The following is a 144,179-nucleotide window of genomic DNA, read 5'->3' as shown; positions in this document are numbered from 1 at the left end:
CGTGTTTGGATTCGGAACGATAATTTAATATTTGATCCGGGTTTGGAACCGATACAGTTTCAGTTCCAGTCGACAAACCATACCCTGTAGTACATGTGCACTAGTGTAGGAATTAGCATGCGAAAAAGCGTATGAAATTTAGTAGAATTTGTATAGCGCTTAACGAATTTCAATTATATGCACGATGTGGAAACATATTTCACATGTTTGAAATATAGTGTTACGATGCTGAGCTGGCTTAAGAAACCCTGTAATGATGCAGATAAGAGAAGCAGCTCACTTTTGAAGGAACTTGTAATGCGTATTAAACATATAAGCACCCGTGCCACGTACCTTGCCGCAGTATTCGATAAGGAATGCAAGGGAAAAAAAAGGAAAACGTCCAAAATCGAAACACTACTTCGGCGTGTGCCTGGGCGTGGTTGCTTCGCAATCCGGATTTGGGAACTGCAGCAAGTATAGAAAGAAACCCCTTTTTCGCTTCCCTGCCGCCCTACATCCTCTTCCAAAAGGATCCATTTGGTTTAACATTTCCGGCCACAAATCTTCCCAGCAAACCACCCCCGTTCGAGGGGAGACACGTCCACTGGTCCCCGGTACCCGGGCTGCCGTGCTGCTGTACCTTACCTTGAGCGCCTTACCTCGTTACACTACTGGAGGGAGTGTGGTCGAGCCCGCTCCAGGTAGCTGCGGCAGCAAGAAACCAGCGCCTGCCAGTCGTCATCGTAGCTGGGGCGTCGAACGTACGTGCAGTAATCGTTTCAATATCCGCCGGCAATTTGCTCCATTACCCAGACACGCATCTACACGCGCCAGTCTCGTCGGGCTTGCTCAGAAAGGAGCTCGAGCTCATGCACACACATAGACACACAGAGAGCCTTCTACACCTGTGTGTGGGTGTGGGTGGGTGTGTATCTGTGTGCACGGGAAGGAAAAGGTTACGGGTGTCATTCCGTTACCGCTGATGTTTAATGTCGATGTTTGATAGGAGGGCGCACAGGAAGCAGTAGGGCAGATGAAACGATTGAACATGGAATGAGAAGGAATGTGTGGGAGAGAGTGGGTGATATTCCCGCACTGCTTGAGCAGGCTGTAAAAGATACTATACACGCGATGTGCCGGGTCGACCGGGAGGAAATCGCAAAATTAGAGCGAAATTTCCTTTTACACACGATCGTGTATGTGCAGGTGTGGGCAAAAACTTTTTCGCTTCTATATGAGCGCAAGAGCAAGATAGAGCACACCAGCAGGTAGAGTGCTGTAGCTTACCTACTGTTACTTTTTTTTTCAAGAGGAAGAGGTTTGGTAGCTAACGAGAGAAGAGGAAATGGCTTTTCGCTTAGAACACGGCACGCTTGACAAGGTGAAGTGCGATTGCGTTTTACTAGCGAACGGTTTAAAACTGGAACTCGTTACTGTCTGCTTTATGGTGGATGGTTTGTAATAAAAAAACCTATCCCATGCCCATCACCCCTTTACCTTCCTGTATGTGAGTGAATGTAATGGGAAGTAAAGCAGAAGATATTGCAGTACAGATTAAGCAAACGCATGTGAATTACGGGGGTAAAACAGACAAGAGTTGTCACATCTTGAAGGGTTTAGTGGGGATTTTCTGATATTTTTTACACATAGCAACACAAAAATTAAAGATTGGCATACAAATTGCAGCCAACCAAACGTAAAACAAGCTCTCATAAAAGTTCCCCTAAGTAAACATTCAACGGAACGGTGTAATTGTGTCACAATTTCAACAAAAAAACGCTACAAACTGCGCTCTTATTCCCGCCTCCCTTTCTTAGCAGACTTCCGTAACTGGCATGGAATTTATAACGAGTGAGTCGTGCAGTAGTTGTCGCAAAACACCACTCCCACTACCTCTTACCCCCTTTCCACCCTCTCTGCGCAGTTTTAAGCGCTCGAAGATCACTGCAGAAATGACTGCCGCGACTAAAAGGTTGTCCTGTACCGACCTGAACAATTATATCCTCTCACCCACTTTGTCACACATACACACACACACACACACACACACACGCGTACACACCAACAAAACTGAGTGAACTGTAAAATCTCATCTCTTTGCCCCCGACCACCCCTTGCTCAACGTTTCTTTTTGTTTAACTTTTCGCACACAAAAACACAAAAGGAAACGGGCTGTTGGATGTTGGCAAACAAAAGCCATATGACGTGTGTGTGTGTATGACAGAGAAAGAAAGGAAGAGAGAGAGAGAGAGATAAAGAGAGAGATAGAGAGAAAGAGAGTACTTTTTGTTACAGAACGGGTGACACCGCTCCCAGTCACATCCCCACCATTGCACAGCTGGCGAAGCCTCGTGGATTTCTCCGCAACTTTTCGCGGCTACCCTACCCTAAGAAGCCAGAACGGTAGTTTGTTGCTAAACTACACTACGCCACTATCGGTGGTACAATGAGGCACACACGTGCAGCAAAAAAAAAAAAACTAGCATTCAGCGTCGGGCTAGTCGACCAAGAAGTTCTGAGCGAGTACTTCCGGCCGTGGTAGGCGGCCGCATTCTTGCAAAACTAGCTCGCGACACGCTCGGGCCTGGTGCGATCGGGAGTGCCTAGCAGTAACAGGCTACGCTCACCTGGTACGTGATGGTAGTGTCTACTAAACACACACACACACACACCATTGACTTAATGAAAGCAATCAAAGTTTGCTACCGCTTCTGGCGCTGCACAACGGCCACCGAGAGGTTTATCTTGCGACAGCAACTATATTTATGATAGTTTCTTTTGGCAGCTTTTAGCTCTCGCATTCTCTCTCTCTCTCTCTCTCTCTCTCTCTCTCTCTCTCTCTCTCTCTCTCTCTCTCTTTCTCTCTATTTCCTTCTCTTTATATCTGTCTCTCCCTTTCTCTTTACAACACCTTTACTAGTAGATTTGCACAACTCCATGGAACTGCACTGAGTGTCTTGTCAATTTATGCCTGCAACTATGCAATCAGTGTATCATTTTTCAATTAATAGACAGTACGGATGGTTCAAATTGAATCAAGAAGCATCAAAATGAATATTTTTATTTTTTCCTCTGGTCCATTGACGCCTGCTGGCAAGCAAAACGGTTCATTATTTATCATTACTCAGGCGGTTTATTGCCACCAATGTTTAAAGCTACCTTGTTGCTCCATCAGTTTGAAGCAATGCTAACGAGACATTTGCCGAACAAATTAATGCTAAAAATTCAAGTAGACACAGATCGCAATTCGTCCTTTAATTTGTACTCAATTACAGTGACGGCCACCTAAAGTCAGACACCTCATATGTTAACCTTTTATCTGACTTTGCGGCACCATGGACAGTTTCCTAGACCACTTATCGGAAAACTTTTTCCCCCATCGGTAAGGACACTCTTTAGCTATGCAAATGCAAAAAATCAGACCGACATCTTTTAAAATCTCGGAACATCATTCACACATGTAATAATAGGTATGAAATTTATGCGGTCCACTGAAAGTCGGACAGTTTTCATTTCATAGCATGCCAATATTGACCAACATGGTTCTTAAATCATTTGATATCAGTTATTAGAGGTCCATCGACTAGTTTGGGTGGCCAGATATGCTATACATAACCTAAGCCAAGCGTTCTACGGTCTGAATCAGCCAAATGCCGTTGGTGGAAGGTAACAACAAACATAGCATATTAATTTTGGAAAAGAGTTATTGTTTTTTCATAATTTTAAAGCTACCTAAACTTTCAGAAGTATCAGAAATGAAGAAGTAGTAGAAATATACTGCCTTACCATAAAAAAAAACCTAATTACCTCAATGCCGTAGTTCATTATTTTGATAGAACAATTACTGCTTCGAATTGATTGAACATTTTTGTTCCTGACTTGGTTACTGAGCATGTTTGAACATGTTAATAACATGGATTGTATCTACCTTTGGCAATGTAACTATTAAGGCTTCGTGCCATATGCGCTCATACATCCCCATAACTTTTTCAATACCCTAACAAGTTCAACGGTTTTACCCATGGATATTCCTTTATAGAATTTTAGTAGCCTGCGCGACATTTTCCGCATTAAAACTAATATTTTTGGTTTATTGAAAAAGAAGATTAAAAGGATTATTGACCGTATGCCTTAAACTTTGAACAAAACTCACCTTCTTACTAGCGTAAAGCCTACCGTTATAAATTTGTTCCAGCCGATAGCATTGACGCGGCCTACTATCATTCTGTTTTGTTGTCTTATCTATTGATTAACTTCATGTAGCTTTAAGTTCAATGTCTCAAACGTAAATCTTTTTTTTTTTGTATCAACCAGCCGCAAAAACGGATGTTTTTGAAGACTTTTCCACATGGTTGCAACCAAATATTTCCTAAATATACATTTGTTTGTTCTTTTACTTGTATTAATTAAGGTATTACATAGAAAAGCTGACAAAACTGTCTCTTTAACTTCATTCCTATTACTTCTACAAGATCTACTAACTTTAAAATTATGAATAACAATAATACCTACTTCAAAATTACGCTGATATTTCGAAATTGGTTGATCGGAACCGTAAAACGCTTGGCTTAGGTTGTGTAATACGCAGATGACCACTCAAACTAGTCGATGAACCTCTAATAACTGACATCAAATGATTTAAGAGCCATATTGGTCAATATTGGCATGCTATGAAATGAAAACTGTCCGACTTTCAGTGGACCGCATAAATTTCATACATTTGATCACATTTATGAATGATGTTCCGAGATTTTCAAAGATGTCGGTCTGATTTTTTGCATTTGCATAGCTAAAGAGTGTCCTCACCGATGGGGGAAAAAGTTTTCCGATAAGTGGTCTACGGAACTGTCCATGGTGCCGCAAAGTCAGATAAACGGTGAAAATACGACGTGTCCGACTTTAGGTGGCCGCCACTGTATCTGTTTTACAAACCTTCGCAAAATCGTCCGTTTTGCGCCGCCCTCAACCATCATCGAATCTTCCAATTCGTTTCATCAGTTTTTACTCCCTGTCGTTGTGTAAGTGTGTGTGTGTGTGTGTGTGTGTGTGTGTGTGTGTGTGTGTGTGTAAACATTAGTACCCATAGAACCCGCACACTATCAGTGCGTGTCAATCTCGGAGGCAGGCAATAAATCTCTGTACGGCCGGACTGGGCAACACGCTGCAGCTGCCCAGTTTAAAGTAAGCCATATTAAATGATTACTGGTACGGGGAGTAGACGACGAACGGCCCGCTCACTGGTACCCAAAGTGTATCTTCCCGTACACGGGCCGGCAGTGCTTCGGACGCTTCATAAATTAATGCTAGCTACCCGCTTGTATGTACCCTCTTTTCCCGTTCGAGTGCACGTGTGCATGTGTGTGTGTGTGTGTATTTATACTACAGACATATGCGCATCTGCCATGGTGGCACATGTTGACAATGATGGGAGGCAGCGTGCGAGAGGATACGGAGCGATGTCAAGCGCGTGCACGTCCAGGCAAAAGACTTTAACGCCCGGTCGCAAGCCTCGGACGACTTTGTGGGAAGGAATAATATTTTTTCTATGCAAATGCACACCTCCCTCCCACCTGTGTTCCTTCCATCGCTTGCAACAGAGCGAGAAAGAGATGGAGGCGGAGAAGATACCGGCGAACCGGGGCGATAACAATGTGTCCGAAGCACTGTTGCATGCGAGCAGGCCAGGACCAGCAGTACCCTGGGCAATCAGCAGCAGGAATGACTAATGCCGGGCCGGGGCTCCAAAACAATCTTTACCGAGCAAATTGCACTGCCCAGCAAGTTGCCAGTAGCACCGGGGACACAGTACTGTGTGTTTACATTGGCGTTGCCTGGCCATCGATCCCCGGGCGGCCCTCCCCCTCTCCTCCGGTTCCGTCCAGCACCCGAGGGCACCACGCCAGAACGTCGGATGACTTTTGCACATTCGGACGGGTAAACGGGTAAAAGTTTTCCCCGGCCGGCGTGGTGGCGCGCAAGGATGACCGTGATCCCGTGATTGCAGTTTTGTTTGTTATTTGAAAATGAATTTGCCATGCAGTTTTCGGGATCGTCTTGGACAAATGGGATCGTCTCGCACACGACGTACGAATGGCTCGCCCGGTCGCCTGGCCTATTTAGCTACGTGAGCGTGCGTCTATCTATCTCTTTCCCACCCCATCTCTCCCGTCCGTCCATCTCCAGACTCTAATAATAGAGACGACAGTTAGTCGTGTTTGGTTAGGAACTTTCTATTTGCACGTGCGTCACAAAACGGTGTGCTAGGACGGAGCTACTGTGCACCGCTGCAGCCGCAACTATAAGCCGAACGGTCCGGAGTCCTTGTGCGGGATCCACACAGACACTCGCCGCTTTGCTGCACAAACACATTCCGATCCTGATGCCAGTAATGTGTGCCAACGGCCAACGCGTGACATCGACAAAGTGATGCAATAGATCTTCCTTCTTCTGCGCCACCAAAAAAAAAAAACACTGCTCCCTCGCTGCTGCCCGGTGGGAGTTGCTCGCATCCCGTGCTCATCAAAAACGTCTTTTAACACGCACATGGGTTGGGAAGGGGTAACGAAGACTCCTGCGCTTGGCAAAGTTTACACCCACGCCGCACCCTCCGCCGGCACCAGCGTACGCACGGCAAGGAAATTAGTTCGGTTTCCGCCGGTCCCGCAACTAATTAAAAGTTGCTAAAAATTTCATGAAAACATATCTGCACTTTTTTTTTGTTGAACCCGTGTGACACGCTTCGCACGCACGCAGCACATGCTCGTGCGCTGTAAAGTCCCGCTGTAAAAACGGGGGAGGGAAGTGGGAGGGACGTGATAACACGAGGAAGTGAACAATAATCAGCTGCACCAAGCCACAAGGGGTTCAATGTTGGGGGAGTTTTAAGTAACCGCGACATCTCAACTACACGCGACGAAGGAGTTGACGACCCGACGCCACTAATGCCACCGCCAGCAAAACCCAAGCCGGCAGTCCTCCGTGCAGCAATGGAGCGTAAAGTGTTCACTGCAACGATTCGCCGATGTTTTCAGGACAGAGTGCCGAGAAGAAGGCAGCAGAGAAAAGGATACCCAAGCGTAGGGACAGGTAGAATTTAATAAGCGTCTCGTTGCTCCCGCAAAAATCCCCGCACTGCGGAGGACACCATCCGCAGAGACAGGTTAAGCTGGGAAGGGAAGAAGAATATATTTTATCACACGCCTGCCTCCCCCCCCCCCCCCCTTCTCACACTTACGCACATGATGGTGTTCACAGGTAAACAACCCATCCACCTACTCACACACTCATACACACTCTGTTTAGCAACTGTAGCGGTAGTTTATTTGTTACCGCAATGGCACTGCTACACTAATTCGGATGTCTCTGTCTGGCCGGTTTTCCCCGGGTGCCGGATATCTTCATACAAACAATTATCGCTTGGGTAAAACCTACTCATCCTACCCCTACAAAATGGAAGTAGTAGGGCATGATTTTTTTTTCTTTCTTTTTTTGCTACAGCTTCTTTTCAACACTTGAAGACTTACTCAGAGTGTTATCAGCAGTAATCTCTAAAATAAAACTCTAGTAAAGGCTGATCAGCGTTACTTTCCAGCGGTAGCTTAGATGCTTTTTGCTTAGTTCCATACAATGACATCCGCTTTGCTAACGGAAAACGCAACGCTCACTTGGTTTTGAGTGTTTGGACAAGAACACAAGAGGGAGAACGATTCACATAACAGTCGGAACTCTATAGTTGAGCACTTTTGCGTGGTATTTCGGATTTTTTTTCATATATTAGCCTAATTTTTGGCTAACAAATAGTTCAATAATGTCATCAACGTCGTGTGAGGAAAATTTTCTAATAAAAGGTATGAGAAACTGTCCAGGATACCTCAAAGTCAGAAAATAGGTGCCCTACTTTAGGTGGCCGCCACTGTAGATCCGGATGTATGAAAATGTCGTGGCAACATTTGTACAAAAAAGTAACTGAAATCAATAACTTTTATAATTCACGGGTCACGTCGACTTATACAGGCTTTCAATACGTAATAAGTACCACGCAGCCGGATAGTCAATTATTGCTTATTACGACGGTCCATACGACACTTGAGACCACAAACGTCATGATGTTGTGACATGTCCTCCGAGTTGACGATAGTACCGCGGGATCCCCGATTTAAAAAAAAAGAAAACAACTGCACTGGATAATTCCATGACTGAGACAGATTTAGATACTATTCAGGTCCCGAATTATAAAAGGGAGCAGTATGAGTTTGGGATCAGTTCCAGTTACACCAGTATATTACAGGATTTGCATGGGGCAGAACCGTTATGGTTGTAGTGTAAGTTCTAGTATGGATACGGGATTAATCCCAAGACCGGTATGGTTTTTGGAACTGTTTCAGTACAGGATGAGGTGCAAAATATATTCCAGGCCGGATATGGCAGTGTTGATTGATTGTTTTAATCAAAACGCTCATCACACGACTTATCGTGCAATTTTCAACAGGCATGCCTAGAATAAGATTTCAACACACTTATGATAAAAAGCTTTGAGCTACAAAGTGTATGCCCTCAATAGATAAAGGGCCACGACAAATGTATTTTCAATGCCAAGTGGTTCATGATCCTAAAAAGTTTGAAGAGCACTGCGGCATGGGATTGCGATATATTCCACGACCGGTATGGTGTCAGGAACAGTCAAAAAACCAGTAAGGGGCTATGATCAGTTCCAGGGCCAGGGCTCTAATTTAAACATCTATATTGGCCCCGAGCCGGTCTCGTAGTACAGTCGTCAACTCGTACGACTTAACAACATGCCCGTCATGGGTTCAATCCCCAAATAGACCGCGCCGCCATACGTAGGACTGACTATCCTGCTATGGGGGGAAATCAATTAGTCACTGAAAGCCAAGCCCACAAGTGGGTACAGGCAGGCCTTGACCGACATCGGTTGTAGAGCCAAAGAAGAAGAAGAAGATTGGATTGGAATCAGTTCCAGCGCCAAAATGAGTTCTATTAAATTCCAGGATAAACATGGGTTTGTGATTAGTCTCAGGATCGGTATCTATTCTCAATCAGTTTCACCTGTCACCTGAATTCTGCGTTGCCTTTTCAAAAATCCTTTGCACGTATCACAAAGCTATTAAATGTCCCTGAAACTATCTTACTTAGCCCTGTAACCGGGCCAAATTAACTAGTGGCAAAGAAAAATCACAGATTATAGAGATGTGTACACTTCCTTCTTTATTAACTTTTCATTGAAGTATTAACTGTACTTTAAAGTATTTGAGGATCGAAATTGATTTACAGCGGTTAAAATGGGGGTTTTCAGGGATTTGAGTGTCATCGCCACATCGCTACTATGGATTATTGTTGACGTTTGTTATTGACTTATTCCTATGTAAAAAATGATTTCTTTGTATGTATTTCAAAAGATGTGTAGGCCATGAAATCTTGGATTGGTTAGTATAATTTTAGGCAAAATAATGGACGGTCCCGTGGTACAGTCGTCAACTCGCACGACTTAACAACATGCACGTCGTTGGTTGATACCTAAAAGGTGGACCGGAAAGTATAACCACGATAGAAAAAAGTATATTAAATTGAATTAATTAATTTAAATTTCTTTCAGAAACTGAAGATTTATTTGATAAACCGTGTTTGTATTGTGTTCTGTGTTCTCAAAACCCAAAACTAAAAATAATTATCGTATTCTAATGACTTTTCACCTGACGCCTTCCATGAGGTTAAGCACATGTCCTCAACGATTTTGTATGCTCAGTTTTCATGTATCGCAATTTCGACAAATAAAAATAAGTGTGAGATTACAGAGGAGATATTTTGGGGCGCTTAATTTCACTTCATCAGTTTCCCGTCATCCAGCTTCATCAGTGATAATCTGTTACGCGTTCTGTTATGCGTTCGTGTATTTGCGGCCTTATAAGTTACAGAAACACATTGAAAATTCCCCTTAAGCGAAATAATCCAATCTTTACTCAGGGTAAAAATCCCAAAAAGTAAACTCCGGGTAATAGGTAAATATGAAATATATAACTTATTTTGAATATAAATAAACCATCTCTAATCATGCCGGTCAGATTTGTTCTGACTTTCACGATCTGACATAACTCTTCCTGCAAACCAAATCGACCCAAGGTAAGGCTTCCTTACTCCAACATTCCCTGTAAGGGAATTGTGATGGTTTCTATTGTAGCAGATTTATTACTAACAGTAGGTCAAACCCAACTGAAGCACAATATACATAACTGTTGCTAACAGTTAAGCCAATCCATTTGAAAGTCATAAATAAATTTCCATAAATTAAAAGCTTACAACACACAAAACGGTAAAGTAGGAGCACAGCCCAATGTTTCGTAAAAATATAGCAAGAAGGAACACCCAATAATAAACAATAACATGATATCAGATTTCATTTTTATCCTCAAAACTCTACAGAAAGCACAACAGACATTCAAAATAACGGTGATCTACTCCGTTTAAGAGATAAACACATAACACAACGTATGAATGACAAAGTGGATAAACATAGACAATGATAAGTTATAAATAAAAGCTTAAACCGAATGTGAATTCAGTTACCTAGTTTCAGACGCGTAGATCACTCGTGTTCTAGTGTTTCTTCCCCAAATATAGACTCCGCCGAAGGTTCTACCCAGCTTGGTAACCACTTTTGGTTATTAGCTGTTCAGTCTGTTGACTGATCAGCAAACCCTCATCGACATAAGTGTGCCTTCGAACAATCGAACATCAACATAAGTTACGACCAGTCCACTTCAAATACAACAAATATTCATAACAACGTGTGATAATGGTTTTACAAATTAAAAAAATAGAAACATGTGACAAAGGATTTTGCACAATTCATACATCCACTATTTATATATATCTTCCCTGGATTTTCCGGAAATCACGAGAAGCGACTGTCCACATATCTATGGTAGGCGCTGTATTACTTGTTTGCCAGGCAAAATTTTGATAAGTCAGTTGTTAAGGTAAAAATTACCCTCTAACATAAACTGTAAAAGCCTGATTTTCATCGGTCAATATAGTACTTTTGTAATATTCAGGCATTTTCTATTCTTGCAATAGAAATGTCTCGACGTCGAGTTGAATATTTCTAAGAAAATCAGAAGTACTTTGCAGTTAAACTATCCGAATTCTAATTGCGGTTTCAAAACTTCCAAAGAAATGTGTGAAGTAGTAAAGTAACAGAGTAGAATAGATCCAACAAAGCGTCTACGTTTTCTATCGATTCCAGAATCGATTCAAGCCATTTATTCTCGACATCAAAACCTTCGCGGAAAATGAATCTAATTGGATGTTTTGGCTATTTTAAAGTAAAAGATTTCAGTTTACTTACTATGAAAAAGTAAGTACTTATATGTATCGAAATTAATGTAAGAAAATCATTTAAATCCAAGAACAACCAAATTTGGTAGACCAACATGAATACAACCGAACATTCATTCAAATTTTGATGAATAATTTCGTTTGATTATCAATAAAAAAAATTTCTGTTTTTTGCCATTATTTTAATTTTGTAAGCGTGTTTTAACGTAATATTCGAGAGTTGGTTTAACTATTTGGTCTAACTATGGAAAAGTCAGCTGCCCATCTCAATGGATTTTCACTACCAGAGTTTTAAAACAATAAACATACCGAAGTACAACAGAGTCAAATTTCTCGACCTAACTCAAACCGAGCAAGATAATAGAATAAGCTCAATTATCTCGTCTTGATTAGTTAATAGGGCCTAACAAATAAATAAATTTAAATTTAATAAATTTAAAATAAGAGCAAAAACCTACGAAAATGCACTACAAAAAAAAACAAAAAATGCTATAAAAGTGAGGCTTATTTATCAACTGCAATAATACAAAAACCAACAGCAAGCTCATTTAACAATTCAATAGGCAGTTCCTAAAGCACACCATATATAATGCAAAAATACTCTAATATACAATGTGATAACGTATGCCTCAACATAAATAGTAAACAATTGAATTTGGAACAAAAAAGCTTTATGGACTTGTTAGACAATTAAAGAGGGTATACCTAGAAGTTAAAATTTAAATATAATTTAGCTAACAGTCCAAACTGTGAAAAAATTGGCTGTGTTGAAAACATTCAATACATACTAAAATAATTTCGAGAGAGAAAGAGGAACAAGGAACTATTCTGTGATATAGCTCAAGACCTCAAAATTAAAGCATTGCCGTTGGATAGATTGATAAAACCAGACATTAGAATAAATAACAATAAGGAAAAACAATTACTCAAGCTATTTAGCAGTAACGTTTATTTAGCAGTAATTGGAATAAATAAAAATTAAATCCACCCGCATATAGATAAACAAAGATTTCAGCAGATACTAAATTTAGTCTAAAAGATTTTAGTCTTCTTCTATTTGGCGTAACGTCCTTCGCAGACATGCCGGCCTATACAGGCTTTAAAGGCTTAATCTAAAGATTAAGTCGAGACTCAGTCTAAAAGATAAAGTAGGTTATATTTTAGTGATGATAGAATAAAAACTGAATTAATTGATTTAAAACAACAAAAAGCGAGAGAATTTGGCCAAATAATTGAATTTGAGAAACATCCCCTACGTTACTTTTTTATCTATCAGCATTGTCCATATTATGCCTTATCAAATACACACAACCAGGTTACCCCGTGTCGCAATGTAGATTCTCGTCCGTCCTATGAAACTAGGTGTATACTGTTTGGGTTAGAGACGCTTGAAAAGAGACGAGAAGTAGCTCAGCAGAAATTTATGACTAAGCTAGTTATAGGTGAGACTGACGCACTCGAATTACCAGCTAGAATTAACAAAAATGTACCATCTAGAACATTTCGTAAGTATCGACTACTTAAAACTCAACTGGCTAGACGTGCTTATAGTGAAAATGATCCCATAACTGCGATGGCTCTGAAATTTAACGCTAATTACGGTAATTTTGACTGGCATCACGCGACTCATTTTCAACCTGATTTCTGTACTGTGCGTAAGGTTATGTATTTGTTCGATTACTTATAAGCTATTTATTGCTAGATTTATGTTATAGGGTAGTATTAAGTAATAGGCCATCTCGCTCGGCCAATTACTTCCGCAATAAACAATACAATACAACCAGATTTCGAATCGATTGCAGTAGTAACGCCAAAGCGCGCTTAATGTCTTGTGCAACTTTAATAATCTCATCACCATCTGCCGAACGATGAAAGACATACAAATTTCATCTAATCGCACCAGTAATTGTTTCACTCATCGGTGTGTGAGCAGCGTGTCATTTTTTTTATTATTATTACTATTTTAACGTGTGTTAAACCTTCCCACCATATCCTACCTAAAGTGGCTTCATTGCCAAAGCTTCAGTGGCAACCGAACGTAGGGGGAGCCAAACGGGTTGCCAGTGCTTAAGATAATCGCTTTATGATCTCCATTGTCTTCGCTGATAGTGTCCTTACTACCGCTTTCGATGGGTTAAGTAAGCGAGGTGACAACCGCTCATCGATTGCCGGCAGTTTTGCGTAACCGGGAGGGATGCCGCATACCAACGATATGATTGCGGAAACCTGCTTTCCACTTCATCACCGCAATCTCACACCCCACATCATTCATCAACGTCCGCCACGTCCAGCGGGAGGGGGGGGGAGGGGCTTAGCAGTGGGAAGATTCCCCGGATTGGGGCTAACCGGCGACAGGTGTGTAATGATAAATGATAGCCTACTTGGCACGGTTGCTTTATTATTACACTCAGCCACGAGTCGCCACACCGTCATTTTGGCAGCGTGCGCACCTTCCAGTTTGGTGCCTTGGCTGATGTTAATCTTGCCCTGAAACGAAGGGCGAGCGAGAGAGAGAAAGAGAGAGAGAGAGAGAGAGAGACGGATTGGAACGGGTCACCCAGTGCTCGACCTACTAAATGAAGAATATTTATTAGCTCTTGAAATAATGTTGGACATCGTTCTCAGTGGTGATGCTTTCCCTTGTTTGCCGATCGGCAAAAACGGCACCAAACAACCAAAAAACGACATCTCGTTTTGGCTCTTTCGTTTCGCCGTTCTTGTGTTGGAAAGACATTGGTATGGAGCTGAGGCTAGTGCTGCAGCTATCGCGGACTGCCATTATGTAATCTGCCACACGCGTGTTCTGTAACCAGGTGCATTACCCGAGATGGCAAGGGTTTGAATCAACTCCAACGGCAACGGGAACCGACGGCTAGGGCTAATGTCAATTCCAACCATTCCAAGTTGCATATTGTGCAGAGCAAATTACGCTTGTTATGGTTTCAATCGAAACCCATTCCACCTCACTACATTTTCCTCTCTCTTTCTCTCTCGCGCTTTACGGCTTATCATGCCATTGGGCAGGCATACAAAATGTTTGCACATACAATGAACGCCCTTTCGCACACGCTCGATTGGCGTTGGAGATCGCAGATAAGCCGGGCTATGCTCAACCATGCACAGAACGAGAACGAGAAACGCATACAGACGCCGCACCCTCTCCACTTGCACTTTGGATCCTCCCGTTGCACTTTTGATTTAATTCCCACGACTTCTGAAGCGATTAGTGATGTTTTGTTGCCGGCACTTAAGATAATCGCCTTCCGCACGGGTACGCACCGTACGAAGCTACCTGGGGCAGCCATGTTTCACGCTTCGGTTCGTTAAACTTTGCAACGTGCAGTGCACGGTGGTAGGAGAAGGGAAAAAAATTAATACTATCATTTATTAAGCTCACTTCAGAGCGCTGTACCATGTGCGCTGTGAATATGTGTGTCGCTGTGTTTGCAAATGAGAGCAAGTACAATACCTCTCTTTCTCACACACACACACACAAACACACCCACTCACATACTACACACCAGATTCATACAAAGAATGGTGCCCTTAATATATTCCGCACCAGCTCGAGTACGGCGTGTTAATTAGCCCAATTACAATTGTTAAACGATTCCCAGTCTACCATCAGCGTGTGGATTGCGTGTCGTATATGGTATGTGTGTGTGTATTTGCATGTATATTTTACAATTTCAAACACATCTCCTAACCTTTCCATCCTACTCCCATCCACCCGTGCATCCGACCGTTACAGAGCAATGAAAATGAGATTTGAAAATTGAATCGTTCGTCGCGTTTTCAACGTGCTCGTGTGCGTGTGAAGTTTTACACGAACCATTAGCTATACGAATGAGAATACAAAAGCAACATGCATGCGTAGCAAGGCTCATGAAATTTTTGTTACCTGCCACGCATATCGCACTCAGCGCGTAATTGCGTGGAGACGCATGGTCGGCCACGCACATACGTGGAGGCGCCCAGTCCCTCTCGTGGGAGCCCCGATGGAGGCGCCCGGTAGTACCGTACAACGCTGCCTAAAACCTACCGCCATATCGAGGGGCGCAGGGGAATGTGGCGGAAGGATCCTTAAGCTGCATTAAAAATTCAAACCCGGCGTACCCTTAATGAAGTCTTAAATTTTCGGCACACCTCCGATCTCCCGCACGTTACTACTCCCACAAGGTTTACGTGAGAAATGGTACGCAAGTACGCGCAACGCACTTTCCATACGGGACAGAACTAATATAAGTAAACATTTTGTTGTTGATCTTTTTTTTGCGTTTATTTTTGTTTCCAAATATCGTTTCGGTTGGAGGACACAAAAGCAAACACCGTTTAGCGCTTTGGCAGAATTAAAAAAAAAAAAAGACAAACATACAAATGCTATCTAGCCCCGTTATGTGTACAAAGCTTCCCCGCGGGTGTACACGAGGATAAGCCTGCCGTTTGTCTATTGTTGTGCTGACCGCGTAGTGTAGCAGCGGATAAGCTGGCTTTCGTTCCTATCTTCCGCGCCCCACGCAGCACTACAATAACGTTCCCGCTAGCAAATAATAGCCAACACGAGCGAAAAAAGTGAAACGCATCGCCAGGGGACTTCTTCAATATGCGCACTCGTTAGCTTTTGGTATTTTTTCTTTCTTCTTATTATTACATATTTAAAGGTTCCAACCTGCTTCCCTACCTTATCCCCTCCTACCCCGCAATTGTTATTTGAAGGTGCGGGGCTGTGCGATTTTTTGCTGTTTTTACCACCAACCAAAAAATGTACTACCCGTCGCTCGGACCTAGGCAGGGTCGCTGAAACAAAATTCTTTCACACTCGTCTTTCCAGATATTTCCACATTTGTATCACCATTACTCGATGCCAAGCACTGGCATTAAGCGGAAGATGCGCAGCAAGTTTCAATTATGGTGCAGTAAAAAAGGCATGCAGTGCATACGTGTTGTTTGAGAAATTAAATGTGCCCATCGTGGGCGGGACAGCTTATAAAATGGCCATTCGCACACACGGAACCCAACGCGTAGCGGTAAAATAAAAGCAGCCAACATCAGCCACCCAGTCCGTGGGAATTACGCACATTCTCGTCAAACATTGGTCAACCAAAAGGTGCACTAGTGATGGGTCATCCAAATGCGATCCAGAGCGATCCAGGTCCAGGTACTGAATTTTTGATCCAGTAGGTTCAGTAGGTTCACTAAGATCGCCAAAGCATATGCAGCATATGCTCTGACCCGTGGATATAACAAGTTCAATATGTTCGTACGAGATCGGAAAGCTCATACGAGTTCGGTAGGTGCATATCAGCTCAATAAGTTCAGTAGTTCAAACGAAATCGATAAAAGCATTTAAATTCGGTAGATGCATACAAGTTCAGTAGGTACATCCGAATTCGGTTGGTGCATACGAGTTCAGTAGGTTGGGTTTAACAGGTGAATGTAAAAATGTAAATGTAAAAAAAATTGTTGTTTTAGAGCGCAAGAAAACAATGTTACAGTGCTTTAGAACATTTTTCCACTACAAGTAAATATTTTAAGGCTAACTGAAATTCTGATGCCTTTCTGAACTATGTTCAATCGCAACTAAAAATTTGCTTTCCCCAATATTAAAGTTCGTTTATATTACCATGGTACGTTTCTTTGATGCTCACTAGTAGAAATTAAATTGTTTGGAGCTTCAATACAATAGATATTGTACTAGTTTAACAGTCAGTTATAAATATTGAAAGTATCGGGATAAATTATTAGCAAATAAATTCCATACAACAAACGGATCAATTTAGGTTGTTATTGTTTTATTTTTTCACGAGACTTTTTACCATTGACCTCCCGTAATTTACTAGGGACTAAAGTCGAAAAAAGGAAGAAAAAAATATTGAGAGACTACTTATAAGGTAAATAGATTTAAAAAAAACATTGAAGAAAGAGAAATACAAGAGCTCTTATTGCTATGATGATGAAAGGTTAATTTTTCTGTTAATTCTGCTACTTTTCCATTTAAATTATTTTTTTTTATAAATATACACTTACCCATATACTTTCTAAATTTGTTTGTAGAGGTTAGAATCCTTTAAAGACAATTCAAAAGCTTCAATTTCATTGTAATTGCTTGAAATTACAATGTCCAAATGCTTTCCAAGCTTGTGATTTTTCCTTTTGGCGGAATTTTCAAAACAATACATTATAATGTTTTCTGCCGTAGTATCATATCCACAAAACGAGCAGATTAAACGTGATTACTTTTTTTATTCTGTATGTATGTGTAAGTCTGATGTATCCAATTCTCAGTCTTGCTACTACTCTTTGATCGCTGTGATCTAGTGGTTTGTTCTAAGCTACCGTAGCTTGCGTTTTTTTTATTAGGGTTGGTTATGGATGATTTGCCAGCTCTGATTCATTAATCCTTCTCACCACAAGCATGCATGACTTCTAGACATAGTTCCATCTACATGATCTTTGTTCATTTTATCTTCATTTCCAAGACGGTCAGCTTCTTCATTTCCTGCGATGCTTTTATACCCTGGTGTCCAATAGGATTCGATCAACCTGTCTTTTGATAATGATTCGATAAGGTTGTAAGGGTTTCGTATCTATATCTAATGCGTTCAGAACTCTAACGCTATATGTAAAAATAACGTTATGTCTGTCATTTACGGTCGCTTCTTCAGTTAGTATCATAATAGCTGCTGAGAATGTTGATGTATTCTCAAGAAGCTTAATACTACAACGAGCATTTTGCGATGTTATGCCACAGCCAGTAGAACTATCGTAGACCGGACTAGCAGTATAAATTTTATATTTGTTGGCGATAAGCATTTGAATGTTTTTTTTTTGTTTACTATTTATTGTTCATTTTTGCTCACTCTTTGCAATGTCCAGTTGATTTTAGGGATTTTGTCGTACCAATGTCTAATCGAACCCTAAGTAACATTTTAAATCTTATCATAGTTTCAACGTTGTTGTTACGGTTATTCCATTAAGCCTCCCTTTCCATTTGAATACCTTGTATGATCTAATAAGACTATAATAAAACTCTCTTAAGGCGGATAGGGCCCATCTACAGAACTCTGTTAAGACTACTTATTAAAACCATTTCTAGACTTTTAAGATGTGAGGTGTGAATAAATTATCAAAATTACAGCCTATTGCAATTGATATGTTCTGGAGACGGCAATGAAGTAATGATTATGAAGTCATAATAATGGTTGAGAATTAATTGAGAATTATTATGTTGTCTTAATATTTTTTTCTGATTCGGAAATCGCTCGCGTATGAGCAGAAATCCATGCCAAGAAAATTTCACTATTGAAATACATTATTTTACATACATTGCATAGAAATTTAAAAAATATCAAAACGCCTGATAAAACGATTAGCATCTTTTTAGCTTAAAAATAAATTATATTAAAAATATAGTTTACGTTGAAACGCCCTCAATTTGCACAAAAAGCTTTATCAAGGCTGTGGCATAATAAACATGACAGGAAACACGTTTGGGAAATTGACATTTTTCTATTTGTCTTGTAAATTTTTAATTGGTTTATCTACACATCAACATGGCTGACACATTTTGGATACACAAATCAACAATCTTATGCATTAAAATGGATCAAGCACAAGTTCAGTCGATTTGAGCACATAGCTTTAGTAAGCACTTATGCAGACTAAGAAGTTTTAGACTTTCCACGTACATGTAGTTTCCGAGATACGTGAATCCTGGTATATGCAATTTTATACAATCATGGGTTTCTGCATTTGACAGTTCTTTGCACAAATTTTATTGATTTGATACACAATCAGTTAATTGCAACATGATGAAAAAAAACAAAAATTGTTTAGAATTTGAATATTAACCACCCGCTGCAAGCAAAAGGAAAAGAAAAATAAATATATAATGGCTGAAAACCGCCTCTTCACGATATACGTTAATAGCGATACCGCGATCCAGTGATCTCAGATACAGCCTGTATAGTTTGTTCCAAGTTCCCTGCATTCTACATTCAAGACTTAATATGCATTTAATAAGATCAGTTGATCTTGATGTCCCAGTCTCAAATAACGAGTCTTAAAACATGCTTAAGAATACGTTTACTAGATGGTTAAAGCCAGGCATCTTATAAGTCTTATAAGACAGTCTTATAACCGCCTTCAGAACGTTTTAAAGTCTTAACAACTTTAAAAACTGTTAAGCATCTTCAAAATACATGTTAAAACAGTAAGGCTTAGTACACTCATAGTAAAGCATTCTGGGCATACTTTTATCGCGTTGCGGGCTCTAACTACAAAATATTTTGCTTCGATTCCTTTTTGATCAAGTTAAGTATTTAGTTACTATTCAACGATGTTCAGCTTGGCATCAGTATTTCAGTTGAACATCAAATGTTTACTTACAGTTGAGCAATGTTATAAAGCACCTGAACATTGCCATTGGCAGTCGGAGTCATCCGGATTCGTCCGGAATCGTCCGGAGTCGTCCGGAGTCATTTGCAGACATCCGGAATCGGTTGGAGTCGGGGACTTCCGGAGTCCGGAGACAGGGCCGTATAAAATGCAACAATGGCATGTATACGAAATTCACGCACAAAGTAAAATACATTTTAAAAAAAAACATTGAAATGAAAAGCTTGGTCACAAGCACATTGGCACACCGGACGGCTCCTGTTGACTCCGACTGATTCCGATTCCCGTCGACTCCGACACCAAACGACACCAAACGAATACGGACGACTCATAACGACTCGGGACGACTCCGAACTAACTAACAATCGGAGTCGGAGTCGGACTAATAATAGCGGGAGTCGGATCGGAGTCGTGGGTGCGCACCAAAGAGCACATCACTAGTATGCACCCACCAAACCTACTAAACCTGCTGAACTCGTATACTCCAACCGAACTCGGCATGAACCTACCACACTCGTATGAACTTACCGAACTCGTACGAAACCTATTAACCTCGTTGCACCCACGAGTCAGAATCGCATATGCTTTGCAGAACCTACTGAGCTTACCGATCTCGTTGTTGCACCTAAATTCGGGTCTATCCGTTAGTGGAGTCATATGACCCATCACTATTGTGCATATGTGCGTATGTGTGATGTGTGTGTGTGTGTGTATTGAAAAAGTATGGAAGGGGAACGAAAGTACTTTTTTATGTCACGCCTAACTGTTTGCACTCTAAGCTCGTGTCCTTCCGTGGCCACTGTCACTGTTGCGTAGTTGCAACGATTACTATACACCTACACACACACACCATACACTCAGCCACAGTTCCATATTTTCCCTCCCATCCAGCGTCCATCCAGCTGCCAGAGCATTTATTAGGGAAAGGTTTTCAACTTTGTTTTACATTGTGCTGCTTTTTTCTTCCTTTAGTGCGGCGAGTCCTGCTTTTTGCGAGGAAATATCGCTGAATTGTTCGAGGAATGCCTGCCGAAACCACACACACACACACACACACGCACACACACCACTGCACTGAATTAGGGGGAAGCTATATTTTTCATTTTTCAACCTTGCCTCGCATTCCCTCCTGTTAGCGCTGGCGGTTAGTTGTGGTATTTTGTTTTTGCGCGCGTTCCGTTCTATCCTGGCAGCGTTTGCTTGCATGCTGGGAGCGGTAACCGGTCGGGAATAATTGACTCGTGGGACCAAAATTACGGCGGGCGTGCGTAAATGACCGTACAGATATGGCCCCTCGATGGTATGGATTTTTTTCCTTTTTTAAAAGATGAAGTTTTTAAGGCGAAAATGCACAAAAGCGGCCCTGTGTAACGCTGGAGGCTTGTTTCCTCACCCCTTCCTCTGCCCTCTTTCCAGTAACCAGTTATTTATTCGAAGCAATTATTTTGTGGATGAAACTTTAAGCACGTAGCCTGACTTTGGACCCTTTTGAACTTTGATGGAAGGGAAGGGTTGCCGAGAATTAGGGATGAAATGTTGACTCCGGAAAGGAATGTCAAATAAATTGGCACAGCCAAACAAATGAACCCACGGCATGCAATTATTTACTTCATTGTTTTTCTTCTTCTTCTTCTTCTTCTTCTTCTTCTTCTTCTTCTTCTTCTTCTTCATATGAACCGATTCCCTTACATGTTGGCCATATAAGCTCAAAAATTGCCTGAAACACCCGCAGCAACTGATTAATCCCAAGTAACATCTATGCACTCATGGTACACCAAAATGGCATACAGAATAGTCCCAACCAGTATTCGTTGATAAAGTGATATTTCTGGTTAAAAGTTTTCAATTAAACACCCGGGCAATAGCACTCCCCGAACACGCACACAAAGCTTTGATGATTTGAAAGGACAATGCCAACGATTCGCTGATTGCAGGCAGTGGCATGGGCAGGCAAAGCCGCGTTTTCCACCACCTTCAAATTATGCTACGGGGCCAGGTGAAACCATTCTACGCGCCTCCGAAAACGATGTTTACCTTTTCCTGTTTTCCTTTTTTGGGTGTGAAAAAGAAAGAGAGAGAGAGGGAAGAGGCAACCAACCAATTTGATACCTCCTAAACCTCCTCACTCACCCTCACCCGACACAAGCAAAAAAGGGACGGGAGCTTTAAAGCAGGAACCCGGGGACACTGGGAACGACAAAGTGACCATTTCCCATTACCTTTGCGTTTTCTCATTATTCTTCCACGCAGGTTTCTACCGGTGTTTTGCGGGCGGAATGCCTAAAAGCAAGCACCCGACATCTTTCCCCGTGAATTCGCATCACCCGCAACGCGCGCGGGCACGTTTCACGCAGCGGTGTCAATTTACGATCAATTATGCTGAGTAAATGAGTAGCTTCTTCCATTTTTGCGGGTTGCCACCTTTTTTTTTGTTATTTCGGTACGTTTTGTATCCCTTGTTTTGAGGGAGGGTAGAGGGAGGGAAGTTTTTTTATCTCTTTCGTGTGTTTTTTTAAGCCCAACTTGCACTTTCACATTCACTCTCACTCACTTACTTTTCGATACTTTTTTTCATCTTCTCCCATTCAAGTTGTTCGCGTTTTCACGTTTTGACGTGAACTACTTTTTTTCTTTTCAAATCGTATCAATTCATCGTTCTGTTTTCGTGTTTTGTGTGTGTGTGTTTTTTTTCTACTTTTCACCTCTAATAAAGTGTGTACCACTCGGCAAAAAAAGAAAAAAGTACTCAAACAGAGCGCTGAAGAGGATGAGAGGTTTTTGGCACTCGTCTTTCTATTCTTTACTTTTCTGTTTCGTGTTTGCTTTAATGTTAATTGTTCAATTAATTTTCCGTCCCGACCGAAACACTACGACCGTTTTCCCATTCCCATCCACTCAGCTCTAAAATAAAAACAACATAATGAAGAGAGAGAGAGAGAGGGAGAGAGAGAGAGAGAGAGAGAGAAAGATAGGTGAACAGTAAGGCTTCCTTCGAGCCGGGGCACGGTAATGTACCGCTGTTTCGTTCATTACGTTTCGGCAAACGGAGAGCATGGAGTATGCGAGACAGCGAAGGGCGGCGTATGCTCTTTGCTTGGCTGCTGGCAAACGGCAAGGGAAAAAGGGATTAGCTGTGCTATTGAGCGCCGAAGATATGCGGACAGGGATGATGATCGGGATAGCGCCTAGCGGCTCGAACGCGCACGCGGGCAAGTATAAAGGGGGATTTTCCCGACGGGGCTTCAAAATGGTAAAAGTGAGCGTACCGGCAAGCCGTCCGATACAGCAAGAGGGGAAGTGGGAGATGCAGGGCGGTAGAACGAGCATCCAAGGCACGAACTGGGCATCCCGAGCCACCGCTCGCGCTTAGAATGCGGTAGGCATAACGGCTGTTTAAATAAATAAAACACGTTATGGGCTGGAAAAGTGGATACAGTTTTGCCGTTTTCTTTCCATTTTTTGTTTTTGGTTTTGTTTTTTCCTGTTTCGCTTCATCCGCACCACTAGGCATAGGTAAGTAGAACAGGGCCGAGTGGGGAAGGGAGGGGGAATGCGAAACGAAACGAACAGCACCGACGAAACGTCTTTGGTTGATACCGTCGTGTAAGCTTTTGTGAGAACGATACCGCTGGGAGATTAGACGGTTAGACAAAAATATTACCGGGCTGGCCTTTTAGCTCCACTTACCGTCCCACCCCTCCCCCACGCCTCTTTTTAAGCTACCCACGCGGTTCCGCTGTACGTGGTGTACGCGGCTATGCTCACTTACTGTTTTGTTTGTGTGCTTGTTTGGACCGGCCAAACAGGAGGGCTTTGTGCGCTCTGCTAGCACCGATTGTGATGCTCGATTTCAGCCAGAAAGTAGGCACTAATTACAGTGCGTTTGAGTGAGCAAGAGAGAATAACTGCTGCTCTTTTTCTTTTTTTTCTTCATTCAAGTAGCATGTGGCACAAATTTTCTGGACAAAAAAGCGATACATGCAAGCAAATGTATGTATGTTCGAAACAGGTGTCCTTGAATGTACATAAGGGTTTTGCAATGGCTGCTGAAAAATTTCTATGCTGCACTACAAAAGTTAACATGCACCTCAAAAGAGCTCCAATGCCGATCCATTTTGCCTTATTTTACCCACCTTGAAAAGCTATTCGATCACACCTCAACCCCTGCAGGCTCCTAACACAACGCAACAAAGTAAATGGTGAGGAAGCGAAACAAAAACTCCATCTCTACAGTCCGGTGACAAACATCATCCCCCGCTCAAACCCCGGAAAAGGACCCCGTGACAGTTATCTTTTTTTTTTATTCTCTACCCACCATTCCCTCTCCCAAGCATCTCTCTCTCTCTCGCGATGAGTACATTAAGGTTTAATTGTTTCCGTTCCGAAGCATGGCTGTTATTTTGTTATTTGCGCTCAAAAATTCATTTCCGGCGTCGGTCTCTGGTTCGGCCAGCCAAAGGCCTGCAGGAAATAAATTTAGGCGCTCCTGTCACAGATCACAGTGTGTATATCTTTCTTGTTTGTCTTTTTTTTTCAAGTATGTGGGTGTGTTTTATTGTGCCCTACTCTCGTCCGTTTTGCTCTCCATTTGTGCGCGTACATTTAATGCGTACATTTATCACCTGACCCATCTACCGGACGTACCGGGGGCAGCTCATTGCTGGAGGAAGATATTATATACTCGAGAGAAGCACATGATGATGATGAATTGGCTTGGTTTTTTTCTTTTTTTTTTTACAAGAGAGGCATCCTTGCAAATTATGCTTTTATTAACACCGACGCCCATTAAAATTTGACGACCAAAAGGCAACAAGTGACCCTAACAGCGGAGCCCTTCACGATTCTAGTCAGCTTTTTAAATGGAATTTAGCAGTAGGCGACTGAAATCATGTCAACACTCCATACAAAACCACACAAAAAACTAGCCTGCAATTTTCAGCCTAGATTATTTTAACCTCAAAGCTAGAATTAGATTCGCGTACCTGCTCGAAAAATGACAGAACAAGGTGTTTTTTTCACTTATCCCAAGGTGCATTAAAGAGATCAGGTGGAGAATCTAGAATCTTAGTGTATGTAGACCAGGTGGTCTCATAGCATGTTTTTATAACCAAATTTGAACGTCACTTTTTGACAGGACGGGTGAAAACTTTCGCTAAAACAGGCTTTCTAGTACCTTGACGAATGCACAAAACACTTTTATTTCAATCAATCTTTTTTCAGAATAAAGCAGAAGCAATAAATATCAGCCTTCTAAATTCATACACCTTAGGATAAGCCCACCTGTATACTATACCCACTTTGATAGCTGCTCGAAAACTGCTACCCAATGCAAACAGCTGATAAGCTGAAATTTCAGTCTACGATCTAGAAACGGAAAGGGTTGCATGGGCTGGGAGGTGCCAGCAAGCTCATCTGCTCGATTTTCGGTGAAACTGTTCGAAAAATGTACGAACCAATCACTGGTGTCTGTTTAATAAGAAAAACATTCGCTACGTTCGTTTTCGTATCAGTTAACCTTGGTTGCTTTTTGCCAGAGTGAGTTACCAGCACAGCTAATTGAACGCGACAGACATTATCCGCGACAGAGGTAGACAAATTGAAGAATGCGCTACTCCACAATCTGACTTCCGACCTATGAAGAAATGATTGCAAGAACGAATTCAACAGCGCACTCATCACTCGCGCACATTCAGAAAACGACGACAGCTCACTCGAGTTAGCCGAACCTGTCAATCTATCTGGCAGCATTATATCCGCGACGATGTACCGGTCTCAAGTCACCGAAGCTGTAGGGGAAGTCTGGGTTGGTTCGACACTTCACCGTTTTAGTATTTATAGAACTTTTTGAAAAAATGTACACCTTATTTATTTAAAATGTATCGAACGTTTGAGTTACACTTCACTGATCATAAACCTGTCAATTTTCAAAATTAACAACAAAACAAAAACATGATGCTCCTGATGCTTCAGCCGAAGTAATTGACAGCCCCGGTCGTTCTAAAGCTACCAACCTTGTGCAATTCTTGCATTACTGCTACTTGCACCTTGACAAAGGCACTCAGGTCGATGCGATTTACACCGATCGCCATTCGGCCTTTGATCGCGTTAACCATCTTACTTTGTCACACAAGCTTCTGTTAAATGAATCGTCTCCTATCTTTGCCATTGTACCTTGATCGTCAAGATAGGAGATAGTATGTCGCAATATTACTTCAATGTTGCTGATGTCCCTCAAGGAAGCGTACTAGGTCCGTTACTGTTTAATATCTTTATCAACGACGTAGTTTTGACAGTACCGAAATCTTCAATGTTATTATATGCTGACGATTTAAAAATGTACTCTGTGATCAGAAATAGTAGTGATTGTTTAAAACTGCTGTTCTCTGTCTCCCTGTTCCAATCTTGATGTTCTGCAAATATGTTATCTGTTAACGGGGCCCTTTCTGTTTTAAGTTCGTAGGCTGAAATATCAGCCTGTCAGCTGATTGCATTGTTAAGCAGTTTTCGAGCAGCTATCAAAGTGGGTATAGTATACAGGTGGGCTTATCCCAAGATGCATGAATTTAGAAGGCTGATTTATATCGTTTCTGTTTCTGAATGAAGATTTTAAGAGTGTTTTGTGTATTCATCAAGCCTCTAGAAAGCTTGTTTGATCAAAAGTTTTCAACCATCCTGTCAAAAAGTGACGTTCAAATTGAGTTATAAAAAACTTGCTATGAGACCACCTGGACTACATACACTTTGATCCTGGATTCCATCACATGATCTCTTTAATTCACCTTGGGATAAATGAAAACATCAAACCTTGTTTTGTCATTTTTCGAGCAGGTACTCGAATCTAATTCTAGCTTTGAGGTTAGAATAATCTAGACTGAAAATTTCAGGCTAGCTTTATGTGTGGTTTTGTATGGAGTGTTTACATGATTTCAGCCTCCAACTGTCAAACTGTCAGGCCCCAACGTCAGTAAATTAGTCATGGGAAAAATTATTCTTTGTAAAGATCAAGTGCGGTCCAGCTCTCTCAGTGAAATGAACTGAACGCGTGCGGTGATTCTTTCGCACGCCCGAGGTGCGGTATGTTTTTAAATATCGATTTTATGCTGCAAAAATCCACCTTATTTTATTTTTTATTTTTATAAAGTTACATTTACAAACAGAGAAAAAGGAAATCAAAGTTGTTTTAATGCTCAACTAAACTTTAAATTTATCACTATTTGTTTAATTTTCTTACACCGTTATTTATTTTGTGTTTTATTCGTTAAAGTATTTTCTTATAAAAATGTAAATTTATCGCCGTTCAAAACAACGGATTCATAACACTCGTTCAATTTATCGTACAGTTAAAAACTAACTGTTGTTAACTATAGTCCATGAGGATAATCTTTTTCATATATTCAAAGCCGATACGGGGTTGCTCTTCTAACATATGGAAAATTACTTGCATTTTCGGTCTGGTAAAAAAAAAACTACTAGAGCGAGAGTGTATCGCTATTTTGCGGAACGGGAAAGAAGACATGGATAACAGAATCATCAAGCTTTCTCGTTCTAGTCAACACACTATCAGATCTACCAGATCGAAAAAGCATGCTGATTTTCTGAGTAGGAGAATGAACAAACCGTGTGAGGTGGTTTGTTGCAGCCTTTCATGATCGGTATGGAGAGTTTCCGCATGGAGAATCAATACCGCACCGCTAGCGTGCGGAAGAATCATTTCTAGAGGATTTAAAAAAAAATCTTGTCTTTTAACAAATTTATATGAATAAATCAAAACATCTTTTTGTGATTTAAAAAAATCATTTCCATTTATCTGGCGGTGCGGTACTCGTTCACTCAGTTTAAGGATTGGAATGAATCATTCAGTTCTGATTCATTTTGCCCATGTTTACAGTAAATGCACTGTTATATCCTTTTCTCGCAGTAAGAACCCTTTAAAACACAACTACAAACTTATGGACGTCACACTTCCTCGTTCCGAGTAAGTATTAGATTTGGGTGAGATTTAGCCGAGTCTCTTAGACTCTAATCTTAAACTAGATCAACATATTGACGCTATTATTACCAAAGCAAACAGGACTTTAGGTTTTATACTTAGGTCTAGCCGTATGTTTCATAAAAAATACCTTAGAAGCTATAAGACTCGAGATGTCAACAAACCAAGCAGCTTATAGTTATGGAATTTAGATATCATTCTCTCCTAGAACTTCTGACAAGCTCGGACACAAATTATGTATTGAATATGATATTTAGGCCTATTAAACTTAATATTACTACAGCTTCGGTCGTATTTAAGGCTTATTTTAGACCGGTAAAGGCTCAAGTGAAGAAAAACATAGTCGCTTGTATGAGATCACCATGACCGATGTTTGACTTTTGGCTTTGGTTAGCAGAGAAAAATAAAGTTTAATACCCTTCAGCTATATGAAAAAGAAGATTGTTGGAAGATACTGGTGGTAAGGTTATTTATGCTCCTGCAAAAAAATCCGAACCATTAATTCCATAAACCAGATGCTATCTCCGCAGCTTCTTCTATGTGGATCGTGAATCCATGCTACTTTGAACTAAAGTGTTGTTCTTGCTTGTAACTTTATTTCTTTTGCATATTTCAATAATGTTTGTTGTTATTTTTTTATAAAATTGCTACGAAATACTTTGTTGAACTTCAATGAAAAACAACCGGCCATGAGAGTTTGTTATTTTAAAAGTTATAACCAATGTTTCGTAATCACCCCACATGATGTGGATTTTACCTCATCATGGCGTCGATCTTACCCGCACTGCAGAATTGATGCAACAAAAAAATACACTTTTTTATTTTTACCAAAGCGTTATCAAAATCAATTCAGAGACCATAGTTTCTCGTAAGATAGTACATAATGAGTCAAAAAAGCTTTTTAGATGTTTATTAATAACTTTACAATGGTAAACGTATTGCAATCAAGTGAAAATCTTAAGGTGTCGAAATTACCCCCAGTTCCCCTACTTGGCTTGTCACTATGTTCCAATGTGCTGGGCTGGGCGAGACGGGATGTACCAGGCAATGCTGTCCTAATGAAATGACGGTCACCATCGTGACCGAACGCCATACTTCCCACCGACTCATTACCCTAACACACAATCTCTTCCCCCTCTGTCTCTTACTCTCCATCTCTTCAACACTCACCTCCCGTCCGGTAGCGGAACGAGTGAAACAATCACAACGGCCAGAGCAGAGTTTCGGCACACTCGCCACTCCCAGGTGAGTAATTTTCAAGAAGATTGAAATATATTACCGTACGAGCAAAAGCCATCGCCCCAAAAATGCCTCTGCCGGCACCGGCGCAAACAGGCCGAGCTTGGTGATGGCCCCTCCCAGTGTCCCGTCCCGTCTGCGTCTCTCCGGTTCTGCCGCCTTCACGCTTCACCAACCAGAAAACGACAGTCCGAGACGAACCTGTGCTGTGTGCTTCACCGTCGCTCTAAACTGCCTGTCCAGCCTGTTCCAGCACTCGGGTGGGAGGCACGTGGGCAAGTTCTGAGGTGGTGGAAGTTGACCCACAGTCCCGTAGCCCCGCACACCACCCCATTCGAGGGGTCGCCGTCGCTCTCAGGAAGACAAATGCAGTGGGAGATTCGGAGCAAAGATTAATAAAATTCACGTATTATTAAAATTTCATGAACCGAGATGAACACAATTACCCGTATATGGCTTTCGCCTTGCGCGCTGTCCCGACTGTCCCGACCTGTACTCGACACGGGCACGCCATCTTCGGGCCGTCAGCCGGTGCTCCATTGTTCTCTGTCAATTTCCGGCAGCCCGGGGAGCGGGGAAGATGGCAAGTAGTCCGTGTGCAACGGCACTCCTGCTGGCCGCTCGGTCCACCAGGAGCCAGGAGCGTCCCGGCAAGCAGCTAGTGGGTGGGTGGACCGAGACGATTTTTCACGGTCCACACGCTTACCGTCCGAGGGGATGACATTTGATTTTCATTACATAGTTTTACGCTGGGGTGCTGCACTCATTTTTCCATTTATTATCATCACACCGGCGCCAAAGGGGTGGTGGTGGAGTGGACACGGAAGCACGGAGCAGGTAGCAAGTAATTGAGTTTTCTCCGTTGAGCGTATTGTTCCGCGAACCACCGTCCTGTTAGCGCCGTCTCAAGCCGTCGGGGCCCAGTAAGTACCGGTGGTCATCTATCAAATTGCGCGTGTTAGCTTTTATTTTTGCGGGAAAAAATAGGAATAAAACAAAACTACACTCAACACCCAAAACGGACAGTCTGAACAGTTTTCAGTTGCACTATCTTTATTGCCCTCCGGCACGGCAACATGGCCGGCGCGTGGGGTTAAACTATAAATGTGTTGATTTGGTTGAAATTGTTTCGAGATCATACCGGTTTGTGGCGCGTTTCTGGAAAATGCTCCCAACGTTCGGGAGCTCTGCACAGCCAAGAGAAAAAGAGGAACGGGATATTCTTTGGAAGGTTGAAAATTAAAGCACGGAAAGGTTTTGAACGGTACGTCAGAATGCTGACGTAGCCGCAGCTCAGCCCAACAGTATGCAGAGCATGCTTCAAAACCATTTTTCTCCGTTCGCCGTTCGTGTTGGTTTCCGCTCGTGCCGGGTAGTACGCGGTGGTTCCCCAACCGCGAGTGCGTCATTCACCTTTATGTTGCCGTCACACTCTCACTCCCCCCCCCCCCCCCTCTTAGATGCAGTGCAGATTGGATGTAGTAAAAGTAAATCGTTACCTAAGGATGATCCTTAGTGAGGGTTAAATGGAAAATATGACATAGCTTCTAATGCCACACATACACATGCGCTTCTCCTCCCCCACTGTTCTTCTGATTTTACATTAGTCCATTATTACACAGATTACTCGTTAGTGCTGTGGTTTTGCGCTCTGAGAGTGCTTTTTTAGTGATCTTTACTTACCTGAATTATTTTCCTTTGTGTACTGGTGATTTTTTTATAGCTTTTGCTTTATGATTGCATTGATTACAGCTTCATGATTTTTTTTCAAATGACTACTATACATTATAAGAAGTTGTAACAGGTCCAAAACCGCTCACGGTCTCGCACCTTCGTCTGCCAGTCCGTTATCCCGACCTTAATGGAGAACGCCTCCATTCCATCCTGCCACCTTAATTTGGGCCTACCAGGCTTCCTCTGTCCTTGTGAACGGCATAGATTGCATAGATTATTACATATAATTCCAAGTAAAAAGAAGCTTTCATGTTTTTCATTTTAAAAAAATTCAACCGAAATTATCGATTCTGGATGGTATGTCCGGAATCAGTTACCGGATTCGATTCCGGAATCGGCTTCAGAATCGGAATCGGCTCTTGAAATGGTTCCGGAATCTGCTCCGAATTGATTCCGACATCGGAATCGGCTCCGGAATCGGAATCGGCTCCGGAATCGGAATCGGCTCCGAGATCGGAATTGGCTCCGGGATCGGTATCAGCTCCGGAATTGGTTTCGGAATTGAAATCAGCTCTGGAATCGGAATTGGCTCCAGAATTAGAATCAGTTGCGAAACGGAGTTGGTTTCGGCATCTCCATAAGAATAGGCGTTTGGGTTCAATGATGCTACGCAATGATAGCCGCAATAATCAAATTGTTGTACTTGTAAACGATCCATTCTCATGGAGACTTCCGGACTAATTTCGCTTCTGTAACTAGTTATTTCCATCAAAGAGCTTATTCCGTTACCAAAATAAATTACGATTTCCAAGTTTATTCTGATTCCGGAGCCGATTCTGATTACGAAATCGATTCTGGAGCCGACTCCGGCATCGGCTCCGAAGTCAATTGCGATATCGACTCCGGAAACGGAATCGATTCTAGCATTGAAATCGGCTTCGGAATTGATTCTGAACACGGAATCGGGTAGTTCCCACCACTAGTCTGCACATGTGGTTCCTAAAGTTATGTGTGGTTTAACATTATCTTAGCCATACAGATTGTATTTCAAATGGTCTGAACGTGAGACCTTATGATCTTAAGCCAATTAAATAGAGATGTGCTAAATAAAACAAAGTCGTACGATTCATTCATTTCACGTGAAAAAAACAAATGAACCGATTCATGAGAAAAGAACGCTATGGTTCTTTTGATACATCAAAATTAAACAAAAATGATGTTAATGAGTGCAAACATTCATGATCATTTTGAAATAATGATCAGAAAAACATGAAATAATCAAACTGTTTGTGTGAATCGTTTTCTAGGGTCAAATCATAGATAGTCAATATTGGCTTGCTTTTCATGCGATCATACCTGTTAATAATAATTAACGTTAGATTCGATCTGTCAGTGTTATCTCCCGTGCTTCTCGACAGAGCGCGGTACAAACGCGTAGTATGGGAAGCATCCGATACCGATCTAGCCGAAAATTCCCGATCGCTCAAAGGCTCCCGAACATCATGGCTAAGGCAATGACCGAAGGCCACTCTTTCGCGGTAGCCCGAGTCAACAAATTAATCTGTAGTTCTACCGATTTTCTAATATTGTACCGATTGACAGACTCTAAAGGTATTGCTGTTTTCAAAAGAACGAATGAACCGAAATCACGTTCACAGCAGGGGTTTAAAACAAATTTATAATTTTAAAATAATACAATTACTGTATATACTACAGATTATTAAAGCTAAAGAGAAATATGCATCTTATGGGGCGCTTTAATTTATTTTAAATTATTATGAAAAAAGTATTTCAATAGTGAAATTTTCTTGACATAGATTTCAGCAGATTCTTGGCTCATATGCGAGCGATTTCAGCAAACCAATTTACAGTCAACATTTAACAATCAAACTCAAACACTATTATTATTCATTATCATACAGGGTTTTCGAGGATTATATAGACATGTTCAGCGAGTTGTAAATTCGTTCAGGCATATAATAGACTCTTTCATTGTTCGGAAGTAGGCGTTGACATGTTCGGTTATACTGTAGAGCTGTCACTTTCGTACACTTTGGACTGCAGCCTCTCATCAGAAGGTAAACAAACAGGTTTCGAAAAAATATGTTTTTTTCAACTAATTTATGTATTAAACAGCTTGAGGAATGATTATTTGCTACTTTTAGGACATTTAAGCATAAAAAAGCAAACCTTGGGGCACAGGGTGTAAACATAACAAATGACAGCTCTACAGAATCGCTGAACATGTATACGCCTACTTTCGAACAATTCTATATCTCGCTGAAAGAGTCTATTAAATGCCTGAACGAATCTACAACTCGCTGAACATGTCTATATAATCCTCGAAAACCCTGTAACTACATTGCCGTCCCAAGATCATATATATAGCAATAAGCTGTAATTTTGAGATTTTATTTGCGCTTCACACCCTAGAGGTCTAGAAATGGTTTTTACTAGCAGTCTTAACAGAGTTCTGTAGATGGGCAAAGATGGGCTTAAGTGTGTTTTATTGTAGTCTTATTAGGTCATACAAGACATTCCAATGAAAAAGAAAGATTCATTAAAAATCGTTCCAACTATGATAAGATTTAAAATGTTCCTTGGGTGCCGTTGTGCTTTTACACATTGACTTCACTATTCAGGTTTTCGCTGTCAGCACAGCAACGGTAATCACCATTCGCACCTTCCTCACAGTGGCGGCTTAAGTGTTAGGGGGGCTCTTGATTCTTCCGCCACGTGGGCCCATCCTCCATCGTCCTACTCGAGTATGAGGTCCCTCACGGGACTACTGTACCAATTGTGATATATACTGAACAAACCATCGACGGGGTCCCCAAATCGACGAAGCCCCTGACGGCCGCCCACCGTTTAATCCGCCACTGCTTCCGCATCGTAAGGATTAATCTGTCCGAAAAGAGGGCGAAACAAGCGACACCGAACGTCGATGGTTTTCAATCAGTAATGCAAACGTAAAATCTGGCCAACTAGAGGGAAAGAGAGCAAAAAGCAGCTCTCACCTCTCCCTTCCCCTACAACAGGAAACAAGCTGAACTCAACCCTATTATCCTTCAATTAATCAATTAGCGCAACCCGTACTGCACGCAGATTCGCCGGAAAGGGCGGTCAGCGATTGTTCGTCTTTACTCTGTCATGAATTTTGCAGCTGACCTGTTTTTTTACAGTTTTATATTCACCATCCCCTCGTCCCTCCTGAATAAAAAAAAATATTTACCATCCCCATACACCCCACGGACCTAAACTCTCACACCTCACGGACATCTCTGTCTCTCTCGCTCTCTTCCTCTTTCTCTTTCTCTCTATCTCTCTCTTTCTGTCTCTCTATCTCTCAGTCTCTCTCTTTCTCTCTGTCTCTCACTCTCTTTGGGGATGAATTTTTGATATTTCACACAACAAAGAACACTTCGTTGGAACCAACATCAATCGCAGTGAAAAGGAAATGAGAGGCAAATGGCAGCCAGGCCCAAAGCCTGTAAACAGTGAAAAGGAAAAAAATGGGGTGGTGGAAAATCACAGGGGAAAATGAAAGAGTAAACCAATGAAACACGGGACGGAGAGCGAAAGAGTGCTTTAATATGTTTTATTTGGGCTGTACCTTCTCTACATTGTGGTACAATGTCTGATCTAGATGTATGTATGAGGAAAATAGGACTGTGGAAACAGGGTAATTGGTAGCTTGTAATGGGAAAGAATCACTTTTCACCCTTTGCTGGTGGTCCGATTATCGATGGCAAAAGAAATTAAATGGATTGTAGCTGGAATCAGTATTAGCAAACGCGGGTTGATATGTTCTAGATAAGTGCTGGATAAGTAAAAAAAAATCTTACCATCTTACCAGTGTTAATAATTACATCCTGATCACCTTACAAAGCTCTGCCACCTTTTACAGAAGAAGCTATCGCGAATCTTTCAATGCATACATTATCTGAAACATCTTAAGTTGCAATGCCAATTATCCAAAATCATCCAGTTTATAAGTTTTACGACTGATAGCAAACGTTCCAACAACTTCTCAACCCTTCCGAAACGAGGAGGTGGCGTGAATTATTACACCAAACCCCCCTTACAATGACCAGAACCACACCCCATTCACTCCCTCTTTTTCCCTTGGCACCCTTCGCACCCCTGCAGCTCATTACCATTTTAATGAATCGGAGTCAGAAGTGAATAATTGATTGATGTTACAACGCTCGACTTAATTAGCTCGCACACTTGATGATAATTGCAACGTCCGTGTATGCGAACCGATTATCACCATCACGGATCATCCTCGGTGCGAATGGGTAACGAGAGGGGAGGGTGCGAGGTGGGTGGGTGGTGGGATTTCAACAACAAAAAAGCAGTGCCCGAGCGACCAATCGTGCACTGTACGCTTCAGTACTATTTCAAGAAAGAAAAAAAACAAAACACAAACTCCGCAGATAAAGATAAAGAGCAACTTTAGAGCATACAAAACCATTCAGTCAGCACGCACTTTGCAATTACAATCGTTCATTTTGATCTCTAATCCTTGCCCTACAGCTTTTTTTCGTGTTTCTGTTTTTTTTTAAAGAGAAAGTGCTGGTGTAATACAGCCGAAGGAACAATTTGAATTGCAAATTGTTTTACCAAAGTCAAAGAAATGTTCACAGCATCCAACTTTTCTCGCCCGTCCCAAGATGGGCAAAAATTATTAGGCAATGGGGTTTGCATGCTAAATTTTCAACCCTTCTCGTGGAATGAGACAGCAGGCAGAAGCGTCCACGATCGCCATTACACTTTCATGACAAATGGACCGCACATGGAGCATGAAGCATGAAGGCAGGGAACGGGCCCGGCAGATAGGCCGTACGCCGAACAGGACCGAAACACCCCGCTGATGGAAATTAATATTCAATGAACTACGGCGAATTTATTACTTTTCATCAATAGTTAATTGATTGAGTAACGCAATACGCATGCTGTATCCAGGACAGATCACACGGATAAGGATTGCTGCTGGCTGGAAGAGTTAATACGCCTAGCGTGCACAGTTTATTCTAGGCGGCGATCTGTGGTAAAGTATGCTAGAAAAAAGTGATATAGGCTCATATCATTTGCACTATGCTGTACAAATTAATTTTGCACTTTTTGTTTGACAATGTAAGTGCAACCGCCGATGAACCATCAACACACCGGGCAGGCAAGGAAGCCCATTATCTATTTTTGTATTGCATTTGCATGTAGTGCAAACAATAAACACCGACAACAATTTGGTCGGAAAATTACACACGCATTACAATAAGCTCGTGTTTCATTTTCCAGTTCCTTTTTTTATTATTGGAAACGATTGCGCGGGTAAACATAATGAATGATAATTAGTGCAGCGCGTTGGTCAATTGAAATCATGCTGTGTACACTCTGCACAACCCCTGTTCTTTTTTTTTCTTTGCTTTCGAAAACAGTGTGGCTATCGAGGAAGAAAAATGGAGGCAAAAACAATTTCTTTGCCAATTTCATTACAGGGTTGGACCGCTAAAACTATACAATAAGTGAAATAAACTCATATTTCATAACAAGTAGTTGCTAGCTTATCCTTAGTCAACGAGGCGCAGTACACGATATCCCCACACGGAAGAGTCACAACAGGACGAATCATGGTAGCGCTGAGGCGGCTATAGAAAATTAAGGCTACAGGATTCGATGGGGTCTTTAACATTCTAAAGTACCTTCAGAAGAGGGCCATCTGCTTAATCAGCAATATCTTTCACAGGTGCCTTGAGCTAGCCTACCTTCCTAAAGTATGGAAGTATGCAAGGGTGATGCCCATCCTCAACCCAAAAACCCCACGAATCACGTCAGCTACCACCGAATTAGCCTCCCTACCTGGCTGGGAAAGCTGTTTGAGATAGTGACATTTGAGTCTTTACAGTAAACTGTGGAATCACTTGAGCTTGTTCCGGCGGAGCAATTTGGCTTTGTTTAGTAACGACAGCAAGCCCTTACATTCGAATCCTTCAGGTAGGTACCTATTGAAGGTTCCCTCTCCGTTAACAAAAAAAATTATAAGGTTCGAAAACAACAAGAGATATCTCATGGTGGTTTCAAAGTTAGATGTCGAAAAAACATTTAGCAATGTCTGGCATTGTAGACTTAGCCACAAGCTTATTTCGTTTAGCATCCCAATCTATTACCTTCAATGAAGGATGTACAGGGTAGTGCTCTCAGACTCGCATTAACTTTCGGCCAGGGTACCTCGTTGCGGAAATTCCCTAACACTTGCACGTGAGGCTTCGGATGAGCTTTAGAAAGACTTCTTACTCGATTGAGGTTCAGGATACAAGCGAGCGTTTATTCACTTTTTGAGTCACATCGAGGCGCACAAGGACGAGTTTCTTATGCGCCTTGTTTATGCCCAAGAGTTGGGCGATTATATTCTAAGCTGCTGTCGAGCAGTATTCTAATGCTGGTATCGAACAGTTTCCTAATACTGCTGTCGAGCAGTTTCCTATCACAGTTCCCTACTTCTAAGCTATAAAGGGAGCAGAAATAAATTTCTTGTGTATATTATTATTTTTCTCACATTTATATTGTTGTATACCTGTATGTATAATGTATATCGGCATCATTGGTTTCTAACTTAAATAAGTTATAACAGTGCATCTGGTATAACTGGTGTAATTGTTATGGACTGCTTTCTTTGACTTTATTTAAACACTCATTACTTTATTTACACACGAAATACAAATACGTTAAAGCGTAGGCCGCGCGCCAGCCGCACCGAGCGCCCCTGCCGAGAGCTCCTGCTCGATCGACCTTCGTGCACACTCTGCCTGTATGGCGCTCGGCGGTGGCAGTGTACACACTGTCGTCCCTCTGGACGGTGACCGGTGAGAGCAGATATACAGAGAGCAAATATGTCCTCTTTCTGCATGACGTTGTTAGCGTAAGCATTGTTTTTCGCTTCGCAACTCAACTTATCAAAACAGAATAAACAACCACGTGTGTGACAGCTCACCTATAACCTAAACAATCTGAGCCCGAGTACGCCGGATTCAAACTAGTTTCATTCTTTACAACGACAGAATAGAGCTGACAGTGTTTCCAATTGAGGGTTTACGATGACTGCACTAGTCAGACTTCACAAAAACTGATACATAGTTTACAATAACGAATTGGCTTCCGTATGCAACATAATAATTCCGTATGCATGATGATGGGCAATTGATGAGCCAAAACCCCCTGTATCGTTGATAGAATTTCAGAATTTCAATTACAAAAATTTACACAGCTTCAGTTTACAGAGCAACCTCGACACCACCAACCAATGGCAGCGTTGAATTAATTGGTAATTTCAGCATGTAATGTACCCTTTTCACTAACGCCATTGTCAATGAAAAATTAATAGCGCAATAATTGATCCATAATTTCACTGCGTTTTTTTTATTTTTGTCTTCTTCATCCTGTCGTTTTGCTGCATGCTTTTGTTGTTGCCAGCGTAAATATTGTCTCGCTGCGAACAGAATAGACGTACTTTTGTAAAATAACCTTTTTTTCCCACGTACTATGTGCCGGAGCAATGGTTGTTCTCTTAACATTGTAATTTTAAGCCCACGTCACACACATACACACGCACAAACCTAAAATGTGCCTTTGTTTTGCTTGTGTGGCAACCACCACGAACGTCACCCGCTCGCCTAAAGCAAACAGCGCCGTGCCGGTGGCCGAACATCAAACAAAACAGTGTACTTCGGCGGCTACCCCCCTGCCCTCCTCTTTCAAACACACTGAAAAAGAAAAAAAAAACCACCAACATGGCCCCCTTTCCGTTGGACACTCTATTAGCTATTCATAATAAACTGTGCTCGCCAAGTCAGATCCAATGGGACAAGCAAAACATGGCACGAACCAGAAAAAAGTACGGATGGTTCTATGGTGTGTGTGTGTGTGTGTGTGTGTGTGTGTGTGTGTGTGTGTGTGTGTGTGTGTGTGTGTGTGTGTGTGTGTGTGTGTGGGACCCAGTTGATGAGAGAGGGAATGGGACGGGAGGACTCATATAACCACCAATGCTCGGGAGCACTGTACACGCGGGAGGGAAAATTATCATATTTTCTCGCAACCAAACCCTACCAGCCAGCCGGTTTAATGCCGGTTTACGTCCGCCCGCCCAAGACCGAAGCGTGTCGCACCGGATCTGTTTAGCGCAGTACAAGCCATTTGGATAATTGCCGACGATCCGAATGACGCACATACACACAGGCATACACAAAGCAGTCACTGGAGCAAGTAAAGACATCTACATTCAGCGCAACAGCATTCCGGCATTCCAGCAGCAACAGCAGGGCAGGTAGATTTGAGGACGAAAATGTTGGAAGAATGCCATACTACTCCTCCCGCCCAGTACCCCACCCAGAGAGTGTTAAAGGTGCTTCAAGCCATAAAATGCTCTCATGAATAAAAGAGAAAGAAAGAAAATGGATGGAGAGAACGATGTAGAGAGAGAGAGAGAGAAAGAGAGAGAGAGAAAGAGAGAGAGAGAGAGAGAGAGAAGGAGAGTATTGACAGTTATTGGGCTCGGAGGCAAGCGTCTTATTTTAATTGAAACATATTCTGTTTATTCGTTGACGGTAGGTCGTTTGACAAAAGGTCTACAGTGCCTTACACCAACTGTACACACATACACACACACACACACACACACACACACACACACACACACACACACACACACACACACACACACACACACACACACACACACACACACACACACACACACACACACACACACACACACACACACACACACACACACACACACACACACACACACACACACACACACACACACACACACACACACACACACACACACACACACACACACACACACACACACACACACACACACACACACACACACACACACACACACACACACACACACACACACACACACACACACACACACACACACACACACACACACACACACACACACACACACACACACACACACACACACACACACACACACACACACACACACACACACACACACACACACACACACACACACACACACACACACACACACACACACACACACACACACACACACACACACACACACACACACACACACACACACACACACACACACACACACACACACACACACACACACACACACACACACACACACACACACACACACACACACACACACACACACACACACACACACACACACACACACACACACACACACACACACACACACACACACACACACAAACCTTACCAAACGCACATTTGTGTAGTCAACTTCGGTTTTTATGTTTAAGCTGTTTTAACACAACAAAAAAACACCGGCACTTTCAACCGCAGCCTAGCAAAGAAGCAATGCGTCAACGCGGTGGTAAAACAATAAAATTTACCTCACTGTTTTAGGGATAAAACAAAGAGTGGGAAAGAGAGTGAGTGAGAGAGAGAGAGAGAGAGAGAGAAAGATAGAGAGATACAGAGGGAAATTCCTGCAAACGAATAAGTAACACAACTGACGTATTTATCCGGCTTTTGCACTCCGCCTCCTGGTTGACGGGATTTTTTTACATTTTTTTTTTTGTTGGTACCGGGTTTATATAATTTTTATTGTTACAAGCACATTAAAATTCAAAACCCGGTCGGGGCTAACGTTAAAAAAAGTTTATTTCCAGTTCACTTCCACGGCCACGTCGTGGTTTCTTCCGGAAAGGAAGCCCTGCTTCGAGTGGTGCTATGCTTTTATATATTTTTTCTTCTATATTTTATTAATGCTTCCACTTATTCACGAACTGTCTCGCTCTCTCCTTACTCCGATCTCTATATATCTCTCTCTCTTACCCTTACCATTTCCATCGTACGCATGGCGAGATGCTTAGCAGTGTAAAGCGTGCAATACTTTACACCGAAACTGTCTCGTTGAGCTCGTTGATGGCGTTTCAGTCACTCGCCTTAAACTCGCTAAATATCCTGTCTAATACAGCGATCGGTCGTTTTGCTTTTTTTATTACGTCACGTGTGTGTGTGCAAGAGTGCAGTTCAAACGATAAAAGCTTGCCTGGTGCAAATCACACACCCTAAGCGATTCTTCATGGCAAACGAACTTCCGTCCACCCATAAAGGTACGAGTTAAAAGCATCCCCAAGTTCATGTTTTGGGCGATAAAAGTTTAAAAAAAGCCCAGTCCTGCAACACATTATACCACCGTGTACCGTGGCAAATGTGGCAGCTTGTCACACCCGAAACCTGCCCGGCAGCTGGCCTGAACTCGTTCGATCAAAGGTTAAATAAGAAAACATACTTTTAATGCAGCTTCGACAAATCGTTCCATTCACTGGGGAGGCCTCTGTGCTGTTGGGAAATGCAAGAGAATGACAGAAAGCAAAAGTAGTCATAAAAAACATACCCACACACGCACACGGCAAAACATGCTGGCAGGACTTGACGACCGTCCCGAACCCGAATCAGTCACCGCACCCGATGGAAAGCAGTAGAAACTATCGACATGTTAAAGGCTTTCTTCTGCTGTCTTCACTATTTTTTCGCCGAACAATCTCGATCGTGTTTGTATCAAGCGAGGCGCAGTTTTCGGAAACGGTGGCTAAGACACGAACATGAAGCTTAGGTTGAGGCCCGTGCTAAACAGGGCTGTGCAACCCTCTGCGCCTAACGGATAAACACCAACCAATAGTGTGATGTGTTGCCGTGCTGTTTGCATACGACAGGAGCATTTATGAAGCAGCCGTGCCCTTCGGCACGCGTAACGACTAGCCGGCATCTCTCTCTCTCTCTCCCTCCCTCTCTCTCTCTCTCTCTCTCTCTCTCTCTCTCTCTCTCTCTCTCTCTCTCTCTCTCTCTCTCTCTCTCTCTCTCTCTCTCTCTCTCTCTTGGTTGCGCTTCCCTGATGCATGTTACCCGATAGCCACACGTTTCGATGGTACATGTTCCCGCCCCCCCCCCCCTCCTCCGTCAATTCGTCCCGTGTCCGCCGTATAGCCTTGCGTGACTGTAGTGCTGTTTGTGCTGTTTGCGGAACAGATTGCGGCTTTCCGCTTGCTCAGCCCCTTTGCGCTATCGCTCGACCCAAGCAACATTTTGTGAGCTTAGCCATAGCACTAACTCTGAAGCTTTCTTCAACGACTTGTATGCAATGGTGTACGTTTACGTACGTAGACTATGAAGTCTTAAATAAAGATGTTAAAGACCCTCTGCCGGAGACATGATGTAAATGCTTTGACATTTCTCTTCAATTTAGCTACTGTTACAGTGTCTTAATCTTCATTTGTGTAGTTTTCAATTTTAATAATAGTTCCCACTGTTACATTATGGCTTGTCTCACTTGATAAAAAAAACTGCCACACCGAAAACCATAGACAAAACCTAGGTGTCTAATGACACTTTAAACCGTCAGGAATGTTTCTTGGGTCGATTGCAAAAGGTGAGCATTCAGCATCCATGCAACCAGTCGGTAAGTATGCAGCCGTACGGGCCAGTATCCACGGTGCATATATCCGGCAATGCATGGTAATGTTGCACACACACACACACACACACAGACACACACACACACACACACACACACACACACACACACAACAGTAGCACCAATCAAACGACATTAACGAGCCTCCGAGCAACCTGCGAAACGGTTAGCACAGAGAATCGACCGAGAAAGCACCCGCATTCTGCTTCCGAGCTGACGTATCTTTATGTGATGGCACTAAATTATCTACTAGCCCGAAATCTTAAGTGACACCTCCCTCACACACACACACACACACACACACACACACACACACACACACGCCTATACACACACATAAGAGCCTTCCTTGTATCCCTGATTGTGGGGTGGAATGGAGCAAACATTCTAGCACTCCTTTTGCGTTCTAGTTCAGTTTTTTCTGGTTTTTTTTTCGGATACTACAACTTTTTGCAGAAAGATGCCGATTGATGTGACATTGCGTGACGGTGAAGAATTTAGCTGGAAGCTAGGAACGCATTTCTTCCATTCGCTCTTGTTTATGTCTTCGATGCTGCAGTAGCAGTAGCTGTCCGCCAAAATTACGGTCACACTGCGGCCAGTTTGCTGGTGCGCTGTTCAGGCGGCTGGCAAAAGCCCGAAACGAAACGAAACACTGCAATGTAATAATTTATGCTAAAATCAATCAAATCCAATGATTTCCTCGGGCAAAGCAATGACAAATAATCATTCTGAGGGCAGCTGGGGGCGATCCTGATCACTCTGCTCACTTAACGCCCCTTCGGCCAGGCCGCCTGTCCGGGGGGGAAGGGGCTGCCGTTCCGGTCCAGTGCGGAACACATCGTCATCAACTCTTTTCTCTACCCGACCACTTTCATAAAGAATTCAGCTTCCAATGTGTGTGTGTGTACGGGGAAATGTTAGAGGGCACTGGGTGGTTTGGGTGGGTTTTGCGAATAAAACTTCCAGCAGGCCGTGGACGAACCAAGCACCACCGAGCGCTGCGCATTGGCATGATGAACGGAGGCACCGAAAGACCGACGCCAAACCGTGACGGTGAAGAAAACCCGCTGACGTGACAGTTCCGCAACGTTGGCAACGTTGTCAAAGCCGGGCCTTTCTTCCGCCACTCGCTTGCTCCGCGCCGGTTGCTCCAAAAATATGCGGATGTGATTTTGGCCGAATCTTTTCCAAACAGGCAACAGCAAAGAAAAGCGTGACATAGTAAATTTTTTTCCCCTCCTTTATTCAGAACGGGAGTTGAGCGCTGGAATACGAATTTCTGTAAACATGTGCCCGTGGTCCAGACCGAAACGAATTACAGGACAACAAGATTTTGTTGCAAACCCTTCTCGCAAGTACGTTTGTGAGTGTGTATGTTTGTATGGCTTAGTGTGTTTTATGCTTTAACGGTGTAATCGATACGGATACTGAAGGTTAGTGTGGTAGTTTAGTTGATTGGATAGTTACTGCATCCCACATTCCCGCACAAAACAGCAATCGAACAGTGCGCTGGATGGAACTAACGGCACCGTGCCCTTGCAGTGAGACCACCAGTTTTCGCGATATAATTGCGGCACCATCCGAGGGACGTCGTTGTGCTGTGCGCACTCCGTACAATCCCAGTCCAGCTGTGTGCACCGTACCGTTAATCGTCACGATAGACGCGTACACGGGCTTTCACTCTAACTCGACTCCTGTCGATCAAATGGTACGAATGACCTGAATGGATCACGCACGAAGCGTACGGGCTCCCTCGGTTCGCGTTTGGGAAAACAAAACCCAAACGATGCAAAACCGTACCGAAAGCCAATTCGTTCAATAATTCATGTACCCCCCAGCAGCAGCAGCATCAGGGGCAGCAACACAACAGACTACCATCCAACAGGGAACACCGTAAACCCATCGCAGCACATATTTTCCATCGTACAATTCTACCACCATTACTGCTGTTGCTGCTGCTGCTGATGTCACCGTCATTTATGTGATTATTTATGTTTATTGCGGTTAGCTCGGGTTATGGCAAGCACACGCAACCGGTCACTCATCACGCTTGTCCCACCCCCTTGGGAGCTTCACAGGGTGAAAGTGAAGTCAAAAAGTCAGCCACCCAGAGCTTCGGTTTGGTACCTCGTTTGTTCCCGGTGTCGACGGCAGGCAGGTAAGGCAACGCTCTGTTTGAAGGTAGCAGGAAACGAGAGGGAGAAAAAAACAAACAAACAACGATGCAAGGATCAAACCGGATGGACATTGCCTAGTAGTCTAGTAGTCTAAGCTAGCGGCTTTCATCATTGGTACTTACATTCGTTTTTCAGTGAAGTTCTGATTCTATAGTTTTTTCCAGAAGTTTACAATTTTAAAGTACAGCCCATGCCGATTCTCTTGATGCAAGATAAGAATAATATCAGATGTGTAGTGACCGTTACGACTTTAGACCAGTTCTGACCGTTAGATACGCGTTAGACCAGTTCTAGCGATCTTGGCCTAGCAGGTAACGAATTATAGCAGGCACGCCACCTGTCGCTGGGCACCTCAACCTTCCACTGAATCGAGTTAGGCTATGGTTGGCAACCGGAGATAGAATTAGGGGACTAAGGACAGGCGGTCCTTAGGTCGGTCTCTTTGCTCGCTGACCGTTGTAGTGATAAGACGTAAGATAATAAATGCTAAATGATAACGTGTCCCAACGCGTTATAGATGAATCAAAAAAGTTTTTCGATGGGAAGTAGAAACAGTAATGTATATCATGGATTGTTCGAGTAGATTTATTCATATGAATCTGCAATAATGATTCATTCAAACCATGGCTCTTGAAAGAAAAGAATTACTAAGCATAATTAATAGTTTTCAAATATCATCTTCATCATCAAATTGTTACACAGGTGTGGAATAGCGAATCGATGCCTTGTGATTGGAATCTCGGCATCATCTACCCCTGCACTGCACTGCACTGGTTGGACTGCAACAACTACAAGGGTATTACGATGTTGTATACCGCCTACAAAATATTCTTCCTGATCCTTCAAGATCGTCGTGTCCCTCACGTGGAAAAGATAGTCGGAAACTATCAAGTAGGATTCCAAAACGGAGAATCAACCACTGATCAGATCTTCACCATATGGCAGATCTTGGAGAAGATGGCAGAATATAGACACGACACGTACCATCTCTTCATTGACTTCAAAGCTGCATATGATAGCATGGCCAGGGTAAAACTGTACGACGCTATGAACTCTTTTGGAATCCCGGCCAAATTGATAATGCTAGTTAGAATGACTATGACCAACGTCACTTGCCAGGGGAAGGTGCAAGAAAAACTCTCAGGACCTTTTGATATCACCAAAGGTCTGCGGCAAGGGGACGGGCTTACCTCTCTACTATTCAAATAGGCGTTAAACAGAACCATCCGTGACTCGAGGGTGGAGACTACGGGAACCATCTTCTATAAGTCAACCCAGATCAACATCAGCCGCTCTACCAATAACTAATCCAAACCTTCGTAGGCGTGATGTACAGAGAGGTAAACGCACTTTCGAAGCCGTCTCAGAATTCGCCTATCTCAGGTCAAAGGTCAGCAACGACAATGGCACGGTAGCTGAGTTACGCGAAAGAATACTGGCTGGCAACCGGTCAATCTATAGCCTGAAAAAGCAGTTCACCTCAAAGAACCTGTCGCGACGGACGAAGCTGGGACCATATAGCACCTATATAGTACCGGTACTCACATACGCTTCTGAGACATGGACCTTTAAAGCCTTTTTAGACTAGCCACAAAGACCGAGTTGGCGTGATATGCCTTGGTTGAGGTGGCAAGATGGCGTATAGGCGTCCACCATTAAGGCCGGGATAACAAATTGGCAGACGAAGGCGCGAGACCGTGATCGGATTTGGACACTCCTGAGGCAGGCCAAGACCGCAAAGCGGTCTTAGCGCCGGATAAGTAAATATATAAGTAATTATTATTTTATTATTTCGTGAATGTTCCATAATTTGTTATTATGGATAATGATGGTGAGTTCAGGAGAAAAGGGAAAAAGGACGAATTAATACGCAACGAGCTCTTCTCAGGGGCGGATTAACACGAGTGAAGGCCCTAAGTGGTCACACGAATGTAGGCCTTTCTGAAGTGTTGAGCGAGAAATTATAAGAGTAATTCTATACCAGAGAAGGATTGAGAAGCAAATTTACTTGTGACCGGAGTCCTTTTTTCGGGGGCCCTAGAGACCTCGAGACCAAGAGAAATACCGTGAATTTCGTGTTTTAACTTATTTTTTGAATTGCTCCCTGAGCTAAAGTGTTGTAACAATGATGCATTGTGCATTTCTTACAACAATAACCCGTATTTTACGAATTATTTTTCAAACTTAAAATAATTGTATTCAACGAAGATTTGTGGTGTGTGAAGGGAAACAGATTTTTTCGAATTTTTTACCCTTGTTTCTGGTGGAAGGTGGAAGATTCACGAGCAAAGGTATGGGTTGTGTACGCCTACCTATCATACATACTATTACTAATCTTTATGGTGGTGTAGGTTTACACATAAAGCCGAAATTACTCTCCCCAAATGAACTAATATCTAATATCCTTTTGGCGACTCAGTTGGCGTCACCCGATCCAAAAATCAGATCCAAGAGAAAACTAATTTCAATCACCAAAAAACAGCCAAAAAGTCACAACAACTCTTCTTGTAAAGTTGACTTCATAACTCAACTCGTATGATTCAACTCGCTCACTCACTGTAGCAAAATCGTGGATGGTTGTTTCTTGTTCGATCGATCGTAGAGCGCAGCCTATACTATGCTTGACGCTTTAATCCCACATGGGTTGGCCTCTCTGGGCAAACCATATCAACAACTTGTCAGAATAAAATAAAACCATAACTGCAAAAAGAACCACTGCCACAAATTCCAACTACAACTACTACCGCACACTCCAAAACCATAATGCAGTTCGAGGACACATAAATCAGGATTAATCTGCTAGACTCATCCTATTTTTTTTCTTATTCGCACAGACGAATGTAACATTGTACTTCTTCTTTTCCTCTTTTCTCATTCGCATCTCTCATATCGGAAGTAGCCCATTAATTATTGGCCTGGCCTCTTGGCTAACCGTGTGCAAACGCAAATGCTCGCTCGAGGTTCACCAGCAGCCGGGTGTGTGTGTGTGCGCCTCGTTTGCACATTTGCAGCAACGTTTGGCCGCTGCACCACTACCTTGATTGAGCACCTACCCACATCGGAGAGGCAGACAGCGGCATACACGGTGGAAAAGTAGATTCTTATGCTTCGCTTCACGGTCGATGAGCAGCGCAGAAAATACGGCCACCGGGCCTCCATGGCTACCCCGGGACTGCCAGGTCAACCGTGAAGAAGGACCTTCGACACAAGCTGGAAGCCCGCTGCCGCCCGATTCTCTGCATTTAATTCCCATACAGTTTGTGTGTGCGAGCGTGTGTATGTGTGTGTGAGCTGTATTCACGAGTCACGAGTGATGTCAGCACCAGCGCAAAAACTCCAGCTCCTACCATTACAACGTGAAAGTTACGCTGTTTTAAACATTATTGCATCTTGAGCTATCGGACGGGCACGTTATTTGTTGGTTCTGTTTGTCTGCAACGGACGAGCTGGCCAGACGTTCGAGTGACTAATAAATATATCGGTGTAATAACAATGTCCTTGCTTTGTTTTTTTTTTGTTTTTTTTCTTCTTCCTCAACACAGAGTTACGCAACCAAATATAACTTCTGGAGCATAGTTTAACCCACCGGCCTACCCGTACCACGTTGTCCACCTTATTAATCATAACTCAGTTGTAAGACCTGTACGAACGCTGGCAACAGCATACACACATGTTTGTATGTTGACTGATTTTTAACCCTATTTTGTTACCTTTCCTCAGCACACACCAACACACGCAGAATCTCATCCCGCTATCCTTCACCAGCATTCAGGGGAAAAAGACCGGACATCCTTATCGGCAGCCGCAATAAATCGCCTATTTTATTGCGTCGTTAATTGCCACGACTCTCACCTCTAGAGAGAGAGGCGACACTCGTTTTGAAAATAGTACGACTGAGCGCACACACACATATACCTACGCTGTGCACGTGACGGGTGCAACGTTTTGCTTCGTGTGAACCGGGACCCATTTGCCGGAAATGACTGCTGCCGATCTAATCCGCGCGATTTTTCCACCATCCCAATAGACCCCACGAATGGATGCGACCATGTTCCTGATCATTCGTGAGCCCTGGGTTACCAGTCACTTCCCCCCCCCCCCCCCACTCACCCACCAACCCCTCTTCGATGTGATAAATGGTCTGCTAATGCTGCGGGAGAATTAGCGTCGTACCGGATTGGAAGGGGGGGCGAGATTGAACGGGATTGTGCGAGAAGCGGGAAACTACAACCACGGGATTGCATGTCCACCCGATATCTGCGAATCATGTTTTGTACCAAAACGAGCTTAGGTGCGTTTTTAAGTCCCCGGTTTGTGCGGCACAGAGTGTCACGGAGTCTTTTCCGCTTCAAATTTTTATCTCCCGCTGAAACAACCGCCTCGGTACAATATATTTCGAGTACGATAGTGTTCGGCAAACGACAAAACAACGGTAAGCGACACGACGTCGGTCCTACAATTAGCGTAAATCAATGGACACGACAATTTTGTTCTAAAGTATTAGCGCGTTGCGGTAATTGTTATTGTCGTTTTAACTTCCACTGGCGCGGCCTGTTCTAGTGGTGTATACGGACTGTTGTACATCCTTGCAGCACGCTTGGAGCTAGTTCGAAACTAAGTTCTAAATTTAGGGTTCAGCTTTTAGAAAAGTGGTCATCGAATAACAGTAAATAACAGAAATTATCGATTAAGATGTTTATTCTCATTTTTTTTTATAAATGTTTTATTAAAAACGTGCTTAGGTTCTATTTAACATTAATTTTTACTATGAACAACGCAGAACTTCTATGTCAATCACAGCATCATTGTTTCCAATGATGTGGATGACATAGTTCGCAAACAAACTTAGGATATGGCTGCGTTTACCTGCACTAATGCCGTTTAGTACAGGCAAACGCAACAAACCGAACAATAACGTTGACGAAGACGGACACCCTGAAATTACAACGCTAATTCGCTGGTGCACATCGCCTGTCTTTAAACTATTATTACGCATTCAGATTCTACAACTTTTCAGTTAATAGAGCAAATTGCATCATCACTGTCTCTGCATTGATCCCAATTCACCAGGCTTTCGAGAAAAGAAAAAAAAGTGTAACACAATAATTGAGACATATACCACCCACCGTCGTCGTCACGCAAGACTGCAAACAGAATATTTTGTATACTTCAATAGGATGCACTATACGGTTTTCATTTATTTTTTTCCTTTTCCTTCTCACACCAGAGGCGTGTACCGAGGCGGCTTCATAAAACGGACTCGGTGTCTTGCGAAAGCTCTCCGTGAACACCTCGCCCTGTGACAGCTCAGCTCAGTAACCGTGCGCGGCTAAGTAAAAGAAAAACATAGTGCAAGAAGTAGCAAGCATGTAAAACGAAAGACCCACCCCAAGCGCGTAAGAACACGCAGCACAACGAACGTTAAAACTTCCTACGAAAGCGGTACTCCGCCGCTCCAGCCCTGTTGTGCCCGGGTATGATAAAAAAAATGCAACAGGGCGTGTGGAACAGGCGAGAGAGTTTGGTACAGTGGTACAGGAGGACGTAAAAGGTAAATTTCTCGGCATCTTTTCAACCCAACACCTTTGGCGTGCGCGCCCCTCTACCAGAAACGTGACACATCTACAGACGTACGGCACAGGGATCGAGGACGACCGGGTGCCTTCCCATTTCCGGTTGCTGTGTGTGTGTGTGTGTGTGTGTGTGTGTGTGTGTGTGTGTGTGTGTGTGTGTGTGTGTGTGTGCACTGGTCGACTTCTCCACTGATTAGGGAGGATGGGACGTGCCGCTATTTGAGAGCCCTTTTTCATCAGAAAATAAAATAATATGCAAAGGTAAACCGTGTCAAAGACTGTTCAACATCAAACGTCCGCAGCCCGCGTCCGGGCCCTTCCTGCGCGCTGCTTCGGCACGACGAAGGTGAGGAAATTTCTTGTGGCACCCGCAGGAAGTCAGAAACATTCTTCAAGAAATGCCGGAACCCCCGTTTGCCATCGCCTTTGCGTGACGCGTGCGTCTTTGGCCCAAGGATTTGCCAGAGCTGCTGCCCGTTTTCATTACTCGACGCTACACGTTCAACCCTTCCGCTTAGGCGCTGCTCCATTGCCCAGCCTTCAGTAAAGGGACTGCGCCATGCCAGCTGAGGCCGTGCGGCTGGCTGCTAAACATAATTTAAAGATGCAGAATACAGATAAAGTTTTGAGTAAAAGTTTAATGAAATGGAAGCATAACTCAATTTGTTGTTACGTTATTTTCACTTCCCGCTCGGTCTTCCCCCGGTTTCGCTCCGTTCGCCCCTCTGTAACTGCCGCTCCCGCCCAGTGTCCCATCCCACAGGGCTTTTGTTGGGGCTTGGCCTTTAGCGTTTCGTTTCGCGTGTCATCCTACTGAACCGGCAGCCGGCACGCGTAAGTGGGAAGTTTTTGCTGTCCCTGGAGGAGTTTCGACCACAAATGCGAAGGAGGGAAGGGGAAGGTGGATTGAGAATACAGTGCCAGTGGATTTTGCAGCATAGTAATCCTACTACCGGGCAACCCCACTCGGAAAACGTGCGGCCCGAGCGTGCGATGAGTTATGTGCATGTAGTTTCCGGGGTAGCCGTGATTGTGCTGACTCTGGTAGGGAGAGAACAAAAAGACCAGACAGAGAGACCAGGAGTTGAGGTTAAGGTGGTGATGCCTAGCGCTTCTGCGCTACTTCTAAACTGTTAACTGCTTTGGTGCGGGATGTTTGCGTGCGTGGCAGGAATCTGAAACCTGCTGAGGGGTTTTCCCGTCCCATGGAACGGCGCGTTACACACTCGCTAGCACGATTAATGACGTCAAGGTACGTCGTGTGCTAGATAAATATGGAGCAGGAGGGGAGAGGGATGGGGAAAGAACAAAACTCCCTGAGAGTAAAGATTGTATTAAGGCTACCCGGAAGACTGCCAGGTGCCCAAGCACACTGCTCTGATAGTGCAAGGTCTGAATCTGAATTTCAAACTGATCTCCTATCCTTGGAACGACCTTCAACAATTGTGTTCAGAAGACCACACATCGCTCGTTTCCGAATGTTCATTTATAACTGGGTTACTAAATTATATACATCCAATTCTCAAAGATTGTGATGTTTGTTATGGCGATTGTTGAGGGCGAGTAAGTAAATCATATTTATCATACTGTTCATCAAAAGCCACATTTTGACTGCTTAGAACAAGATCTCAGATCAAATATTAACTTCTTTGGAGTTTCTGACAACTCGAGAAATTTCTAGCCATATCCTTGACCCAACTTTAGATGTTCTCTCTCTCTCTCTCTCTCTCTCTCTCTCTCTCTCTCTATCTCTCTCTCTCGCTCTCTCTCTCTCTCTTTCTCTCTCACTTTTGCGGGCCTGCTCACGATAGAGCACGTCGTTGTGACATGGCCCGGTCAACAATCATTCTCCAGGATGCTCCCTGGTTGCAGCCTCTCGTCCATAGGCACCCGATCTCCGATAGGTCTCGCTTCATCTGATCCAACTATAGAACTCGCTGAGCTCCCCTACGTTACTTATATTAAATTAACTATTTATGATACTTATACTCAATTTACCGGCGAAAACCTCAAAAATTATGTAGGTCCTGATGATCAATTGCCTATTCAAGGCACGATTTTAACAAAATCCGGAGTCTTAAGACCTTATTTCTCTTCTTCATCTATGCCACAACAGCTATTGCCAATCAACGCCTCTCTGGGCCACTAAAGGCCATCTCTAACTTACAGGGTTTTTCAAGTCAGCTTCGAATGTGCACATAATGATTCACCGCATCCAAGATGTTTTTCAACAGCTGTCAAATGGTGTATTTGCTTCAAAATGAAATTTCAGTTTCAACATATGATTTTCAACACATAACAAAGAACTGTCAAACTCAATCTTGAGTCTTGTTGAAAATCATGCTGAAGAAATTAAAAATTATTATGATCGAAATTAAATATCAGATTGATGTGGATTAACATGTTGCACACGGTGAATAACAATGTTTACATTCAAAAGTGACTAGGAAAACCCTGCATTGGTTACCCAGAGAAGGATAGTCAGTCGTATGTATCAGGGGTGCCACCATATGGGTACCACATATCCGGCTCGGAGGTATTTATTATTAACTTTTTTTTTTGTTCACTAAATTCAAAAGGTTACCGTATCTCAAGAATATTCAAGGTTCTAAACATTAAATGTTCAATGCCCTGTCCTTACGAGAGCTTGTATAAGGAATATAGTATTTATTTGGTTTATTTAGAACTCGGAGTGTTTTTTATGTTAATTAATATGTACCAAGCTTAGTAATATCCGCTTGTTTGAGGAAGCTCAGTGCAATTCCCAAGCATTTGGGAGTTTATGGTGAACAAAATGGTCGTACCATGTCTTTGTAACTGAACAAAGTACTGGGATTTTAAACCTTACTGATAAACCATTGTACCCATATTGAGCATGAAGTTTACAAGATCTGAGTTCCACTCTGAAGGATTTTTAGGTTTCCGTGTTACCGGACGTCCATGCCCTTGAGACGACTCGCTGGAATATGCATCCCATCGGCCCTCAGTCTATAAACCTTATCCACATCAAATGCCACAATATCTCCAACGACAAATAGCTTGGCTGAACTTGGTGGCCCAAGTACGCGCAAGTCCAACTTTTGTTGCCGGCAGTAATGAATTGCTCATTGCCGCCCTATTTTTCCTGCCCACCCGCCAGGCCCGGGTTGCGCTCAATAATGCCGAACGTTCGTTATGTACTGATAAGATGTACTAACTTTTACACTTACTGTCCGGCAAGCGATAAAAAAAAAACCTTCGAAAGAAAGCTACCTCTCGATGATGCCGGATGGAAGCATTCAGGGGAGAAAAAACCAAAAGGGGTAAAACCCAACATAAAGCCGGATAAGACCCCGAAGCGCAATGAGCGAATCGGGCAACTGCAATAATAAAAATAAGACATTTGAAGCTGAACCTTCGCCCGACTCGCCGTGGGTGGTATGGTGTGCAAATATAAGAGAGAGAGACATGGAAGCACATTTTTTGGCAACGCCGGTTTGCCGGCGTCAGCAAAACGACCCCGAAAAGCAGTTTTGGCAGCTCGTTTCGCATCGTGTTTTGGTTCATCCATTGGTAAAAGTTTGCATAAGCTAAGAAGCGGACAGACCTACTAGTGGTACGTAAGTTCAACAAAAACTCGGGATCGCTTCGGATTGACTCCTCCAAATCCGAAACGACTCCGAAAGGTAGGTGCAAAACTCCACACTTGGAACCGTTCGGAGCCATCCGGACTGCTCCGACGGCTCCGAGCGGCTCTGGCCGGAACAGTGAGTTTGAAGCGTTTTGGAGCTGTGGGTACGATTCCGGGATCCCATCACTAATACCTACCACCCACCGGGAGCACACTTCTTTGGCGGGCGTAAAGTTATGACCGTCGTAAAGAAAACCCCGAGTGTTGCTAGGGAGGGTGAGGGCGGAGGTAGTGCTTTAAACTTTAAACCACCGACCGAAAAATAACTTCGGTGAGGAGACCGGCGCTCGCCTGCAGCAAATCGTTCGGAATTGGAATGGTGGACTAGGGTGCCAAGGAATTCAGAAGTATGTCGGGTGCCGAGTAATACAGCGCGCTGTGTGCGTGTCTGTGTGTGTGTGTGTGTGTGTGTGTGTGTGTGTGTGTGTGTGTGTGTGTGTGTGTGTGTGTGTGTGTGTGTGTGTGTGTGTGTGTGTGTGTGTGTGTGTGTGTGTGTGTGTGTGTGTGTGTGTGTGTGTGTGTGTGTGTGTGTGTGTGTGTGTGTGTGTGTGTGTGTGTGTGTGTGTGTGTGTGTGTGTGTGTGTGTGTGTTTGAGTAGCACAATGGGAGGATAATGCTATTGCCGTACGTCTCTCTTCAATCGCTCCCGAATGTCACCAGCAACAGCGACCCACCATCAAACCATCGAAGGTCCTTCTGAAGCGGCATGTCTGCATTCATCAGCCAACCTCGTCTGAGGAGGAAAGTGTGTAAAGCATCCATTTACATGCAATCACCCGGCCGCTTGTTGTAACGCTACACGCTGGTGCAACAACAGCAACAGCTACCTTCCATCACCTCCATCCAGGGTTCGCCGAAGCGCTGCCAGGCCGCACCGCCTTCGAACATGTTTGGTTCTATTTACTTTGATTCCGAGCCGTCGCCTTGTACGACGCATCTTAAGCGTTTAAAGCGCAAGCGAACCAAAAAAGGGCAAGCTATAGAGCATGCGAAGAATGAGTTGAGCATAATAAATTGGCACCAGCAGAGCTCACCGAAGCACCGGTTCTACCGATTCAAGGTTTGCATGCATCTGCCCAATCTCGGTTCGGCGACAGTGAGTGTTCGCTGCTGGTGTTACTGCCGACGAATAATCTCCACCTGCTGCTACGAAAGTCACACCCTCCCCGAGCCGGGCGAGGATGTAAATTATTCATCCCACATCAATCCCAGCATCCGGCAACATATCCTTCCTTCAGTTCTTACGGAACGCGCTTCATCAACGCGCGTGCACGGTGCCGCTGATAAAGCACGACCTCATGAAGGCTAGCGCCTTCGACGTACAGCGTGCGTCCAATTTTATGCATGTGTGTGTGTATGTTCGTGTGCTGGTCGTTTTCTTTTCACCATCGCCAAATTCAAATTGACTTCCCTGCGGCATAAAACGCACAAAGCCATAGCCACACACACAGCCACACACAGTGCACAATGCACCGCCAAGTGTGGGTTCTTTGTGTCTGCCGAAAAGGAGAAAAATCCTGAGAAAAATGGACGACGCAAGAGACGACCTGCTCATCAAAGCAAAGATCTTCGCATCGGGCGCATCGTCTTCCTTGCTCGCTGGGTACAATAGAAAGAAAAAGGGAACAAAGCAAAATGTCTGCCACCACGATTCGCATTGGATCATTTATCAATTTCCTACTTCGCGCAAGGATGGTGTGCTCCAGTTATGAGGCTCTCAAGGACAGGACTCTTCTCGTGAAGTAGCTGCAGCACACTCGAACGGGATACGGTAATGAGATCGCTTCTGTCCGAATGGAGTGTGCATGTGTCTATGAGTATGTGTATGTGTGTGTGTGTGTGTCAGAGAGAGAGAGCCGAAGAATGTGCAGTCGCCCCAGCCGCTGAAGTGCTGATACACGAGTGCTAATGAATTTCTTCAGTCGACATCTCATTAACTGCCGCTTGACCTCGCAACCGGGCGCTCGCCAACGGGGGCGCCACAGGGCAGCCTGGTGCGGATGGCCGGCAGATCCATTAGCAAAACCCCGGACCTGGTCCATCTTAGCTCGCGGACGGGGAGCAGGGCGATCGGCACAAAACGGCCAAGACAGTAATCGGTTTCCAATCACCATTGCACACACATTCACGGACACGTTGTCGTACCCTTCTGCAGAAACGGAAGCTGCTCTGACTCAAGTTCCGTCCGCATGCGAAGTGCGAAGAAGAAGACGAAGCTGGGAAGGTAATCTTGTTACGCAATATAGCGATACGATAAGCAGAGGCAGTGTTCTATCAATTACACACACACACAGGAAGGGACAGGCAGGCACGCGTACATCTTCACCCGCACTACGCTCACTACAGACGTTTATCTGTGAAGTTGATTTAATTAGTCCCGGCCAAGTGCTGCTCAAGTGTCTATTGACGAGCATCACACGGGCCAACCTCGGCACCTTCCGAGCGATCAATCCTAGATGGCCCGAATGACCAAAGTGGCCATACACTCTGCTGTGAGTGCTAGAAATCGTATGTACATCAAGTCTGTCCTTTCCTGGCATTTTTTTTTCTCTCTCTTTTGCTATATTTTGTTTTGGTGCATCTAGTTTGGGTGCCGTCGTTTTGCTTCATATACAATATCTTATGCTACTGTGAGCCGTTCGTAAATGGTTGATTATCTTGAAGTAATTTAATTACTCTACATCAAAGCGAAGGTAGCCAACGGACCACTGCCGGGCAACTTATGGAAAGATCCCGATAACCGGGCTCGAACTCCCAGCTTGGAGATTCCAGCAAGCGGAAGTAGTATTTAGTGAATCAGTGCATCGTATATATTTCAAGCGGTTGTAATTGTTACTGCTCAAAGCCAATATTCAATATCTTATGCACATACACAAACACACACACACACACACACACACACACACACACACAGACACACACACGTTAGCAGTCCCATTACTCGGATACAGTGAGACTGAGCGGAGCAGACCAAAGCAAGTTGGCAAATTGGTTGCAGACATGCGATCTGGACGGGCGGGGCAGGTTTGCAGTATTCAATTGCAACCAATCGAGATGTTGGCATATCCTCCTTGGACTGGCATAAATCCTGCGTAGCTAGTATGTGTGTGTGTGTGTGTGTGTGTGTGTGTGTGTGTGTGTGTGTGTATGTGTGTGTGTGTGTGTGTGTGTGTGTGTGTAAACTACCACAGTCCTGCTCGAGTAGGGTTTTGCTAACCGGAAAAACTGATACGCCAAGAAGAGCAGCAGTGGAGTGAGTGAGGATGTTCGCTTTCCAGCGCTTCTTGCCGTTTCGAGCTACACGTGCTCGTCCAGCGAGAGCTTGCTGCATTTCGGAAGCATCATCGGAAGTAGAGCTAGCACATTGATCCCCCCCCCTCCCCACCATTTTCTCTCCTACTTCACCAGCCCAAATCACCTTCCACAACGAATGCTGCTTCGTACGTCTTCGTGCTCACAATAAAAGAATCAAATTGCCCCATGGTACGTCCGCTGGAGCGGGATGTGGTGGGCAACATTTCGGTGTGTACTGTGTACTGTGTACGTACCGTAATGGAAACTGACGATATTCGATTGGACGCTGATACGGGCTGCTACTACTACTACTGCTACTAAACCACGCACCTCGTACGGCGGCGAAACGCTTTCCAGGGTGTGTACGGTCGAGACAGGACCGGCAGGGACCAACCATGAAAGATTCTATCACAACAAACGAGCGGAGGGTTTGCCCCAGCCATTCGAGAGAAGGGGCAAAAACTGAAATGGATCAGTGCAGGGTAGAGTTCTTTTCTTTTCCTTTTTTGCTTTAAACAAGTGCGCGTCGTCCGATGTTCCGGGAGCGCCATTCAGCTCGATCCCGTTCCCCTGAAGCACGCATGTTGCAGCTTTTGTTATTACCTTCCCTTTGCTCATCCGTTTCGATTACGAGCGTCAGGGCGAAAGGGTTCGCCGTGCCCCACGCCCGGGATGTACTCATAATAATAATAAATAATATTCCCACTCGAACCCGGGGCCCCGCAGTAGGTGGCAAGCGTTCGGACCGTTCGGAGAGGCAGCAGAGCGCCGAGAACGAAGATAGTGACGCCGGCACAAGTGCGCGCTACCACACGCTAAACACGGCCGGTGACTTCTGGAGACTCCCGTGAACGCACCGACCGAGCCCAAGTGATCCAATTGCAATCCAGTCTGGAGTTGTGCTGCTTCTGGCAGACGGAATGCTATGCCCATATTTTTATAGCCCTTTCTTCTCCTCTTTGTGCAGCTGCTCCAACTGGCTGTGCGTAGGAAGCAAAAACTGACGGATGGAGGCCATTGGGCATATCAATTCAATTCAATGCTCCTATTGCTCGATAGCATAAACCAAATCGAATCACCGGAATCACCGGTACGGGAGGTGGCTCCAGCTCGAGCAATAACCCAATGACCGGCGTCCTGGGGCCCGCCCGGTAAGATCAATGTTATATTTATTTTCAATTAAAGAAAGATTTTCCACAGTCCCCGGAGGAAGATTGTCGAAGAGACGAAATCGAATATCTTACGCAAGCCGCAAGGCTTCTTGTGTAGACTCCTGCTTCTCTCACCGCACGGCAGTGAGCGTGAGACGTTGTATAGTTTAGCACGCACGGGCCAACAGCACGGCAGCAATCGTATGATTGGAAATGAGACAAATTAAAATAATGCCTAGTGGTGGTGGTGGTGGTGGTAATGGTCTCGTCCTGCTTCTACTACGCTGCACTTTGGCTGTGGGGTAATTGTGCTTACTCTGCTTTTAAAGAGCTTTCCAGCTGCGACCTGCGTTATTAAAGCGTCACTAGGCTTAGCGACGCATCAGCTCACGATACACCGCATCCGGCCAATGCAGGACAGGACCAAAAAACCAAACTGTCAACAGTTGTTAGCACTAAAAGGGACCCAGTCGGCCTACACATTAAGCATGCAATTAACTCAAATCCAAACACTGTGGGTTGATGAAACCCAAAAAAAAAAGAAAATCAATCATGTGATGCGTGGCACCTCAACCCTCAAAGCTCAAAGCAACGTATCTACGGGTTGCGGATATTTTACTACAAATGGCTCGATACGCTCTATATTTATGCAGGATATAAAAAACAGCATCAGTAACTCCGAACTCTGTCAACTGCTCCACCCCATAGTACGTATTTGTGGCTACATGTAAATGAAGGGCAGGAACAAATTCCCCCGCCGACAGTTTCTCTCGGCCGTTAGACCACAGCACCATCGTATTCCAATTAGATTGGACAACAAACAGGCAGTGACCGAAGGCAGCCGGAGGCGCAGTGCCAAGAGGTAGTGCTACTGGCGAGAAGCAGTGTCTTCACCACCATCCACACGCTGTCCAGGAGAAGTTGTGGCAGTGGCTACAATTATCCAGCGGGAGTGAGCGTAAAAATGGCTCTAATTTTTCGATCACAGTTTAATTTGAATAATCATTCAATTTAAAATCGTTTCTGTTATAAATAACATTATCCGGCTGCTTCTGCCGTCCGTTCCCAGGGCGATTCTACGCCGTGCTTGGGTACGGCCGGAGCGCAATTCCTTCGCTTACGTTTTGCGGAAGATTTGTGCCTGAGACTGCGGCTTTTTGTTGCGCCCAATGGACGTACCGGTCTAGAAAACTCTCTATTGAGCAGGCCTTAGTTTTATCATCCCAGTTTTATGACTTTTCCAACTCTCCTCCGAGGCCGTTGGAGTGTTAAGTTATCAGATCGTGGTAGAATCGGACGACTTCAGGCTTTGTGCGTTGGAGGTTGCTGAAGCTTACTGTTGGAGTTAGAGTTGCTTAGGTCATGCCTCAAAGCCGATACCTCCTTCCGACGGTGGAAGGAAGCCGTAATTCAGTAATGCTAGCAGCACCTGTACTTGGGTCGCTCAAGTCGAGCAAAGTAGAATCCTTGGAGATTGATTTTGCACCCTGGCTTTACTTACCTTGCCTATCATAACCGTAAAACTTTGATAATATTCAATTCAAACTTGCAAGAACGTCCAAGATAATAGCACTAGCGTAGCGACCAAACCAATATGGTGAAACATTGACTCCTGGAATAACTTATATCCGTCACTGTTTTTTGCTGGTCTGCGTACTGCTTCCAATGGTAACGTCTGCCAACGGAGCATGAAATAGCATTTGGGATATGTTAGGCTTCCTTCCACCACCAGCATTGGTACAGGCATCCCTTCAGTTCGTGTTATTTTTTTTAATTCTAGCATTGTGGCCTGCTCGGATGCCTTATTTCAGCCATGGCCGCTACAACGAAAAATTATGACTCCGAGCAGTGAACCATGAACTCCAGAAGGGAAGTACAACAACGTACATTGGAGTTGGTCGATGTTTCGGACTCTATTACATACGCATTACGTTTCCTTCGCAGCCGCGGAGTTTCCTGCTGCGGTGCTTCAATGGGCCGACTACTTTGAACATTCGCGAAATTCGTCTTTCATCGGTGCGGTTCACTTCCGTTTAATAACTTTAATTACATCCCAACTTTCTTATCCGAAAACGGTCAATCAACACATTCCGAAAGCGAAGAGCCCCATCCCAAGCCCGGCTCAATTTCATTCAAAATTCCACCGCTACCAGTTTGTGGAAAGTTAAGCAATATAGATTTCAGCGAATAATTCCACGAACCGGCGTGCGATGGCCGAATGCGATGGGTGAGGTAGAATTTCCACAGACGCCATCACATCCTGGCACCACACTAGCACACGTTTCGTTGCTGCCATCCCAATCACGTGGTGCGCGCAAAAGCGACCCAAGCCCCGATAGCAGGCAGCTGATAGTTTTAGTCTCGAAATTGAAACATATGAAATACGTGACATGTAAGCGGAAGTAGCACACGGACCGAAGACCATGATATCGATTTAGTAGCAATCGGACCGGACAGCGAACAACGAAAACTCCTGCAAAAGCAAAACTGTCCCAGCGGTTTGCTGCAATTGATACTGATCAATATTTACCCAACGCTCATCGGTTGCATCGCAGTCAGAAGTCTATTGCTTCACGCCTTCACGCGTTCGGTACTGGCTTCCCGCTACGTGCACGTACCATTGCCCGTGTACTATTGCTTGCTTGCGGGCAAGTGAAGCAACATGTACGTGAAAGGTTAGCGTTTTCCCACGAACGGATTCCCGTGCGGTATGCAACCACACCGAATGGTCCTGTGAAAGCATCCACCAATGATACGCGACGCTCTCTAGAGCCTTGCAATGTATCATGAACTCGCCACAAGAGTGCAAATTGCTTCATCATGTATTGATTTTTGTTTTGATTTTTTTTTTTATTTGTTTAACGTATTTTAATTTCAATTTCGGGCTATCTGTACAAAGCAAGGAAGGTAAGTGACGAGAGGCTCCCAACCAGGAGTGGCAACTGGCTAAGCAATGTATGCCATCATCCCCTCTCGCCGTTCTATGCGTGATCTGTAGTCACAGAGGTCTCGTAGATCACATTCTGTTCTCGCCTTGCCTACGCGCAGGCAAGGGTTGTTTTCCGTTTCCTTTCCACTTCGTTTGCTCGTCACCTAATGGGGTGGATGCGTCCGCATCTTACAGGCGGGTCCAGTACATGGACGAGCGGATGCGCACGTAATCGGGCAGGTTCTCGACCGGCCCGACGGCAGCAACGGCAGGGCAGCGGTCAAAAATGTACTTCATGGCTACATCGCGCACATTCTGGGCAGTGACGCTCTGCGGTTGTGCGTTAGAATGATAGAGAGAGAGAGAGACAAAACCGATATAAATGAGTAAAGCTGAGGCGCTTTGAACCCAAAACCAAAACCACAAAAGAACCAAACAAACAACACTTACGTCAATTCTTTGCTCCAGCTCGTGCAGTGGTATGCGGCGATTGTAACACAGCATCTGGCGCCCGATGTCCTCGCAGATCGGGGTCGTGCCGTCCAGCTGCAGCAGCATGTTCGTCTTGAGCAGGTTCTTCGCCCGCTCGACCTCGCCCTCGGTCACCATCGTGCAGAGGCGCATCCATTCGTTCTGCACGTTGAACAGCATGTCCTCGCACTTGAGCGGATCGCACACGAAGTAGATGCCCCACAGGCCCGTATCCTTGTAGCACGTGTTGAACGACTGGAAGCTGTGGCAGAGCCCGTCGGTCGCCGACGCCATCGCCAGCTTCGACGCGTTGTTGGCGCCACCGCCCTGCGACCGGTCCCACGCGCCGATCAGCGTATTCGCCACCATCAGCGGCACATTGTCCTGATCGGTCCAGCCGCAGCCCTCGACCGCGATCGCGACGTGCGCCAGCGGCAGCGAGTCGTCCCGCACGCGCACCTCCGAGCCGGTGAACCGGCACGGGGCCAGCGCAGCCGCCTTCCCATCCACGCTCGAGCTCACCTTGCCGAGGGCCTGCTCGGCTAGGCGCACCAGATCTCCGTGCCGTACGCCGCCGGCCGCTGCCAGCACGATACGCGGCGCCTTGTAGTGCGCATCGATGTACTGCTGCAGGTCCGACTTGCCGATCGACTGGATGTTCTTGGTCGGGCCAAGGATGGTGTTGCCGAGCGGCGTACCCTGGTAGGCGGTCGCGTGCAGATGGTCAAACACCACCTCCTGCAGGTTGCTCTCGACCTCCTGCATCTCGCGCAGGATCACGCCCCGCTCGCGCTCGATCTCCGCCTCGCCCAGCTTCGAGTGCTGGATGATGTCGGACAGGATCTCGACCGCCTTCGGCACGTCCTTCGACAGGCACTTAGCGTAGAACACGGTCTGCTCCCGGGACGTGTACGCGTTCAGGTGGGCGCCCATGTTTTCGACCTCGAGCTCCAGGTCGGTCTGGGACCGCTTGGCCGTACCCTTGAACGCCATGTGCTCGAGGAAGTGGGCGACCCCGTTGTTGCTGTCGTTCTCGTAGCGCGAGCCGGCATCGATCCACAGCCCGACGGTTGCCGTCTGCGAGCCGGAATCTTCGCTCGCCACACGCAGCCCACTGTCCAGCGTGGTAACCTCGGTCGGTGGGACGTTCACCAGGGCGGCCCGGAATTCAGCCGCATTCGAAACCTTAGTGCGCTGCGAGCGACGAAACGAAAACAAAACGAACAATGAGTGTCAACAGAGGCGGTTTTGGAGGCCTTCCTGGTGGAGGTGACCCTATCGTCCCGCACGGTGACCCCCGACCAGTCCGGAAGTGGTCACTGCGTCGGTCAAATCGGCCCGGGTACGATGTCTTACAATTACGTAATTTAAATTTCATCACCCAGCGAGCAAAAGAGTTCACCTCCCTCCACCCCGGAAAGCGACTTACCCGGAACAGCAGCTGGTGGCTGCGGCTGTACGCCCGCAGGCCAGCCGAAAACTTCAGCAGCGAGGCCATTGATTGCAGCGGCACGGGTTACAGTTGATTGGGTACGGGATTCGTCGGCAAATCTGGGGAATCGAAGGGATACCGAGCTTACGGTCGGACAGAGTTTTGCGCAACACGTCCCCTAGCAACCTTGTTTTTCTTCAGCCCGTTCTGAGAACCCCGTACTTGGCAGGTGATACACTGCTAACGGGCAAATGTCACGTCAGCTGTCAACGGCGTTTGCACCGTTGTGTCACTTTGTGTTGCTCTAACTATAAATAATATTAATTAATCCTTACGCCAATCAGCAAGAATTCACAAAAAATGCGAGATTTTTTTATACAAATAGCAGTTTAGTAAATAGCTAACTTAGCGTATTGTTCTTTTTCATTACCGAATGATCGTTACTCGATCGAGCAACTGTCAAATGCAAAGTGGGAAAAATGTACGGGTTCGCCTATTCCGAACGATTTGACAGTTATCCCAAAGAAAAACTAATGAAAAGATTTGCCACATTTAGGGCGGTGGCAACCAAGGTGTAATAAATGACAAGGTTAAATTGTTTAGAGCAAAATGACATTTCTCGACTTGACATTTCTCTTCCGGGGGCTCCGGTATAAAAATCGGGGAGGGCTGGTGCGGGGTAATGAAATTTGTATGCAGAGAGTGACAGATGTCCCCCACAATGTCGCCCAGCAAAAGCGATAAAAATCAAACTTCTAAATACATTATCCTTGGTGGCAACGTTTTTTCGCATGCGATTTTATCGGATGGCCTGTCAAATTTTTATATGGGATTTGACAGATAACATCGGACGACTCGTGACAGATAAGGCCCGTGTCTGTACTCCATCGCATGCGATTTTATCACACGTGCTGTCAAACGCTTTTTCGTATAATATTGCGATTAATTGGATGATTTGAATAATATAACGATCATGAAAAAATTAAGTTTAGATTGTTCCTACAAAACACCACACATTTAGTTTGACAGATAAAATCGGATGCGGCGTCCGACGAAATCAAACATTTTCGATTCCGTCGTACGACGAAATCGCACGTCCGACGTTATCTGTCAAATCCCATATAAATCTCATCCGATAAAATCGCTTCCGATGAGCGTTGCCACCGCCCTTAGGGACGGTCACATTAGGCCGTTTCCAGACACTCCGTAAAACCCACCGTAACGAAACATTTGGCAAACCACAAAATAACGCTAGTTATTATTTAAAATATGAGTTTTCTTTCCCATAATTTTGATGAGACGTCGGCTGGTGGCAGCGCTTTCACGCATGTGATTTTATCGGATGGCCTGTCAAAATGGTATATGGAATTTGACAGATAGCGTCCGACCGCAGCCAGACACTAAAAACACTAAAACCTAAAAAAAACCACCATAACGAAAAAATTGACAAATGAACTATGACGCCTTGTAACGCTCCTTTTTACGCTTTTGACGCAAATCTGTTTATTTAAACTAACAAGAGTTATCCCAAATAGCCAGAATTGCTTAAGCAGCTCATTTTGGCACGCTAAAGATCGCTGCTCTAATTCGCCTTTTGCAGTAGATAAACAGCATCAAAGTTCTATGTGGGTCTTTCAAACAGCGCCTAAGCAGCTTCCTTATGCCACGATGCCAGGGATTATTTTTCTTTGTGTTTTATTTTCAAGCAAGCGTCATCGATGAAATAAACAACAAGATTTGTTTCGTTTAAACACATATGTATATTTCTAAATCTTTTGTATTGATGAATTACACACAATTTTACACAATTTACTGATAATTCACAATCACTTCACTCAATATTCATTCTTCAATTAACGAATCTAACTTGTGCAGCAGCAATGAGATTATTGCCGGCGTCCGTCTTTGACACTTTGACAAGAGCCACCTTGAACCGATGTCATGCATTCAAAAGCTATAAAGTTCCACCAAGTTCAGTACCCTTTCTTAACAAGCCTTCAAGTTCTAATATGAACCCTACACATAGTGCTAATCAGCCGCAAAGCTCCAAAGAGTACCATGTGCCTGTTAAAAAGCTCCATAGTTCCGCAAAGTACCGCCTATCTGTTAATCAGCCACAAAGTACGACATCGGAACGATTTTTCGTTAGACAGCCCTAAATCAGCTATAAAGTACGAGCTGGCTATTTGGGATTGTTCGCTTACTAATTTTTTTCGTCACAGTGTTTTTTTAGTGTGGTCTCAAAAGACAAAATCGTTATGATTTGTCGTAAGAAATTTGTCGCATTAAACCCAAGTGCCACAAATCCACTAAACGACCACTAAACGGCTTCTAAACGACTCAAGTTCTCTACCTAAACGGAATATAGAAAGACTTCGTTTAGCAGACGGCAAACGACTCATGCATTCTAAAAATAGCGAAAAAGCTGGTGGCGCTCTCTGTTGGTGGGATACCCCAACCAGTTGAGCTTCATCGCTTGGAGGAGAGCTTTCTCATTTCCTCTGTACTGTTGTATGGTTTCGCATTGAAGTTATGCATCGCTAGAACTAGAACGGCGATACAATTGTTTAAATACTAAACTCCAATGGAAACCGCCAGCACTGAAGCAAGTGAGAATTGAGTAATGGTCGTTGGTGTTAATACCCACGTATCTGACCACACGACCATTTATATAGATTTTTGCTCAGAAAGTTAGAAGGCTATATAGGTCATGATAAGAAGAAATTTGTCGAAATACATTGCAAGAAAAGGATAGCAATATAATGATTAGTTTTAATACGCCATCTATTGATCAAACCAATGAAGCTGTGGAGCTTTCATTTTTTTTCTATGGATATTCAATTTTCCAGTCGTTTAAGCTTAATCTGTGGCGCTTGTGAAAGCCGTTCCACATTGGGCGCGATCACAGCGCAATTGGAATTGAAAACACTCCCATTTCCAAAGGTTGGGGATAGTTGTGCTCAATTTGGACGCAACGGTTTTTACCACTTTTTGTTATTGAAATATCATTGGACAAAAATCAAACAATGTTACTACTGAAATGAGAATTATGTGACGAATTAAAACCGATTTGTAATTATTTATAATACCAACTTGTAGTGAATACAATTTTGTAAGTTTTTGTATTTTAACTAACGGTTACGCTTCGATTGCGCCAAATTCAACCCGAAAACTATTTTGAACCCAAGCGCCACAGATTAAGCCTAAACGACTGGAAAATTGAATATCCATAGAAAAAAAAATGAAAGCTCCACAGCTTCATTGGTTTGATCAATAGATGGCGTATTACAACTCATCATTATATTGCTATCCTTTTCTTGCAATGTGTTTCGACAAGTTTCTTCTTATCATGACCTATATAGCCTTCTAACTTTCTGAGCAAAAATCTATATAAATGGTCGTGTGGTCAGATACGTGGGTATTAACACCAACGACCATTACTCAATTCTCACTTGCTTCAGTGCTGGCGGTTTCCATTGGAGTTTAGTATTTAAACAATTGTATCGCCGTTCTAGTTCTAGCGATGCATAACTTCAATGCGAAACCATACAACAGTACAGAGGAAATGAGAAAGCTCTCCTCCAAGCGTTGAATCTCAACTGGTTGGGGTATCCCACCAACAGAGAGCGCCACCAGCTTTTTCGCTATTTTTAGAATGCATGAGTCGTTTGCCGTCTGCTAAACGAAGTCTTTCTATATTCCGTTTAGGTAGAGAACTTGAGTCGTTTAGAAGCCGTTTAGTGGTCGTTTAGTGGATTTGTGGCACTTGGGAAAGTTTTGCGTCAAACTGACAGCATTACAGTTGCAATTGCGTTTGCAATCGTGCTCAATGTGTAATGACTGATACAACCCTACCCGCAAATTTCCGTTAAATGCCTTCTAATCGCCTTGTAATCGCCGGCGAATTGAAGGCGATCAGCAGTGCATTTAGCAGTAATTAAATGCCTTTGAAATATGTCAATGAAAAATTTCGCTTTTAATTTGAAATTTGAAATTGCAACTGTCAAAAGAAAACCTTACAAGCGTCTTCAGCACTGCACTGTTGTAGCGTTCCCAGATATGTGCGTGAGATTCGATACCACGATTTACGTGTTATGTTCTCTTGCGTTAAGCTCTGAGCTATTTCACTTTATTAAATATGGTCTGCATTATTCGGTTGTTAAAGACCAACCCGTTGAAAGGTATTAATATATCAAACTTATTTCGATAACTCTAGTAAAAGGAGAAGTGAGATACATATTTCTCCCATCCTGATTATGAAGGGTAAACATAGTCATTATTATGTTTTTAAAAAGGTGTTTTTAAAATTTCGCTTCACATAAATTTGGTTTGTTCTAATTATAGCAAGAAAATATTAATTTAAAAAGAAATAAACACAGAAAAAGATAATAAAAATTAGGATTCGAACACACGCTTTCTCGGTTCGGAACCAACTGCTCTATTTGGCAGTTACATTAGTGAGGGTGCAAAACCAGTATATAAACAAGCTAAGATGGCGGCAAGTTATCTGTTCTCGTTGAATCAAAAAGTTGAAAGATTTCGAAGAGATCCCGTTTCAGCCGTGAAAGTTTCGGTTGAAATCTTTATTCGCCTTCTAAGGCGACTAAGGCCTTAAATGCCTTCTGAATGCCTTCAAAGCCTTTTAATGCTGGTAGGGAATTCTATGTTATGTCTCGGCGAAAAGGGTTCGCCAAGTCGGAATAATTTGACATTTCATCGAATGTCACTTTAACATTATAAAATCAAAGCTGCGCGAAATTTTCACGCTCCACGATGTGAAATTGTCGCGGTTTATCTAAACTCACGTTAACAATCGAACCCACTTCTTTCAAACGATCTTTTAATATGGCGTTCCCACCAAAGCTGTGAGCCTGTCTTGTTATAACCGTATTAATACACGATGCGCAATCTCAGATTGCGCATGTATTCGTTTTATCAAAACATAAGTCATTTCGCGAAGCCAACCCTGAGCTTTAAACGTCATTTCCATACATTTTCAGATTGCGCCAAGATTGCGCATAAATTTTCAAGATTATATGTCTGAGGTATATAAAATTTTTTTGACAGATAAATATATCAAACCGACCCGTTTGACAGATAAATATATGCGCAATCTGAGATTGCGCATCGTCTATTGCTACGGTAACCGTAGCAATAGACGATGCGCAATCTCAGATTGCGCATATATTTATCTGTCAAACGGATCGGTTTGATATATTTATCTGTCAAAAAATATTTATATATCTCGGACATATAATCTTGAAAATTTATGCGCAATCTTGGCGCAATCTGAGGCCGCAAATACACGACGCGCGTTTCCGCGGGCGCGTTCAAACGCGTATAACAGTTCCGCAGAGATATCCAGCTGAGCATCTCTGCGTTTCCGCGGTAGCGCGTTCGAATGACATTTCATTTCTATGGCTGGATTGTTATACGCGTTTCCGCGGGCGCGGAACGCGCGTCGTGTATTTGCGGCCTGAAATTGTATGGAAATGACGTTTATAGCTCAGGGTTGGTTACGCGAATTGACATATGTTTTGATAAAACGAATATATGCGCAATCTGAGATTGCGCATCGTGTATTAATACGGTAATGCCTTGTTTGTTTGACAGCAGAGCGCATGTTAAGTAGATTTTTCACTGGGCACCAAGGTAGATCCCAAGCGCCACAGATTTAGCTTAAACGACTGGAAAATTGAATATCGATAGTAAAAAAATGAAAGCTCCACAGCTTCATTGGTTTGATCAATAGATGGCGTATTACAACTCATCATTATATTGCTATCCTTTTCTCGCGATGTGTTTCGACAAGTTTCATCTTATCATGACCTATATAGCCTTCTAACTTTTTGAGCAAAAATCTATATGAATGGTCGTGTGGTCAGATACGTCCCAAGCGCCACAGATTAAGCTTAAACGACTGGAAAATTGAATATCCATAGAAAAAAAATGAAAGCTCCACAGCTTCATTGGTCTGATCAATAGATGGCGTATTACAACTCATCATTATATTGCTATCCTTTTCGTGAAATGTGTTTCGACAAGTTTCATCTTATCATGACCTATATAGCCTTATAACTTTCTGAGCAAAAATCTAAATGAATGGTCGTGTGGTCAGATACGTGGGTATCAACACCAACGACCATTACTCAAATCTCACTTGTTTCAGTACTGGTGGTTTCCGTTGGTGTTTAAACAATCGTATCGCCGTTCTAGTTCTAGCGATGCATAACTTCAATGCGAAACCATACAACAGTACAGAGGAAATAAGAAAGCTCTCCTCCAAGCGATGAAGCTCAACTGGTTGGGGTATCCCACCAACAGATAGCGCCATCAGCTTTTTTGCTATTTTTAGAATGCATGAGTCGTTTGCCGTCTGCTAAACGAAGTCTTTCTATATTCCGTTTAGGTAGAGAACTTAAGTCGTTTAGAAGCCGTTTAGTGGTCGTTTAGTGGATTTGTGGCACTTGGGGTGGGTATCAACACCAACGACCATTACTCAAATCTCACTTGCTTCAGTGCTGGTGGTTTCCGTTCGAGTTTAGTATTTAAACAATCGTATCGCCGTTCTAGTTCTAGCGATGCATAACTTCAATGCGAAACCATACAACAGTACAGAAGAAATGAGAAAGCTCTCCTCCAAGCGATGAAGCTCAACTGGTTGGGGTATCCCACCAACAGAGAGCGCCACCATCTTTTTCGCTATTTTTAGAATGCATGAGTCGTTTGCCGTCTGCTAAACGAAGTCTTTCTATATTCCGTTTAGGTAGAGAACTTGAGTCGTTTAGAAGCCGTTTAGTGGTCGTTTAGTGGATTTGTGGCACTTGGGATTAACCTTTAAGTTGGCAACCGGATACCCGGGTATTTTTTTAAACTTTAAACTGCACTAACTTTTGTTTCACTGCTTTTATTGGCCTGAAATTTTATGTAGCCCATCAACTTTTAATTTATGATTTTTTGGTGCATAAGTTGTAATTTTAAACAGCCTGTAAGTATTTTATTTTGATTTTTTTTAACTTAACCACGTAAGTTGGCAACTAGCATACCCGAGTATTCCATACATTTTGTATGGAGAATGACGTTTCTCTTCTTCTTCTTTTCGCATTGTGCCTATTTTCGAGTTAAATTCAAGGTGTTATAAATGACAAGGTGAAGTTGTTCAGAGCAAAATGACATTTCTCGACTTGACATTTCTCCTTCGGGGGCTCTGGTATAAAAATCGGGGAGGGCTGGTGAGCGGTAATGAAATTTGTATGCAGAGAGTGACAGATGTCCCCCACAATGTCGCCCAGCAAAAGCGATAAAAATCAACCTTCTAAATACATTATCCTTGGTTAAATTCAAGCGATTCAAGGTGGAATGTATAATGAGGTGTAGTTATAGCGCTTTTGGCGATCCCCCCCCTGGGCTCCGATTTTGACAGATGGTTTTCCGCTTGTATATGTATTGATGGATTGTTTACGTTTTGCATGGTCAATATTTGGTGGAGATCAATTTGGGTGAATATTTTAGTTTATTAAAACACAGTCCGTGATTTAAAATGGAAATTTTTCTTCGAGAACTTGAAGCGTTCGTCAAAAGCGGAAAACTAACTGTCAGTTTTCTTCGTCGATTCTTCTTCCACCTAGCTGTCAAAACGGGCTTATAACTTGACCTGATATCTTTACGGTCCTTGAAGCGATTCCAAATTTCAATTTGACCGTTATTTTTATAATAAAATGAAAAAACTTAATGAATAAATAAAATAGAAGAGAATATATGGTCGGCACTGCTTGCTTACAGCATTAAAATATAGAAAGCATTGTTTACCTATGAAAATCGTTAATTTTTTGCATCGAAACGTGTGGTATACCCGGGTATGCCGGTTGCCAACTTACGTGTGTAAATCTGGTTGCCAACTCTACGGTTAAGCAGCTCATTTTGGCACGCTAAAGATCGCTGCTCTAATTCGCCTTTTGCAGTAGATAAACAGCATCAAAGTTCCAGGCGGTCCTTCTAAATAGCGCCTAAGCAGCTTCCTTAAGCTACGGTGCCGGGGATTATTTTTCTTTGTTTTTTATTTTCAAGCAAGTGTCATCGATGAAATAAACAACAGGATTTGTTTTGTTTGTGTACATGTGTATATTTTTCAATCCTTAATATTCATAAATTACACGAAACGTATCACAATTTACTGTACAATAACAATCACTTCCTTCAAAATCCCTTCTTCAAAGAACTAATCTAACTTGTACAGCAGCAATGAGATGATTGGCGGCGTCTGTCTTTGACATTTTGACAAGACCCACCTTGTACCGATGTCATGCATTAAAAAGCTATAAAGTTCCACCAAGTTCGGGACACGTTCTTAACAAGCCTTAAAGTTCCATCATTAACCCTACACATAGTGTTAATCAGCCGCAAAGTTCCAAAGAGTACCATGTGCCTGTTAAAAAGCTCCATAGTTCCGCAAAGTACCGTCTATCTCTTAATCAGCCACAAAGTACGACATCGGAACGATTTTTCGTTAAACAGCCCTAAATCAGCTATAAAGTACGAGCTGGCTATTTGGGAATGATCCCAAATAGCCAGAATTGCTTAAGAAGCTCATTTTGGCACGCTAAAGATCGCTGCTCTAATTCGCCTTTTGCAGTAGATAAACAGCATCAAAGTTCTATGTGGGTCTTTCAAACAGCGCCTAAGCAGCTTCCTTATGCCAGGGATTATTTTTCTTTGTGTTATATTTTCAAGCAAGCGTCATCGATGAAATAAACAACAAGATTTGTTTCGTTTAATCACATATGTATATTTTTAAATCTTTTGTATTGATGAATTACACACAATTTTACACAATTTACTGATAATTCACAATCACTTCACTCAATATTCATTCTTCAATTAACGAATCTACCCAAGTGCCACAAATCCACTAAACGACCACTAAACGGCTTCTAAACGACTCAAGCACTCTACCTACACGGAATATAGAAAGACTTCGTTTAGCAGACGGCAAACGACTCATGCATTCTAAAAATAGCGAAAAAGCTGGTGGCGCTCTCTGTTGGTGGGATATCCCAACCAGTTGAGCTTCATCGCTTGGAGGAGAGCTTTCTCATTTCCTCTGTACTGTTGTATGGTTTCGCATTGAAGTTATGCATCGCTAGAACTAGAACGGCGATACTGTTGTTTAAATACTAAACTCCAATGGAAACCACCAGCACTGAAGCAAGTGAGATTTGAGTAATGGTCGTTGGTGTTGATACCCACGTATCTTGACCACCGACCATTCATATAGATTTTTGCTCAGAAAGTTAGAAGGCTATATAGGTAATGATAAGAAGAAACTTGTCGAAACACATTGCAAGAAAAGGATAGCAATATAATGATGAGTTGTAATACGCCATCTATTGATCAAACCAATGAAGCTGTGGAGCTTTCATTTTTTTTTCTATGGATATTCAATTTTCCAGTCGTTTAAGCTTAATCTGTGGCGCTTGGGTAACTTGTGCAGCAGCAATGAGATTATTGCCGGCGTCCGTCTTTGACACTTTGACAAGAGCCACGTTGTACCGATGTCATGCATTAAAAAGCTATAAAGTTCCACCAAGTTCAGTACCCTTTCTTAACAAGCCTTCAAGTTCTAATATGAACCCTACACATAGTGCTAATCAGCCGCAAAGCTCCAAAGAGTACCATGTGCCTGTTAAAAAGCTCCATAGTTCCGCAAAGTACCGTCTATCTCTTAATCAGCCAAAAAGTACGACATCGGAACGATTTTTTGTTAAACAGCCCTAAATCAGCTATAAAGCACGAGCTGGCTATTTGGGATTAGTTTTAATACGCCATCTATTGATCAAACCAATGAAGCTGTGGAGCTTTCATTTTTTTTTTCTATGGATATTCAATTTTCCAGTCGTTTAAGCTTAATCTGTGGCGCTTGGGTAAGAGTTCTAATCGCACGTAAATTGTCTATCCAGCTCCTGGTTAATGAAGAATTAATTGAAGATTGAAAAAAGTAATAATTTCTTAGATTTTATCATCAAAAATGTCGAAAACACAATGAACTATAGAATAAATTCACGGAATAACACAATATAACACACTTTAATGTATGTTTTAAAGTTAAATAAGATTTCGCAAAATCCAAAATATATTTTAAAAGAATATTTCATCGAAAAAATGGGGTAGATAAATAATATGAACAAATTTAATAAATGTAAACAAAGTTTGAATCCTGGGGACCTTACGTCAAGTGACGAATTGTCAAAATGCACTAGAGTCCACCACCTGGTATTTTTAAATCCACCTTGCTGAGCACCGTGTACAGGCGGTCCCCGAGATACACGGTTAATGGGGACCGAAAACGGCCGCAAAATACCGCGTATCTCGAATTTCCGCGTAAGTCGAATCTCGTGATTTCCAGCTAAAATATCACAAATTTTCGTGTAATTTTGCAAGTAGGGGGCGGTTTTAGTCACTTTATGAATTATTTGATATGATTCTGACTGAATAGAACTGTTTTAAACCTTTTGAAATAGTTTTTAACATTCGATCAAAACGGAAATTATTTGGCAATTTACAATGGTTGTGTCAAATCAGTACAATTTGCTCAAAGAATTGTCAAATTTAGAAAACCGCGTATCTCCGAATCCGCGTATAAGAGGTACCGTGTATCTCGGAGACCGCCTGTATTGTCTAGAAACGTGATCGTTTTCTTTCTTTGCTGATTTGAAATATTTCTGCACTACCCACTATTGACTCACGCACGCTATACTAGACTTGTATCTCAACTTTATAAATAAATAAATAATTAAGCTGATTGTTAAAATAAGAAAAACTTTTATTATATTTAACAACCTATCCTAGACCGACTCCTCAAACAGAATCTAATCGGGTCCGATTCAAACGGTCGTTCACCTAACCCAGTCCCAGTGGCGGATCTAACGGTAGGCGGACTAGGCGGTCGCCTGGGTCCCGCCGATTAAGGGGCCCCGTAGATCGCCATTCTATAGTATGCCGTATGGACAGAGTACCAGCAACAAGGGCCCCCGGAACGATGGACGTTGGGGCCCCGAGGCTGGCGAATCAATTTTAGAGCCTGTGACTGATGATCGTAGGGCCCCCCGACGGCGTTCAAACTCTCAACAGCCAGTTTAATGCCGCTAACACCCTCCCCCCCCCCCTCCTCCCGGACCACCATTTACCATTTACAGGGGGCCTCAACTCGTCTTACCGCCAAGGGCCCCCGATACCCTTAATCCGCCACTACCCAGTCCTAGTCTGTGGGATCGTTTTGGTACCGGATCGGTATCCCGGACCGACCCTCCTGCACTAGCGCGGGAGCGTCCTGGCCCAGCTTCTGCTCCAATCCCTGCCACGATCGATTACTGAACTGGTCGGCCGAGCTGATCTGGGCCAGCTCGTTCCTTCCCTTGGGCGCTACATCCCTGCACGTGTCATTTGCATCCGTAGTTTCCTCTTCCTCCCTCACTGCGACGTGTCTTGCCCGCCCCGTGACCAGGCTAACATCGGCCGTGTCGTTTGTCTCCCGGGCCAGTGCCGCCACCTCTTCCACGTCCGAGTGCAGCCGCCCGTCCGGTAGCAGATCGGCAAAGTTGAACGTGTAGGACGCGAGCAGCTTCTCCCTCCAGGTCACGTTCAGGCCCATCTCGGCCTCGAACACTGACAGCAGCGGGCGGAAGAACTCGCGCGACGTAAACACGTCGTTTTCGGGGCAGCCGACCAGCACGAAGCAGTCTATGTCGATGAAGTTGGCCAGCTTTTCCGGGTTAACCTTCCCGATCGAGATGAGGTACGTACGGACGCCCCGTGCCTTAGCTAGCCGCTGCACACGTGACACTATCTCCAGGTAGCCCTTGGTGGACAGGGTCGCCACAACAATACCGATCGACCGTGCGTCCATGCACCGCTCGATGGCGTAGTACCGGCGCCGCAGCCACTTCGCACCGACCGCATCGGTGCGCACGAGCTGCCGATCGGGCCGGCTCGTATCGTACAGATAGCACTGGGACGTCTCGAGGGCAACCGCCGTGTTGAAGAAGCTTAAATTATCGCGCCCAATGTACAGGACTGGCCGTTCGCCGTTCGGAGGATGCGCTCCCTCGTCCAGCTTCCAGCAAAGTACGTCCGCCTGCTGGTCTGGCTCGGCAATGGTGGCGACCGTCGCGCTCGGGTACCGTGCCAGCAGCGCGCCCTTGAGCCTGGCCACGGCATTCGCGTAGGCCACTTCGTAGAAGCAGCGCAGCGCAACGGTACAGTCGGGCAGCTCTTGCGAAAGAGCTGCTAGCAGATGCTCCTCGTCGAATGTGAGCTGCAGAAACACGTACAGCACCGGAATGCGTGCGACCTTGCTGAGACACGCGTGCCCAAAGTGCACGATACCGTCCGCGTTTGCGTGGGCCGCGGCAATCTCGTCCACGCAGCAGCTGCCGTACGAGGTATCGGCGAGCACGAACAGGGCCAGCTCGGAGTCGCTGGCAACATCCCGCAGCTCGCTCACGATCTGTACACTATGGTGCAGCGCACTGTCCGGCAGCTGTAGCGCAACCTGCAGAACGGATGGACGACGTAAGTCTAGCCCCCGGTTCAAATATCGTTTCGACACAGTCGCCCTCGCGTGGAGCTCGGAGTGACTTACCCGTTTCAAGCTGTGCTTCTGTATCCAGCGAAGGCAGCGATCCCTTTGCTCAGCATTCCAGATGTCGGCCAGGCCTAGCCGGTCGGCGGCTGTGGCCGGAACTTGATTTTGCACAATGCTATCGCCGGAACTAAATGCAGAACTCATCGCGCCGTGTGCTAGCTGATGCTTTTGTTGAGATTGTTTTGATTTCGAGCTGTCACCGGGATGACAGCCGGCCTGCTGTCATGCTGCATGCTTGCGTTCGGGAAAGCAACATCATCCCCGCCGAAGCGTTTCGCTCGTGTTCGCACGGGCTACATAAAGCATAAACTCATACCCCACCCCGTTTACTGCCCGGTTGCATAAAATGATGCCCTACGATTTAAAATAACCGTTGGAGTGAAGGGGTTTTCAGTCTACAGTGGGGATTTTATTGCTTTTTGTTTAATTGTTTATAGAACTTAATTCAACACTCGTATGGCATTGCTGATCTTCCCACACGCTCTAATAAAACATGCAAACAAGTTTCTCATCCCGGCTTAGACCGATGTATGGTGCGAGCCTTAGCAGGTACGACAACACCGGAAAATGCCTACCATTCCAGAATTGGCCGCGCTATACACGTGCAGGAATGGCTGGTTCACGATCGGATGTATTGAAGTGTCGAATACGATGTTCTTGTTGTATCCATCAGCCATCTTGCCGGCTCCATCGCCGCACCATCCATGTGATAGACAGTACAACGAAAAAGTTGTACTTAAAGTCTTCCTCGCCCATCGAGTCTTAGAGTTAGACAAATATATCCCTAATCGTCCCAGACACTCCAGTTCCCTAAACATCTTATACTTTTCTATACTGGTTAGCGTTGACGACCAGAATGTTCTAGATAACAAATGTCTCTCAAATTGCATCTATGCTCAAACGAATCTTAAGTAGAAGTACTAATAATTTAACAGCATTTATTAGCTCAACGAGGTACACATCTATTAAGGCAAGTCGAGGTATTTAGCTAGGATAAATATACGGTCAATCTACTCGATGTACGGCGATTCATCGCTGAGTTCAAGCAGCTCTTCCTGCGTCAGGTTAGTGAACGATGTGTATTTGAGCAAATATCGTAGGATGGGATTTTTAATGTCCAGCCACTGGCCGTTCGGTTGTGCCAACAGCTTGCAGGGCAAGCAATAGTACGGCATGTTCAGTATCGGGTGGAGTTCCACGTCCAGTGAATCATCATCATCCGCATCTAAATTGTACTTGATGCCAAGCAGCGAACACACGGATTGCATTTTCAGTCGAGTACCCTCTACGAAGAGACAACACACCGGCGAAGGAATTGAGTAGGGCCGGAGTATCCCGAAAACGCAATAAAACACTACGATTCAACACACTTACCACAGTCGTAGATGTTAAACAGCAGCTTAGGATTTCTGGTTGTGGAGTCCCACACAACATCGTACTGGTAGACCATTGGATACAGCCGGTAGACTAAAAATCCATACAGATTTTTTATTGGCGGCCCTGTTGACACAACCTTCTCCAGTCGTATAAAGCGCCGCTCGTCACCCCACAGCCAAACGGCTTTGGCGTGGGGCCGTGCACTCGATTCGTTCACCATCCAGAAACAGTTGCAGATAAAATCTTCCAGTTTCATATTGATGCCTTTGTATAATATTTTTCTCTAGCGCAAAAAACCACAACTCTTTCCTCTTGCTCAAACCCCAATTGTGCAAAAGTGATCAGACTTCAAAGTTCGCACAGCTTACTAGATTTCGAACAAAACGTTCTTTTTGCTTTCTCGGTGTCATTTGACGTTTCATGCATCCTTTTTCGAGGCATAGTTGATGGTTCAGCGCAACCACAATATGATTGATTCAGTAGATCCAAGAAATACGTCGATTAATTTAATTATTGGAATTTACGAATTTCTTCCGTCGTTCAATCCGAAGGGTCACGAAAAATGTTGCTTTGCGCCAAGGTGTGTTTATTAAGGAGGTGAATTGTTAGCGCGTTTTCCGGGCGCCATCATTGAGTATTGTTATGTCAAATCGCATACAATTTTCTATACCCCCCTCCAGCCCTCCCCGATTTTAATACCGGAGCCCCCAGCAAGGTGGATTAACAATATCAGGTGGTGGATTAGGGCCTTTGGGGGGTCGCCATAGTTGAGGGACTTTACGTCATTTTTGAACCGTTAACCATTGGTTTCCGCACACAAAGCTTAGCAAATAGAACAGATTTCTTTGTTATTATGTGCATTTTTGTGTGTCTATTGATTTTATCGAAAAAATGAGATATAATAACAAAAGATTTGATGATTTGTTCATGCACGAAATTTAAAATCATGTGAGTAAGAGTTCTTATCTTACGTAAATTTTCCATGCGGCTTGTAGATAATGAGGAATTAATGTGAAAATTGAAAACAAAAAGATTTCTTAGTTTTTATATTCAAAAATGTCGAAAACACAATGAATTATGGAATAAATTCACGGAATAACCCAAAATAACACACTTTAATCCATGTTCTAATGTTTAATAAGATCTCGCAAAGTCCAAAATATATTTTTAAAGAATATTTGATCGAAAAAATGGGGTAGATAAATAATATGAACAAATTTAATAAATGTAAACAAAGTTTGAATCCTGGGGACCTTACGTCAAGTGACGAATTGTCAAAATGCACTAGAGTCCACCATCTGATATTTTTTAATCCACCTTGGCCCCCAGTATTGTTATGTCAAGTCGTGAAATGTCAATTTGCTCTGAAGCACTTCACCTCCTAATATCCATACACCTTGGCTTCGCGCTACACAATGATTGGTAGGAACATAAACGGTATGTTATAGGGTAACTGTACCAGTTTTCGGCAGTGTACCTATTTTCGGCAGGATAGCTAAAAACGTGAAATTCTGCACAAATGCGGTAAAAAATTTCACAAAATACAATTTTGTAGTGAAGGTGTACTTATTTGATATTCACATACGAAGTTTCACACCATTTCATTACGTATTTTCCAAAATATCAAATAAAATGTGCTTTTTTTCGGCAGCTTTGCTGTCAGCCAATCGTTCGGCAGGTTTTGTGATTAAGAGAATCAGAAGAGTAAAACAGTGAAAAAGTGGTGTATATTAAAGATTTTATGCTTATTTAATTTATTCTAACTTGTTTGGAATTTTAAAATCACGATAAACAGGTTATTTTTCACTTTTAATGCTGCCGAAAATAGGTACACAGTAAATGTCCATTTTTGACAGCTCAATTTTGTGGGCTCCTGCCGAAACTCGGAACAATAACACACTTTGAATTTGGCTGAATATTCCTTTTAAAATTGATCAGAACACTACAATGCGTATGTCGACACATAATATGACCTTTCTTGTACCAAATATCACCAATTTTACGACATACAATGCACTAACTTAAGAGAAAAATAAATATTTGTAATCCAGTTCGCACCGTACGCTTTAACCATCAAACTGTCAATGGCTGCTCTGTTTAAACGTCGCATCAAAATGGCTGTCAAAACGGGCCAAAATAAGCAACATAAATTTAATAATTAAAGTGCTTTTTAACACCAATCTTAGGAAAGTAAGAGTGTTAAATTTCTTTAAACATTTTTTTGTACATATTCACATTGATACAAACATTTTCTGACCCGTATTCGCGCTGCCGAAAATAGGAACACAGCCTGCCGAAAATAGGAACAAACTGCCGAAAATAGGAGCAAAATCAATGTTTGCATTTTCCGGAAATATTTATGAAAAAGGGCTTTGAACCGGCAAATAAAAAATATTGTAACATACTATGATAGTTTATCAACCAGAATAACAACACTTTCAAGAAAAATAATGAAAAATATTGATGTGTGAGCAATTTTTGTGAAACTGCTGCACTAGCCTGCCGAAAACTGGTACAGTTACCCTATTGTGTACTTTTTCTTCTTATACAGTGGAGCGCCGTTTATCCGGGCTTCTCGGGACTTAATTTCGCCCGGATATGCGAATAACACGGATAATGAATCAAATGATATATTTTATCGCCAACTCCTGATTAATTTTTGGAATTATCTTATTTTTTGATAAAAATAACCCAGTTTTTACTAACTTCATGTTTTCCCACAGGAATATTTGAAATTTGCCTTGAATTATCGGATCTTTTGTTATGACAATGTGCTCTTTTAACCGCTTTTTCAAATATCCTCCTCATAACGCAATGCCACCATTGTATTGAACTGTCATTTTACAACAGCACGGATAAACGGACAGCCGGATAAAAGGTACCCGGATAAACGGCGCTCCACTGTATATTCCATGTTTTTGGCGATAAAAAAGTGATATGTTATCTCATCGCGATTTTTAGAAACTAGGTACTCTTCAAAGTGTCTACAATTCAAAGGATGTAAAGAATAAGAGCATTTCACTGGTTACAATATCCCAACTATGGTCATACACTCTTGCTCGGCAAAATTACAAAACCAAAGCTTTAATTTTATTTTTACATATCGCATGCTTACTCTACTTGCATCGACCGCATTCAGTGTTGCAGTCTTGCGGATCACATGGTGCATTACTCGCCGGTTTCTTTTTTACTATCCGATTGCAACGCGCGAGCCAGCTCATCCAGCTCCAGATTAACGTACGGCGCGTAGGTCGTAATGAAGGACAGTACCGGGTTCGTGCTGCCGGACAGTGAGCCGACCAGTTCGGCTGTTTTGCAAGGATGCAGCTTCAGGTACGGCCGGTACAGTACCGGATGGTGCACCATCGTGATCGCACTGTACCGCTCGTCCGGCGGTACGCATCCGCTAATCTGCAGCACCTCCCATGCTTCCTCCAGGTTTAACCGAGCGCCACCTAAAAAAACAGGGATCAGCCGGCGATGTATTTTCGATGACTGGCAAGCGGCGATCGTTCGCCGTCCTACTTACCTTTCTCGTATATGTTAAACAGCAGTATAGGCACCTCGTAGCTTTCACAGTACAGCACGTGATACTCGAACGCTAGCATCCGGGCGGTGGGCTGCCCACCGCTGACAGCGGCTAGGCCCGGATCATCTTCCTCGTCCAGCTCGGCCATGCCCTCCAGCATCTCGGTCTGGGGGTTCGATTCGGTGCTCCGCACGTGCCGTACTGTCTCCAGACATAGGAAGTCCGGCTCCTTCTCCCGCACCCATCGCCAACGGTCGACGCAGTTGCGTGACGCATGGACCAATTGGTCACAGTACAAGGTGAACTCGCTCAACTTCATCCTCGTTCGCTGGGAGCGCTCCAAAAAGCGTGGTGTCGAGCTGTAACGAAACACACGAGGATTTTAAAACAAAGTATCTCCCGCCAAGCGCATCGTGGCGCACCTGTTTGACAGCCATGGAAACAATGGTTCACATCAACATTGCTATGCTGTGCTTATGCTCTGCGGTGCTCTGCGCCACTGAGGTGCTGGTAGGATGCAATGTATCCGGTTCTAGGTTGTGGAGTATACCCAGGCTGGTACGTTTGATATTCAACTTTTTTTAAGTGCTGTTAAAATGCTTTTACGCCGAAATATTCCATCCTCCAAGTATGTGTTCAAGTTATGTTGCGAATGAGAGAAAAGTTATGATGCCGAGTATGCTGTCGGCTGTTGACAGGAGCTGAGTACGATTTTGTTTTGGCCAACTACCAACCAAATTACACGCACACAAAGATGCTAGAGTTGATAGTAACATTATCGGAGTTAGAAAACACAAACTCTTTTTCAATTATTACTATTTTTTGGCCGATTTCATACCAATCTTGCAAAATAACTGCAAACCTCCACCACCCAAACAAACGTTTGACAGCTCTTCCTCTGTGTCAAAACTGTAAAACGCGCTGCTTGTCAGTCGGCGGGGGGAGGAGAGGTTTGTTTTCGTTTGCAGCGTTCCGCAGAGGCCGCAACGGGACGCATCAGTCGGGCCCCGGGTACACAGTCCCCCGCATTTTGTCGCGCTCGCAATCACGCTGGCGCACCGTAACGGCTGGATGGTGTGTGCTGAGGGCGCGCAACGTAAGTGGCCACTAAACTTCCATTCACTTTCCGTACCGACAAGATGTGTATGTGTGTGTATGTGTGTGTGTGTGTGTGTGTGTGTGTGTGTGTGTGTGTGAGCGTTACTTCCCGTGCGTGAAGTGTCAAGTGCGCGCGTGTTACTACCTCTGTGTGCGTGTGTGCGCGCCCGCTTGTGTGAGAGTGTATGCGCGCGCGTAAGAGAGAGAGAGAGGGAGAGTTGTTGTTTCGTCGCTCCACAAGTTCGGGCCCACCTTTGCAAGCAGGCGGAAATCGATGGGAAAAAAGGAAATTTAATCTATCGCGTGCCCCACTGTGTGACATCGTGTACCCTGTGCCAGTGCCGTGCGTGATTGACACAGCTTACCAGTCGGTTAAGTTTCCTTTGATGCTCATGTTATTTCTCCAGTGTGTGCGTGCGGATTGTGTGTGTTTGTTTGTGCCGCGTTACAATCGTATGTAGTGGGCAAGGTAGCTTTTTTTGTTGTGTTGGTTGTGATTCCATTTTCATTCCATAATCGTTCCGTGCGTGCATGCGTGTATGTGTGTATGTGTGAGAAAGAGCAGCGCCCTGTAGCGGGGCAGCGGCGGCGGCGGCGTGGCTTACCGTTTTCCAAATAAATAAATAACCCGAGGGCGAGAGAATGTGATTCCGTGTGCGTGTGCGTATGTATGTCCAATTTGTGAATGCGAATTAGTGTTTTTTTTTAATAAAGGAGGCGCGCGAGAAGATCAGGTTGTTGCAAATCGCTCTGCATTTTCCAACAATCCCCCCCCCCCTCCCCGCCCCTCCCTTATTCGCACAGTAAAAAATACAACGTTGTTTTCGCACCGTGCCGCAGGAGAGGAAAAGCATGCAAGTAGACAGGCGGCGTCGGATGGTCGCCAGGAAAATGTGTGTGTGTGTGTGTGTGTGTGTGTGTGTGTGTGTGTGTGTGTGTGTGTGTGTGTGTGTGTGTGTGTGTGTGTGTGTGTGTGTGAGTGTTGGGGGTGGGGTGCAAAGTTTAACGTGCCTATTACTTCATTGCGTATCGAGCGTGAAAGTGTGAACGAGCTAGTAAAGCGAAAGCTAAGCGCGAGAGCGAACGGCAGAGCGAGCAAGGTGCGTGAGCGTGTGCACATTGTCGTTCGGAATGGAGCAGCACAGAGAGCACAAATTTTCACAACACACACACACGTACACACAACACGCAGGGAGGCAACTACAACACGAAACAAAAAAACAGCCAACAATCAAAAAATCGCTCTCCGTGCGTGTCATGTAAATCCCTCAACTTTTATCTGTCTGTCCATATGTATGTGTGTGTGTGTGTATGTGGAAAAGTGTCAAAACAATGCTATTTATTTTCGCTTTCTTTCTTCCCTTCTTTTCTTTCGTCCATATTTCCGTGTCTCGAAATTGGGTAGCGTTTTTCGGGAGATTGTTTGTTGCCTCGTACGCAGCTCAATATACAGGGTTTTCCAGGTGTTCTCATTGTTGTGGGACTCTTCCTTGACTTATTCCTATTGGAAGTGAACTTCACCTGTTGGAAATTGGACTCTATGGCACTCTTTTTGGACATGCTTCTCGAAAATTCCTATTGGAATTGTCCAACAAGGGTGCTATAGAGTCCAATTCCCATTACATTAAGTTCATTTCAATTCAGAAAGACTCAATAAAGCGTCCCACAGCCATGAGAACACCTTTGAAAACCCTGTATTGCTTTATCTCACTGGTGGTGTTTTCACTATTTCGCTCTCTCGCTCTCTCTTTCTCTCTCTCTCTCTCTCTCTCTCTACATCTAACTCCATTTGATGCGAGCCGCCTACGACAGGTTTCGCCCAGCGCAGTAAGAACCTGCGGGCCTGCTGCTGGGTGACCTTTCTCATCAGAGTACGCACACCGCACGGGACAGGTCGTAGCTCGCTCTCTGGTGGGTGCGCGGGCGCACGCACACACACACACGCACACACGCACACACGCACACATTTTCCTCTAAACGAATCGGCACCACTTTCCGGAGGGACGACAAGTTCACCGGGAAACGGTGCCGGGACCCGAGACAATCCAGAAACCCAGGCATCCGTCAGGGTAGCGTTTTTGCTGCACTTCCCACCCACCCAAAAACAGGCAGAGCAACGCTCACTAGCAAGAGAGAGAGAGAGAGAGAGAGAGAGAGAGAGAGAGAGAGAGAGAGAGAGATAGAGAGAGAGAGAGAGAGAAAGAGAGAGAGCGAGATGCTGATGATGGTTGCGCGCGGAGAGGAGACGAGGTCGGGCCGCGACACTGCACCTGCTGCTGCTGCGATTGCGAATGTGCAATATAATCAGCCGAGAAGTGCATACCAAACCCCAGTTGGGAACGGTGGTGTGCACAGTGTGCACATGTGATAACTGCGGGAACACCGGAAACCCTTTCTAGCCCGAACCAGAAACACACCGCGCGCGCACACAGAGACAAACACAGTGGCACACCGCTGGCAAATCCCCCAAAATTCGGATTTTTTTTGCTACCTTTTTGGTTTTTTTTTGTGCAAACGTGAACAGTCCTTCCCGAAGCAATGCTACGGCTTCCTGTGAGGAGCGAGCGTGTCTGAGACAGTTTAGCATTTGGGTGGAAGTGGAGTTCGCGCCTACAGAGACATCAGCGGATCAGACCTATGCTTGTGTGTGATAAATTGTTGTGTGAGTCAGTTCCTTCAGAGTATAAAGTTCTTGCACGTATCCTTTGCGTATTCTTTTCGAGTGCCGAGAACTGCGTGCGTGTGTTACAGCTGCCTTGCCGAAGCTTAGAAGTCAGTGAATGGAGCAGCTGTCCGTTCGGCTGTTTGGCTGTGTCTTCCCATCCCCAAATGGTTCCGCAAACGAAAACGCATCCTTTATACACGCTGCCTGCTCTCGCTGTTTTTGATTTCCAGGCATCAATTAGGGCAATTTATTACGCGCAGCAAATCCGTGCCGACGACAACGTACCATCGTAGCCCTCGCGCGCGCTTGTGTGTGTGTGTCTAGTGACTTTGATCGATCGAAGCGAAAGTGTTTTTCCTGTGTCCTCCTGTGTCGGTGTGGTGTGTGTCCTGTGTCGTATCCCGTTGTGGGGGGGGGGGGGGGGGATCCCCGCGCGTACTCCGTGATTAATAAACGAACGAACACGATGCATCATTGCTGCACTACCAGCGCTGGCCGTTTTGCCGTAGCAGCAGCCACAGCACCGCCGACGATTGCCCCCGGCACCACCGGGACGCACCAGCGGCAATCAGCGTAAACTGCTTCGCCCCACCCGCACCCACGCAGTGCGCATCCCCGCAATCGGCACCCCCGGGACTGGACATTGCTCCAGCACCACGCGCGCACACACACGCACACGTACAGTGCACGTGTGTGTGTGTGTGTGAGAGAGAGAGAGAGAGCGCGCGCGTTGCAGCAGTTGGCGGTTTTAGTGGCGGTCTACAATCAATTTACCACGGCACAACACACCCACTGTCCCCCGGATCCTGGCAGGACGAGACCGCCATTGTCGTCTTTGGAGTCAAGTGATTCGCACGTCTTCTTCGCTTGAAAAGCGCAACAGGCGCAACCAAACCGCATCACACCACCACCCCCGGGACCCCGTTTGCCGATGGCGACACCAAAAGACGAACGAGCGACCAATCCGGCCACGATGCCCGTCAATGGTAAGTGTCCCGTAAGCTACGCGCCGCTCATTTGGGGATAATCTTATTGTGCCTGGGCCGTTGCGAGCCGAGGCGGACGTTGGAAGATGAGCCGATGTCCGAGAAATTAAGGGAGCAATTAATTAACCTGCAATAATACAGTAGGCAGTGGCCAGTAGAGGGCCGACCCTTGTACGCGGCGAAGGATTTGAATATTGATTGGGCAGAATTCGATGGGAGATTGGCAGAGATTTTGGTGCTTTGTTTTTGTTCCTTCCTGACAACCGTCCTTCATCGTCTTGATCTAATGAATGTCCTGCAGATGGTTAGGCAATTATAATAAGAATAGAGCCTGTCCTGCTCGTTAGGTACCAAATGGACATGCCCCCATTAAGGGGGACTTTGACGTAATTGTTGGTTGGATTTGTTGCGCGAATTAAAAGTAACTAGCTTTGCATGATTTACATCTCAAACAAACCAGCAAAATTGCAAAAAATCTGGCATTGGCAAAATCAATTTATGACAAACCAGAGTACCTAAACTCCGTCTAGTGAGTAATGCTCTTCAACATGGGATGTTTTAAATGTCGATCATAACTAACGATTTATAAACATTCTCAAAGCAACGCAAGCGATCAAGCATCCATATTTCTATCATACCACAAAACCCATCACTTCCCCCTCCTCCTTCACCACCACAAAAGTAATCAGGTTAGGAATCAGGATACGCAAAAAAAAAACAAAATAGTAAACGCAAGTGTCGCAAATCGAAAAATGGCTTCAATCTTGTCTCGAATCTCGAAAACGCTCCAATAAGCAATCAAGCTTGCACACACACACGCATACACTTAAATTCGTCCATGGTTACCACAGATAAACTTAGGGACTGTTGTTTGGGGAGAGGGATGAGTAATTTTTAAGGGAAGCAAACGTGTGGAGCTGATAAAAAAATTATATCCTCCAGAAAGAAAGGAGAGTTGGCAGGCAAGGGATTAGCAGTTTATGCTGTCGGTTCTAATGTACCATGCAAGATGACGAGATGGCACATCCGGGGCCTCTTCTACACTACCTACCTCACTATACATACCTACCCACACACACATACCGATTGACCGTGACCGTGGCAAAATCCATGGCAAAGCGAATATCTAGCGTCACTCGTAAATTGCCATTTACTGTGTATGTGTGTGTGTGTGTGCATGTATGGTAATGCAAACAACACACATTATCGACCTTATGCTCCAATCAACCTCCACTGGCCATCCAGCATTCTCCTTCCTGTCCCCGATTATCGCACAAAACTCGTTCGTCCAAGTTCGTCGCCTGCCGCTGCATCCGAATGCTCGCTGAGCTCCACCTTCTCGCTCATATGTGCATGTGTCTTCATTATATTTGTTAGTTTACATTACCGCCCCCCCAAGCCATAACCTCTCACCTGTACTCTACCCACCTCCTCCCTTCGCCCCTATGTTTGGCCGTTCTATTAGTTTCCCTTCCAGGCAAATGGATCTAGCACAGTTCGCACCACCACCACCACCACCAATCAACCGAAGCAGAAAAAAGTGCATAGTTGGCAAAGCTAAAGAATGAAACAAACACAAAAAACACACACACACACAAACTCATTCAGTGCCATCAGCAGCCCTGGTGCGGAGGGACGATGACAAATTTTCTTCGTACGAAAATTATTCACCAATCAAACCGTCGATCAAATCGCTGTCAAAGCTTGTAACAAAGTGGTTCACAGGCAGGAAGGTGTACAGAGCAAAGCGGGAGAGGGCTGGCCCGGATGTGTCTGAGTCATAACACTTGTCACTCACACACACACACACACACACACACACACACACACACACACACACACACACACACACACACACGTGTCTCCAAACCAATTAACCAGCGGTGCTCTCCAACACTGCTTGGAGGAGGGATGCTGGGCACACCTTGTCACCCATCTCTAACATTCTGTTAGCGCACACTACAACAACAACAATAACGACAACGAAAACACAGCAAGCAAAGCTGTAAATCTTTACTCCCATGATTGCTGTGGCTGGGATGGGATGCTGGTTGGGAGTTTTTTTGTAGAATGATTGAATAACGATGCACATGTAACAACGCTGTGGAAGGTAGGCATTCGGTCCAGAAGGTTGATATACACGTGTAGAGACATGCTCCTGGACATGCTAGAACATGTCTGTGGCTAGCTTGTGACTATGAGATGAAGTCAGCCAACGCGGCTATATGACGTTCACGCTGCAATGAACTGCGACGCTCTTGTGACGCTCCGATCGAACCTCACAAATTCCTCAGAGATGAACGTCAGGCTGGAGTGAAGCTTCAGGTGACTAAGATGATGTCAGCTTCCGCGGCAATAATATGATCGCTGCAATTAACTGCGACGCTTAGCGAACCTCAGATTCCTTCGAGATCATCAGGTTGGAAGTGACTTTTCTTTTTTTTTTTGGGAAAAAGCTGGCTATAGTTAATATTGTGGATAGAATTAAGTGCAACTCTTCTAATTCAACTTCTTTGAATTCGAGATTCGAGATTGAAAGAACACTCTCTCATAAAATATAGTGAAGTAGATTTGATAACAATACACATAGTTCAGAAAACTAGACATCGTAGAATTCGGACTCGTCTTTTCACGATATTCTGCAAATGAAACTGTAAGATTATTAGAGTAATCATTGATTTAAGTAAACCTGGATTTAGAAACAGTTTGTAATAAAACATTATTTGATAGTTTACCTCACTCTTTATTATTAGCTAAATTGTCTAAACTTGGTTTTGGTGATGGCATTATTAGCTGGCTGTCCTCATATTTAAGTAATCGATCATGCAGGGTTAAAACCGGGTCGTACTTATCTGAGGAGTTTTTTTGTACGTCAGGTGTCCCTCAGGGTTGTGTGCTAAGTCCACTTCTGTTTTCTTTGTTCATCAATGATGTTTGTAATGTTTTACCTCCTGATGGTCATCTCCTTTATGCGGATGATATCAAAATCTTTTTACCTGTGTCTTCTTCTTCTGATTGTCTGGGACTTCAGCATTACCTCAATGCATTTGCTCATTGGTGTTCATCCAATTTACTTCGCCTGTGTCCCGAAAAATGTTCTGTTATTTCTTTCTCTCACTCTCTTTCTCCTATTTTATTTAACTATACTCTCTCTAGCGCTTCCCTCTTTCGTGTTATGTCCATCCGTGACCTTGGTATTATACTTGACTGTCGTCTTAACTTTAAACTGCAGCTTGATGAGGTGCTACTAAAAGCAAATCGAACCCTTGGGTTTATCTTACGTTTTACCTCTATGTTTAGAGATCAAAGCATCCTAAGAATCCTTTATTGTGCTTTGGTAAGGCCTATTCTTGAATATGCTAGCATCATCTGGAATCCTCCTACTATTGATGGCTGTTCGAGAATTGAAAGCATTCAGCGCCTCTTTACCAGGATTGCCTTTCGTCGTTTGTTCGGTGCTGCCTCACTACCTCCCTATGAAACGCGATTGCAGTTATTCAATCTTCACTCCTTAAGCTTCCGCCGCCAAGTGTTTCAGGCTTGTTTTATTGGTGGCTTATTACTTTCTGCTACTGATGCTCCTGATTTACTCTCGTCCATCTCGCTGTATGTTCCCTCTCGTTCTCTTCGTCCACGTGATCCTCTGTCAATTGAAACACGTCATACTCTTTATACTTTCAATGACCCTCTTCTGTCCTGTTTCAGGTTGTTTAACCACTTTTACTATCACTTTGATTTAGGCTCCTCTCTTAACTCTTTCCGTAACCGTATTTTTTCTTCTAATTCCCTTTAGTTATTCTCCTTAGTTTTCTATTACTCTCTTTTTTTTGTTAAGTTTATGATAGTCTCTACGCTCTTACTTACTTACTTATCCGGCACTACAACCGCTTTGCGGTCTTGGCCTGCCTCAGGAGTGTCCGAAACCGCTCACGGTCTCGCGCCTTCGTCTGCCAGTCCGTTATCCCGGCCTTAATGGCGGACGCCTCCACGCCATCTTGCCACCTCAATTTGGGTCTACCACGCCTCCTCTGTCCTTGTGGACGGCCTAAAAAGACTTTACGGGCTGGGTCGTCCGTTTCCATGCGTATAACATGGCCAGCCCACCGGAGCCTGGCGAGCTTTATACGCTGTACGACAGTGAGGTCGCCGTACATCTCGTATAGCTCGTCATTATAGCGGCTCCTCCATTGTCCTTCCACACATACGGGGCCAATTATCCTTCTGAGCATCTTCCTCTCGAACGCGGCTAAGAGGGTTTCGTCAGATTTGGACAGTGTCCATGTCTCAGAGGCGTATGTGAGTACTGGTACTATATAGGTACTATATAGTCCCAGCTTCGTCCGTCGCGACAGGTTCTTTGAGGTAAACTGCTTTTTCAGGCTGTAGAATGACCGGTTGGCAGCCAGCATCCTTGCGCGCAACTCAGCTTCCATGCTGTTGTCGTTGCTGACCTTTGACCCAAGATAGGTGAATTGTGGGACGACTTCAAAAGTGCGTTCACCTATCTGTACGTCACGCCTACGTAGATTCGGATTATTTATTGGTAGGTCCGCTGATGTTGCCACCATCAGTTTGGTCTTTGCCTCGTTTATCTGCAATCCGAGGCTCTCTGTCGCCTGCTCAATCCCTTGGTAGGCTTCTGCTACATAGGAGAGCCGCAGACCAATGATGTCTATATCATCAGCGTATGCCAGGATCTGGGTTGACTTATAGAAGATGGTTCCCGTAGTCTCCACCCTCGAGTCGCGGATGGCCCTCTCTAGCGCCAAGTTGAATAGGAGACAGACAAGCCCGTCCCCCTGGCGCAGACCCTTGGTGGTAGCAAAAGGTCCTGAGAGTTTTCCATCCACCCTCACCTGGCATGTGACGTTGGTCATAGTCATTCTAACTAGCCTTATCAGTTTGGCCGGGATTCCAAATGAGCTCATAGCGTCGTACAGTTTTACCCTGGCTATGCTATCGTATGCGGCTTTGAAGTCTATGAAGAGATGGTATGTGTCGTTTTTTTATTCAGCCATCTTCTCCAAGATCTGCCGCATGGTGAAGATCTGATCAGTGGTTGATTTTCCGTTTCGGAATCCTCTTTGATAGTTTCCTACTATCTCTTCGACGTGCGGGACAAGGTGATCCTGAAGGATCAGGGAGAATATTTTATAGGCGGTATTCAACACCGTAATACCCCTGTAGTTGTTGCAGTTCAACCTGTCTCCCTTCTTGTATACGGGGTAGATGATGCCGAGATTCCAATCACAAGGCATCGATTCGCTATCTCACACCTCAGTAACAATTTGATGAATCTCGTTTTCTAGTAGTGCACCTCCATTTTTGACCAGTTCAGCTGCAATTCCGTCGGTTCCGGGTGCCTTGTTATTTTTCAGCCGACGGATAGCCTTTCGTGTTTCTTCTATGCTAGGTGGCAGTAGCATTACACTATCTGCTAGTGGCGCTTCTAGCTGTTCGTTTAACTGGTCGTTGAGTAATTCATCAAAGTACTGAGCCCACCGCGAGAGGACCTCTGGCTGGTTACTAACCAGATCTCCATCCTTGTTGCGACAGCAGGTTACCTTAGGTACCACGTTGTTTCGGTGACCTGCTATCGCTCTACGCTCTACTCTTGTTTTTTTCTTTTCTTTTTTGCTAGGTCAAGACTAGGTTAGTTAGGCTTAGTTTTTCATGAATTATTTTGTTTATTTGTTAGTATTAAATTAGTTTTAAGTCTATTATATTTAGCCTTGATGGCGGATATTGTATTAAATAAATGAAATGAAATGAAATGAAATTATTGCCATAGTACAATTAGTGCATGTGAGAGAACCGTTTTTTTGCAGAATACATAATACCGGACTACAGTTTCGTTTTGGGTTATGGAAGCTAAGGAACTGTAAAATTATTCAGGAAGCGGAGGTTTGACGCTGCCCGCTTTGGAGCGTTTGTGAGGGAGCGAAAATTATTCGTCATGGGCATTTGCAACCAAAATGCTGCCGATCTATAAGGGATCCTGGGATGCTGTGAGTGCACTGTGAGATGGCAATTTGAAATGCTACAACTGGGACACTGTGTCACGTCGACACAAAGTTGAGAAGGACAGATTGAACGAATCTATTGAGAGTTCTACATTTTTGGCACACTCGTCAGTAGTGCGTAAGGCTATTTGGATATTTAATTCTGATGCCTTTTTCACACATGTGTAACGCTAATTCTGTACTGGAAAGTATGAAAGGAGTAGAGCAGCGAATTAATCATGGCTAATAACGGCGAGTCGACGGTAGAGACAGTTGGTCACAGCAAAGCTTGCGATGGATATGGTGGTGGTACGTGTGATGTACCAAGGATGCGTGTGAGGTGCGATCCCCAAACAACGAAGTACTGACTAACGGTGAAATGGATAAACAATTAGAACTTCATTAGACGGATTTTCTAAATCAATTTTTTAAGATGTTTTGCTGAAGTTGTTAAAATCTTAGGAGTTTTCTAATTCAAGGTCAAGTATGGTATCTTAAATTATCAAAGCAATCATTGATTGAAGTAAAGCTTGATTTAGCAACAGTTTATAATAAAACATTATTCGGGTACCTTATATGTTACGGTACGTTCATGGATCATAGTGGTGTTGCACCCTAAACTGAGGCCTGAGGCCCAGGATTGTCCGAAACCGCTCACGGTATGGCGCCTTCATCTGTCAATCCTCTTTCCTGACCTTAATGGCGAACACCTCCAAGCCATCTTGCCACCTCGAAATGGGTCTACCACGTCCCCTTTGTCCTTTTGGACGGTTTAAAAGCATTTTACGGGCTGATTCGTCCGTTTCCATGCGTACTACATGGCCAGCTCACCAGAGCCTGGCAAGCTTGATACGCTGCACTAGATGTTAGGTAAATTTGATTCAGATTCATCATTATTATTATTATTTGTTTAATTCAACGGGCACTGTGTCCTAATTGATGATTTGAAAAAAAAACCATTTACATTAATCATTATGTTCACAAGATTTTCAAATCAAATAATGACGTTCCACTACAGCAGCCATTATTACCAAAGGGATGGTAATATTAATGCGTAACATTACATAGGCCATGGCAGAAATCGAAGTATCTCACGAATCTGAATGAATCTTTGTAATGTTTAAATGAATCGGAATCTCGACTGCAAAGATTCATGAATTTCCTAAGATTTCCTAAGAATATCAAAAGATTCATATTTCTCGAAAGATACACTAATCTCTAGGGATTCATACATCTCCAAAGATTCATAGAGCTTGAGTTTCTCATTATTCTTCTTCTTGGCGTAGAAATCTTCGTGGTCATCCCAGCCTATACAGGCTTTCGATATTTCTTGGCAAGTACCACGCAGCCGGATAGTTTGTTTTGTTACGGGGAGACGGATCATGCGTGGCTAGAGCCCACGAGGGGCATGTTGTTACGTGGGTTCGCGCAAATTCAATAATTTGAAAATCAAATAGATATGTATGATATGACTCCCTTGGAGATATATGAACTTTAATGAATTTATGAATCTTTCAGATTCATGAATCTTTGAAGATTCATTTATGTTTCGAGATTCATGAATGCCTCGAAATTAATCAAAGGTTTCGTCACATCTGGACAGTGTCCATGTCTCAGAATGTGAGTACCAGTGCTTTATAGGTGCTATATAGTCCCTATAGACTTCGTCCTGATTTGACTTCAAGCTGATTTTTCAGGCTTTAGAATTACCAGTTGGCAGTCAGCATCCTTATCATCAGCGTATGCCCGGATCTGGGTGGACTTAGAAGATGGTAGCAAACCATGTTTTAACAGTGTCAATTGGAAGAAAAAACGATTGAAATATCGTTGACGATCTGCTAAAATTATGTCATGCAAACGCACTAAATGCGAACAGTTCACACAATCTAACTGTCTGTTACACACCCATTGCCCTCGCAAAACGGGTAATGTAATCCCAGCCAAGTGACTAAGCCGCTCCAGCCGTGAAGCCGCATATTGGTTGGCTGCAGCTTTTTTTTTGTGCATCATCCACACACGAGGCGAATATAGTGTTTCAGTCGTGGCCAGCCGGGGGTAGCGTCGAGCTGCCGGAAAAGTTCTGCCGATTACGATCACATTTCACAAAGCAGCACCCTGGTGAGGTTCGGCTTCGCCTTGGTGAGTTGCTTACCAGACCGAACAATCGGAATCGGTGGAATCTAAACAAACACACACACACACACACACACACACACACACACACACACACACACACACACACACACACACACACACACACACACACACACACACACACACACACACACACACACACACACACACACACACACACACACGCACAATGCGCGCGCATTCACACTTTTGTAAGCCAGCAGTATGAGCAGAAACGAAAAAAAGTGTTGCTTGTGATGCTAGAATCTTTCCAGCAAGCCAAGACACCGTCAGAAATGTCACGATCCTGAAAACTAGCAGCGAAGCGACAGATAGATTTGCTTTTTCTATTCGTTGGATTCGTTGTTGCGCATTTTCCGCGCTGCTGCACGATTCCCATCACGGCACGGCAGTGTTCGGCTTCAAACTTTCCCCGTGGTAGCTGATTGCAAAATCCGTGACCTGACCCCGTATGATGACATGAAAAGTTCTGTCCGTGCCAGCAGGCATCGAACGGGCAAATGGCATTTTCGCTCCGGTCGGTAATTATCAGTAGTTTTGAGCCGGTGCTGTCGCCGCCCGGGGTCGATAGATTTCCGATAACTTTTTTTTGTTACCGAGCATACACCCCCAACCCCTCCGCGCACCCTCTGTTTGTTTGTTGGGTTTTGTTGATCACATTTCACGGCCACGGCCCCTGCAACCTTCGCAACCGGGTGTTTGCGCGACAAAAGTTTGCCGCTTTGGTACCATCGCGGGGTGAACACAATATTCACGGTTAGGCCGGCACTGACTCGATCCTCGCCTTGTCCCGCTGACCTGTGCCCCTCCTTTCTGCCCGCACGCGCGCTTTTATTGTGTTGTGTGTGTGCTTTTCATTCCTTTTTGATTTTGTTTGTTTGTTTTTTTTTTTGTCGCTTTGCTGCTGTTCCCTGGCCGGCGAACTGTGCACTAACTAGCGGTGACACCTTTTGCCGGGCGCCGACCCCCGCCGATCAGCATTGTGATGAAGTATTTGCTGTGCGCTCCAAATCACCCGCAAATGTACCCAGTGTGTTGTTGCCTCCGGTACTAATTGGCTCGGCTAAAACTAACAAATCACTAAGCTTCCTCCGACCGTGGGGTGGGAGTTAGGATGCGCGTGGCAGAGACTTTATAACCCCATGACGCCTTTCGTCTAACTGACACGTTTCGATACCCGGGCGTGTGTCGGTTAACGCCAGCTTGTTATCGGTCATTTTAAAATCAGAGAAACACTACCGTCCGTTATCGGGTCTGGGGATTTTCACGGTCAACTCCTCATCATCCTCAATGATTGAGAAAAACGGGAGTGGTGTGAGAGAGAGGGAGAGAGAGAGGGTTTAGGAGGCAAAGCGGTTTAGTGAAATAAATGAAACATACCGAATGCCGAGACGGAAATAAAAATAAATCGCAAAGGATACACGTGTGAGTGTGGCGATTATCGCCGCTGTTAGGGACTGGATGTCGGAAGGCCTGTCCCATTTCTCGCTAAAGCAGCAGTGACATAGAGCCGAGTTGTTCCTCTTCTGTTCTCTACCAGGATCAACCAGGAAACGCATTAGTGTGCGCTTCCAAGCCCACATTCCCATAGCTTTTACCATGCTTTGCTAGTTCTGTTCTCTGTTTTATTGTTACTATTGCTACTGGGTGTATGTGTGTGTGTGATGCTGTCGTCTCGCTATCTCATGGTTTGATTTGATCCAAGGTCAGCAACCATGATGGGTGGGTAGGTAGAGAACTCCATGGAAACCGCGTGTCAGGAGGGAGCGTTGAAAGCGCTCACTGTTTGCAACATATCCTGGCAGCAAGCAGCGGGAAACTTTTACTTTGCTCAAAAAGAGCCTGCTCAGATATGATACATACGTGTGCCCGTATTCAATGCTGTTGCAAATGCCACACCCACCCAATTATCGCCCCCGATTGGGACTTTTTTTCGAGCATACCTGTTTATGAGTTGATGAAATTTCTTCTAGGTTCCAACATTCAACACACATGTTGATGTCCATTGTGTGTGTGTGTGTTTGTGCGTATGTGTGCAGATGTTTTATTCCGATCTCTCGTTAGTGTAACAACAAAGACGAGAGATGGGGCAATAAGCGATGCATGCACGGTGTGCACTAGTGATGGGAACAGGTTGGAACGAACCTGTGTGTAAAGAACTAAAAAAAAAACTACGAATCTCAGGGTCCAAATCATCTCCCTGGTTACGCTTTTTAGTGGCTTCTTTTATATACGGGTCACTTTAAAATATTCTTTCAATAATGGTATTTTGTGATGTGCAATATCATTGAATTTCTATGCCCAATACAAACAAAGATAAATAATAGTTTAGTGAATGAGCAAAACTATTCTACTTCTATGAGCATATACATGTCTTAAGTAACTCACTTTACAGTAAATATATAATCGAAATGTTTATAATTTAATAAGGAAGCTCTATTAGGAATCGGAAAGCTTGTGCTACGCATTTTTTGATTTTGACTAAACAATGCACTACGGGAGCGTCCAATATCGTCCGGTAGTGCACTTTTCCTTAACACTAGAACCGCCGGACTTTTCAACCTTACTAAAACCGCCATATGGGACAATTTTGTCCCATTCGTTATGTGTACATATTTAGACATGTTTATTATTTCCTAAGGGTTTCATGTGGTAAAATAATTAATAAACTCCATAATTAGGTATAATAAATCTTTTTAAGACGACGAACCAGTGCTGCTAATAAAATTGTGCTAGAGTGTACGGTAGAATGCTTTTATGGACTAGACGATTGAATATAGCGAAAACATAAGCATGTAGTAAGCAAGAGTAAAAGCACGTATGCAGTTAAATACTTTCGCGCACTTCTATTGTTCTATTCGTATTGACATGTCTTGTCACAAAATGCGTACACGCCAGTGCTGCCAGACTTGCAGAAACACACCCCTCATTCGTTGACAGCAGGGATGCCAGCCATCACAATTAAATTTGCTTATGGGACAAAAATGTCCCATATGGCGGTTCTAGGATAAAAATGATTTTTTTAAAGAACCATATGGAATACAATTATTTTTATTAGCGCATTCGAAAGATCGTTCAAAATAAATAAAAGTCAGAAAATTTCAATGGTTTGTCACGACGGCAAGCGGAATAACAACCCTTTTTCGAGTGCGATGGGACAAAAAAGTCCCATCTGCGGTTCTAGTGTTAAGGATAGGAAACTGTTCCTTTTCTAAGCTGATGGCGTAGGTGTTATACCGTTATCTGTGTCAGTGGGAGAGTAGGTCATGCGTTGTTATCAATTACATAAATAATATGAGTAAGTATTTTCTTCCCTAAAATAAGTAAAAGAGAAGAGAACGACTGATTCGTGTTCTAAATGAATCGAGTCGAAAAAAAAAACGCTTAGAGAAGCAGGTTCAGACTGCCTGCTTGCTATGTATATTAGTGATCGAAACAATTGAAGTTTTGGTCGGAATCAATTCCAACTAGCTCGGAATTTCTGTGGAATCGATTCCGGAATCTGTTTCAGAATTGGAATCGACTCTGGAATCGGAATCAGCTCCGGAATTGGAGTCAGCTCTGCAATCAGAATCGGCTCCGCAATCAAAATGGTATTTCAATATCTCCAAGAGAATAGTCGTTTGGGTCTAATGCAGCTACGATTGTGTGGATAGCAAAAAAAAACCCAAATTCACTTGATCCATTCCCATTTAGATTCCGGAACTGATTTCGTTTCTAAAATGTCTGATTTAAATTCAAGAACTGACTCTAATTCCGGAGCCAATTCTGATTCCGATTCTGGTGCTGATTGCGATTTCTGGGCCAATGAGACTGTCAAAGAGCCGATGGTACTGTAAAATAAGAGGGATTGTTAAATAGGAGTATAAAAGTGGAAGAAAAGTTCATAAAAGCTAGACATAGAAAATTTAGTATGAAACCTTGACTAGTGCTATATGAAACTGCGAAGACGATTGTAGATGGGACCATACATCATGCAATAACAATGGTAACACCATACACAAATAAGAGGGATACAGATTACATACCAAAATAGAGGGACAAAAATGTACTGATAATGAAGGGGAATAAAAGGGATTTTTCATATTGGAGGTCTCAGAGTAGAGAGAGTTAGTAAGCCTAGTAAACCTGAGAGGTGAATTTTGAAATCCTAGCATGAAAACATTATTTTATTCATTTGTTTTTTGGTTGTATTTGTACCGAATTTCTTTGCTCAATCATGTTTATGAGAGGTTTAATGACAAGTTTGTGTGATTTCCTGTTGAGAGGTATAAAACCTAATATAAGCTAATAAGGAAGAGTGAGAAGGTATGTCGAATTAGTCAATGTCTTCAACAATTTTCTTCAAAGTCATTAATACATTTTGATTGCTATAAGCATTATCAACACATTTCACATACTTGCTCGTAAGTATGTACTTTTTTTGAAAGATTTAGTTTTTCGTTAGTATGTTAGTATGCATGAATGAAAAAATGCAATCGCATATAAAAGGGAACTAATATGTGGAGGTTGAGCTTGGTGTCCTGCGGCCGCTCATTCCGCTTATAGGAAAATTCGCCTCTGCCTTTTAGAATAAAATTGTCTTATAGATACTTCTCAAACCTGTGCCGGGGTAAGAGGTGGGGCTTATCATCATCATCTTACCACAGTGAGAACAACAGGTTCAGATTGAACTTCCTGGGGTTCATTGAAGAATCGTGGTCTTCGATGCTATGCAGGAACGGATCACACCTGGCAGGTTCGGAACGCAACGCGCATCACTAGTGTACACACAAATACTACACTGCTCGTTCTTCCGGTCGGCAAGCGGGAAGAAGCGACAACAGAGAAAGAGGTAGGGCAGAGTGTTTGGGGGTCAGAATAATCGGAAACTCGTACCCAAGCGTGGGCGAAACGGGTTGCTGCATCTCCGATGTCAAAGCTGATGAAAATCGGATGCATCATTGCTCGAGTTTTGTCCCTTCCACCCACCCACGGGCGTGGGTGCAGGATGGTTGGTGCAGGTCAGCAAAGCGAACCCCGAAATAGCATTCGAAGAAATCGATTTGCAACAACAAAGGACAACCACAGACAGGGAGAGAGGGTGGGTTGCACAGGTGAAGGCATTCTGATTCATTAGTAACGATGCAGCCTATTTTTAAAAGGAAGCTGAAGGTTGATTTTTGCAGTTCCTACAAGCTCAAATAATAGATAAAGGCACTGTGAGCGGGGGTGGGAGGGGGAGTTGAAGGAGATGACGTAATTTGACGTAAATGAGCGGCGGTGAAGGTAGGAAGAAACTACGCAGAACGGTCTATGGGAGCAACTGCCTCCGTCTCCACTTACACAGTTTGTTTTCACTTTTAGTCCTTCGAACCAGATTCATGCGGGAGATTTCAATGCGTTGCATTCGCAGAGGCTATGTACCATATTGTGCTGTATATTTGATTGGGGGAGGGAGGGGGATTGGGAAGATAATATGATTATTCAATGAGCTCAAGCAGTCTGTCGCGCTGCGTATCTATTCCATCTGCCGAAGCAACGAAAGGGATAATGTTCCAAACAAAAACAAAAAGGCTAATAAAAATGCAAAAAAGAGAAAGCGAAGAAGGGCAGAAAAAAAACACATACACACACCACTAGCTGGCTGCTTTTCTCTTGCCAAGCATCTTTTCGCGGCTTTTAGCGAAACATTATCTAATCATCACGCTGCCTCCCTTCTTCTCGCCAACGGTTTCGACCGCTCTCCGGGAAGGCGCAAACCCTCATTGGGATGAAAACAAACCCCTTCAATTGGAAAGCAAACACAGGAAGAGAAGGGAGGGTAAGAAGTGTTGGCTTTCAATTTTAATCGGGTTTGTGTGGCAGTGTGAGTGTGTCTGCACACTTTTTGGAATCAATTTCTTTTTCTTTATTACCTGAACCCAAGCAACCGTGGACCGCTTCCGATGCGCTTCACGCTTTGCCGGCTTTTTTTTCCAAATTGCACACATACAAACAGGCCTCGTATGCCTTTCACCTTCTCTTTACCCCCGGTGGAAAACGTTTTGCAGTTTTCAGTGCCTGCAAGGGACCCCACTACTGCCCTCAGGGCTCACTAGTCTTTCGAATGCAATGGAGAGAAGGGAAACATAGATAAAAAGAAAGAGAGAAAGAAAGAGGGAGACTCACACAACACACACACACGAACAAGGAACGGAACTTGCGGCAAACAATGCTAATGGGTGTTTTAAGTTCTCCACTTTACACCTTTGATCGAACCATCGTCCATCGTCGGTGGCGTCCCATTTATAGCGCACTTTGTGCAGTCATAATTGCGTTTTATTACTTGCTGTAACACTTTCCTCGTCCGCTCCTACACCTCCTTTTATTTTCCCTGAGAATATTAGCGTGAAGCAATTTGCATTAATTTTCCATTGGACATCAATAGGAGCGTTATGATCATGCACTGCGCTGTGTCCTTTTTGTGACGGTTGCTTGACAGGACGGGCAGAATCACTACACCGAGAGAGAAAGAGAGAAAAGTGCTGAAAATGATTCACCTTTCAACCCCCTTCTCATGGGTAGCGTGATGTCATGCCTTCGGTTTGTGTGGATCATGTAAATCAGCGTTTGCAAAGAAAGTTCTCTCAATGCTTCTTGGCTTGTGTTTGTGTGTGTATGTGCATACTCAGTGGGCTGGAACAGTAGTGTTACAGTATAATATTATATTTTCCTCATTATCAGCTTCAGGGTTTGTTATTGTTACAATCTTTTTTGTTTCGTTAAATCGCTAAATACGATTTTACCAGATTAGAAAACTTTCGTGAATGCATTACTATTTCCTACGACGTCACAGCGACGCATGGATAGAATTAGATAACATCCATCAAGTACGTAATGTAAATAAAATAAAAGCTTAACAATTCTCCTCAAAGTTATCTAATTATCTATTGCTATCTTAACATTTTAAGGAACAGATGAGCCTCTCGAGATCTAAACATGTTCAAAATCTGTATTTTTTTATTTTTTATTATAACGAAAAAATTACAACATTGGTGCTTAAGATGGTTTAACTAAGGAATAGAGTTTTGAATATCTTTCTTGAAATGTTTGAAGAGCTTGAACGACCCAGTTCGTTAATTTTAAAGAGCTGCACGGCAGTTCTTCCGATCTTTCCTGTCCAGCAAGCTGAAATTTGCGGCCTGTCAGTGGAACAGTCTTCATCATCCGGGTTGTATCCAATTGACAGTTACGGTCGGCCATATTGGATTTCACTACTTGTGTACAAAAAAGATGCATTTTAAAATTGTTTTGTTTTCCATTTTCTATTTGAAATTAACTTTAATTAAACTTAAAATGTCCATCCAAACAATTTTAACCTTTCTTGCACAATTTTTTCCTCCTTATATCCTTCAGCAAGCAAATTCAATCCTTCATAAGCTAACCTGATCGTCCCCGCGACGAATTGGCGTTTGGTTTTCATATTTTTTAGGCTGAATAATCTACGCTGATAATCTGAGGCTAGTCAGCCGCTAAGTGTGAAACTCCATATAAAACAGTTTCACAACTGTTACTGTCACAACAACAATTATTGTGTATAAACAATTGTATGTCTTGAAACCATTTTATTCATCGTAGACTCGCTGCTCGTTTGAGAATTATTCTAATACTAATCCTTGCCGGGCGATCACCCTTCTCCTGGATCCCTTTCACGCACACCAACCAAATGTGCCTGATTGTGGCATTGAATATCGAATATGAATTATTTCACGAACATTGATTTTTGCATCCGGAAACTTTAACTACTATGTATACACAAATGTTTTTTTTGTAGAATTGTATTGTCTGTTTGATACACCGTTTTAGAGCCCAAATGAACATTTTAAGCAGCTTTCAATATTGTTCAACTGTAAGTAAACATTTGACGTCCAGCTGAAATACTGATGCCTATCTGATCTTTGTTCAAACGTAACTACCAGCAAACTTTCGTCAAATATCTTCAAATCGCTTTGCAATCACCGGCGAATTGAAGGCGATCAGAGGTGCATTTAGCAGTAATTAAATGCCATTGATATGTTTCAATGAAAAAATTCTCTGTTTGGCAGTTATATTCATGGGGACGTGACACCCATGGGAGACAGTCACGAAACTCTTGATTGAAATCATCATCCGCCTTCTTAGGCGATTAAGACCATGACAAACCTTCTAATCGCTTTCAAAGCCGTTCAATGCTGGTATGGATACTTTCCCCACCCTTACGAACGTTACGGAATTTATGGATGGCCCCTTGAAGAGTTATTGATGATTGCAGGGTTTGCGATTATTATATTGTCATGTTCAGCGAGCTGTTATTGTTGCTTTTTTCCACCATATAATAGACTTTTTCAGCGAGATTTTTTGTTTATCACAGCTTTCACAGGGTGTAAGCAAAACAAGGGACAGTTCAATAGCAACACTGAACATGTTAACGCCTGTTTTCGTACAATTCAATATCTCGCTGAATGAGTAAATGATATGCTCGAGCAAAGCAACAACTCGCTGAAAATGTTGATACAATCGTCAAACCCCTGTATTGCTTACTTACTCTCAGTGCATCATACAAACCGTCATTCAAAATGTGGGAAAAAAGACGTGGGACGCACGCAGCAAGCGATGCTAAAAGTGTCTATAGAATATGATCACCTCTGGGCTGCTGCACAATCAATCTATCACACACACACACACACGCACAAAAAGTACCCGTGTTGTGTTGATCCGATAAAGCCTGGCGGAAAAGGATCTCTACGGGCGTTGGGCGGATGCATTTGCATGCTCGGTCCGACAAGATGGAAACCGGACCGAATCCTTCATCATTCGCTGCTGCATCGTTGCAAATATGATACCATTACGCCCCAAGGCCAAGGCTGTTGAAGCTGAAGCCTTACGCAAACGCTGGTGGATGGGAATTGCGGCCAAGACCAGTACGTACCACAGACTCGCACCAGGACTAGAGCCAACGGGGACGACGAATAAAGGCTGCTCGAAAAGAAAACACGGGGTGCTTGGCGTGAGGGAAGGAACCGGAAAAATGCACTCAATCAATTTCCCACTCATTGTCAACACTTTTTCACGTCCTTTCGCCATTTTTCACCTGTGGCTTCCGGCTCTGCTCCAGAGACCGTGCAGGACGTCGCAAGGTATAAAAACAAAAAAGCAAATACAAAAAAAAACTAACCGCGCTCTCTCTACCAACGAAACGGCGAGCTTTGCGCGATCGATTTTTTTCCACTCGGGAAAACCGCGCACTCCGTAATAGCGGGCGGCTACTAGCATCCATTTCCGCCGCGATTGCGAAGGACCGGGGGCTAGCGCGCGCAGAAAAACGAAATAAAAAAAACAAAGACAGTAATCTCCCATTTGCAACGTTCAGCACGTTTTAGTGCCGGGTGGGTGAAAACCTTGGCGCTTTTCCAGTCGGCGCACCGCCGTACACGCCAGGCGGGTGGAACGTGTCGATATCGAGTTTTTTTTTAATTATTTAAATTTTATTCACACTTTTTTTTTCAACCGGGCGGGTGGCTCTTCTGGCGTGCGCAAGTTTGAGGTGGACAGCACCACGCGCGTATCCTTTTTTACACGCACAGTGTGAACAATGATGGACAGATCAATGCTGTGGTTCGCGTTGACCATTAAATTGACCGCTGGCGCTGTGGGCCACAACAGATTTTAATGCCACAATTGCAAAACAGTTCATTCTCCGTCTGTTTTTTTGGGGGGTGGCAGAGGGCGGAAGTGCAAGGTAAGGGGAATAGTCGACTATTTTTGTTGTTGGTTTTGGTGCTGTTTAACTATTTTCACCTGCTCAATACAGGCAGGGCACGTTCTTGCAGTTTACTATTCCAACCACGTTTTGGTTCATAATTAAGCAATGCCGAGTGCCACCACCAACACCACCGCCAACTCTTTCCCTCTTTGTTGGTAGCTGTCGGCGCCACTTGGAAATAATTATCATTTTCAATGTTTACACTGTAAGTGTCCGTGCAAAACCCGTCCGAGCCAAACACACACACACACAACAAACCGGAAACCAAACCGTACCAAGATTTGATCCGCTCTCTCGCCTCTCTCCCTTTGTCTGTCTCTCTTTCTCTCTATCTCTTTCTGACTCTCTCAAGCTCGTTTTCTCAGTGACATGCATGAGTTTTTCCTTGCTCTTCGTTTTTCCCGCACACGCTGCATAGCTGCATGCACACAGCTGCACACAGCGGGTTTTCAGGACGCGGAAACAACAACAACAACAAAAAAGCTCCTAAAACAGATCACATATCCGGTGCGAATTGCGAATAAAATTCTCTCAGCTGGTCTTCCCAAAAAACCCGACCAACACAAAAGTGCGAGATGTAAATTTACAGCCCGTTGTTGCTCGCCAACCAAGATTATGTGGGCGGCAGGCAGCTCCTCCCCCCCCCCTCCCCACGAGATGCAATCACACACACGCACACATTGCTTTCGTTGCTTTGGTGCGTTTTTTATTTATTTTCTTTTTCGCGCGTAAAATCTAGTGGTGATGGCGGCAGCTCTACTACGCTTTTTTTTTGCTTTATGATGATGATGTTTTTTTCTTCTGCACTGTCCATTATCGATCCGAAGTTGAGTCAGAGTGTGCACAGCACTGCCCGACCGACGTTGTAGAAAACTGTAATTTACCAATGGGTGAGAAATCCATTCGGGCAGCCGCCCTTTTCGTCGGTAGCGTGAAAGGCAAAGAGAGATAAACGTTGGACAATGAATGGCCACGGTAAAGCGGGAGGGAGGGATAAAACGGGTAGCAAGATATGTACGGTTCCGAGTGGACTCGATGGGAACTGTGAAGGGGAAAAAATAAGCGATTTCTGGGAATGAGAAAGAGAGAGAGGGATGCGAGGAGATGCATTTGTGACGCACTTTAGTAAAAACCGAGCGCATTTAAAAATAAAGCCTGCTTTATGGAACCCCGTAGGACGATCCCGGGTTGCGATTTATAGCATTGCTCCATGTTTGTCGCACACGCAAACTCCGGCTTCCGCTGCTTTCCGTAACCATTCCTCCGAGAAATCTCTTCCTCCCAAGCCGGGCGGTCGGACCATTTTGGGCACAGGCGATTGATCGTGCGATCCGCTCGACCGCCACGATTCACGAAACTGCCCATGAACTTCATTCCGAACTTCCCTTTCCACCGCGATCTAGCCGTGCACGATTAGATTCGTCGAAGCTTTGAGCATTAGCATAAATCGAAGCCACGAATTTCGCTTGCCCATTTTCCCTGGCCCTGTGTCACGTGTTCCGCATACACGCATTGAAATTGTTGGCTCCAATTTTCATCCCGCGCGAAGTCTTCAATGCTATGGACAACGAACCGGTGTCCGATCCCGGGAGGGGAGTGCAGGTATACTCTACAATAGCAAACCCATGTGTGTCGTTGAGAGATACTGTCCATCTACTATTAATTCACAAGAACCGACCGGAGTGCTTCTATCCTCCCACTAAATCGAGTGAAAAAGACGAAACAAAAACGCAAACAAACACACCTACAATATCGGCAGCATAGGGGTGGGAAGGAAGGAACGGAAATAAATCACCCACGAAACAATACCCGATGGAGGGATGATGGCGGTGGGGCAGAAGGTGGACCGAAGCTTAGGAACGCCGCCGATCGTTTGGCTCTTCCTTCGGTCGCATGCAAACAATCGGCAATTTATAATGTCGCGCCGATCGCATCAGCAGCATCGTCTTCATCATCATCATCATCATCTGCCAAAATTGGTGTGTAAAAAAAAAAATACAAATCACAGCAAGCGAGCAAGATAGGGGGACGCACACAACAAATCAAGGAACCACTTAAACCATCCCCGCCCGATTGCCCGAACACACGAAGGGGGAACAATCGCGAAATCCGGAGCAACAGATTAATTCCGCCTAAAACGGTCAAACTCCCTCCTCGCACGCTGTGTATAGCAGCTATTTATTGCATTCCGTCGCATTGGTGCGCTCATTTCGTGTGGTTGACTACGGTCCGGGAAAATAGGGTTTTGCATATAGCCTGGCAGAAAAGAAGCCGCGACATATTTGATCGATTCTGAGACATGTTTTGGATTTGTTTGTTTTTTCTTTCTTCTGGGCACACTCAACAGAAACTGTACGACGCCTCTTCGTCGTTGCAATGGTGCCGTTTGTAATGTAACGATGTTTAGACAGGTCGAATGATGCTTTTTCGTACTGTCTATTTAAGACTTTCTTGAATCGAAGACTTTATTTTTTTGCAAAAAGAAAGGATTGGAAACTGATGTAACTATATCTGCCACAATCGGAGATTTTCTATTTTTCGATTTATTACTACATGCGGAGGAAAAATTTTATAGCAAAAGATATGCAAATGAGGATACATACTAACAGCAAACCTCAAATCAAAAGCAGCAAACCGAACGGAAACGGAGCCGATTTTATGAATAGTGTTTGTGCGGCCACGGTGCACTGGCTACGTTCACGTGTTGTTCGCCGGAGAGCCGTAAAAATGCAATTAAAATCTCTCACGGCAAAGTGAAGGGCTAGGTGCGAATGCATTTTGATGCGCTGACCAGAGATGGCAAACTCTCGCACCAGCCCTTCTCGAGCTGTGAATGATCGGTAATATAAGCTTCATCTTACAGCTAGCACCCATGGATACATAGCCTCTAATGCTAGGGCTTGTACCTTCAGCGCATCTAGTTCGATTTTGTTGGACAGCTCTGTCTCGAAGCGTTTTAGTTTGATCTCACCGACCACTACCACACAGCTTGCTAGCTAGCTCGCTGCAAATTTACGAATTGGCACTGTGAAACTGCCAGTGGACATTGCGCGGGCATCATTTTAATCGTTTGCTTTTGTGAGGTATCGATATAAATAAAAAAGTGTAATGGAACAAAAAAATGCTGATTTTATAGTGTAATTTGCTCTAATTTTAACAATTAATTTTAAGTCAAATTTCAAAAACTGAAATCAAACTTACCATCTTATAAAATTTAACTGAAAATCTCGATGATCTAAAAAAGCGTGTATTCAAGATACGCTAATGTTTTCGGAATTAATCGCCTAATACCAAAACCTACCGTACATAAAACAAGTTTTGTTCGACGTATCCAGGCTCGAAACATTTGTTCTGATAAACAAACAGAAAAGAAGAGACGAGTTATTTTTTAAATCTTGTTCTACTATTTTTTTCTTCCATTTGTAAATAATGAATTTGGAAAATTTTAGAATTTTGGAAAATAAAAAAAGAAAATCACGATCAACATGATCGGGCAAAGATTCCAAACGCGCCACGTGAGCGAGAGCGCTCAACAAACACACATGAAACACATGAAATTATTAAATTAATTTTATTTATCCATGTGTTGTCAGACTTAGTTATAAAAAGGCCAGCACGAAAACAAATACGATTTCTAAATGCGGACTTATATAAATTTCAATTGAAAAGGACATCACAACATTTAATTCACAACATGCCAGTTGCAATGTATTGCTTTGTCAGTAAATGGTAATAATGCGTTAAGGTAAAAAACAGTTCTGACTATGCTAGGCGCAAAAATGTTAATGACTGTAAGGAGCGCTGTGGAATGGCCTTCGCATTCCAGTTGCCGAAATTAAAAAATATGCTGCTATTTAAAATGGTTTTTTTTTTCAATTTACGAATATGGATTAATATAACAAACCTATCAACGACCCCTTTTATATTTTAATCCAGAACGCTAAAATTTCAGCATGTCAGTGGAACAATATTTATCATCCGGATTGTGTTGCCCACAACCAGTTGATAGTTGCGTCCTGCCATATTGGATTTCACTAAAGAGGATGAGATGAGTTACAAAATAATTTTGTTTTCGCTTTTTCTATTTGAAATGAGTTACAATATTTTCATATTTGAATCATATTCAGTTTAATATTCATATTCATTACCAACCTGATTGAGCCCGTGAGGAATCAGCTTTTCTTTCCATATTTTTCAGGCTAAAATAATCTAGACTGCAAATCTGAGGCTAGTTTCGCGTGCACTATTGTATGGAGCGTTGGCATGACTTCAGTCGCTAACTATCAAACTCCTTGTAAAAAGTTTGGCTAGTATTGTAAAATCCCCCATCGCTGGAATAGGCGACCCTGTTACTGACTCACGTTATATTTATTAAAGCTGTAACAAACAAACAAAACAACTCAACGCGCCTCTGTGCGCCCGTACGGCAGATGAAATTTAACCACAGTGCGCAATCGGGTTTTTATTGTTGGTCGCGGCTATGCCCTCGCCTACTTCACGATGGTGATGAAGCGCAAGCCGAGAGCGCGCCGATTTGAAACGGATAGAGGGACTGCTCGCGAGGCCGGCTTGCTGCTGACTTGCCACTACGGATTGTGCTGGCAAGCAACCGCCAGTGTGCTCTCGGACACTCCGGCATATCAGTTGTGCCAATCTGCCGGGTTTCGGTCAAGGGTTTTTTGGTTTTGTTTTGGTGTTCGTGTAGCCAAATATTGCGCGCGCGCCCATTTAGCATTGTGACGTTCAGGCGGAGACATCGTCGCAAACGGTTTCGCGATCGCGCGTGCTTCTTCATCGTCGCTTTCGGCGCGCTGGTTGGTGATAGATTCGCTAGACGTGTGTGTTTTATTGGGATGAGAACCAAAGGCGATAAGCCCGGAAGAGATCCGGCGGTCATCCCGCTAGGAAGTGGACATCAAACAAATCTGCTTCAGTGGAGCGCACGCTGCTATCAGTTAACACTTTCAAGGAGGCCTCCCTTCGCCCATACACTCTCCGCAATCAACGTTCGAGTGAAACTTTGAAGTGTCAAAAAACGAAAGGAATCATTTGTGAGCAGCACAAAAAAACAACACAGCGCTTTTGCTTTCAATTAGTGCATTTCGAATATTCAGTGCACGATCACGATCGTCCGGGGTTTGGATGCTTCGTCGGGTGCATTCCAAAGTAGAAGAAAGTGCTTACATCGGTCCGTTGCGGGCAGTGTTTTGTGCATTAAGCGATTATTGTCTGCCCTGCCCTGTTGCACGAAAGGAAAGCAAATACGTGATAAGTTTGTGCGTGCGTTTTTATTCCAAATTTCGTTTACCTGGTTTATAGGACTAAAGTCCACATAGAAAAGTGTGCGCATTTGACGAGTTTAAAATTGAAGTGATTAGTGAAACAATACTGGTACTGTGACATAAACGTGTGCATATGTTCCGTACAGGTTCCTACTAAAGCATTGGTGCGTTTTTTTCCCATCCCCAATGTGCAGCGTCTGTCGAACTCAAACCTTCCTGCTGATGACGGTTTTTGATTTTTATGTATTTATGGCCCATGAACCAAACCGCAAAGCTTGGCGCAAGGCTATAACAGATAAGCTCAGTCGCTTATGTCAGCCCTACCGCAGCAATTGCATCGACGAGAGACCGCCCTCCCCATTGCAATTTCGATTAGTCGATGGGCGATGGCGATCTGAAGATGTACCGGCGCGTCACCTAGGTTGCGTAGCATCGAGAGCCTCCCCCGGAGACGAAAATGAATTTAAAAAAAACGGTATCCATATTTTATGTTGCTGCTGCTGGAAATTATAAAACCGAGCAGAGGCGCGGCGCCAGCTTTGCGTAACTGACCGCGTCGGATTTCAAATGGCTTTACTCAATGCTGAAGGAAAATTCGATTTCAAGCAAACGAAGGGACGAACGAGGGGAGAAGAGAAGGAGATTGGCACGGGTAGGGTACTAACGAACGAAACGCAGCCCATTAAGATGAGGATTACAATTAATAAGTCTATTGGAAACATTTATGGCGTGAGCGGGACGGAGGCAGCCCCATCTCTTTATTCGATTTAACATGGTATAATCCTGGTCACGGCACCATACGGTTCGCGCGCGCGGTTTTGCAATTCCGTTTGCCGCCGTTTTATGACACGTTGATTAAATGTGTTCGTCCGCTTTTGTACCTGGGATACGGGGAAGATTGGAAAAAGAAACTCACACACACACACACACACAGAAACATTTTCCAATCATCTTTTTCCTCGCATCGAAAAGGAAGACCTAAGAAGCAGCGCTTTTATCCTCCCGACTAATCGGTGATACCGGCGGCTGCTTCCTAATATGGCTTTCTCTCTATGTTGGTCGATTGGCCGGTTGATGTCACCGCGTTAGGAATAGCGTTGTGGTAGAATACCAATGAAAAACAAAAATAAAAATAACAAGAAAGATATTTAGTACAGCACCGACACAAGTCGACTCAACGGGCGGAAATCCGTTGCCGACGCAATTGCCTGGTACGGGTTTGTTTACTTAGTGCGTGTTAAAGACCGGGCAACCAGAGAGGGGAGGGGGGGGGGGGGGGGTGCTACCACAGAGCACTACGCGATGTCATCGATGGCTCTGGTCAAATTCCAGCATTTGAATCATCAGCTCAGAAATGTCTTCCGCGGCAGGCGTCCGATTACGATGTGTCGTACCCAGGAATCGGTATTTTTCATTCGCTTCTTCTTTTTTACCAGTTGCTGGTTGGTTTCATGGCATAATTACAACCTCTTCCCCCTTCAGTTAAAGCTACGATGGAACAATTTTAATTACTGTTAACGCGGCCTTTGCGGACGAAGAAGCTCGTAGTTATTGCTTGTTTATTATTTTTCACTAGCGTGTGTGTGTGTGTGTGTGTGTCCTAACACACTGCCATTGCTTCTCGGATGTATTCCGAGCACACTGTATGGTGTCACCCTTCGAAAAGACTTTTTTGTTTAAATCATTTTTTGAGTCTCAATCACGTACAACTTCCCGTCTTGCTCTGTGAAACCCTTTTAAAAGATTATTTACGTCACCCACACTGAACTGAAAACAGAGGCTTTGTCTGTTTTTTACCCTCAGTTTTCCGCCTGGTGTCCGTGGAAAGCTGAGCTGAACGAGCAGAAAAAAAGTGGAAAAACATCCCCCGAGAGTGAGTGCGAAAACTCGCACGGACACATAGTGATCTATTTTTAGCACCGAATGGCAAACGTCATACGACATGATCTGATCCCGATTCGCTTCAATCAAATGCAGTTGATGCCGCTATGGGGCTTCTTCACTGCCATTCTGGGCTAGTCATTTGCCCTACCCCAAAATGCCGAGGGATCGTTGATCGTTTCGCCTGCGGAAGAAGGCGACTGCTTTGCAATCCGAATCTTTTATTACCTTCATCCGTTGTAGTTTGATGCTAGATTATGCTGCGTGTTTGTGCTGCGAAAATGGATGAACATTTTGCAGGAATGTTTGTAAAGTAAACAAACAACGCTCCAATTCGTTTGACTAGTGCTTTATAGGGAGCCCTGGAGGTACTTGTCCTACATCCGCGATGGTGGTCCTCGGTTCTAGAATTTCCTCCGGATGTTTATTGTTGAAAGCGCACATTAAAACATTGCATTCTACATTCCAAACGAAAGTGGTGAATATGCGCTGGTGGTCCTCGGTTTGAGACATATATCCGGTTGCTTATGAAATCGCACATTAGAACATTATTGTGGATCCTTGTTAGGGTGCAATAATACTTTTCGCGTATTTAATTACCCGTTGATGGGTGGCTGTGTGGGGGTCAGAGACCAGCCAAGACTTAACAGGTTTTGGGTCACGCACGGTAAGATTCTTAGCTTTTCTACTCCCAGAAAAGAATCCGTAGCGTACTAATTCGGTGTGTAGGCTTTAGAACGGGTTCTATCAGAGCAGAGGGAGGGGGGGGGGGGGGATAAGGTAAACCTGCATCTCGCATATATTTCACGCACCGCCAAGAGGCTCCAAAAATGCCGCACCAACCTGTGCGTAGAGAAGGCGATATATCACCACTGCGAACCTCTGGACCGTTTCGTAAGACACAAGCGTGTGGTTTCCGGTCGGCTGCTCTATGACGTGCTCTCTTGTATGGAACCGCTTGGACAGCCGTTGACCGACGGGCCAATGGTCGGAAGATGCCAACATCCCCAGCTGCTGCTGCTTTTGGAATTAGAGCTTCGCTTTGGAGCTGCTGCTCCAATCGGATCGAACTGAACCGTGGAAACGATTTGCTGCCTAACTCCCAGATGGTTAATCCGGCTCTGGGTTTTTGTTTTCTATTTGTCTTCGCCTGTGTGCGTTGTGACCGGAACGGAGTCGTTTGGATCTGTTGCCAGAGCTCCAACTCCGCAACGTCTTTGGATGGCTTATTTTTTTGCATTTTTAATGCGCTTTTTCCGAGAGAATTTGCTGCTCGGCATTCTCGGTGTATCTTTGTCTGTGACCCTCAGCCGAAGTTGAAGTTGGCAAAGAATTTCCTCCTCTTACCAGACCGGCCCGTGGTGATGACGACGATGATGATGATGGGATTGAGGAAATTTCCGCCATAGGACCGACGACATGGTCTTGGTTCACGGTCGCGTTTATTAGACGCGTAAAATGGAATAAAAAACAAAAGAGGGGAACCAAGAAGCAGAGGAAGAAGAAACACATTACCACAGGGCGGGGAATGCTGAGCTTTAGTGACGTTTGTTGCTGGGAACTGAATGTCTATTTCCTTCTTCTATGTCGCTTCTATGGTTCACATCTGTCCAGCAAAAAAAAAAACACATAATTTAATGTCACGGCAATCGGTGTTGATACAGTTCCTGGTTTCTGGGGAACTTTAGTAGACTTCAAATTGCATCTGATGTTAGATTGAGCAAAAAATGTTGACCAATTGTGACAAGAGCACTAGCACGGAAGAAGGTTTGAGCTCGTCAAGTGCTGCCATCGTTGTGCTTCATGAAATATTTTTCGCACATCTTCAAAACGCTAGAACTTGAGTGTTCTGGAGGAGGCAATAAAAATGTGTGTTAGAACTGTGCCTTCGCCCTTCCTGCAGTGCCTTACCAACAACAAAGTGATCGCTGTGAGTGCATAACGAAACAATATAGCCTAACAGAGTTTGGAATTAAAGCGCGAGAAAGAGAGGAAGAGCAACCGCAACACACACAAGATGCCCGAGTTTGACGACTCGTTCCTTTTCGACTGTGCCTCGTTCGAGCGGAAGAAATGGAAAACCCATCAGCTTCGGTTCCATCCGTCCGCCGTGGTGCTCAAGAGCGCCTCCAATCTGGACCCGTTTCTGGACGTCGACATCAAGAAAGCGCCAGTGCCGGCTGCTCCCACCATGCGCCAAGAGTGCGCCGGTTACGTGGCGGAAGTGTCTAACATAAGCAGCGCAACACTCGACTCGCCTGGGTTGGGGCGGCGAACAGCGGCGAGCAGAATAAAGCTGTTCGGTGGGTCCTACTCGTCCACGTATGACGTGAGCCAGTGGGAGCGGCAGGACCGGCAGGAGCTGTCCAAGATGCCCCACGGCCAGCCATTCCTGTACAAGCATCTACCGTTGGACGACCATGACGAGACGTCAAGTAAGCTATGATGATTTCCTGGGGATCCTGGGACCTATTAGGATTTTCGTCTTCTGCTCTCCTCTGCCATGTTTTCTCTTGTCGTAGCCAAATACAACAACAGTCCTGAGTTGCTTTGGCGCGCGCTGACGTGCCTTTTACGTATTCTGATTGTTTTCGTCCTTCAAACGCAACTCGGCAAGTTGCATGTGCCTGAATGGAGAAAGTGACTAACAGTACACACACCCATAATGGCCAGGGCAGCGACGGCGTGCGACTGAGCATATCTCACTGGTCATTTTTAAGGCGTTGTATTACGCAGTTCCAACTTTTCCTTTCGGTGTGTGTTTGTTTGTTTCTCTGGTTCCGATCCGTGTCCGGCGCGAACAAAAAGCTTGCTGTTGTTGTTGTTTTATTTTTGTTTCGCTATGCCTGATTGGAATTTTACCAATCACAATACACCATAAAACACACCAGAGTGATTTTGACCGCTATCAATTAGGCTAATGCATTCAATTAACCAGGATTGTTTGATGGTGGTGGAGGTGTTGGTGGTTATGGCTGGCAGGCAGAGTGTGTAATGTAATTGTTCAATTCATTAAGCACTAAACCCCTCCCGACTGCATCACACGCCACGTGGGTATAACTTAATTTGATGCATGTTAAATAAATTTGACGCTTTGTTGTGAGCCGATGCATCCAGTACTGTCGTTGACAGTAGCAAACTTTTTTTTTATTCTCGTATCCTCCCTGATACGTGTGTTCAATGCCCTTTCATTACGTGCTGACACCGTGCCAATTGCTGATAATTAAGGCGCCTATACTCGATCTATACTAAAACGCTTCCCACCGTTCTCTAGCATCACACCTCATGAATGCTACATGCTGTTGTGGGTATTTTTGTTTTTTGTTTTACATTTCTTTCCCCCACAACCTATGACCGGGCGCCGCAGCCGCCAAAGGCAATTAATTAGTTAATTAATTATTGCACATCAACACCTCCGGACGTGCGCTCCGTAGAAGCAACCGCGTAGCATGAACACGGAAACCCAGCCACGCGCTTTTCAGCACGCTCCACCGGTGGGGCATACGTTGTTGTTTTTTTTTTATGTCTTGGTCAGTTCACTTCATCGCCCCAGCGGCACACGACCGACCTAGTCGTCTGCCGATGTTTTGTTACATCCGCCGCTGCAAAGAATGCACCATGCGCGTGAGGTTTGTTTGCTATCGCTCCATCGGGGGGGACAGTTCGTAATAGTATGTATGATAGTGTGAGTACTTATTCTTCTCCTTTTGTGTATCTTTGCGTACGTATCACAATCGTGACGATGTACCAAATAAGAGTATGCAATTATTTGAAAGCGATTCAAGTAATATAAAAGGGAATCATAAAAGGGAAAAATGTTTTACGAGCGGATTGAGTACGTTGTCAAAACAAAACAACCCACCTGTTGTTGCTGACCGAAAAATGTGCACAGGTATACAACAAAATAGCAATTACACGCGACCGGTACCAGTGCGGTACTTTGGCACCTTGCGTAGCACTCCGGTATATGGCGCCGGAGAAGGTGAGTTCAAATCTGATCCAGGACTCATCTCTCCCGTAGGAACGATCATCATCATTCGTATCTTAACAGTTTTATCGGCGTTCTAGTATATATTACTTTAGTAGGTAATAGTTTTAGACGACTCTCATAAACGAGAAGAGTTTTAGAGAGAGTAGTGTAAAAGTGTGGTGGTGCCGTATTCATTGGTTTTGTCACATCCGGCACCATCGCGCGAGAGTAGAACAAATGTATGAGAAGAGCTCTGTGCAAGGGAAAAGAAGCCCTCGAATACCCATTTTTCTCTCTCTCTCTCTCTCTCTCTCTCTCTCTCTCTCTCTTTTTCTCTTTATCTTTCTCTCTATCCCTCTCTCTCTCTCTCTTCTCTCTTTCTATCTGCGGTGATTTACTGTCGTTTGCTAATATTTTTTTTGCACGCTCTGGCGTTTCCGCTCGCTTGATCGGCCTGGCGATCATCTGGTTGCAACCCAAAATAGTGCTGTCTGATGCGTTTCTTCTCTTGCGTTGCGTCTCTTCGTCTCTGCGAGCGAGGCACCGATCCACTGGAGCTGTCTCTGTGTTGGTGTGTGTTTGGGATTTTTCTCTTTTTCTTTTCCACACACTCTACACAAAGCGCCGTGGTGTGGTGGTGGCGATGCACTGCAAGAACCGATCCAGAAGCACCCCGCCCCAGCTACAAGTGCGCTTCTCTAGCCCTTTATCTAGCGTCGGTCCGGCACGTTCTCCGGCTCTACCATGTGCCGGCGCGATAGGGAATCGTGCACATTCCTTTCACAGCGCTCTGGCAGCATCGAAAGGGAGAGAGAGAGAGAAAAAAATGCTGCACACGCAAGAGCATTGCGCCGTCGTTGCGCGCAACAAACCAGGCAGCGGGCGCGGGGCAGCATCCTCGTTCCGACCGAGATCGGGCGGCAGATGAACTCCCTCCTCATCTTCCCTCCGAATGGTTTGTCAGTAAAAGTATTGTACGGGGAGCTAGGGCGAGCTGTGTCGGTATTTATTTTTGCTGCGGCCACAGACAGACTTTGCACAGCTTTGTTTGGGCCGTTGGCGGTGTGCAGCGTGCCGTGTGCGCAGCACCCCACACACCAACACCAAAACGACGGCGTACACTAACGAACAGCAGTTCGGTGCGGCGTAGTGTGCAAGTGATCAACCCCAACACACTCGAGAGATTCATTCGAGAGCAAGGCAGGCGCACACGGAGCCGTCGCGCCTGTGTCTGTGTGTTTCCATTCCAATCCCAAAAACAGAAAAAATCACCCACACACGCACGCACGCACGCACACATCCAGAGACGGACGGATACACAGGCCTTCCGCGGAGCACGCGTGCCGCGCGCCAGACAGACGACGCCTCGAACAGTATGGCCAGGGCCGTCCACCGGTGAGCACTCGCAAAACGCCATAACGCGGTCCGATCACGCGCGCTCCGATCAACCACAGACACCAGCCGGCAATCAACCGACCATAAAGCAACCTGTCAAAAATATATTTAAAAAAAAAAACGCTAAAGGTTGTCACACTCTTTTGTGCACACACGCACACGTTCACATAAAACCACAGGTGGAAGAAAGGACAGCCGGTTTGTGTTGTGGTGTTGTGCCTGGTGGATTTGAATTCCGGTCAAATTCCATTCGACAGTTCGCGGCGATGACGCACAGTTTCGCGCGGTGAGTGAGTGTGATCCAAGGTGTGGATACTGTGTGATCATATGGTGGGGGAACGGGCCGAGGGGTGGAAGCGATCCGGTTCCGGGTCGGATTAGTCTTTCGTTTGTTGTACAGTAAACAGTGTAAAGTTGGAGTAGATGAAATTGCTCCAAAAACCCGCTCTTTGACACCAGCCTTAGCATCTCTCGCTGTACATGTGGTACAAGTGCTCTCTTTCTCTTGTGTGACTGTGAAGAGGGTGGTGCTTCCGAACAAAACAAACAAGCGATCTTTATGATCTGAAACGTCCAACATGATTGTTGTAACAATACACTGAGTACCCCAAACAGTGTCCTCAGTGTGCCGTACAGCAGCAAAACCAAACAAAAAAAAAAACAACAACCACACAGACTTCTTGCGTGCGCCCAAGAAAAGAAACGTCTTCCACAAACGATCGTCCAAATGGAACGTTCTTTCTGCTTTGTTGCTTACCCGCTGCCCTCTCCCTTCCATCGCCTAGCATCTTGTATTTCCACCGCCGTTCTCAGCCGATACTGCGCATCTTCCCGCGCGGCTAGCACGACAGCTCATTAATCTAGCACTAGTCAGTAGTAGGGACGATACGGACGGGGAATGGGATTGCTGCTTGCCAGCAAAGACAAACGCGGCAACCCTAGACCGGCACAGAAACGGCTCCCGATGGGTTTGCGCAGTTATTTTTAACGGCGACAACTTCCAAAATCGGCAGCCACAGCCAGTTTTGTCCATGTTTGGGCCGCGGCCGCTGCGACATTTTCCCCGTTTCCCCCCACGGGCTGCGACCGTGGTGCAGAACGCAGAGAGAGAGAGAGAGAGAGAGGGGGAGAGGGAGATTCGTTTTGTAATGGAGAAGGAGAGCTCACGCCACTTCAGCTGGAGTACTTCTGGAGCGCCCTAAAGAGAACGTCTTGTGGGAAGCATTCAAATATTGGAAATCAATCAACGGCAACCCCTCCATCGTGTCTGCCCCGAAAGGGTACGCGCTAGGTGCGAACAAGATCTCCCCTCCCCCCTCCATCTCAGTACCAAACCCTGACACAGTATTTCGTGCCAAGGCCGGATGGGGGCCAGATCTCGTCACCCCGCCGTGACTTTGCAGTTGTTGCTGAAAGTGTGAAAAGCATCGGTGATGCGCGCGATAGAGTGGCGGGCAGCCTTTGGTTGGCACTGGAGAGTTTTTTTTAATTAAATTATTTCTCTCTCTCGCTCTCTCTCTCTCCCTCTCCCTCTCTCTTTCTCTCTCTTGCTCTCTCTTTATGTCGTCACGCGCTCGCAAATGGAACAAGTTGCACGGGGAGCGCACGATCGACCGTCATTTTCTCCCGTTTTTGTGCTATTCCGCGACCAAACCGCGAAACACCCCCCCCCCCCCTCCCCCCCCTCCCAAAGCCTTCATCCCGCCAAGTGCCCAATCGAGGTGACTCCTAGTGGGGGTGGGAGAGGATGGAGACTGTTCGGTTACATCGCTAGAATACTGATCATGCTGCAACGTGCAGTCTGGTGGTGCGTTGTTCCCGCACACTATTCCTAGCTCCGCGAAGCTCTCTGCTGCCAATCTTCTCCAGTACGTGGAATGCTTCGATCCGCTCCTCCCTTAACTCTCCTGCCTACCCTCCGCTCAAATCGGGCGCAAGATACAAGATGATGAGGCATTCCGATCGGTTTTTCGGGAACTGCTCGCGCCCGCACACAACTAGAGATGATGCTGGGCTTGTCAAACCCCGAACAATGCGTCATGCTTCCTCGGTGCGCTTACATGTGGAAGAGCGAACGTTTAACTTACAGTTTAACTTACATTTTGGCGCTGACGCCTCCATTTATGCCTCTAACGCACCTGTTTTTGTCATTGGTTACACCTGAAAATAAATACCTACTTTTTCATGCCATTAAAACTTTCATAATTGGCATAAAAGTTGTTATATTTTGAACTCTGTAAATGAAATTATCAACTACTTAACTTGATTCCAATATTTTTGGAACACACCGTTTAGAATTTTGTAAATAAAGCGATTAAAAAAAAAATAATGCCTTAGAAGAAAAACTCGTAACACGATGACAATAAATGGTGCCTTCGAGACACAAAATAGGTAGGTTAGAGTCAAAATTTAGCGGCAACGACTGTACATTAACTACGTTACTCAATGAATCGTCAATGAATATCATAGCCTCCCCAAACTCGTTGCAAATTGTGGTCCCCTATGTTAATTGAATTGACCTCTAAAAAGGTGCATTTTGCCCCGGTGTGTGTTGGCGAGCGTTTGTATTGTCATGCTCTTTGCTCAATTATCTCTGCGCAGCAGGCGCTACAACACATTTACACACGCGTTTGTATTTTTTTTTTTTGTTGCGGCTGTATAGCCTCCTCAGAAACGAGTAGTTCTGAGTAATTCTGATTCAGATTCATGAATCTGAATGAATCTTTGAAAATTGAATATTGGAAAGATTCATGCATCTCAAACGATTCATAGATCTCGAAAGACTTATGGATCTCGAAAGTTTCACGAATCTCTAGGGATCTCAAGGGATTGATAAATCTCCAAAGATTCTGCTTCAGAGCTTGAGCTTCTGATTATTACTCTTCTTGGCGTAGCAACCTACGTGATCATGCCAGCCTATACAGGCTTTTGAGATTTCTTGGCAAATACTACGCAGCCGGATAATTTATTTTGCTACGGGGAGACAGTCCATTGCGAGGCTTGAACCTACGACGGGCATGTTGTTAAGTCGTGCAAGCTTACATTTGTGTCATAGGATCGTGTAAATTCAATATTTTAAAAATCATACATTTCTAAAGATTCATGAATTCCGGGAGATTTATGAATCTTAAAAATCCATTAACCTTTCGAGATTAATGAATCCTTGGAGATTCTGTGGAGATTAATCTTCAAGGATTAGATTTGAGATTCGAATTACTCATCGCAGAAGATTCATAAGAAAGAATCTCAATGAAATATCCACCACTAGAAACGAGGCTTTCCTTTTCTTCGTCTCTCCCTATTTTTATTTTTGAATTCTCAAGTAATTAGATTTATTAATTACTGCCTACATTTTTGTTGCCAATGGTTGCAGCTGGCCAACGCATCACTGTCATCTAACCGTTCTAATTCAATGACACGCGTTCCGAGGCGACCAGTGACACCCAAACGCTTCCAAACTGCATGTCACATGCGGCATGTCAATTAGCCGTCATTGTATTAACTAGTGACCACCCAAAAAAATGTCTGTATTTCTGATATTACCATACGTCCCCCATTACTTCATCCCATCCAACCCCTGTACACGGACAACAAGCGAGCACAAAATTCAACACCCGTTTTGTATAAATATGTATAAATGTGCGTGTGTGTGTGTGTGTGTGTGTGTGTGTGTGTGTGTGTGTGTGTGTGTGTATGTGTGTGTGTGTGTGTGTGTGTGTGTGTGTATCTGTCATTCACATTTTACCAGCCGTGTCTGTCAATTCTATCCCAGCTGTGCATCGGTGCACGAAAAATTCGATTTCCACGCACTTCTATTCTCTCATCGGTCGGAAAATCAATCACCCAAAATTCGTGCTTGTACCGGGCTGCACCGGGAACGCGGTTCGATGTACTATTTTTATACATCCCGCAAAAGTGGAACAGTTGGCACCATCGCGTGGGATTAACTCTTGGGACGGACCAGCAAAAACAAAACACACACTCACAGAATCAAATTCCTTCGAACCAGTGTTTAATTGCATACGGTGGGGCGATGAAACATTGAATTAAACCCCCATCCTCTCACACCCCCTCACATGACGGTAGAAAGTGAACTGAACCGATAGAGAGATAGAGAGAGGGAATGTTTATGTACTTACAAATCTTAGCTGAAACAGAAAAGTGTCGAGAAGGTGAGGGGGATGGTTGGGTGGGATATGGGGGATGTCGTTGGGCGCTGGTGGAGAGGGTGATGCTGCTGCACGGCATGTGTTTACTATGCGCGAGTATTTCGGCAGAGGAAGATGCAACTATCGGGCTTGCATGCTGCATTCCGGTGAGATGCGAGGCCGGAACGGTAGGATAAGAGGTTAGCTGCATGCCTGGATATTAAAACTTTATTTTCAATCTGATGCGATTTCCAGTTGCCCCGTTGCCGGTCGTTGCCTCTATTCCCGATATGAGTTGTTTATTTGGAATTGTTGTAAAATTCTATTTCCGGCTCCGCAATTTAGGTGGAACATTGACACACTCACTGCGCATTGGTTGGTGTTTCGTATGGAAGCGAACGCAAAGAAGCGCTGCTTGCCATGTGTGTTTGCTATCGCAGACTTTTGCTATGCACTTTTATTTTATGAATAAAAAGTGTTGAATGCGTGAATCATTCGATAGTCATTTTAAAAGAACCAATAAAAACGGGTTGAAACTAGCTCTCTTTTATTGATACAGTTAATCATCGCTGACGGTTCCGCATTGCTTTGTGCATTTTTTTGCCTGTCTAAAACCCTTTTTTACATACGCCCTAACTCCCTAACTGCGACGTACCGCATTACAAGCGTTTTGTTCGTTAAATCTGCAGCATTTCAATTTCATTGACATACATTTATCTGATTTGAATATGACATGTCAGTCCCATATGACTGGCGCTGCAGTCAATTAAAAACAGTCATAAATAAACGATGGAAACTTTCGAACGCAAAAAGGTATTCAAAACATAATTTGAACATAAAGCATTTTAAGCGTCCATGTACTAAAATGCCTGTGGGATGCTGCTTACTATTCGACATCAGCTTGATTTTCCGTTCGACAACAATCGATAGGAGATAACGCTAAAATGACGGTAAAACTGTCCCATACCGAAAGTCGATTCCGGTCAAGTTCCCTAATCCTAGTTGTCTATAACTTTACCTTATTGATATTCCTAGGAGATTCAATATTTTTTGCGGCACAATGCGTTGTGATTTTTTCATACAAATTGGAACGATTGAATTGTTGTAGGATAGTTAATTTCTCGAGAAACATTTTAAATCCTATCATAGTTTGAACGAGGTTATTACGATTATTTCATTATGCCTTCCTTTTTCATTTGATAATTTGATTATAATAAACCTCACTTAAAACTGAAAAGACCCATGTACAGTATTTTGTAAAGACTATTCTTTAAACCCATTTCTAGACCTTTAAAATGTGAAGCGCAAATAAATTAACATAATTATAATTTATTGCTATGGATATATTCTTGAGACTGAAATGATCATGTTCATATTTAAAATGGTAAAAGTCTATATGTTTTCTTGAAACCTTAAATATGTACAAGACAAGAGTATGTTTATTTTGACCCAGTGTTTATCGAAATTGCACAACATTTCTATTAATAATTGCATCACAAGGAACCAATTATGGCTATAGTGTTCCTACTGTAGTATATATGCATATGCGTAATTATAGCATGCATGTCACTAGGTGTTAGTGAGATCGGTGTTATGGTTCAGGTTAGTGTAAGATTATATGGTCAGTTCAATAAAAGCACTCATGGTTGAACCACGTAATACCTACCAATTCGTCATACCTGTATGGCTAAGCCAAAAAAACATGTTGTGACATTGTTCGAATTCAAATCAAATAATAATAATTTCACTATTGATAAACAAGTATATGAACTAGTGATGGGCAAATGAAGTATCGGTCGGATTCGATTCCGACTTGCTTCGATTTTTTTCCGAAATCTGCAACAGAATCGGCTTCGGAATTGGCTTCGGAACCAGATTTGGCTCCGAAATCTCTATGAGAATAATTCATTTTCAAGTACATTTGAATCTTTTGCGGTTTATTAAATAGTGGTTAAAGCATTCAGTACATTCGAGCAAAAACCGTGGAATTATTTTGACTGTTTGATGAAAAAAGTATTAACCTTGTTTTTTTTACAGTTTTTTTTTGCAATTAAACGAATTCTGCACAACAATTATGATTAAAGGATAAAATTATAGTTAGCAACAAAAAAGCAAAAAAGGCAAAATGATTTATAAAACTACCCTTTCTGTTGAGTTTTAAAAATAATTAAAATATATAAAGTAAAGATAACCTGTCTAATATATGTCTAATATTTGATGTAGCGGATAAAATCACCCACTTCAAGCAAAAACGACACGAAAATTTAATATATTATGGGTGAAAACCACGAAACTCGCTTTACGCAAAAATGTTACATACGCGAGTTATTCGCGGTTAATAACGTACCTCAGAGACAACTTGTAAATTCTGTTCCGAGTTCCCTTCACTCAAGACTGATATGATATGTGTTTGATAAGATCAGTTGACCTTAAGTGCCTATGTCTCAAAATAAATGTCTTAAAACGTGCTTGAGAATAATTGTATAGGTATATTAAAATCAGCAATCAAAACGCATATATGAGTTGGAACAGACAATCTTATAAGCGTCAGAAGAGAGGACTTTACAACTTTAAAGACTGATTAGCATCTCCAAAAGACCACCTTAAAACGACGTGGCTTAGCACACGCATAATGAAGCATTCTTTATACATAACATCTTTTAAAGAGCTGTCTTTTTCTACTTCTTATTTCGCGTAAAGAACTGCAGTTAGAGTGTCTATAGTCTTGTCTCAGGATTTACGAACCTAAATTAGAGGTGAACTAAATTTGTGACTGATTTGGTTTATTTTCTCTGTATAACGGTCATGTCGTTCGGGTTGACTGAGTTAACGGGTAACTGATCCTGAAAAGTTTGAGATTAATTCATGTTTACGATTGAGGCTCACGGCAAAGACAAAAAATGTTATGATTATTTCAGTTTTACTATTATTGATATTATTTTAGGTGTATGACATTACATGCTTTTCTTCTTTGGCACAACAACCGCTGTCGGTCAAGGCCTGTCTGTACCCACTAGTGAAGTGAGCTTTGCTTTCAGTGACTTATTGTTACCAAGCATGATAGTCAGTCCTACGTATGGGGGCACGGACTATTCGGGACTTGAACCTATGACGGGCATGTTGTTACGTCGTACGAGTTGACGACTGTACCACCAGACCGGCCCGGCATTACATATTACCATTATTAATATTTTGCTGGTGGCTCTTGTGTTGAAAACTTCGAGCACTAATGTTATGCTCTAGTACAGGGGTCTCCAAACTTTTCAGTTCGCGGGCCACATTGCTTCACAATCAACTTCGTTGAGGGCCATTTTGACGCTACCTTTAGAATGGGTGGAAGTTCAAATCTCATTTTAATAAGAAAATACTAGCAAAATACATAAAATTTCTAGAGCTTTCTTTTATTGAATTTTGATTTTCGTCTTCCAGAATTAAAAAAAAAAAATTTTGATTGGTTAGTCAGAAAAGAAAGCTATTTAATTTAACCTTTACCCAGTCATCGCGGGCCGCATTAAAGGCTCTTGAGGGCCGCATGCGGCCCGCGGGCCGTAGTTTGGAGACCCCTGCTCTAGTACGTTTTGCCAGCCGTACTATGTATGCCCAAGGCTCGACCCGGTCATTGATGGACAGTGTATCAGTCCGACGGTTCGCACCAGCCGACAAGAAAAGTGAAAACAGACACACAAATTATCCCACCAATCTTCTAACATATTCTGTCTCTTCTCTCTCCCACTTTCTATCTCTCTCACGACCCTCGCAGGATACGATAACGGTGGCAGCTGCACGCCGGCAACCAGCACCGGCAGTAGCAGCATCGGGCTCACGTCCACGCCCGTCTCGAGTGGGCGCAGCTCGAACAGCAACAGCAGCAACAGCAACGGCGGAAGCTCCGTCACCAGCACACCAACGGCTGGTGGCCACGATCAGGCGGCAGGCGGCAATAGCAGCGCCAGCGTTACGCCCGGTGCACCGGGCTCGTCCGGTCACAAGGGCAGCATCCGGGGCAACAAGCTGGCTCGCCGGGCGCGCTCGTTTAAGGACGACTTTCTGGAGAAGATATCGCAGATCCGCACGCCGACCAGCACGATGACTAGGTAGGATTTTTTGCTGTTGTTTTAGTTATTCAAGACTTTAGGATACACCCCGTGTCGAACATCCAGGAAACCGGCGTTTAAGCCGTCCACATCAACAACAGCATCTTTGTTGCAGTTTTAAAGACGCATCAAGAGAGAAGGCCCTGCTTTTGCAATATTGTACGACTCTTCGCGAGGCCAGCCCTCCCAGTCTCTAGACTTTCTTGAACATACAGACCATGTAAATCTGCGAAAGGATTTTCTTATCACTCACGGAACGCAATGTACCTTTTCCATCGCAAATATTAGCGTTTGCTTGTTGGAACTATCCAACACCCGAACAAGCCATCCCGTGTTCCCCAAGAGGATTAGGCGCGACCTAAGTGTCCAGCGTGTTTCGTGTGTCCGACACAGCAGCCAAAGTCGCTTCTGAATAAGCTGTCGGACTGTTGTCCAGTATTCATTTTCCCCATTCGGCACTCTTAAACACACCAACACTCACACACCCACATGCTCACACATGCAGTATTTTTGCGAAGATATGAGCGGGGCGAGAATTATCAGTGAATTGTTTGCTTATCTACGATAAGCGACGAAAGATAGAGTCCGAACGACGAACGCGCCTTGCGAGTGTGACACGGCGACCGAGGCGTGTCTGACATGTGTGTGTGTATGTGTGTGTGTTTGTCGTGTATGTTTTCGTCGTCTCAACAACAAGGGGTACGCGAGAACACGTACTGCGCGAAGACGACACCCACCTCAAGCCCGCTGCAGGCGCCCTCGCGCTACAAAGGTTCATTAGTGTCGCATTAGTGCTTTGACCGTGACCACCGCCGCGTCAGGTGCCCGTTATAGTGTGCCCGCGAACCAGACACGATAGAAACACCTGGAAGACGCAACCCATTTGCTCAATTTCCTTCCCACTCTCCGCGCGCTTCTCGTGACACATAGCTCTGTCCAGCCGGAAAACGGTTTCTAATATGCTATTTTCGATCGCCTCGCGCAAATCGGGCAAATTTCGCAGATCTCACTCACCCAACAGTCCACGGGGCGGCGCTGGCGGTAGTGGCGCAAATGCGGCCAGCTATGGCAGCCGCAAGAGCACCACCGACGAACCGGCCAAGCCGGTGCAGGATCTCAACTATCACGTGCGGCAGGTGAAGAATGCGCTGACCCACTTCAAGGACGTCATACTGAAGAACAAGCTGGAGATGCTGCCGGGCAACGGTACGGTCGTGCTGGAATCGATCGCCAACGTGCACACGGGTAAGCACGGGCAACCGCTGTAACAAACGTTGACCCAAACTAACACCAATCCTCCCGCTACCTTCTTTTTTAGCACTGCAATCGTACACACTGAACGAGCACAGTTCGGCATTCATCAACGCGACGAACCACGTGCACGTCTCGCTCGGCAACCTGCTGAAGCTGTGCGACGAGGTGCTGCTAACGAAGGAGGGCGACGACTGCCCGTCGCTCAGCAAGGAAAACGTGAAGGAGGTGGTCGAGCTGGTCGAGAACGCGGTCAACAATCTGGTGAACCTGGCGAACGAGAAGCTCTCCGATCGGAAGGCAATCGGGACGGGCGGGGGCGGCGGACCGGGCACAGGGGTGAGCGGTACCGCGGCGGGCCACAGTACCGGTGGTCCGAGCTCGAACACGCTGCAGCGCCCGACGGTTGACGTGGTCAGCCAGCGCACCTCGCTGCCGGACATTCCGCTGACGCCGCGCGAGCGTGACATCCTCGAGCAGACGTCGCTCAAGACGGTGCGGGCGTCGCACAGCACGGAAAGCATCCTGCGCGATTCGAGCCCGCCGCCGCCGCCCAAACCGCCGCTGCCGGACCGGTCGCAGGAACCGCCGCCACCGTTGCCGCCCAAGCGCAAGAGCCAACATGCCAAGAATCACTCCTTCCACGACACCACCACGGCGTCGTCCGATTGCGCGTCAACCGATTCGACCATCTTCCAGCTCGGGGGCGGACCGGGCAGTAGTGCCGGCGGGGCAACGGGCGCCGGTGGCAGCATCGGTCTGGACCGGATGTCGCTGCGGTCGCGGTCGCCCGAGGACAACTGCAGCCTGCTGAGTGCCAGCGCCGGTTCGCTAGACTCGGCGCTGAATCACTCGCGCGAGGAGGATGAGCTGCGGGCGCTCACGAGCTGCTCGTCGCACGCGAGCGCTACGGCCGCCAGCCTCGGCGGGCTGGTGATACTCGGTGCCGGTGCGGCCGGATGCGGCACGCAGCACTGGGAGGAGGCGGGCGACCTAGCGGGCGGATTGCCGCAGCACAGCAACAACAGTCTGAATCGCAACTCGAACGAGTCTGGGTTCGAGTCGATGTACTCGCTGCGTGTCAGCCGCGATCAACATCAGCAACAGCAGCAGCAGCAGCAGATGCATATGCAGTACCAGAGCACGGCTGCGACCGTTACCACGCACCATCATCACCAGAAAAGTGCCAGTTCGTCGTCCTCCTCCTCGTCGTACGTGCACAAGTCTGAATCCATCGTGGACGGCATGGCGGCACTGGTGGTCGCCTCTGGGAAAGGTGCCGTGCAGCAACAACATCTGCAGCAGCACCACCAGGCACACGTGCTGCATCATCAGCAGCATCAGCAGCAGCAGCAGCAGCACTTTCATCAGAAAATCGACACGATCATCACGCAGGCCAGCGACGACAGTAGCGCGGGGCCGAAGGGGGCAAGCGAACAGCTTGCCAGCGCGACCTCGCTGACGTCGACCGTCACCACGTCCAGCAGCAGCAGCCTGTCGAAGCTGCTCGTGCACGGCCCCAGCATCGACGAGCTCGGCAACGATGACGTCTTTCCGCGGACGTCGGCCGGTGGTGCAACGGACCGACCACCGGCCCTGCCAGTCAAGACGCGCTCGCACAGTATTAAGCGGGAACGCCATCCGTCGCAGTACGACAACGTGGACGAGGTTGACCTAGATCGAGGGTAAATATCACACTGCAAAGAGCGGCTACATTTAACAAATGTGCTTTTGCTTTATTTTTAATTCTTAATCATAATACTTTAATTAAAAATACTTTTTTTGTAGATCGCAAGACTCGTTTGGCCACTTCCCGATGCAGAGTTCGCCGTCGTATCTGTACAGCCGGCAGCAGATGTTCCACAATCTACCGAGCAAGTCATATCATATCAGTCTGATCGAGCCGCGGCATATGAGCCGGTTCCAGGAGGAGCCACCGCCGCTACCGATCAAGAAGAAGCATAGTGAGTATCGTTTTCCTTCGCCCGCGAGCGCGTCCCACTATCTTAGAGCGTGAGAGCAAATCGATCAGCCATCAGAGTTCGTACCCGTATATGGCAATATATACAGAAGAGGAAACTCCTTGCTTTTTCCCCTTTTGCCCCTGATGTAAAAGTCAATGATTTCACGTGTACGTGCCGTAACGATGAAGCAGAACTAACACAGGCAGCAGGCAGCAAACATAGCGCGTCGGAGGTCATGCCAAAGTTATGTAACGCCTTAATCAAAATTGGGAACTTTTCACGCGCTCTTGTTCAACTCTAGTGCAACCCTTTCGCTTGACAAGCGTTACGTAGTTTATGGATGCAGACCCTTCAATCTGGTATCTGGTCATTATACAGTGAAATCTCTCTAAGGTATATCTCCAAGAGACCTGCAGTTTAGGGAGAGATTCTTTTTAAAGAAAATTAAAGGAGTATCCAAGAAACAACTGGAAAAAACTTGCTTCCTTTGACCGATATTGTTGTGTAGTAGTGTTGGGTTTCATGAATCTTTTGTTGAGATTCATTCATATGAATCTTCAGTGAGGAATGATTCGAATCTTGATTCATGAATCTCTAAACATTCACGAAACTTCGAAGATTCCTGAATCTTCAAAGAATCAAGAATTTCTAAATATGCATGAATCACTTAAGATTCATCAATCTATAAGATTCAAGAATCTCTAAATATTCACGAATCTCTTACGATTCATGAATCTATTCATAATTATTCACGATTCATGATTCATGGCATGACCACGGAGGTTGTTACGCCAACGAGAAGAATAATAAAAAGCTCAAGCTTTACGATTTTTTAGAGACTTATCCCTTGAGATTCTCGTAATCCCTTGAGAATCTCGAAAGTTGCATGAAGCTCAAAAGATTCTTATATCTCGAAAGATTAACGAATGAATCTCAAGGGATACATAAGTATCTAAAAAATCATAAATCTTGAGCTTTTTAGTATTCTTCTTCTTGGCGTAACAACCTACGTTGTCATGCTATGAATCATATATCGTGAATCATTGGAGATATATGAATTGTAATGGATTTATGAATCTATAAGATTCATGAATCGTAAGAAATTCATTTGAGATTCATAAATCTTTGCAAACGAGATTCAGATTCATTGAATCATTCTAAAGATTCATTTAGATTCATGAATCGGAAACAGGTTTACCCAACACTTATCTGTAGCTAAGAGAATATAAAAAAATCATCTTGACGAGACTTTATCTTAGAGAGATTTCACTGCATTTCCGTAGCAATTTGCGTACGAATTACCGCCACCTCCCTCCCTGCAAGCCCAGCGTGCTGAAATCTTACTTTCCTTTCCATTCTATTAAGTTCAATGTCTCCCCCCCATGCCGTACCTTTTCTTAGCCCGTACCGTTTCACTTCCATGGCCGCAATGTTTTAGAAGCCCTTTTTATGAATAGTATTTGGGAAATTTAGCCGGTCTCGTAGTACAGTCGTCAACTCGTACGACTTAACAACATGCCCGTCATGGGTTCGATCCCCAAACCGACCGTGCCGCCATACGTAGGACTGACTATCCTGCTATGGGGGGGAATCAATTAGTCACTGAAAGCCAAGCCCACAAGTGGGTACAGGCAGGCCTTGACCGACATCGGTTGTTGAGCCAAAGAAGAAGATTTGGGAAATTCCCCCTGATGCAGGGGCCTGTTTGAACAGCATTCCCATGCGCGCTTGTGTCTGTGTGTATGAATGCAAGTGTTTAGAGGAATATAACCCTTCCATTATCCAGTATGCGGTGTGTGTGGCGTGTGATTTAAACCACGCGCGCGCGCGTTTGTGTGTGTGTGTAAAGTCTACTAGTATTGTTATTAACCAAACTTCGCCCAAACGAAAGCCAACCAAACTCACGTTCTCTAATCTAATTTTATGGTGATGCGCGCACTTTAGTGTTTCAAAGTGTTGCATATTCAGGTAAGTTGGTCTTGAATATTTTTTGTTTCTCCACACCACACACACACATCCTATTATCAAAACATGTGTCAAACACGCACAGACACACACAGAAAGCAGTTCAAAAACTCTGTTTTCAAAAACTTCAGTTTTTTTTTGTGTACACGCGAAACAGAATAACAAAAGCCTCTCTTTCCAAGGCTATTTTTTTATTTTGTTCTGTTCAAGCTTCTTACATCTTCTCAGACCAACAAAACCGTGGAGGACGATGAGACACACATATTTGCTCGAATTGGATTACTGAACAGTATCATCTGGACACATTTCGGTCGCAATTAAAAAACATAACAGTTGCAACTGGCCACATCCATACCACCACTCACACTTACAGTACTTACAAATAGTAGTAAAATGTGTCACACACGCACACACCTAACCTGACCCCCCAGCAATCTAGCGACCCTAAGCAAGGGGAGAGGGGAAATGGGGGTAGGGTCACCGCACACCAAACAGAGGCATTTACACAAATAGTCCTTGCAGTGTTCCTAAGTTTGCAACTATGTAATTGTACTCCTAAATGTGTGTTGTTGTTTCGGAAAAGAATAAAAAAAAACATCTGTTTTATACCATTTCTGTCACCTGCTCTGTCCTTCTCCTTTCGTTTGTCGTTCAATGATTTGCATCCTTCCTATTGCTCTCTCTCTCTCTCTCTCTCTCTCTCTCTCTCTCTCTCTCTCTTCCTGTTTCTCTCTGTCTCTCTTGGTTGACGCTTCGCTTTACGCTAGACACGGTATTTCCTTTTTTTCGTATTTGTTTTAACTTATGTTTAATTAGTTACCGGTAAGCCTGTCGTAGTAGCTCCGTGTGACCACACAATCCAGTTCGGCTTCTCATACCAAAACCGTTGCAAACCTAATCGTGTTTCGTGTCTTGGTTTAACAATTTTGCAGTCATGGCTTACATGGAGATCTTCGGCAGTGCCACCCAGAACCAGTCGGAGTTTATGCGCCACTCGGTGCACACGTACAATTTGGCGCACTCGGAGCAGATATCGACCAGTAGCACCACGAGCAATCACAGCCTCTCACACAGTCAAACGATGAGGTAAGTAGGAGAAAAGCCAATCGGATGCATCCTCTTCCCATCTGCGCTGTCCACTAACAATTAAATTATGTCTTCTTCACTTCAGCCTCTCGCCGTCGCGCATTGCTCCGGCTACGGTGTCGCCACCGAGCTCGCCGAACGTGAGCGTGAAGCCGCCCGCGCTGCCACCGAAGCGCCAGCGCATCAACAGCAAAACGCCCAGCATCGCATCGACCCCGCCACCCAGTCCGAAGATATTCCAGGACCAGCAGCAGCACCACCACGCGCAGCACCACTATCACCAGCAGCAGGCCCAAGCGCCGAACGTAATCAACACGTCACCTTCGCCATCAACGTCCTCGCTCGCCTCGACCCAGTCCGGTGCGGGTAGCAAACCGTCTGCTGTCTGCAATCAAACGCTGGACGTGAAAACACCGAAGGTAGCGCAACCACCACTGGCAGCATCCGCGCCCGAGGCGGAGCCGGCCACTGCTAGCGGCAGTGCTGCGTCCACTTCCACTACTAGTACTACCCTCACCAACATAGCTGCTACTACTACTACTACTACCACTATCTCTTCCGTTGGTGACGATGGTGGCGCTGCTGCTGCTGGCGCTGCCACCGAGCAGTGCGGCATTCGTTACCACTCCCCTAACCGGCGGCATCCGGCCGGTGGCCAGCACGCGGCCGACGATGACTATCTACACCTGTGCGATGCGACCACGCGAGCGCCCATTGCCGGCGACAATCTGTCCGCCTCCTCCTCCTCCGCTTTCCCCTCCTCCGTTTCCAATCTGAATCTCGCCAGTACGGCTGGTCGCGGCAGCGGCAGCACCAGCCAGCATCTAGTCAGCGTCACCAACCACAGCCACAGCAATAACACTAGCGGCAGTAGTAGTAATAACGTTGAATCTAGTAGTTATTTAAACGATAGCCATAACAAGGGTAGAACTAGCAGCAGCAGTAGCGGCGGGCAGGCCGTGTTGCCGTCCAGTGATGCGATGATCTACGAAGCGTCCACCACGCAATCGCCACTGCCGGATGGCGATGCCGGTGACGAACGGGCAAGCAACAAAGACGGGGACGAGGTTGAGGTCATACTTAGACGGAATAATAAGGTGCACTTACTACTACTACTACTACTACTACTACTATTACTTTCTACTTTTTCCTTTTCCCACTCCATTTACGTAGGACGTTTTATGGCGTCGCTAACCTATCACCTCCCGTTAACCACTCCCTGTTTCTGTTAGTCTAAAAATATTTCGCTTAACGTTTTAGCTATGGATTTTCCTAATAGCATAACAGTGCTCACGCCTATTAGAGGGTTAGAGGTTTCATTTCCTTCATTAATTTCATATTTTGTGCATTATTATGTAGAAGAAGTATTGTGTATTACAGGGTTTTCCAGGAGTTCTCATAGCTGTGGGAAACTTTATTGACTCTTTCTTACATGAAATGAACTTATTGTAAAGGGAATTGGACTCTTTAGCACCCTTGTTGGACAAATGCAATAGGAATTTCAAACGAGCCTGTCCAAAAAGGGTTCCATAGAGTCGAATTTCCAAAATACGAAGTTCACTTCCAATAGGAACGAGTCTAGGAAGTGTCCCACAACTATGAGAACCCCTGGAAAACCCTGTAAGGCCGGGCTACATTGATCGTGCTCTCTAGTGTAATTTTTGTTAACACGTATGCCATCTAGCGGCGGCGGGTGGAAGCTAGAGGCTGGTATAATTTATCTGTCAAAAAGTGTTTCGGGTCGAGGAGGCTACAATTTTACACACTGATGGATAGAGATTGGAACATAGGGCGAAATGTTGCCTAGCGCATTGTTTGAATGACGATTTGTCCACCAACAACACTCAACGGCCTAATTTGTAGCAATTTATAAACGTTGATCAACGTTTCAAATGGCCTACAGATAGCCTGGTCGAAACTTGATAAGACACCAAGTATGAATAATTTTGACACATAAATTATACCGACCTATAGCTTGCGCTGGTCGTCGCTATATGCGCTAGTGAAAATGACACTAGCGAGTACGGGCAATGTACCTCGATCTTTACAAATTTTATTGTTTGCAACTAGTACTAACAAATGCTGCTGTGTTTTGTGTAGCCTTTTTGTCTCTTTCTGGAACACCAAATATTCCTTATTCCTCCTCTTGTCTATGCGACCTGAATGTCTGGTTTGTGTCATTTTCTTGGCATCTTTTGTTTATTTGTTTTTTTTTTTTATGTGTCTATGTGTGTTTTGCAGGTGTTTAAAATTGATAGTTCTAATCTAAATATCTGTTATTTCGCGTTTCAGAATGGCATGACGATGGCGATGGAGCTGCAACAGCAACCACTGAATCTGATGGAGGAGCTGGACGTGAGTAACTATCTAGTGTTTAAGAAGGAAAACGAGGACGGTCCAGACGTCAAGGGCGGCCACCCGGATGCACTCATCATCCACGCCACCCGGGTGCAGAAGAACTCAGACGGTAAGCATTGCGTACTGCTCCTCCTGCCATTGCGTGCACGTGCCGCTCGCTAGCATTGCCAAGTGGGTTGGCTCCCGGGTTGTGTACTGCGCTCGCTCAGGACACGCTAGCAGGTGGGCCACGTCGTCCCACTAGCCCGTCCTCCACACTAGCCGTTGCGTACAGCTACACCGGCAGCTATCACTGTACTTTAAAGTCACACCAAAACGTTTAATGTGTCGTGTATTTTTTTTCTTCTTTTGTCTTTTGTCTGTTTCGTTTTGTCGCGGTATCCCTGTATACACCTTCGCCTCGTTTCTTTAACGTTAACCACTACCACAATACCATTCTATTATCGTTCACCCTCTTATTACTAATGTATTGCAAATGTCAAAACAAAAACAATCAAACTGAAAATCAATTTCCAATAACTGAAATGAACCTTGTAACATATGTGGCACACATTGGCTATTCACTGCCCCTATCCTTCTTCCACCTCCTCCCCCTCCCATTGTACCTTCTAACGCCTCGCAATCGAACATCGCAATTAATCTGTGTCATTACATTGCTTCATTTCTGTAAACTACCGAAACAAAACAAATATCCATACCGACAGACGATTGTTTAGAGGATGGTAAGCGGTTTCGTCTTACAAATGCAACCAATACCGAATTACGTAAAAGTTGTATGGAGCTAGTATCTAGTGCATGTCGATCCGTTTTTTTTTTTTAATTTCACACTGTTGTTCTACTCAGTGCATGCTTTCCTGGCTGTTACTTAAACTGTCGGTTTTTTTTTGACGAACCTTGGACTATCGTCCACATTCCTTGGTATAGCCACATAGCTTGGATGTAACTTCCTTTTTGATAACATAATATTTTAATCCATTTTAGATTATATTATTTATATGTCTTTTCTGTATTTTAAGGCTTGTTTTGTTCAAGTAGTGTACAGTAAACCCTCGTATAACGAGATTAATGCGTTGCATTGACCCACTAGTAACACGGAAAACTCGTTACGCTGGATGATTTTTCTATACAATTAGTAACAAAAAACAGATTATTCTTTCCCATGCCATAATAATACTACTACTTTATTATTCCAACGAAATGCAAATGTAACCATGCTGCAGACAATTATGGTGCTATTAGATTTGGTAGATGGAATTGGAATTCGGCTGTCAAGATTCCAGCGAGCTTTATGACATTAGTATCCTTGTCTCTAGTGTAATAACGCACAGGGAATCTAAAATGGAATTTGTTTCATTTTTTCTGTTCGAACGACTTAAACGCTTGTTAACCCATTCAGTGTTTTGCCGGAGTCTAGCTCGGGGTAACAGATCGCTTTTGTAGTAATTTGCCCGAGTGAGACTCGGGCTGATTTTTTGCTCCGTTTCGTAGCGTTCTTCGTCGCGCGTAGCTGTGAAAAAGAGGTTTGATAACTCACGAGCGCTTAGGATATGGTTGATGTTATTGTCCGCACTGTAATTCTAAGAAACAATTTAATTCAAGACATGATAACGGCAGACGTGTTGCGATATACTTACTAACATCGCAACGCTACTGAAAGAATACATTCCACAAGTCTTCCACAAGCAGAGAACAACAATGTTTACATTCGAAAGTGACTTGGAAACCCCTGTAAAACTTACTTTCTTGCATACTAATTACTTAAAGAGCATATTAGATTGCTCGTTTTACGAAAATCTCATCCAAAAGGGAATACTCGTTATAAAGGGGTTCAGTGTATGTTTTCTTAGAATAGCTCGCTTTCTGTGTTTTTTTGTGTTTAAATACAAATTGATAAATTAATTGGTTAAACTTTTTTTACACACTTTCCTCGTAAACGTTCTAAATCATTTGATTCTTTATGTACTGGCATGAATAGAATTAATGAGCGCCATTTCAATTCATAGAATTACATTTATTTATTATTCATTAGTGATGGCCTGGTCGTATTGCTTACATAATGTATAGAATTACTTAAGCAATACGGCCGAAGCCGTTCTTTCTGAATAATAAATATAGAATTACTTTTTTAATCATTATTCAAGAGGGATGACTGTTGCTTATAGAGTAATCTGTACCTAAATAGAATAACTATTAACCTTTTTATCCATACCATTACGTTACTTAAATTACGTAATGTGCTTTTGCCCCTCTAACGCTTCTGCAACTCGCAAAAGGCACAAACACTCAACTTAATTGAGCGGCTAAGAGACGAACCTATAAGCGCGCTTGAGCCTGCCAAGTTTTGCTCTGCTTATTGTCAATGCATTCTAACCGCTCAGTGGTGCCCATAGGACACCTGGCAGTGTGTGTGTGCTGCTTAGAGCAAAACAAAATAGCGTAACGCAAGTAACCACATAAAACCACATTCTCGCTACCCTTTTCGTAACCCTTGCAGCTTACGGTGAAGCGTTCATAACTACGTTCCGTACCTTTATCTCGCCGTTGGACCTAATCCAGAAGCTGTCCCATCGATACACCGTCTACCACTGTCAGATGAATGATGCCAAACAGAAAGCCGCCAAAGAATCCTTTTCCCTGTTGGTGCGGGTGGTAAACGATCTGACGTACGTAGCGCACCAAACGAATTCACTTTCTTGTTTTTGTTTTGTTTGCTTGCCATGATTTACTGATGTTATATGCTACCGTTTTTGCCCCCCCCCCTCCCCCCTCCCCCCATAGTACGCCAGATTTGAGCGAACGACTGCTGGTGATACTGATGAACTTTGACTATCAGCTGGTAAGCGCCGGCCACCTGACGATGGCGAAGCTGCTCCGGGTGAAGCTGATCGAGAAGGCGTTGATCTACAAGCAGAAGGCGTCGCTCACCGTGCCGACGCTGTCGTCCCGGGCGCTCGTCGCCCAGCCGCCGACCCTGCTCGATCTGAAGTCGGCCGAGATAGCCGAGCAGATGACGCTGCTCGATGCGGAGCTGTTCCAGAAGATCGAAATACCGGAGGTGCTGATATGGGCGCAGGAGCAGTGCGAGGAGCGGTCTCCGAATCTGACCCGTTTTACCGAGCACTTTAACAAGATGTCTTACTGGTATGTTGTCTGGTCGTGCAAAGAAGCGTTTGGTTTGGCGTATGGCACTAATTTCTATATTCCTACATTACATTCTAGGGCTCGCACGCAGATACTTTCCCAAAACGATGCCAAAGATAGGGAGAAGCACGTGATCAAATTCATCAAAATTATGAAACATCTGCGGAAAATCAACAACTACAACTCGTATCTGGCCCTGCTGTCTGCGCTGGATTCGGCTCCGATTCGAAGGTATGATTTGTTTCAGAGGGGGAGAAAGGGGGCATCAACTGTATCACGGGCAAGCAAAGCAAACCTTTTAACACGATGGCTTCTCATTCGTTCTTGGTGGTGGTTCCTGGCTTTCCGTTGAAAGGCTCGAGTGGCATAAAACGATCACGGAAGGATTGAAGGAGTACTGCGCATTGATCGATTCCAGCTCCAGCTTCCGGGCGTACCGGCAAGCGTTGGCTGAAACGAACCCACCCTGCATTCCGTACATGTAAGTGTAGCGCTGCTTCACGTTAATCTTTATTTTGTACACATCCACGTTGTGTGGTTTTTATTAAATTGATTTTATTTTCCTTTTTTTGTCGTCGTCTCAGTGGACTTGTACTGCAGGATCTTACCTTCGTGCATATCGGCAACCCGGATCTGTTGCCGGACGGGTCGACCAACTTCTCCAAACGCTGGCAGCAGTACCACATCGTGGTAAACATGAAGCGTTTTAAGAAAGGGTACGTCAACCAACGGCGAGCATGTCTATTGTGTCCTGCTAACGATGCCTCGTGTGTGCTTGTATGCCGCACATTTCTTTTTCTTCCTTTTTGGCAGATCCTACCCATTCAAGAAGAACGAGCGCATCATCGGTTTCTTCGACAACTTCGAGTACTATCTAGACGAGGACGCGATGTGGCAGATTTCCGAAACGATCAAACCGCGTGGCTCGCGCAAAGCGAACGTCAATTAGTACAGGCTGAACTGTTTGCGTGGGGGTAGCGACGAGCAGCAGGAAGGCACCGGTGCGACGCGGCCGAAACGAAGCAATGGCGAGGAGGAGGACGGCAGCAGCACGCAACGGCTGTTGAAGTAGGCCAGTAGGTCGCCGTTTCGGCTTCGAATCTCGAAACCAAGGCTCGAACGGAGCCGGCCTGCAGAGTCATCGGAAACGGCGGGGGGATTGGGGAATGGGATGGGGAGAGGAGGAGATAGGACACAATCTCAATTGTGTGCACACCAATACACACAACAACTCAGTCCCGATCCACCCCGGATGGGGAAGGCAGCAGCAGCAAGACAGAAAGAGCAAACCCAAGCAAACGACGGATTCAATCAACATTCGTTCCCGCGCGAAGCCAGTAACGCTAACGATCGCCAAATCGAACAATTAATGTGCATTTACTTGCGGGACATTTGTTTGGTAACGCCAGAAACGTTACACACAGTGAGAGGCTAGCAAGCTCCTAAGTGATCGTAACGCGTACTCACTAAGTCAGTTTGCCGGTCTGTCTTTTTATTCCGTTTTGCTTACCTGTAGCGGCTTCCGATAGGGGGGGGGGGGGGGGGGGTTTGTGTTGTTTTATCAGTGGTTCGTGATTTTGGTTCAATATGCTCTTTCTCTCTTTCTTTTTCTCCCGCAGAGACAGGACGGGGAAACGAAGGAATGTGTAAATTATTTTAAGCTATCGATAGCACACTTGAATTCGTGATCTTTATATTGTATTATACGTACTCTGCTTGCAATGGTACTTTTTTTTAATTAAACAAAGTATTGTTTTATTGTATTTATAAAGTAACGACACAGTTTAGCGGACGCGGTATCGCGGCCTCATCGGCGGTTTAATTTCACAACAGCCTATAAGCACCATCGGTCCTCCCCGATGGATGGGAAGCGCGATATTATCACTATATGACAGCATACGTGTGTGTGCGTGCGTGTATGTGTACCCCATTCGTGCTTGTTGGCATGCATGTATCTAATGAGTAGGCTTTAGGATTTAGGGTGCCTGGGCAGAACCGCATACTGCAAGCCGGCTGCGGGTCTCCTTAGGCAATCTAAAAAATACCCACACGAATGCAATGGAAGCTAAGTCCAGCGCAATTGCAAAATAGAAAGAGAGAAGAAAGTAAAACACACACACACATCGTCAAAGTTCTATAGCTAAGATAGAAGAAAAGCAAAGTTAAACAACACAAGCTCGAAACAGCGAGGGAGTTGCGAGTGAACGCCGACAGGACAGTGGGAAGGCGGAAGTGCGCGAAACAAAGAGCAGAGATTTATCTAGATAAAGTGTGTGGGTGATAGTTGGGGAAGGGAGAGGGGGGGAGGGGGAGTGGATGTTTAGCATTAAAACGTAGTAGTAACCGTAAACACAGTCAAAGATGAACGAATGTTTTTGTCTTCTATTAAGAAATACCCCTTTTTATTGAAAAATACAACTATCCATTATTTTAACCCTTTTCCTATTTCTTGTGTTGTTTTGATGTACGTGTGGGACGGAAGCATTTTGCCCGTACTTCGATAGTGTGCAGATTGCACTTGCACTCCAGTATGACTCTTCGATGTTCGTGTAAGTCTTTGTTCGATTGTTTGCTTTTAGTCTCTTTCTCTCTCACTCTCATTTTCGTTTTCGTTTTCAACTGTTTTACCCTCACTAATTCTTTATTATTTACAAGTTTTTCATTTTTTACTGATCGCAGCACCTGATTTTCCTTACATCTTCTTCATCTAGAATGCAAGCAATTCTTGCGGATGCACGACGAGTTAGTGATACAACGAATTAAACTGTAGTAGTGAATTTAGTGTAAGGAAGAACCATTCCAAATTATGCCATAGAAGCATTTGCGCCCCCCGAATGCATTAGCGACTCTGACACACACACACACAATACGTGTCTGTATGTTATTCAGTGGAGCTTTTCCTCGAAGTCAGCATTCGTACAAACAGTGAGCACAGCAACAGATGAAGTAGCAATAGTATTAACAAAAACAAGACGTATATAGTGTCACGGTGAACAGGTACTTATTTTTTAACGAAAAGACAAACATGACCTAGGTTAAGATCTTTTCATAACACAAGAACAAGACAAAAATCATAAGACACATACTGTAGTTATACTTTTGCTTAAACGCAACTAAACCGCTAATCAACAGGAGTGTAGATAAGACAATTAAAAGATTTTTATTATTTCTAATAACTAAACGAACGGTAATAACCGTTTGCTAGAAGAATGCATCATGTTTACGTTATTTTTTTGTTTTAATGAAAGTAAACTCTCAAAACACAAACACACGTCTTAGAAGTCTTAGAAATGAATTAGTTACAGCAACAAACAATACTTCACTGCTACAACTATGCTTTTAATTGCATTATTTAGCCATTGCAACGACGGCCACACAATTAAAAGAATCTGTATCTGTAGCTTGTGTGCAGATACGAAGCGTGCCAGGCTCGAAGTTTCCATAAGCTAACCTAATCAACATTCAAACGGGGGGCTGTAGCCGGTACGAAAGTGACACAAAACTATATAGGTATTACACAGCGTATTGAAACAAGATAAGCAAACGTATCAATAACCATCTGTATGTCAACAAAACATGCTATAATTGTGCACTAACATACATCACACACATGCAGGAGAGCAAATCAGACAAAGTGAAAAACAGATTTCGAAACATACCATATATGTACATGCCCAAGCAGATTGAAGTGCTGCCACCACTTACTACTGCTAGTATCCAGGAGAAGGAGCAATGGTCGAAAAAGACCGCTACTGACGCTACCGCGCTCCTCCCCCTCTCCCAGCCCATAGGGACTGATGTAATTATAAGTGCTATAGATATGTAAAAGAGCAAATAGAAGCTAGTTCGAGCCCTTCGAATCGAGATATCCGTATAGCCAATCCGTGTGTAAGTGGATGTGTTGAAAGGAGGCTTTTGTGTATGTGTTTTTGCTTCCCCATTCTTCCCCAACTCCAACTGTGAACGTTAGGATGTGTTTTTGGACCAATGAAAAACAAAACTGCGCTAAAGCTTTTTTTCCGTCACACACTACAGTTGCTGCCCATGTTTCCACCAATCTACGATAGAAAACACATATCAAATCGATGAACAAGGACTCATGTACGTGTTTCCTACCACACATGCACACTCAAGGTTTGGCAAGAATGCCATTGCCGGATCCAGAAGTACCGATATAGGCAGAGAGTTAGCTGAACGAACAATGAGAAAAATCCCAGTAAGTGTGGGCATGAGTTGATGTGTGATGATCGACTGACTATCATGTGACTGAGATCGATCGAGATATCTTTTTTCTTTTTCTAAATAAATAAATAAATAAATAACACATTAGTAACTAGCTACTAGCGGAAGACTTAGGTGCAGAGCGGTTTCTATCGCACCGCTTTTAGTAGACGGTACAGCAGACAGGGAGAGAAGCAACGGAAGATTGGAGGCAAGTAGAATATTGGTCCGGTATACTCCAATTTGGACGATGAAAATATAGCTCCCAATTAGGCCCACATAACCAACAACACATCCTAAAATAGTAGACTTTTTACAAAACAAAACAGTCAAAAGAACTTAGCCTCGATGTTTCTTCTAAGTGTGTAAGTGTTTATCATATCGTATTTCACCACTCGCAGACCTGTCGAAGCGCATGATAGCTTGGTGTACTAAGCTAATCTATTTGCGGAAATTGGAAAGGCTATATTCTGAATACTGACCTGGAATGTTATAACGATAACGACATGAAGAGAGAAAAGAGAGAGATAGAGAGATAGAGATAGAGAGAGAGAGAGAGAGAGAGAGAGAGAGAGAGAGAGAGAGAGAGAGAGAGAGAGAGAGAGAGAGAGAGAGAGAGAATGAGAGTGCGAGTGCGACAAGAGGGGGGAATTGCAGAATTGCACGATTAGATGCATCTATATGTTGAAGAAGTAAAAAATCAGTGAGAATTAATGCAATTTTACATAATAATAATAATAATAATAATAGTAATAATAATAATAATAATAATAGTAATAGTAATAATAATTATTATCATAATAATATAATCTATATACAAATGTGCGCGCATGTTCCGAGCATGTGATGATTTATTTACACGCATATGTATGGATAAATATATAGATATGTACAATTGGCATAGGCATATATTTATTAAACATACATATGTAATATACACACACATCTCTTTGTCTCTCTCTATCTCTCTATCTTCTAGCAAACATTAACGTACATACACCGCTCTACTAACATTATACAATGAATGCAAAACGAACAAACAAACAAACAAAAAGATTACTCTGACCCCCGTTCCTGCTTTCCTTCTCCATCAAAATCGCAACATAATTCCATGTGCGCGGCTGGGCCAAGCGATGGATGGCTGACGGCTAGGTGTGATTAATCTGTGTCTGTAAGGTGCGCTCGGTACCCAGTAGCACTTAATTCGGTGTAGCAATAATGGTAAGCGTATAAAGTAAGAACGTAATGTAAGGAATGATTTGTAATGTGGAAACCCAACCAGCCCTCGCACGGGTGAAACTTACTACGCTAGCGCCCGATCAACAAATCCTCCCCGGCCTCCTGCCTTGTCCTTCTTCTTGCTAAATGCCAAGAATCCCGACCTAAAATGGAAGGCAAAAATAGGACAACCCTAATCAGAGCAAAGGTGAGCAAGAAACCCTTAAATGCTAATCAGCGCACATATAATATAATTAAATGCATTTTTGGGCAAAGAGATGCAAAGATAAAAATGGCAAAGCAAAACCAACCAGAAATAAAACTTGATGTGATACATATGGAAGCAAAACTAAGAAAGATTACAAACAAACAACAACAAAAGAAATTTAGAAGAATAAAGGTATAAAAGAAAAAAACAGCAAAACGGAACGCATTCCAACGGTGTAACGGTGTTTTGGTGCTGGTTTGAACCTGTTACGAAAACTTTGACACTTTGATGCTGGGCGGTCAGCTACAGAGTGACCAGTAATACCGATGCAAGGTGTGTTTATTAAGGAGGTGAATTGTTAGCGCGTTTTCCGGGCGCCATCATTGAGTATTGTTATGTCAAATCGCATACAATTTTTTATACCCCCCTCCAGCCCTCCCCGATTTTAATACCGGAGCCCCCAGTATTGTTATGTCAAGTCGTGAAATGTCAATTTGCTCTGAAGCACTTCACCTCCTAATATCCATACACCTTGATACCGATGTATCTGTATTCCTACCGCCAAAATTCACGTGATTAATATTGTTTTTTTGTTTATTGAATTTAGTTCATTTATGTAATTTTTTACATACAGTAAAACGTTGATTATCCGGGGACGGATTAACCGGCGGGCGGCTTAACCGTGCGCATAAATCTGACAGCTGTTCATACGTACGGCGAAAGTTTTCAGCGATAGTCAATTGGGTAACCAGTTTGTTGTGCAGCTCTGTAGTGTCTAGTGGTATTTTCGAAATTCATTTTTGTTCATGAACAGTTGTTAAACATACAGTTATTGATTACAATAATATTCTACTAACGATTCATCGATTGATTCCAGGTGAATTAATCATAAAACTAGTGAATTTCATATGTTTTATATGCGTTTGACATTTTTTGGACCATTATCCGTGCAAATCGATTAACCGGCAACCGTCCGGTCCGGAGCTGCCCGGATAATCGACGCTCTACTGTATTTAATGCAATTTGTGAAGAAAATTCGGTTAATTATGTCTTTTTAGTGATTTTTTTTTTCATTTGAAAATTGATGGAGAAAATTTTACTGAGCGTTTCTACATACACCGAGACTGAAGGTGAGAGATGGCTGTGAGAAAATTGACAATCGGATCTCTCGTCGGTGTGTGTAGAAGCTCTGAAAAGCGCCGAGATGAGACTTTTAAAATGATGTTGAAAAAAATCCATTTTAATCGGTAAAATGAAGTCAAAAATGTTCCTTTTACTTTTTAATAATATTTTTACGATTATTAGACGGCAAAAATGCAAACTATAATTGATCGTTTGCCATAAACTGCCAATTGAATTTTTCTCAGCTCCATCGTTCTTTGAATGCCGAGGAGAATTCTCTCGCCGAAAATGATGTCAGGCGCTGTCAAAGCATGCTGTCAGTTATTTTCTCAGCTGCATTCTCGGTGTATGTAGAAACGCTCAGACACAAAACTGCTCGAATGGGTAAATTAACAGAAGGCTGTCTGACTGGGACTCACTGATTTGACATATAAATTGTCAAAAATAACAATTCGCGTAATTCGAATGTCGGGTAACTCGGGGAAAGACTGTACAGGTAGTCCCCGAGATACACGGCACCTCTTATACGCGGATTCGGAGATACGCGGTCTTCTAAATTTGGGGCCCTTTCCGTTTTAAGGTCGTAGGCTGAAATTTCAGTCCGTCAGTTTGCATTGTAAACCAGTTTTCGAGCAGCTATCTAAGTGGGTATAACATACAAGTGGGCTTATCCCAAGGTGTATGAATTTAGATTCGCTTGAATTTGATTTTTATCGCTTCTGTGTCGGAATGAAGATTTTATAAGTGTTTTGTGTATTCGTCAAGCTTCCAGAAAGCTTCCGAAGCGCCATAGATTAAGCTTAAACGACTGGAAAATTGAATATCCATAGAAAAAAATGAAAGCTCCACAGCTTCATTGGTTTGATCAATAGATGGCGTATTACAACTCATCATTATATTGCTATCCTTTTCTTGCAATGTGTTTCGACAAGTTTCATCTTATCATGACCTATATAGCCTTCTAACTTTCCGAGCAAAAATCTATATGAATGGTCGTGTGGTCAGATACGTGGGTCCCATTTAGCCATTTAGGCACTGGTCTAATCTTGTTGCGCACAACATTGTTGCTGGCAAAATGTATGGATTTTGACAGCTAGTGCAACTTTGTTGCATGCCAAATTCAATCCATTTTGATTTTTGTCTGGAAACATTTTCTATTTACCTTGGTCATGGTAATCGGGTGTATGAAATGACACAGCAGCAGTGTATGTTTTTGTTGACATCCGCTAAATTTGGATTTTCAGCATTTATAATACATTTTTTGGTGTATATTTTGTTTTTTCAACACTTTATTCAACAACCCAAATAGCCAGCTCGTACTTTATAGCTGATTTAGGGCTGTTTAACGAAAAATCGTTCCGATGTCGTACTTTGTGGCTGATTAAGAGATAGACGATACTTTGCGGAACTATGGAGCTTTTTAACAGGCACATGGTACTCTTTGGAACTTTGCGGCTGATTAACACTATGTGTAGGGTTCATGATGAATCTTTAAGGCTTGTTAAGAACGTGTACCGAACTTGGTGGAACTTCATAGCTTTTTAATGCATGACATCGGTACAAGGTGGGTCTTGTCAAAGTGTCGAAGACAGACGCCGCCAATCATTTCATTACTGCTGTACAAGTTAGATTAGTTCTTTGAAGAAGGGATTTTGAAGGAAGTGATTGTGATTGTACAGTAAATTGTGATACGTTTCGTGTAATTTATGAATATTAAGGATTTAAAAACATACACATGTACACAAACAAAACAAATCCTGTAGTTTATTTCATCCATGACGCTTGCTTGAAAATAAAACACAAAGAAAAATAATCCCCGGCACC

The 144,179-nt window shown here is 44.1% G+C and overlaps 5 protein-coding genes across 18 annotated transcripts; 1 reads left to right on the top strand and 4 right to left on the bottom strand.

Moving 5' to 3' along the window:
* Nucleotides 1–60,848: 60,848 nt before the first annotated feature.
* Nucleotides 60,849–63,067, bottom strand: LOC120951598 (mitochondrial-processing peptidase subunit beta). Its single transcript, XM_040370398.2, has 3 exons — nucleotides 62,835–63,067; nucleotides 61,385–62,599; nucleotides 60,849–61,264 (listed from the first exon to the last, which is right to left on the bottom strand). The coding sequence occupies exons 1-3, from the start codon at nucleotides 62,901–62,903 to the stop codon at nucleotides 61,124–61,126; spliced, it is 1,425 nt and encodes a 474-aa protein (XP_040226332.1). The 5' UTR covers nucleotides 62,904–63,067; the 3' UTR covers nucleotides 60,849–61,123.
* Nucleotides 63,068–73,927: 10,860 nt separating this feature from the next.
* LOC120956943 (2-(3-amino-3-carboxypropyl)histidine synthase subunit 2) lies at nucleotides 73,928–75,788 on the bottom strand. Its single transcript, XM_040378786.2, has 2 exons — nucleotides 75,475–75,788; nucleotides 73,928–75,384 (listed from the first exon to the last, which is right to left on the bottom strand). Exons 1-2 carry the CDS (start codon nucleotides 75,619–75,621, stop codon nucleotides 74,092–74,094), a joined length of 1,440 nt encoding a protein of 479 aa, XP_040234720.2. The 5' UTR covers nucleotides 75,622–75,788; the 3' UTR covers nucleotides 73,928–74,091.
* Nucleotides 75,789–76,442: 654 nt separating this feature from the next.
* LOC120957314 (uncharacterized) lies at nucleotides 76,443–77,936 on the bottom strand. Its single transcript, XM_040379459.2, has 2 exons — nucleotides 76,852–77,936; nucleotides 76,443–76,762 (listed from the first exon to the last, which is right to left on the bottom strand). Exons 1-2 carry the CDS (start codon nucleotides 77,108–77,110, stop codon nucleotides 76,488–76,490), a joined length of 534 nt encoding a protein of 177 aa, XP_040235393.2. The 5' UTR covers nucleotides 77,111–77,936; the 3' UTR covers nucleotides 76,443–76,487.
* A 1,934-nt stretch (nucleotides 77,937–79,870) lies between these two features.
* On the bottom strand, nucleotides 79,871–81,330 carry LOC120959752 (ubiquitin-like-conjugating enzyme ATG10). 2 transcript variants are annotated; one of them, XM_040383387.2, is made up of 4 exons: nucleotides 81,222–81,330; nucleotides 80,806–81,140; nucleotides 80,384–80,742; nucleotides 79,871–80,309 (listed from the first exon to the last, which is right to left on the bottom strand). In XM_040383387.2, exons 3-4 carry the CDS (start codon nucleotides 80,700–80,702, stop codon nucleotides 80,023–80,025), a joined length of 606 nt encoding a protein of 201 aa, XP_040239321.2. In that variant the 5' UTR covers nucleotides 80,703–80,742; nucleotides 80,806–81,140; nucleotides 81,222–81,330; the 3' UTR covers nucleotides 79,871–80,022. The 2 variants fall into 2 exon arrangements, with proteins under 2 accessions (XP_040239321.2, XP_040239329.2); XM_040383395.2 differs by having other exon boundaries at nucleotides 80,384–81,140.
* Nucleotides 81,331–81,367: 37 nt separating this feature from the next.
* Nucleotides 81,368–137,127, top strand: LOC120959698 (guanine nucleotide-releasing factor 2). 13 transcript variants are annotated; one of them, XM_049606086.1, is made up of 18 exons: nucleotides 81,388–81,479; nucleotides 82,887–82,914; nucleotides 84,377–85,132; nucleotides 123,488–123,821; nucleotides 124,825–125,066; nucleotides 125,140–126,757; nucleotides 126,861–127,036; nucleotides 128,981–129,004; nucleotides 129,934–130,087; nucleotides 130,173–131,184; nucleotides 132,380–132,554; nucleotides 133,150–133,167; nucleotides 134,940–135,108; nucleotides 135,224–135,586; nucleotides 135,665–135,817; nucleotides 135,942–136,067; nucleotides 136,171–136,302; nucleotides 136,400–137,127. In XM_049606086.1, exons 3-18 carry the CDS (start codon nucleotides 85,078–85,080, stop codon nucleotides 136,533–136,535), a joined length of 4,887 nt encoding a protein of 1,628 aa, XP_049462043.1. In that variant the 5' UTR covers nucleotides 81,388–81,479; nucleotides 82,887–82,914; nucleotides 84,377–85,077; the 3' UTR covers nucleotides 136,536–137,127. The 13 variants fall into 13 exon arrangements, with proteins under 13 accessions (XP_040239259.2, XP_049462043.1, XP_049462041.1 ...); XM_049606084.1 differs by lacking the exon at nucleotides 82,887–82,914 and adding an exon at nucleotides 84,006–84,143 and having other exon boundaries at nucleotides 81,390–81,479; XM_040383325.2 differs by lacking the exon at nucleotides 82,887–82,914 and having other exon boundaries at nucleotides 81,368–81,479.
* The last annotated feature ends 7,052 nt before the right edge of the window (nucleotides 137,128–144,179 follow it).

This window comes from Anopheles coluzzii, chromosome X, assembly GCF_943734685.1.
Source record: "Anopheles coluzzii chromosome X, AcolN3, whole genome shotgun sequence".
Taxonomy (NCBI): domain Eukaryota; kingdom Metazoa; phylum Arthropoda; class Insecta; order Diptera; family Culicidae; genus Anopheles; species Anopheles coluzzii.
This window is presented reverse-complemented; position numbering and strand designations above follow the sequence as displayed.

Bases quoted from the DNA above. Each gene is read 5' to 3' on its own strand.
- LOC120951598 (XM_040370398.2), bottom strand. From the start codon at position 62,903: ATGGCCTCGCTGCTGAAGTTTTCGGCTGGCCTGCGGGCGTACAGCCGC. The intron at 62,600-62,834 runs GTAAGTCGCTTT...CGTCGCTCGCAG, and splicing joins GCCACCAGCTGCTGTTCCGG to CGCACTAAGGTTTCGAATGC. The intron at 61,265-61,384 runs GTAAGTGTTGTT...GCACAACCGCAG, and splicing joins AGCTGGAGCAAAGAATTGAC to AGCGTCACTGCCCAGAATGT.
- LOC120956943 (XM_040378786.2), bottom strand. From the start codon at position 75,621: ATGAGTTCTGCATTTAGTTCCGGCGATAGCATTGTGCAAAATCAAGTT. The intron at 75,385-75,474 runs GTAAGTCACTCC...TCCGTTCTGCAG, and splicing joins AGAAGCACAGCTTGAAACGG to GTTGCGCTACAGCTGCCGGA.
- LOC120957314 (XM_040379459.2), bottom strand. From the start codon at position 77,110: ATGAAACTGGAAGATTTTATCTGCAACTGTTTCTGGATGGTGAACGAA. The intron at 76,763-76,851 runs GTAAGTGTGTTG...GTCTCTTCGTAG, and splicing joins GTTTAACATCTACGACTGTG to AGGGTACTCGACTGAAAATG.
- LOC120959752 (XM_040383395.2), bottom strand. From the start codon at position 80,702: ATGAAGTTGAGCGAGTTCACCTTGTACTGTGACCAATTGGTCCATGCG. The intron at 80,310-80,383 runs GTAAGTAGGACG...CTGTTTTTTTAG, and splicing joins GTTTAACATATACGAGAAAG to GTGGCGCTCGGTTAAACCTG.
- LOC120959698 (XM_040383296.2), top strand. From the start codon at position 112,232: ATGCCCGAGTTTGACGACTCGTTCCTTTTCGACTGTGCCTCGTTCGAG. The intron at 123,822-124,824 runs GTAGGATTTTTT...CAAATTTCGCAG, and splicing joins CCGACCAGCACGATGACTAG to ATCTCACTCACCCAACAGTC. The intron at 135,109-135,223 runs GTACGTAGCGCA...CTCCCCCCATAG, and splicing joins CGGGTGGTAAACGATCTGAC to TACGCCAGATTTGAGCGAAC.